Raw genomic sequence first — 144,179 nt, forward strand, 5'->3', positions numbered from 1 at the left:
TTATAAACATAATTTAACATGGTTATGATCATATGTATATGGCACTGAATTTTATTTACTTATATTGTGTTTATTTATTTTTTATCCTTTATTTTTATTAGTTGGAGGTTAATTACTTTACAATATTGTAGTGGGTTTTGTCATACATTGACATGAATCAGCCATGGATTTACATGTATTCCCCATCCCGATCCCCCCTCCCACCTCCCTCTCTACCCAATCCCTCTGAGTCTTCCCAGTGCACCAGGCCCGAGCACTTGTCCCATGCTTCCAACCTGGGCTGGTGATCTGTTTCACTATAGATAATATACAAGTTTCGATGCTGTTCTCTCAAAACATCCCACCCTCGCCTTCTCCCACAGAGTCCAAAAGTCTGTTCTGTACATCTGTGTCTCTTTTTCTGTTTTGCATATAGGGTTATCATTACCATCTTTCTAAATTCCATATATATGTGTTAGTATGCTGTAATGTTCTTTATCTTTCTGGCTGACTTCACTCTGTATAATAGGCTCCAGTTTCATCCATCTCATTAGAACTGATTCAAATGAATTCTTTTTAACGGCTGAGTAATATTCCATGGTGTATAAGTACCACAGCTTCCTTATCCATTCGTCTGCTGATGGGCATCTAGGTTGCTTAAACAGTGCTGCGACGAACATTGGGGTGCACGTGTCTCTTTCAGATCTGGTTTCCTCGGTGTGTATGCCCAGGAGTGGGATTGCTGGGTCATATGGCAGTTCTATTTCCAGTTTTTAAAGAAATCTCCACACTGTTTTCCATAGCGGCTGTACTAGTTTGCATTCCCACCAACAGTGTAAGAGGGTTCCCTTTTCTCCACACCCTCTCCAGCATTTATTGCTTGTAGACTTTTGGATAGCAGCCATCCTGACTGGTGTGTAATGGTACCTCATTGTGGTTTTGATTTGCATTTCTCTGATAATGAGTGATGTTGAGCATCTTTTCATGTGTTTGTTAGCCATCTGTATGTCTTCTTTGGAGAAATGTCTGTTTAGTTCTTTGGCCCATTTTTTGATTGGGTCATTTATTTTTCTGGGATTGAACTGCAGGAGTTGCTTGTATATTTTTGACATTAGTCCTTTGTCTGTTGCTTCATTTGCTATTATTTTCTCCCAATCTGAGGGCTGTCTTTTCACCTTGCTTATAGTTTCCTTTGTTGTGCAAAAGCTTTTAAGTTTCATTAGGTCCCATTTGTGTATTTTTGCTTTTATTTCCAATATTCTGGGAGGTGGGTCATAGAGGATCCTGCTGTGATTTATGTCGGAGAGGGTTTTGCCTATGTTCTCCTCTAGGAGTTTTATAGTTTCTGGTCTTACATTTAGATCTTTAATCCATTTTGAGTTTATTTTTGTGTATGGTGTTAGAAAGTGTTCTAGTTTCATTCTTTTCCAAGTGGTTGACCAGTTTTCCCAGCACCACTTGCTAAAGAGGTTGTCTTTTTTCCATTGGATATCCTTGCCTCCTTTGTCAAAGATATGGTGTCCATAGGTGTGTGGATTTATCTCTGGGCTTTCTATTCCGTTCCGTTGATCTATATTTCTGTCTTTGTGCCAGTACCATACTGTCTTGATCACTGTGGCTTTGTAGTAGAGCCTGAAGTCAGGCAGGTTGATTCCTCCAGTTCCATTCTTCTTTCTCAAGATTACTTTGGCTATTCGTGGTTTTTTGTATTTCCATACAAATTGAGAAATTATTTGTTCTAGTTCTGTGAAAAATATCATTGGTAGCTTAATAGGGATTGCATTGAATCTATAGATTGCTTTGGGTAGAATAGCCATTTTGACAATATTGATTCTTCCAATCCATGAACATGGTATGTTTCTCCATCTGTTTCTGTCCTCTTTGATTTCTTTCATCAGTGTTTTATAGTTTTCTATGTATAGGTCTTTTGTTTCTTTAGGTAGATATACTCCTAAGTATTTTATTCTTTTTGTTGCAATGGTGAATGGTATTGTGTCCTTAATTTCTCTTTCTGCATTCTCATTGTTAGTGTATAGGAATGCAAGGGATTTCTGTGTGTTAATTATATCCTGCAACTTTACTATATTCATTGATTAGCTCTAGTAATTTTCTGGTAGAGTCTTTAGGGTTTTCTATGTAGAGGATCATGTCATCTGCAAACAGCGAGAGTTTCACTTCTTCTTTTCCTATCTGGATTCCTTTTAGTTCTTTTTCTGCTCTGATTGCTGTGGCCAAAACTTCCAAAACTATGTTGAATAGTAGTGGTGAGAGTGGGCACTCTTGTCTTGTTCCTGATTTCAGGGGAAATGTTTTCAATTTTTCACCATTGAGGGTAATGCTTGCTGTGGTTTTGTCATATATAGCTTTTATTATGTTGAGGTATGTTCCTTCTATTCCTGCTTTCTGGAGAGTTTTAATCATAAATGGGTGTTGAATTTTGTCAAAGGCTTTCTCTGCATCTATTGAGATAATCATATGGTTTTTATCTCTCAATTTCTTAATGTGCTGTATTACATTGATTGATTTGTGGATATTAAAGAATCCTTGCATTCCTGGGATAAAGCCCACTTGGTCATGGTGTATGATTTTTTTAATATGTTGTTGGATTCTGTTTGCTAGAATTTTATTAAGGATTTTTGCATCTATGTTCATCAGTGATATTGGCTTGCAGTTTTCTTTTTTTGTGGCATCTTTGTCTGGTTTTGATATTAGGGTGATGGTGGCCTCATAGAATGAGTTTGGAAGTTTACCTTCTTCTGCAATTTTATGGAAGAGTTTGAGTAAGATTGGTGTTAGCTCTTCTCTAAATTTTTGGTAGAATTCAGCTGTGAAGCCGTCTGGTCCTGGGCTTTTGTTTGCTGGAAGATTTCTGATTACAGTTTCGATTTCCTTGCTTGTGATGGGTTTGTTAAGATCTTCTATTTCTTCCTGGTTCAGTTTTGGAAAGTTATACTTTTCTAAGAATTTCTCCGTTTCTTCCAAGTTGTCCATTTTATTGACATAGAGCTGCTGGTAGTAGTCTCTTATGATCCTTTGTATTTCAGTGTTGTCTGTTGTGATCTCTCCATTTTCATTTCTAATTTTGTTAATTTGGTTCATCTCCCTTTGTTTCTTATTGAGTCTTGCTAATGGTTTGTCAATTTTGTTTATTTTTTCAAAAAACCAGCTTTTAGCTTTGTTGATTTTTGCTATGGTCTCTTTAGTTTCTTTTGCATTTATTTCTGCCCTAATTTCATTCACATTGCTTCAAATGGCAATTTTTAATTCATTTTTATGGTTGAGTAATATTCCTTTGGTGTGTACACACACACACACACACACACACACACACACATCATATCTTCTTTACCCATTCATTTATTGATGTATACCTAGGTTGCTTCCATGTGTTAGCTATTTAAATAGTGTTATAAGCCAACTCATTAGAAAAGACTCTGATGCTGGTAAAGAGTGGAGGCAGGAGGAGAAGTGTACAACAGAGGATGAGATGATTGGATGGCATCACCAACTCAATAGACATGAGTTTGAGCAAGCTCTGGGAGATCGAAGGACAGGGAAGCCTGGCGTGCTGCCATTAATGGGATCACAAAGAGTCGGACATGACTGAGCTACTGAACAATGATGAATGATGAGGCTAGCAGCCTTTTTATCTTTTATAAAAATTAATTTCTTTACTTTAATTGCAGGCTAATTACTTTACAAGATTGTAGTGGTTTTTGCCACACATTGACATGAATCAGCCATGGGTGCACATGCATCCCCCATCCCGAACCCCCTTTCCACCTCCCTCCCCATCCCATCCCTCTGGGTTGTCCCAGTGTGCCAGCTTTGAGTGCCCTGTTTCATGCATCGAACTTGGACTGGTCATCTGTTTCATATATGGTAATATACATGTTTCAATGCTATCCTCTCAAATCATCCCACCCTCGTCTGCTCCCACAGAGTCCAAAAGTCTATTCTTTGTATGTTTCTCTTTGCTGTCTTGCATACAGGGTCATTGTTACCATCTTTCTAAATTCCATATATATACATTAATATACTATATTGGTGTTTTTCTTTCTGACTTACTTTTTCATCCACCTCATTAGAACTGATTCCAATGTATTCTTTTTAATAGCTGGGTAATATTCCACTGTTGATATGTACCACAACTTTCTTATCCATTCATCTGCCAGTGGACATCTAGCTTGGTTCCATGTCCTAGCTACTGTAAACAGTGCTGCAGTGAACATTGGGGTACATGTGTATCTTTCAGTTCTGGTTTCCTCAGTGCGTATGCCCAGCAGTGGGATTGCTAGGTTGTATGGCAGTTCTATTTCCAGTTTTTTAAGGAATCTCCACACTGTTCTCCATAGTGGTTGTCCTAGTCTGCATTCCCACCAACAGTGTAAGAGGGTTCCCTTTTCTCCACACCCTCTCCAGCATTATTGTTTGTAGACTTTTGGATAGCAGCCATTCTGACTGGTGTGAGATGGTACCTCATTGTGGTTTTGATTTGCATTGCTCTGATAACGAGTGATGTTGAGCATTTTTCCAGGTGTTTGCTAGCCATCAGTGTCTTCTTTGGAGAAATGTCTGTTTAGTTCTTTGGCCCATTTTTTGATTGAGTTATTTATATTTTTCTGGTATTGAACTGCATGAGCTGCTTGTATATTTTTGAGATTAGTCTTTGTCAGTTGCTTCATTTGCTATTATTTTCTCCCAATCTGAGGGCTGTCTTTTCACCTTGCTTATAGTTTCCTTTGTTGTGAAAAAGCTTTTAAGTTTAATTAGGTCCCATTTGTGTATTTTTGCTTTTATTTCCATTACTCTGGGAGGTGGGTCATAGAGGATCCTGCTGTGATTTATGTCAGAGAGTGTTTGCCTTTGTTTTCCTCTAGGAGTTTTATAGTTTCTGGTCTTACATTTATATCTTTAATCCATTTTGGGTTTATTTTTGTGTATGGTGCTAGAAAGTATTCTAGTTTCATTCTTTTACAGGTGGTTGACCACTATTCCCAGCACCACTTGTTAGATTCTCTTTTCTCCCTAGTATATTCTTGCCTCCTTTGTCAAAGATAAGGTGTCCATAGGTACATGGATTTATCTCTAGGCTCTCTGTTTTGTTCCATTGATCTTTATTTGTCTTTGTGTCAGTATTGTACTGTCTTGATGACTGTAGCTTTGTAGTATAGTCTGAAGTCAGCAGCTTTTTCATCTTGTAAAATTTTTTCTTATCCTAGTTCACTGGTACAGTTGAGCAGAATGGTGAAGAAGATATCTTTGTGCATTCTCTCTAGAAGGGACAACTCTCAATATTTCATAATTCAACAGGAAGCTTTCTGTCCTTTTTGCTAGATTGTTTCCATCAGAGTAACTAGAGTTTTCCTATTCCTTGCTAAGGTATTCTATATTGGAAATGTGTTGACATTTCTAAAATGCTTTCTCTTTACCTGTTGAGATACCCTTATGATTATTCTCCTGTAGTTTTTCAATTACTGTTATTTTCAAACATCGATTAATGTTCAAATGCTAAACCAACCTTGTAATTATGAAAACAATTCAATGTTTTCATCTGATCAATAGCCATGCAAATGTGAAAACCCAGACAAGTTTGTAAGACAAACCTATTCCACTGAGTTTTACATTTGCATTTTGAAAAAGATTGGAGACTGTGTTATCAATTAAAAATATAATTTGAAAAATCTACAAATTATAAATACTGGAGGTGTGAGGAAGAGGGAATCCTTTTCTACTATTAATGGAATGTAAACTGATAGAGCTACCATGGAGAACAGTATGAGATTTCTTAAAAAAACTAAAAATATAGCTGCCATATGACCTAGTAATTCTGCTACCGAGCATATACCCCGAGATAACGATAATTCAAAAAGCCTCATGCATTCCAGTGTTTATTGCAGCACTATTTACAATAGCCAGGACATGGAAGCAAACTAAATGTCTATCAACAGATGAATGAATAAAGAAGATGTGGTACATATATACAATAGACTATTACTCAGGCAAACAAAGCATGAAATTGGTCATTTGCAGAGATATGGATGGACCTAGAGTCTTCATACAGAGTGAAGTTAAGTCAGAAAAAGAAAAAGAAATATCATGTATTAACATGTATACATGGGCACGCACACACACACACACACACACACACATAACCTGGCAAAACAGTAGAGATGACCTTTTTGCAGGGCAGGAATAGAGACACAGACATGTGGACACAGGGAGGGAAGAGGGGGTGGGATGAATTGAGAGATTGGAATTGACATCTATAAATTGCCATGTATAATAAAAGATAGAAAGTGAGAACTAGTTATATAGCACAGGGAGCTCAGCTCAGTGCTCTGTGGTGACCTAGAATGTGTGGGATGGGGGTGGCGAGGAAGGGAGGTCCAAGAGGGACGGAGTATATGTATGCACATAGCTGGTTCACTTCTTGTAAAGCAGACACTAACACAATGTTGTAAAGCAACTATTCCTCAATAAATAAATAAAATACACTTAGACTTCTATGACATGTAATGCAACTAGCTCTTAAATATTATTGCAGAAATGAGCCAAAAGGAAGTTTACACTAACATAACAGGAATAGGCAATCCCAAAGAATGCTCAAACTACCGTACAATTGCACCTATCTCACATACTAGTAAGGTAATGCTCAAAATTCTCCAAACCAGGCTTCAGCAATATGTGAACCGTGAACTTCGAGATGTTCAAGCTGCTTTTAGAAAAGGCAGAGGAACCAGAGATCAAATTGCCCACAACCTCTGGATCATCGAGAAAACAAGTGAGTTCCAGAAAACATCTATTTCTGCTTTATTGACTATGCCAAAGCCTTTGACTGTGTAGATCACAATAAACTGTGGAAAATTCTGAAAGAGATGGGAATACCAGACCACCTGACCTGCCTCTTGAGAAACCTGTATGCAGGTCAGGAAGCAGCAGTTAGAACTGGACATGGAACAACAGACTGGTTCCAAATAGGAAAAGGAGTATATCAAGGGTGCATATTGTCACCCTGCTTATTTAACTTACATGCAGAGTACATCATGAGAAACACTGGGCTGGAAGAAGCACAAGCTGGAATCAAGATTGCCAGAAGAAATATCAATAACCTCAGATATGCAAATGATACCACCCTTATGGCAGAAAGTGAAGAGGAACTAAAAAGCCTCTTGATGAAAGTGAAAGAGGAGAGTGAAAAAGTTGGCTTAAAGCTTAACATTCAGAAAACTAAGATCATGGCATCTGGTTTCATCACTTCATGGGAAATAGATGGGGAGATAGTGGAAACAGTGGCTAAAATTTTTTGGGCTCCAAAATCACTGTAGATGGTGATCGCAGCCATGAAATTAAAAGACACTTACTCCCTGGAAGGAAAGTTATGACCAACCTAGATAGCATATTAAAAAGCAGAGACATCACTTTGCCAACAAAGGTCCGTCTGTTCAAGGCTATGGTTTTTCCAGTGGTCATGTATGGATGTGAGAGTTGGACTGTGAAGAAAGCTGAGTGCCGAAAAATTGATGCTTTTGAACTGTGGTGTTGGAGAAGACTCTTGAGAGTCCCTTGGACTGCAAGGACATCCAACCAGTCCATCCTAAAGGAGGTCAGTCCTGGCTGTTCATTGGAAGGACTGATGCTGAAGCTGAAACTCCAGTACTTTGATGACCTCATGTGAAGAGTTGGCTCATTGGAAAAGATCTTGATGCTGGGAGGGGTTGGGGGCAGGAGAAGGGGAAGACAGAGGATGAGATGGCTGGATGGCATCACCGACTCAATGGACATGCGTTTGAGCAAGCTCAGGGAGTTTGTGATGGGCAGGGAGGCCTGGCGTGCTGCGATTCATGGGATCGCAAAGAGTCGGACACGACTGAGTGACTGAACTGAACTGAACTGAACAGGAATATCACAATTTGAGGGCTACAAATTGCAAAGTAAATCTAACATCTTTCAAAGAAAAGTGTGAAAGAGATAACATTTAACAAGGATATAAGACTTGCCATGTAGATTGAACAACACTGTGGTCAACCAAATGGAAATAATCGAAGCAACGATTACGATTAACAAGTCCTATGTTGATAAGAAAAGTTCAAGGCTTTGGACTTCCCTGGTGGTCCAGGGGTAAAGAATCTGCCTGTCAATGAAGGGCATATGGGTTTGATCCCTGGCCAAGGAAGATGCCACATGCTGCAGAGCATGAGGGCCACAACTACTGAGTGTGTGCTCTAGAGCCCAAATGCCACAACTACTGAAGGCCTCATGCCCTAAAGCCCGTGTACCACAAGAGAAGCCACCAAAATGAGAAGCCCACACACCGCAACTAGAGAGCTACCCCTGCTTGCAGCAACTAGAGAAAGGCTGTGGGCAGCAACCAAGACCCAGCACAGCCAAAAATAAATGAATGAATAAAATTAAAGAAGAAAGGTTCAAACTTTAGTTCCCGCATGATGTCTAGCTATTAGCTAGGGATTGATAGGAAGAACATGGCCTTAACTCTAAATCTGATGCAGATCTTAAACTCACTAACAGTTGGAGCCTGTCAGTTGCCTGTAGCCCTTGCAACAGAAGAGCATCTCCAGACATGCAAAGTGAGAATCATGATAGAAACAAAGGTCCAGTGTGAGTCCCTAAAAACTCTTCTCTTCCAGACCAAAGTATTAACCAGAAAAATACTACACCCATGGAGAAGAGCAGAGTTTAGTGCTCCATCAAAGACAAAAAATGGAAGGTGTTGGTTTTCCTGCAATTTTGATACCAGTCATTTTGTACCAGTTTAACCTCTTCTTTATTTTGGGGGGCTCCAAAATCACTACAGTTGGTGACTGCAGCCATGAAATTAAAAGATGCTTGCATCTTGGAAGAAAAGCTATGACCAACCTAGACAGCATATTAAAAAGCAGAGACATTACTTTGCCAGCAAAGGTCCAGCTAGTCAAAGCTACGGTTTTTCCAGTAGTCATGTATGGATGTGACAGTTGGACCATAAAAAGAGCTGAGCCCTGAAGAATTGATGCTTTTGAACTGTGGTGTTGTAGGAAACTCGTGAGAGTCCCTTGGGCTGCAAGGAGATCCAACCAATCAATCCTAAAGGAAATCAGTCCTGAATATACATTGGAAAGACTGATGCTGAAGCTGAAACTCCAATAATATGGACGCTTGATATGAAGAACTGACTCATTGGAAAAGACCCGGATGCTGGGAACGATTGAAGGCAGGAGGAGAAGGGGACGACACAGGATGAGATGGTTGGATGGTATCACTGACAATGCATGAACTGTCTCCTCCTGAATTTCTACTGAAAGAGCACTTTTTTTTCAGGTAATTATTTAATTCCTTGCTCTTTCAGTAGAAATTCAGGAGAAGGAGACAATTCAGAATTTGACTTGTGTGATATTAAGAAACAAGTCCCTTTATATGGACTTTCTCTTGTGATGACACAATGGATTCTAAAAATATCTGATACAGTTGAGTTGCATTAGTGGCTGAACTGCCCCGAGACAGGAAAGGCTCCACGCTTTCACGAGAGCTCTAAACGCATCTACTGCTTTAACATGTAACTGCTGCTTGCTGCATTGTAGGAAATGGATATAGGGATGACGTTGTAACAGGCATTATCTATTATATATGCATGTATGCGTGCTTTCTCAGTCCCTCAGCTGTGTCCGACTCTTTGCAACTCCATGGACTGTATGATCCGGCCATGATCCTCTATCCATGGGATTCTCTAGGCAAGAATATTGGAGTGGGTTGCCTCTTCCTTTGCAGAGGATCTACTTGCCCCAGGGATGGAACCTGCATCTCCTATGTCTCCTGCTTTGGCAGGTGAATTCGTTATCACTGAGCCACCTAGGAAGCCCCAGCTGTTAAATGTGAGGGATGTATCATTCCTCCCATTGTTAAAGTAGCAATTCAGTTTCATAACATAATAGACCTCAGTATTGGATATCATTTCTGCTTATGTTTTCATGTAAATATAGGTGTCCTTAAGCAAAAACAGAAGTTGCCTGGGATCTCAGCTTGTCCATCATTAGCTACATAATATTTCACAGTGAAATTTCTCATCTAAAAATATATGAATTAGTTAATGGCAGGATGTTTGCACCTCAGTTTGTATAGCTCATATGGTATGCAATATGGATACATGTTCATATATCAGCAATGCTGTACAATAAATCAAACACATTATGGAGTGAATTGTGGAATCGAATTTATTAAGAAACAAGTATATCAGACTCCTGCATCTAGGAAGACAACACAAAGTGGTCTTAAGAAAGAAAGCAAGTTACAGGATCCCCGAGTACACCGATAAAGAAAATATGTTTATGAAGATTATGGTCAGTTGCAGAAACCTATGAAAATGTTATGAGGATTTGTTTTCATAAATTATTTGGAATGACTAGGAAGTCGATCCTGACATCAGAGTTAACACCCAGACAAACTCCATATCAAGGATGCATGAAATTGATATATTATCCCCACACAGGGAAGGAAGAGATAGGGGGAAGCCCTTTTCACTCCATTCAGCTGACTCACAAGCTTTTAAACAGGAGATGACTAACAGAAATTCTGGTAGAACATGCTAGTGGTCGGCGAAGTCTAGTAAGTGATTTTGTCCACACAATAGCAAGCTAGTTAACAAATGATGTTGTGTGGGGATGGGGAAACTTTGGTGAAGTGATCAGCAACAGGAAGGCTGGCAGCAGCTGGATACACATTCTTGGGCTTGGCACCCAGGCAGGCAGCAGCACGTGGGGTGGTAGCAGATTCTGTGGCAGTACACAGGACCACAGCGAGCTGGCTGACAGCAAGGCTGGCCATAGCTGGACCCACTGAAGGTTTGCCCACAGCTGCTAGACCCACAGCAGGTGGGCTGACAGCAGGAGGTCACACAAGTAGGTCTGCAGCATGTGGTCCTGCAACAGGTGGTTTGACAGCTAGGTGGGGGGCAGCAGGGCTTGCAGCAGCTGAACTCACAGCAGGTGGTCCTGCAGCTAATGGGCTGACAGCAGGTGGGCTGGCAGCACGGGGAGCAGCACGAGTGGGCCATTGGGTCTGTGAGGAGGGTGCACTCCCGTTCAGAAGTGAGTTTCTCAGATTCTGCTCACTCCTCCTGTTCTGGGGCTTTATATCCTGGACCCCCAATGTTGGGACCAAGAAGCAGGACTTTCCTGGTTGTTCTTTATGTTTTTGTTGTAGTGTTGATCATTGTCATGGAGGAAGTTGCTTTCTTAGTGTTTTATAGAGAGGCCTCTGTAAATTAGTGTTTGATCTTTTCCTTAATTGGGTCTAGTACTTAAGAATCTTTCCTAGAAATGAAAAAGTCAGGAATCATCACCAGCAGCATTTCTGGTCCTGTGACATCATCTAGTCACGGGGTAGTTGCTGATGGCTCTGTGAAGGTCAGAATAGTTCTCCTTTCTCAGGTTTGTTCCTTTGACTGGGGCATGCCTCAAAAGGGTCGGGATGCTGATGCATTCTGTGATGAATGAAGCCTGCTTGAGTTCAAGCCCGGTCTCTGACAAAGTCAGAGTTAAGACTTCCACATGTATTTGTATATATCTATATTTGAAAACTAGTTTGAAGTGTTTCCCAGTTTCATCAGGGTCATCTGAATAGAGGATGGTTGGCACATTGTTTTTCAAATGAAAATCAGCACCAAAACTGGAATAGAGGCAAAAGCTGAATCCTATTTTCAAACAGCATCCCTTCCTTTCTATTTCAGTGCTATTCTCTAGTTAGGTTAATGACCTCTGGTGAGACATCCCAACTTGCATATACTTTCTTCTACAACTTGTGACAAGCAGGTTAGATAGTAGAATAACTAAGGTATGTTTGAATCTGTAAATTTATATATTCCGACAAATGTTGAATCTCAGCCACAATTTCTTAAAGCTTTTAGGCCCCATTTTCTCTCTTTTAGATGTATATGTTTGCGTGTAATTGCCATGTAATGGGGAAACATATAGTCAACAGCAGTAGAAAGGATAAATGATAATGTAATTCCAATGGCAGAAAAAAGGAAAAATTTAAAATTTGTGTGGAACCGCAAAATATCCAATGCAATATTGAAAAAGAAGAACAAAGCTGGAAGCATCATCTTCCTTGATTCCAAACAGTATTACAAAGCTCTATTAAACAAAACAGGATGGAGTGGAAAAAACTGGCACTTAGATCAATGAAATAGAATAAAGAGGCCAAAAATAAGTCCACACACTACATGACCTACTAATTTATTACAAAGGAGCCAAGAATATATTAATGCAATAAGGAAATTGCAATCTTTTAAACAAATAGTGGTGGGAAAACTGGGCAGCCATGTGCCAAAGAATGAAACTGGACTCCTCTCTTACACCATCCACAAAAATTAACTCTAAAACGATTAAAGACCTGAACTTAAGACCTGAGATTATAAAACTCCTGGAAGAGAAAAAAGATAGGAAGCTCCTTGACATTGGTCTGAGTGTTGACTTTTTGGATTTGACACCAAAAGTAAAGGCAACAGATCTAAAAGTGGGAATAATTAAATAGTTTATGCCTAGAAAAGGAAGCTATCAACACAATGAAAAGGAAACCTATTGAATTGAGAGAAAATATTTTCAAATCATATTTCATAAAGGGTTGATATTCAAAATGCATAACTCAATAACTCACATGACTCACAACTCACATGACTCAATAGCAAAAATGAAACAACCTCATTTAAAATCGGCAGAGGTTCTAAAGACATACTTTTCCAAAGAAGACATGCAAATGGCCATCAGATACATGAAAAGGTGTTTAATATCACTAATCAACAGGAATGCAAATCAAAACCACAATGAGATATCAGTTCATACCGGATTTAGCATGGCTATCATAAGAGTGTCAAGACATACAAAGTTTTAATGAGAATATGAAAAAAGGGAACCCCTTTCCCTGTTAGTTGAAATGGGAATTCATGCAGTCACTATGGAAAACATTATGGAGTTTCCTCAAAATTAAAAATAGGACATGGGGAGAATAGAATATGATCTAAATAGTCTACTTCTTGGCATTTATCTGAAGAAAACAAAAACACGGACTCAAAAAGATTTATGCAGCCACATGTTCATTATAGCACTGTTTACACTAGCCAAGACATGGAAACAACCAAAGTGGCTGTCAATGGATACATGGATAAAGAAAACAAGGAACATATTATATAATGGAATGTTATTCAGTGATGAATAGAAGGATATCTTCCCATTTATGACAATATGAATGGACTTTGAGGGCATTAAGCTAAATGAAATAAGTTAGAGAGAGGCAAATACCATGTGATTTCACTTATATATGGAATCTTAAAAGAATTTTTCTAAAACTGAGCTCATAGATAGAACAGATCCATGGTAGCCAGAGGTGGGGGTGGGGTGGGTGAAACAGGTAAATGGGATCACAAGGTACAGGCTTCCAGTTATAAAATAAATGCATGGGGGATGTGATGTACAGCATAGTGACCATAGTGAATAATACTGAAATCTTTGAAAGTTGCTAGAAAAGTAGATTTTAAAAGCTCTCATGCAAGAAAAAAGACTTTGTAGTTATCAATTGTGACAGATGTTAACGTTAACTAGACTTACTGCAGTGATAACTTTGCAACATCTATGAATATCAAATTATTATGTTGGAACAACTATAAACAATATAACACCGTGTCAATTAAAGCACAGTTTAAAACAAACAAACAAGGATAGATACACACCAGTAGAATTCAGAAGTCTCATATCAGGAGAGTACATACACCACTGTAGTGAAATAGTGAAACACTTTTATTGTTTCTACCACTGTTGACTATCTGCTTTCCCTATGACATGGCAATTACACTCTTACATATGTACCTAAAAGAGAGAAAATAGGGCAGAAAAAACTCTAAGAAATTATGGCTGACACATTTGACATTTATTGAAATCTATAAATCCATAAAGTTATCATCCTATCTACCTATTTGTCACAAATTATAAAAGAAAGTATGTGCAAGTTGTGATGTCTCATCAGAGGTGATTGATCCAGCTAAAAATAGTTATGGGACATTAATGAATTGATGTCTGAAAACAGGGTACAGGTTTTGCCTCTATTCCAGCTTTGGTGCCGAATTGCTAGTGAAGAACAATGTGCCAACATCTTCTACCTAAATGTACCTAATAAAGCTGGGAAACATTTTAGGTCAGTCACTACTGATTTGAAAGACATGTATATAGATACACGTGATCGTCTTGAATCTCAGACTTCCTCTGACATCACACTTGGACTTTAGCTGGCTTCATTCATCACAGAATGCATCAACATCCAGCAAGTCTCAACCTAAGTGTAGTCAAAGGAAGAAAGAAAAGATGACTGCTCCGACCCTGGCCAAGGCAGGAAGAACTATCCCATGACCTGATGATGTCACATGACCAGACATGCTGCTGGGATGATTCCTTATTCTTTTTCCCTTCTGGAAAAGGTTCTTAAGTACTAGTCCTAATTAAAAAGAAGATCAAACACTAATTTACAGAGGCCTCAAAACACTAAAGAAATCATTTCCTCTTGGATAATTTCCCATTGACTGCAAAAACAACATACACAACAAGGAAAGTCTTGCTTATTGGTCCCAACATTGGGGGTCCAGTGTATAAAAAGCCCCAGAACAGAAGCAGTCCTCAGAATCTGAGAAACTCACTTCTAAACAGAAGTCCACACTCCACCACTGACAAAATGACTCACTCCTGCTGCTCCCCGTGCTGTCAGCCCACCTGCTGTGAGCCCAGCTGCTGTCGGCCTTGCTGCCCCCCAGCTTGCTATCAGACTAGTGAAAACACCTGCTGTAGGACCACCTGCTGCAAACCCACCTGTGTGACCACCTGCTGTCAGCCCACCTGCAGTGGGTCCAGCTGCTGCCAGCCTTGCTGCCGCCCTGCCTGCTGTCAGACCACCTGCTGCAGGACCACTTGCCTCAAGCCTGTTTGTGTGACCACCTGCTGCCAGCCCACCTGCTGTGAGTCCACCTGCTGTCGTCCTTGCTGCCCACCAACTTGCTGTCAGACTAGTGAAAACACCTGCTGTAGGACCACCTGCTGCAAACCTACTTGTGTGACCACCTGCTGCCAGCCCACCTGCTGTGGATCCAGCAGCTGTGGACAAACCTGCAGTGGGTCCAGGTGCTGCCAGTCTTGCTGCCAGCCAGCTTCCTGTGCACCCGTGTACTGCCACAGAACCTGCTACCACCCCACATGCTGCTGCCTGCCTGGGTGCCAAGACCAGAGCTGTGGATCCAGCTGCTGCCAGCCTTGCAGCCGCCCTGTCTGCTGTCAGACCACCTGCTGCAGGACCACCTGCTGCCGCCCTACCTGTGTGTCCAGCTGCTGCCAGCCTTCCTGCTGCTGATCACCTTGCCAAGGAGCCACTGTCCCTATACAACACCTTCTATTAATTGACTTGCTACCTGGGCACAAACAAAATCACTTCTTAGACTTTGCTGACAACTGGCATGCTCTACCAGAATTTCAGTTACTCATCTCCTTGCTTAAGAGCTTGTGAATTAGCTTCCTCCAATTGTCTTCCTCTGGTGTAGGAGGACCATGTGCCAACTTCCTGCATCTGTGATAAGGAAGCATGTCTTGGTTTTGACTCTGAAAATAGGATTGACCATCTAGTTCTTCTGAGTAACTTAAGAAAACGAGATCTCAGAATGTTTCTATAGGTTTCTGCAGCCTATCATAATCTTTATAATCATATTTTCTCTTTTGCTATCCTCATAGTTCTTGTATCATGCTTTCTCCTTTTACGATCACTTTGATGTTTACCCATATGTTTCTCAATAAATGGTGTACCACAATTCTTCTATATGTGTTTGATTTATTGCACCACCTTCCTGACATAGAAATTTATATATCATATGCTTTATCCATTATGAGCATCATATTAGCCCCCTTCCTAATTATTATCTCATTATTAAAAACCCATTTCATTGTGTAGTGTGATTTACCTAATAATAAACAGACTCATCCAGGATGAAGTCTTCTGTTCCTGCTCAAGGGCACTTACATTTACATCCCAAGGAACTATTAATAGATGTCTGAACCTCAGTGACTATGCCCTTGGCAAGCTATAGTTGCTGTCATTGTTCATGTGGTTATCTACAGCTGGGCCTGGACACACCATGAGATACTCCAAGGAAATTATGCTCACACTATTTCTCCCTGCCCTCTATCTTTTCACGATAATTATCCCTCAGCAATTAGTAACTCCTCTCTCTGCCCACTGGTCTATCTAGATGAGGAGTCCAAAATGACCAGGTGACAGTTTAAACATAGACTATATTCCCTAAAAGATGTGACTTTTATAGTATTAAACCCTTCAATCCAGGAGAGTGTAGATCCATGGGGAGGGGAAGAACAGATTCCCATATATGTCACCCTGAGTTAAAGTGAGAGGGTTCACTGCTACTTCACTTTCTGCAACCACGTATACTACCTTTGTGGTTATACATGGTACTACCTATTTGGGAACCACATAGTGGCCATTAGGTCGAAGTATGTACCGTATTCAGAAACAACAGATCAACCTCGTGTGTTGTCATCTCTAAGTTGGTTCTTACTGCAATCTCCAAGACCATCTAATTTTCCATGGGCCAGCCATCTCTTGATGAAACTGAAAGAGGCTCAATACTCTTGGCTTAAAACTCAACATTCAGGAAACTAAGATCATGGCACCTGGTCTCATCACTTCATGGCAAATAGATGGGGAAACAATGGACACATTGAGAGACTCTTTTAGGGGGCTCCAAAATCACTGCAGATGGTGACTGCAGCCATGAAATTAAAAGATGCTTGCTCCTTGAAAGAAAAGTTATGACCAACCTAGACAGTATATTAAAAAGGAGAGAGTTACTTTGCCAACAAAGGTCCATCTAGTCAAAGTTATGGTTTTTCCAGTAGTCATGGATAGATGTGAGAGTTGGACTATAAAGAAAGCTGAGTGCCAAAAACTTGATGCTTTTGAACTGTGGTGTTGGAGAAGACTCTTTAGAGTCCCTTGGACTGCAAGGAGATCCAACCAATTCATCCTAAAGGAAATCAGTCTTGACTATTCATTGAAAGGAATGATGCTGAAGCTGAAACTCCAATACTTCAGCCACCTGATGTGAAGAACTGACTCATTTGAATGGACCCTGAAGCTGGGAAAGATTGAAGGCAGGAGAAGGGGATGACAGAGGATGAGATGGTTGGATGGCATCACCGACTCAATGGACATGAGTTTGAGTAAGCTCCAGGAATTGGTGATGGACAGGGAAGCCTGGTGTGCTGCAGTCCATGCACTCACAAAGAGTCGGACATGACTGAGTGACTGAACTGAACTGAACAAGACGATTCTAATTTTCCATGGGTCAGCCATCTCTGTCATGTGATGTATGGTAGAACAAGTAGATCCCTTGTTCATTTGCTTCCTGTTGATCTTGTTCATCAAAAAGTGGGTCTGTGGGTCCTAAGTTTTACTATTCAGAATCCTATGACAATATTACTGTAAGCTGGTGGATAGTACTGCTGATAGGGATAACAATCCATGTTTATAACATGGAATCTTAGTAAAGAGGAATTGCTGTCTTTTCCATGCACACGTAGTCTAACAGGAAAACTAACCTGCCTTCAAGTTAGCTGGCTGGGTTTCCTGAGGGATATTATTCTCTGCTTCTGACCAGCAGCATATACAGCAGGGCCAGCCGTGGTCAGAGCGAGCTTGTGCTGTTGGTTCACACAAACCTGCCATCCCTACCACCATGGACTCCGTTCATGTATAAACATCGATGCACCTAAAGAAAGAGATGGGGTAAGATATCCCAAACTTGCTGCTGTCCAGTGTTTTCTTTGTGGTAAACGCTCTGGAGGTCATTGATGTGGGACACAGTGGGAAACACTTTCTGCCCTCACACCTCCATCTAAACAATTCTTCAAATCCCTTTACTTTCCACTCTTGCTTCTCCCTTGGCTCAATCCAGTCAGTCAGTCCTTTTACCACATGTAAATAGGCAAAGAGCATCATTTCCTCAGGGCACATTTTTCAAAAAAAAAAAAAAAATATATATATATATATATATATATATATATATACACACACACACATATATATAATGAGCATGTGTACTGACTCACTCTTCACTGTGAGTATTTTCTCTTTCCACTACCCTTGCACAGCAGAAGTGTTATCTGTCATAGTCAAAATTCTCCATTTGGCTTAAAAACTTCTACTGAAGTTAACAGGTGATGAAATTTAAGATATTGAATGCTCATATATTATGATCAATTTGATTTTGTAGAAATCAAATGGAATTGGGATGTAATTATTTTAAATACTATTTTTAATTAGAGGATAATTACAATATTGCAATGGTTTCCACCATACATCAACATGAATCAGCTATAAGTATATATATGAAGGAGGAAACAGACAGAACAGGCTCCATCTTGAAAGCAGGACTCCATCTTGGTCGGGACTGTGGACTTTGAGCTATATGCCCAGTATCTATAGAAACGACATACCAACTGGAAAACCAGACCCCCTGAATGGAAGAGCCCCAGGGTTTGTACCTAGACTCTCCGTCACTTAAAAGAATACCCTAATTATCTGTGTAACCAAATAGAATCATAAATTCTATTATGCTTATTGGGGTATGACCACAGGCCTACTGATAATTGTCCACTGCTAACTACCTAGTCTTAAGGCATATGAATCACAGGTTAACTTTGATTGTGTCTTTCTTTTCCTTTGTTCAGACTAGTTTCAGGGAATCTGGGGAGGTGGGTTTGGGCAAGTACAGTTAGGATACGTACAGTTTTCACAAAAACTGGTCGGGGTCCTTGGCTAAGAGGAGACACTACCTTGGGCCCGCTGGTATAATAAACTGCACTCCACTATCTGCATTGTCCTTCTGAGTGAGTTTGTTTCCTGGAACACGTGGCTACAACACATACATCCCTTCCTCCTAAGCCACCTTCCCACCTCCTTCTCCATTCCACCCCTCTAAGTCATCACAGAGCACCAGCTTTGGGTTCTGCATCATACTACCAATCTCATCTGGCTATCCACTTTATGGGCTTCCGTAGTGGCTCAGATGGTAAAGAATCTGCCTGCAATGCAGGAGACCTGGGTTCAAACCCTGGGTAGGAAGATTCCTCTGAAAAGGGAATGACTCCAGTGTTCTTGCCTGGAGAATTCCATGAACAGAAGAGCCTGGCGGGCTACAGTTCATGGGGTCTCAAAGAGTCAGACATGGCAGAGTGACTCACACACACACACACACACACACACACACACACACATATACACGCGTTCACTTTGTATATGGTAATGTATATGCTACTTTCTCGAGTCATGCCACCCTCTCCCTCCTGTACTGTGACCACACATCTGTTCATTATGTCTGTGTCTCCTTTGCTGCCCTGCAAATAGGATCATCAGTACCATCTTTCTAGATTCTATATATACGCATTAATTTGTGATATTTGTCTTTCTCTTTCTGACTTATTTCATTCGTATAATAGGCTCTAAGTTCATCCACTACATTAGAATGGATTCAAATGTGTTCCTTTCTACAGCTGAGTAATATTCCGTTGTGTATGGAATGTACACAACTATGTACCACAGTTTCTTTACCCATTCATCTGTGGATAGACATCTAGGTTGCTTCCATGTCCTTGCAATTGTAAATTAGTGCTGCAATGAACATTGGGGCAGATGTGTTTTTTCAATTAAGGTTTCCTGAGGGCATATGCCCAAGCAGCTCAATACCAGAAAAACAAACAACCCAGTCAAAAAGTGGCCAGAAGAACTAAACAAGTGAAAGGTTGTTGCTAAACCATGAAAGACAACAGGATTCTTAGCCCCCGGAGGAGGAGCATTCAATCCGGGGCCAGTGATGAGGTTTGATCGCTCAGAGCTTTTGTGTAATTAAGTTTTGCTAAAGTCTAAAAGAGATAGAGAAAGCTTCTGACCTAGACATCATAAAGGTGCAGAAAGAATGCCCCCCTCCTAGTCTTTAGCCAGATGTTATATAGCTACTAGCAGTCTCTAATCAGAGAAAGGAAATGTCTCAAAACTCAGAGAATGGCACCAGGCCCCTCACCCACAACATGCATTTTGAGATAACATTGGCACCAGTTGAGTCATCCTGGTGAATCTTGAAGAAAGGCAGTTTTCCAAGCAAATATATAATTTCATTAACATTGATTAGGAGAACAATGGATGAGTAAAACATACTGGTTTGTCAAGTTGGTTCTGAGTCTTAGGTGCAACCAACTTGAAGACAGTGTCTAGGGTAAATACATAGTACATTAACATAGCTTAAGACAAACATCTCCATAAGAAAAATGCATTGGTTAGCTCAAGGTTTGAGAAAAGTTAAGTTCAGATGGAATCAGGTGTCGTCATGGCAATACAGAATTTTAAGAGAAACCTCTTTTTAAATTTGTATAGAGAAGGGGAAAAAAATCTTAACACTTGTGGTTTGTTTCCTCCTGCCACTTAAGAGAGAGATAAAAATTGTCTGACATTTGCAGCCTACTTCCTCCATTTGGAGATCCCTGGCCTTCCTGCCTGTTACCTTCTCACAAGCATTTCTCCAAAGAAGACATAAAAATGGCTAATAAACACATGAAAAGATGCTCAACATCGTTCTTTATTAGAGAAATGCAAATTAAAACTACAATGAGGTATCATCTCACACCAACAAGATTGGCCATCATCAAAAAGTTTACAAACCACTAATGGGCTGACAATTATTACTCATGTATTCTTTAATCATTGAGGGCAGCACTAAGCTCTGCTGTTCTCTATGGATGTGCTATAGGTTCTCATTAATACTATGACTTGGAAGTTAAATAATTTATAAATTTGAGAATGGTTTATGTTAAGTAAGGTGTACAGACTTAAACAAAGTAGACAAAATCTTATCTTATCATGGAACAAGTAAGAAAAAAAATGATTCTCTACTAATAATGGTGATGAATCAATTTGTTCTGAGATATCCTTGAAAATATAAGAATTGTGGTCTTTTCAAAACATGTCTACTTGCAGACGGACTGACCCTGTGAAAGAGAGAGAAAGAGAAAGAAAATACTTCTAATCCATGGGTGGACCTAATATATAGAAAGAAAGTGGTGGGAAAATAGATGTTTAAAGGTCATAACATAATATATGTGAAACACTTCTTGAGGTGACTTATGTATATATTCCCCTAATCAAGTGTTAATGAGTAGCAGAACAGAAATTTGAACTCTCTTCCATATGATATTAATTCCCGTAACTGAGAGCTTTTGTCTTTTTCCACCATGGAGAACTTATGGTTGAAGATAAGGTAAATAGAAGCACAAATCTATGAGGGAACTTAGTACAGAAAGTGGATAGTGTACACTAGAAGCATCTTACAAAGGAACAAAAAAAATGTCAAAAGAATGATCACATACACCTATTTGTTTCAATGATATTTCATTCTACTAAACTATAATCTGGTAACATCTAGAATATTTAGGGAAACTACTCTGACTTAACCTTAACACTACACATCTGATTGAAAAGGTCAGTGATAGAGGTCTTGGGGAAAAATGAGAATCTTAAGGTTCTGTAGTCAGTAGGCAAATACTGGGCATAATGAAAAGTGCATCCCAAGAGGTGGGAGAGCACATGCCAAGGATAAGGGAGAAATGAATGTGATTTTGCAGTACAGGTGTCTTCTCCTGGGAAGAGTAACAGCTCAGCAATGCCATTCTGAGTGTCTAACAACTGATCCCAGTGAGAAAAAGATTCAGGAGACTGGATTGAGGGAAGGAGAAATGCTAAAATAATCAATTCCTATTTATGAGAGATGCTTGAAAATGGAATGGGTTACCACAGCAGTAGGAAGTCACACCACTGGAGGTATGGAAGCATCAACTAAACAATCAAACAGTTGGAATATTGTATCTTTGATTTGTAGCCTCTGTGAGTGAATTCTATCAGGGGACTGTAAGGGTCCCTTCTATTAATGAGTCTCTGTGAAGTCTCTAAATTCTCTGTCTTGTTCAAGCACTATAATTGATTGATTGGTTGTTGACATTGCTGTTTTGCTCTAGGTCCAGAAGCACTCAAAGGCATAGCATTAAAATAATAAGACATTGCACCATGAAATTATGACATCCATTCACCTAGGCAAAAAGATGCTCTCTCCCCAAATTCTTTCACTTCAGTACAGTTCAGTCACTCAGTCATGTCCAACTCATTGCGATCCCATGGACTGCAGCATGCCAGGCTTCCCTGTCCATCACCAACTCCTGCAGCTTACCCAAACTCATGTCCATAGAGTCAGTGAGGCAATCCAACCATCTCATCCTTTGTCATCCCCTTCTCCTCCTTCAATCTTTCCCAGCTTCAGGGTCCTTTCTAGTGAGTCAGTTCTCTGCATCAGGTGGCCAAAGTATTGGAGTTTCAGCTTCAGCATCAGTCCTTTCAATGAAGAGTCAGGACTGATTTCCTTTAGGATGAACTGGTTGTAGCTCCTAGCTGTCCAAGGGACTCTCAAGAGTCTTTTCCAACACCACAGTTCAAAAGCATCAATTCTTTGGCACTCAGCTTTCTTTATAGTCCAACTCTCACATCCATCCATGACTACTGGAAAAACCATAGCTTTGACTACATGGACATTGGTTGGCAAGGTAATATCTCTGCTTTTTAACATACTGTCGAGGTTGGTCATAACTTTCCTCCCAAGGAGTAAGCGTCTTTTAATTTCATGGCTGCAGTCACCGTCTTCAGTGATTTTTGGAGCCTCAGAAATAAATTCTTTCACTGTTTCCATTGTTTCTCCATCTATTTGCCATTAAGTGATGCAATCAGATCCCATGATCTTAGTTTTCTGAATGTTGAGTTTTAAGCCAGCTTTTTCACTCTCCTCTCTCACTTTCATCAAGAGGTTCTTTAGTTCCTTCCTCTCTGTCTGCCACAAGGGTGGTGTCATCTGCATATCTGAGGTTATCGATATTTCTCCCGGCAATCTTGATTCCAGCTTGTGCTTCATCCAGCCCAGCATTTCTCATGATGTACTCTGCATGTAAATTAAATAACCAGAGTGACAACATACAGCCTTGATGTACTCCTTTCCCAATTTGGAATCAATCTGTTGTTCCATGTCCAGGTCTAACTGTTGCTTCTTGACCTACATACAGATTTCTCAGGAGGCAGGTCAGGTGGTCTGGTATTCCCATTCAAGTTGATCTTTATTATTTTGACCAATGTGCAAGCAACTGAAATGATTCTTGCAGACTCAGAAATCTGCTTTTATTTACATACAGAAAACTGTGTTATGTTCTAGTATTACATTACTGTATTATATTACATTACTGTATTATATTACAATTGAGTCCTCTATTGAATGATAACAATTTATCCATGCCATAAATTAATATTCCAGTTTCTGGATCACAATTATAATTGTGGTATAATTTTCATAATCTACTTGATCAGTCATTTCTATCTGCATGAAGAACTAAGAGGAAAGTCAAATAACAATCAGAAGGTTATTCTGTAAGCAATCAGAAGAAGTGTTTGGTAAGACGGAATGCTGAGTGGCATCTCATGCAATCATGTCAAACATGTGGTCTTTCCTAAGGGACTGGAAGACTCAGGTGCAGTCTCTTTCCCCTGCAGTGCTTGGCTGTGCTGCTAACCTTTGCACGTGTGCCTCTCTTGACTTTGAACCTCCACGACTGACAATCCCAACTATATTTAAGAAACACACATTCATTATTCAAATCCTCATCAGGCTAGAGGAATTTCTGCTCGTCTTGATATCACAATTTTTCTGTAAAGTGCCTTTGCATAAATTGATTCTAGTCCTAGTTATGTCTTATAACTTAGACTTTAAAATACCTAGAAGGAAATTGAATAAAATGGGAAGGACCTCTACAGAGAGTGTATAAACATTCTGTCCAAGCAATTCTTACAGAGTTTTTCCAACAAAAATGTTTATATGTGTGTACCAAAGGACTTGTTGTAAAACATTCATAGCAACACTACTTTTATTAGCTCCAAACTGAAAATGATCTACATATATATCAACAGTAAACAAATAAAACATGTCGTATTCATTCAGTGGAAGATTAGACAGCAAGGAAAATGAATGGACTACAGATAATTACATGAAGGAGTCTCACAGTCATAACATAAAGAGAAATTAGTCAATTCTATATTCTCATTTATATAAAGATTAGAAACTTTATATAAAGTGAACGTGCCTACATTTAGGAATGAGTGAAAGAGAGAATTTGAAAGTGATGGCAGCAAGTTCTATTTCTTTACCTGGTAAAAGTGGCAAATGTTCCTTTTGAGATATTCTATCAAGTTGGACATTTTCTCATGTGAAAAATGCAAATAATAATTGTGGGGGACTGTATGATCTTAGAATGAATAGTGCATATCATATGCACATGTGTGTAAATCCTCACATCATGAATGCTATATAATAACACCAAACACAATATGGAATTAATAGTGGCACAAGATTTATTTGGAAATTTAAGCAAGATTCCCTGCTTCTAGGGAGGCACTCAAAGTGATTAGGAAAAGAAGAAAGCAGGATACAAGAATCATGGGTACATTGAAAAGAAACATGATTATGAAGGTTATTATAAAGATAAGTAGCAGAAACTGCAGAAAGTCATAAGCATGTATCTTCCTAAGTTGCATGTAGAGAGAAGGTGAAGATTCTGGTTTCTGAGTCAAATCAGAGACCAACACTATCTAGGATGCAGGAAGCAGGAACATGACCCACACATAAGAAGAAGAGAATTAAGGTAAATTCCTTCACACTCCATCAAGTTGATCCTCAGACTTTTAAACAGGGAAATGAATAACATAAATTTGGTGACAGAATGTTGCTTTCAGCAACATTTGGAAGTAAAATTTGTTCTGAAATGCCAAATCAGGTGGTAAGATTATTGATTTGTGAGACAGTGATTCTTTAGCAAAGTGATCAGCAGCAGGAAGGCTGGCAGCAGCTGGACACACAGCTGGGGTGGCAGCAGGTGGTCCTGCAGCAGGTGGTCTGACAGCAGACAGGGCGGCTGCAAGGCTGGCAGCAGCTGGATCCACAGCTCTGGTCTTGGCACCCAGGCAGGCAGCAGCATGTGGGGTGGTAGCAGGTTCTGTGGCAGTACACGGGTGCACAGGAAGCTGGCTGGCAGCAAGACTGACAGCAGTTAGAACCACCGCAGGTTTGTCCACAGCTGCTGGATCCACAGCAGGTGGGCTGGCAGCAGGTGGTCACACAAGTAGGTTTGCAGCAGGTGGTTTCAGTGGTTTGACAGCAAGTTTGGGGGCAGGAGGGCTGGCAGCAGCTGGACTCACAGCAGGTGGGCTGGCAGCAGGTGGTCACACAAGTAGGTTTGCAGCAGGTGGTTTCAGTGGTTTGACAGCAAGTTTGGGGGCAGGAGGGCTGGCAGCAGCTGGACTCACAGCAGGTGGGCTGGCAGCAGGTGGTCACACAAGTAGGCTTGAGGCAGGTGGTCCTGCAGCAGGTGGTCTGACAGCAGGCAGGGCGGCAGCAAGGCTGGCAGCAGCTGGACCCACCGCAGATGGGCTGGCAGCAGGTGGTCACACAGGTGGGTTTGCAGCAGGTGGTCCTACAGCAGGTGGGCTGGCAGCAGGTGGTCACACAAGTAGGTTGGCAGCAGGTGGTTTGAGAGCAAGTTGCGGGGCAGCTGGACTGGCAGCAGCTGGACCCACAAGAGCTGGATCCATTACAGGTGGGCTGGAAGCATATGGTCCTACAGCAGGTGGTCCTGCAGCAGGTAGGCTGGCAGCAACGGGAGCAGCAGGAGTGGGTCATGGTCTCAGGGTGGTGTGTGGGTTCTTGTTCAGAGGTGAGTGTCTCAGATTCTGATTACTTCTTCAATTCTTGTACTTTTATATACTGGGCTCCCAGGGTGTGAACCAATAAGCAGATTTTTCCTTATTGTTGTTTGCCTTGTTTTCCATAGTCACTGAAGGGATTGTATATGAGGAAGTTGTTTCCTAGATGTTATGAATCTTTTAAAAGTGTTTCTAATTGATAATAATTCATAGATTTTTTCCTCTCAGACAGCCCTCAGATTGGGAGAAAATAATAGCAAATGAAGAAACAGACAAAGGATTAATCTCAAAAATATACAAGCAACTCCTGAAGCTCAATTCCAGAAAAATAAATGACCCAATCAAAAAATGGGCCAAAGAACTAAACAGACATTTCTCCAAAGAAGACATACAGATGGCTAACAAACACATGAAAAGATGCTCAACATCACTCATTATTAGAGAAATGCAAATCAAAACCACAATGAGGTACCATTACACACCAGTCAGGATGGCTGCTATCCAAAAGTCTACAAGCAATAAATGCTGGAGAGGGTGTGGAGAAAAGGGAACCCTCTTACACTGTTGGTGGGAATGCAAACTAGTACAGCCGCTATGGAAAACAGTGTGGAGATTTCTTTAAAAACTGGAAATAGAACTGCCATATGACCCAGCAATCCCACTTCTGGGCATACACACTGAGGAAACCAGATCTGAAAGAGACACGTGCACCCCAATGTTCATCGCAGCACTGTTTATAATAGCCAGGATATGGAAGCAACCTAGATGCCCATCAGCAGATGAATGGATAAGGAAGCTGTGGTACTTATACACCATGGAATATTACTCAGCCATTAAAAAGAATTCATTTGAACCAGTCCTAATGAGATGGATGAAGCTGGAGCCCATTATACAGAGTGAAATAAGCCAGAAAGATAAAGAACATTACAGCATACTAACACATATATATGGAATTTAGAAAGGTGATAACGATAACCCTATATGCAAAACAGAAAAAGAGACACAGAAATACAGAACAGACTTTTGAACTTTGTGGGAGAATGTGAGGGTGGGATATTTCAAAAGAACAGCATGTATACTATCTATGGTGAAACAGATCACCAGCCCAGGTGGGATGCATGAGACAAGTGCTCGGGCCTGGTGCACTGGGAAGACCCAGAGGAATCGGGTGGAGAGGGAGGTGGGAGGGGGGATCGGGATTGGGAATACATGTAAATCCATGGCTGATTCATATCAATGTATGACAAAACCCAGGGGAAAAAAAAAAAATAATAAAAAAAAAAAAAACATGAAATGCAGCTAAATCCATACTTAGAGGGAAATGTATGGAAAAGCTAAAAATCAGTAAACTAAGTATCCATTGCAAAAACTAGGAAAAAAAAAAAAAAAAAAGAAGGTGATCCCATCATACGTATTGTTCCTGCTCAGTCATAATGTGATCATGTGATATAGTTCTAGCTGGCCTGGAAGGGTTATAGCATTGTCCTTCTCCAGCTTTGGTCCTTTTGCTATATGGAATCTGGGAAGTTCCCCTGGGGTGAGGGGCATAATGGCTGACATCTTCACAATGACAAATTGAATCCATGTCAGAGTTCAAATCTGTTTACCTACAAAAGCCTGACTCTAGACCACTACAGGCATCCCTATGTACCCCCTACACCCACCCCCTGCCATGTATCCCAGTTCTATCACAGTTGGTTAGATGGTGTCTGGCATAATCTCTTTCTCATGGCAAAGCAGAATCAAAACAGGTGAGTAGAAGCAGAAACTGTACACTGGGACTGAGAAAGTTTCAGTACTTTACTTCTCGGGTGATCGATAGTCCTGATTTTTCCAGGACAGAGGAATTTCCCTGGATGAGGCTCATCCAGTGACCCGCTGAATAATTGGGGCAATTCTCAGCAAACCCGGGAGAGCTGGTGACTCTAGTCCCACCCTTGTTTATCAACAGAGTCGATGATCTCATCTTAATGATAGCATCTTCATCATTGTAATCTTTCTTTTTATTGTCCTCTTTCCTCTTTCTTCCATCTTTCCTTCCTTCTTCCTTCAATCCTTCCTTTCCTTCTTCCCTCCGTCTTTCCTCTCCTTCTTTCTTTCCTTCTCTCGCTCTTTCCCTTTCTTTCTTTTAATGATAGAATTGAATTAGTTAATACCTAATCTATTGTTTAGACCTCTAACATGCTTAAACATGTTTTAGTTATACCATTTATTTGAAAAGCAAATGATAAAATGAAAATTATTAATTTTCAAGCTCATAGATTCTTACAAGAATGAACAAACCCTTGTCAATACCAGCAGGTTAAGCAATAGAAGTTAACCCTGTTCCCTCAAAATTATACCCCCTCAGTCATCCCGAAAGGTTGCTAAATGCTCTGTTGACTTACAACCCTGTAAGTCAGCTCTGACTTTTTTTAATCTTTATATAATTGAAAGAATATAGAATTGACCTCCTTTCACATTATGATTGTGAGATTGAACAATGAAATTATTTGTAATTTATCCATTGTCATTGTTGTATAATCTTCCATTGTGTTAATATGACACGATTTGTTGACTGTCCTGATAAACAAGTAGGCTTTCTATAATTTTAGGACTATTAAAAAAGAATGCTTGTTTAAATTTTTTGTACAGATTTTTTGGGTAAACACATATAAACATTTGTTTGGATATAAACCTAGGAGTAGATTTCTCATAGAATTGCTTGGTCAAACGTCTATTCTATTCTCTGTAGAGGTCTTGCCTATCTTTCACTTGACTTATTCCTAGATATGCTCATTTCTATGCCATTTTCTACAGTATAATTGAAATTTTTCAACTGCTTTGAAGTATAAAAATGGACTTATGTATGTTGACCTTGTAATCAAACTCCTTTATTATTTTTAAAGCTTAGCAATAGGTGTTTTGAAATTTTACAAGCACAATCACATCATCTACAGGTAACTGCAGCTTTATTTATTTCCTAGCAGCATTTTTAATTGAAATAATTGATTTACAATATTGTGTTGCTTTCAGGACTACAGCAAAGTGATTCAGTTATATTTATATGTTTATAGGCTTTTTAAGATTATTTCACACTAGGGTTATTGCAAGTTACTAACTACTATTTCCTGTATTATGCAGTAAATCTTTGTTGCTTATCTATTTGATATATAGAAGTGTGTCTCTTGTTAATTCCATATTTCTAATTTATCCCTCCTCTGCTCTCTTTCCTCTTCAGCAACCAAAGCTTTGTTTTCTATGTCTGTCTCTGTTTTGTATATAGATTCATTTGTATTAATATTATGTTTTAGATTCCACAGTAAGTGATATCATATGATGTTTGGCTTTGACTTCACTTAGTATGATATTCTATGGGTCCATTCACATTGCTGCAAGTGGCAATACTTAATTCTTTTTAATGGTTGAGTATACTGCATCATCTTTACCCATTCATCTGCTGATGGACACCTAGGTTGCTTCCATGTCTTGGCTATTGTAAATAGTGTCATAACACTTATCTTGTAAATTTTTTTTATCTTGTTAAATTTTTTTCCTTCCCTAGACCACTAGGCCTAGGTAGGCTTTGCAGTACAATGTTGAACAGAATGGTCAGAAGGATATCTCTGTATACTCTGTGTAGGAGGGATAGCTCTCATTATTTCACAACTCAACAGGAAGCTTTCTCTTTCTTTGTAGATTGTCTCAAACAGAATAACTAGAATTTTTCTATTCCTTAAACTAAGGTATTCTATACTGGAAATGTGCTGAAATTTCTAAAATGCTTTTTCTTTACCTGTTGAGATTCTCTTACAGTTATTCTCTGTTTGTTTCAATGACTATGATTTTAAAACATTGATTAACATTCAAATGTTAAACCAACCTTGTAATTATAAACATAATTTAACATGGTTATGATCATATGTATATGGCACTGAATTTTATTTACTTATATTGTGTTTATTTATTTTTTATCCTTTATTTTTATTAGTTGGAGGTTAATTACTTTACAATATTGTAGTGGGTTTTGTCATACATTGACATGAATCAGCCATGGATTTACATGTATTCCCCATCCCGATCCCCCCTCCCACCTCCCTCTCTACCCAATCCCTCTGAGTCTTCCCAGTGCACCAGGCCCGAGCACTTGTCCCATGCTTCCAACCTGGGCTGGTGATCTGTTTCACTATAGATAATATACAAGTTTCGATGCTGTTCTCTCAAAACATCCCACCCTCGCCTTCTCCCACAGAGTCCAAAAGTCTGTTCTGTACATCTGTGTCTCTTTTTCTGTTTTGCATATAGGGTTATCATTACCATCTTTCTAAATTCCATATATATGTGTTAGTATGCTGTAATGTTCTTTATCTTTCTGGCTGACTTCACTCTGTATAATAGGCTCCAGTTTCATCCATCTCATTAGAACTGATTCAAATGAATTCTTTTTAACGGCTGAGTAATATTCCATGGTGTATAAGTACCACAGCTTCCTTATCCATTCGTCTGCTGATGGGCATCTAGGTTGCTTAAACAGTGCTGCGACGAACATTGGGGTGCACGTGTCTCTTTCAGATCTGGTTTCCTCGGTGTGTATGCCCAGGAGTGGGATTGCTGGGTCATATGGCAGTTCTATTTCCAGTTTTTAAAGAAATCTCCACACTGTTTTCCATAGCGGCTGTACTAGTTTGCATTCCCACCAACAGTGTAAGAGGGTTCCCTTTTCTCCACACCCTCTCCAGCATTTATTGCTTGTAGACTTTTGGATAGCAGCCATCCTGACTGGTGTGTAATGGTACCTCATTGTGGTTTTGATTTGCATTTCTCTGATAATGAGTGATGTTGAGCATCTTTTCATGTGTTTGTTAGCCATCTGTATGTCTTCTTTGGAGAAATGTCTGTTTAGTTCTTTGGCCCATTTTTTGATTGGGTCATTTATTTTTCTGGGATTGAACTGCAGGAGTTGCTTGTATATTTTTGACATTAGTCCTTTGTCTGTTGCTTCATTTGCTATTATTTTCTCCCAATCTGAGGGCTGTCTTTTCACCTTGCTTATAGTTTCCTTTGTTGTGCAAAAGCTTTTAAGTTTCATTAGGTCCCATTTGTGTATTTTTGCTTTTATTTCCAATATTCTGGGAGGTGGGTCATAGAGGATCCTGCTGTGATTTATGTCGGAGAGGGTTTTGCCTATGTTCTCCTCTAGGAGGTTTATAGTTTCTGGTCTTACATTTAGATCTTTAATCCATTTTGAGTTTATTTTTGTGTATGGTGTTAGAAAGTGTTCTAGTTTCATTCTTTTCCAAGTGGTTGACCAGTTTTCCCAGCACCACTTGCTAAAGAGGTTGTCTTTTTTCCATTGGATATCCTTGCCTCCTTTGTCAAAGATATGGTGTCCATAGGTGTGTGGATTTATCTCTGGGCTTTCTATTCCGTTCCGTTGATCTATATTTCTGTCTTTGTGCCAGTACCATACTGTCTTGATCACTGTGGCTTTGTAGTAGAGCCTGAAGTCAGGCAGGTTGATTCCTCCAGTTCCATTCTTCTTTCTCAAGATTACTTTGGCTATTCGTGGTTTTTTGTATTTCCATACAAATTGAGAAATTATTTGTTCTAGTTCTGTGAAAAATATCATTGGTAGCTTAATAGGGATTGCATTGAATCTATAGATTGCTTTGGGTAGAATAGCCATTTTGACAATATTGATTCTTCCAATCCATGAACATGGTATGTTTCTCCATCTGTTTCTGTCCTCTTTGATTTCTTTCATCAGTGTTTTATAGTTTTCTATGTATAGGTCTTTTGTTTCTTTAGGTAGATATACTCCTAAGTATTTTATTCTTTTTGTTGCAATGGTGAATGGTATTGTGTCCTTAATTTCTCTTTCTGCATTCTCATTGTTAGTGTATAGGAATGCAAGGGATTTCTGTGTGTTAATTATATCCTGCAACTTTACTATATTCATTGATTAGCTCTAGTAATTTTCTGGTAGAGTCTTTAGGGTTTTCTATGTAGAGGATCATGTCATCTGCAAACAGCGAGAGTTTCACTTCTTCTTTTCCTATCTGGATTCCTTTTAGTTCTTTTTCTGCTCTGATTGCTGTGGCCAAAACTTCCAAAACTATGTTGAATAGTAGTGGTGAGAGTGGGCACTCTTGTCTTGTTCCTGATTTCAGGGGAAATGTTTTCAATTTTTCACCATTGAGGGTAATGCTTGCTGTGGTTTTGTCATATATAGCTTTTATTATGTTGAGGTATGTTCCTTCTATTCCTGCTTTCTGGAGAGTTTTAATCATAAATGGGTGTTGAATTTTGTCAAAGGCTTTCTCTGCATCTATTGAGATAATCATATGGTTTTTATCTCTCAATTTCTTAATGTGCTGTATTACATTGATTGATTTGTGGATATTAAAGAATCCTTGCATTCCTGGGATAAAGCCCACTTGGTCATGGTGTATGATTTTTTTAATATGTTGTTGGATTCTGTTTGCTAGAATTTTATTAAGGATTTTTGCATCTATGTTCATCAGTGATATTGGCTTGCAGTTTTCTTTTTTTGTGGCATCTTTGTCTGGTTTTGATATTAGGGTGATGGTGGCCTCATAGAATGAGTTTGGAAGTTTACCTTCTTCTGCAATTTTATGGAAGAGTTTGAGTAAGATTGGTGTTAGCTCTTCTCTAAATTTTTGGTAGAATTCAGCTGTGAAGCCGTCTGGTCCTGGGCTTTTGTTTGCTGGAAGATTTCTGATTACAGTTTCGATTTCCTTGCTTGTGATGGGTTTGTTAAGATCTTCTATTTCTTCCTGGTTCAGTTTTGGAAAGTTATACTTTTCTAAGAATTTCTCCGTTTCTTCCAAGTTGTCCATTTTATTGACATAGAGCTGCTGGTAGTAGTCTCTTATGATCCTTTGTATTTCAGTGTTGTCTGTTGTGATCTCTCCATTTTCATTTCTAATTTTGTTAATTTGGTTCATCTCCCTTTGTTTCTTATTGAGTCTTGCTAATGGTTTGTCAATTTTGTTTATTTTTTCAAAAAACCAGCTTTTAGCTTTGTTGATTTTTGCTATGGTCTCTTTAGTTTCTTTTGCATTTATTTCTGCCCTAATTTCATTCACATTGCTTCAAATGGCAATTTTTAATTCATTTTTATGGTTGAGTAATATTCCTTTGGTGTGTACACACACACACACACACACACACACACACACATCATATCTTCTTTACCCATTCATTTATTGATGTATACCTAGGTTGCTTCCATGTGTTAGCTATTTAAATAGTGTTATAAGCCAACTCATTAGAAAAGACTCTGATGCTGGTAAAGAGTGGAGGCAGGAGGAGAAGTGTACAACAGAGGATGAGATGATTGGATGGCATCACCAACTCAATAGACATGAGTTTGAGCAAGCTCTGGGAGATCGAAGGACAGGGAAGCCTGGCGTGCTGCCATTAATGGGATCACAAAGAGTCGGACATGACTGAGCTACTGAACAATGATGAATGATGAGGCTAGCAGCCTTTTTATCTTTTATAAAAATTAATTTCTTTACTTTAATTGCAGGCTAATTACTTTACAAGATTGTAGTGGTTTTTGCCACACATTGACATGAATCAGCCATGGGTGCACATGCATCCCCCATCCCGAACCCCCTTTCCACCTCCCTCCCCATCCCATCCCTCTGGGTTGTCCCAGTGTGCCAGCTTTGAGTGCCCTGTTTCATGCATCGAACTTGGACTGGTCATCTGTTTCATATATGGTAATATACATGTTTCAATGCTATCCTCTCAAATCATCCCACCCTCGTCTGCTCCCACAGAGTCCAAAAGTCTATTCTTTGTATGTTTCTCTTTGCTGTCTTGCATACAGGGTCATTGTTACCATCTTTCTAAATTCCATATATATACATTAATATACTATATTGGTGTTTTTCTTTCTGACTTACTTTTTCATCCACCTCATTAGAACTGATTCCAATGTATTCTTTTTAATAGCTGGGTAATATTCCACTGTTGATATGTACCACAACTTTCTTATCCATTCATCTGCCAGTGGACATCTAGCTTGGTTCCATGTCCTAGCTACTGTAAACAGTGCTGCAGTGAACATTGGGGTACATGTGTATCTTTCAGTTCTGGTTTCCTCAGTGCGTATGCCCAGCAGTGGGATTGCTAGGTTGTATGGCAGTTCTATTTCCAGTTTTTTAAGGAATCTCCACACTGTTCTCCATAGTGGTTGTCCTAGTCTGCATTCCCACCAACAGTGTAAGAGGGTTCCCTTTTCTCCACACCCTCTCCAGCATTATTGTTTGTAGACTTTTGGATAGCAGCCATTCTGACTGGTGTGAGATGGTACCTCATTGTGGTTTTGATTTGCATTGCTCTGATAACGAGTGATGTTGAGCATTTTTCCAGGTGTTTGCTAGCCATCAGTGTCTTCTTTGGAGAAATGTCTGTTTAGTTCTTTGGCCCATTTTTTGATTGAGTTATTTATATTTTTCTGGTATTGAACTGCATGAGCTGCTTGTATATTTTTGAGATTAGTCTTTGTCAGTTGCTTCATTTGCTATTATTTTCTCCCAATCTGAGGGCTGTCTTTTCACCTTGCTTATAGTTTCCTTTGTTGTGAAAAAGCTTTTAAGTTTAATTAGGTCCCATTTGTGTATTTTTGCTTTTATTTCCATTACTCTGGGAGGTGGGTCATAGAGGATCCTGCTGTGATTTATGTCAGAGAGTGTTTGCCTTTGTTTTCCTCTAGGAGTTTTATAGTTTCTGGTCTTACATTTATATCTTTAATCCATTTTGGGTTTATTTTTGTGTATGGTGCTAGAAAGTATTCTAGTTTCATTCTTTTACAGGTGGTTGACCACTATTCCCAGCACCACTTGTTAGATTCTCTTTTCTCCCTAGTATATTCTTGCCTCCTTTGTCAAAGATAAGGTGTCCATAGGTACATGGATTTATCTCTAGGCTCTCTGTTTTGTTCCATTGATCTTTATTTGTCTTTGTGTCAGTATTGTACTGTCTTGATGACTGTAGCTTTGTAGTATAGTCTGAAGTCAGCAGCTTTTTCATCTTGTAAAATTTTTTCTTATCCTAGTTCACTGGTACAGTTGAGCAGAATGGTGAAGAAGATATCTTTGTGCATTCTCTCTAGAAGGGACAACTCTCAATATTTCATAATTCAACAGGAAGCTTTCTGTCCTTTTTGCTAGATTGTTTCCATCAGAGTAACTAGAGTTTTCCTATTCCTTGCTAAGGTATTCTATATTGGAAATGTGTTGACATTTCTAAAATGCTTTCTCTTTACCTGTTGAGATACCCTTATGATTATTCTCCTGTAGTTTTTCAATTACTGTTATTTTCAAACATCGATTAATGTTCAAATGCTAAACCAACCTTGTAATTATGAAAACAATTCAATGTTTTCATCTGATCAATAGCCATGCAAATGTGAAAACCCAGACAAGTTTGTAAGACAAACCTATTCCACTGAGTTTTACATTTGCATTTTGAAAAAGATTGGAGACTGTGTTATCAATTAAAAATATAATTTGAAAAATCTACAAATTATAAATACTGGAGGTGTGAGGAAGAGGGAATCCTTTTCTACTATTAATGGAATGTAAACTGATAGAGCTACCATGGAGAACAGTATGAGATTTCTTAAAAAAACTAAAAATATAGCTGCCATATGACCTAGTAATTCTGCTACCGAGCATATACCCCGAGATAACGATAATTCAAAAAGCCTCATGCATTCCAGTGTTTATTGCAGCACTATTTACAATAGCCAGGACATGGAAGCAAACTAAATGTCTATCAACAGATGAATGAATAAAGAAGATGTGGTACATATATACAATAGACTATTACTCAGGCAAAAAAAGCATGAAATTGGTCATTTGCAGAGATATGGATGGACCTAGAGTCTTCATACAGAGTGAAGTTAAGTCAGAAAAAGAAAAAGAAATATCATGTATTAACATGTATACATGGGCACGCACACACACACACACACACACACACATAACCTGGCAAAACAGTAGAGATGACCTTTTTGCAGGGCAGGAATAGAGACACAGACATGTGGACACAGGGAGGGAAGAGGGGGTGGGATGAATTGAGAGATTGGAATTGACATCTATAAATTGCCATGTATAATAAAAGATAGAAAGTGAGAACTAGTTATATAGCACAGGGAGCTCAGCTCAGTGCTCTGTGGTGACCTAGAATGTGTGGGATGGGGGTGGCGAGGAAGGGAGGTCCAAGAGGGACGGAGTATATGTATGCACATAGCTGGTTCACTTCTTGTAAAGCAGACACTAACACAATGTTGTAAAGCAACTATTCCTCAATAAATAAATAAAATACACTTAGACTTCTATGACATGTAATGCAACTAGCTCTTAAATATTATTGCAGAAATGAGCCAAAAGGAAGTTTACACTAACATAACAGGAATAGGCAATCCCAAAGAATGCTCAAACTACCGTACAATTGCACCTATCTCACATACTAGTAAGGTAATGCTCAAAATTCTCCAAACCAGGCTTCAGCAATATGTGAACCGTGAACTTCGAGATGTTCAAGCTGCTTTTAGAAAAGGCAGAGGAACCAGAGATCAAATTGCCCACAACCTCTGGATCATCGAGAAAACAAGTGAGTTCCAGAAAACATCTATTTCTGCTTTATTGACTATGCCAAAGCCTTTGACTGTGTGGATCACAATAAACTGTGGAAAATTCTGAAAGAGATGGGAATACCAGACCACCTGACCTGCCTCTTGAGAAACCTGTATGCAGGTCAGGAAGCAGCAGTTAGAACTGGACATGGAACAACAGACTGGTTCCAAATAGGAAAAGGAGTATATCAAGGGTGCATATTGTCACCCTGCTTATTTAACTTACATGCAGAGTACATCATGAGAAACACTGGGCTGGAAGAAGCACAAGCTGGAATCAAGATTGCCAGAAGAAATATCAATAACCTCAGATATGCAAATGATACCACCCTTATGGCAGAAAGTGAAGAGGAACTAAAAAGCCTCTTGATGAAAGTGAAAGAGGAGAGTGAAAAAGTTGGCTTAAAGCTTAACATTCAGAAAACTAAGATCATGGCATCTGGTTTCATCACTTCATGGGAAATAGATGGGGAGATAGTGGAAACAGTGGCTAAAATTTTTTGGGCTCCAAAATCACTGTAGATGGTGATCGCAGCCATGAAATTAAAAGACACTTACTCCCTGGAAGGAAAGTTATGACCAACCTAGATAGCATATTAAAAAGCAGAGACATCACTTTGCCAACAAAGGTCCGTCTGTTCAAGGCTATGGTTTTTCCAGTGGTCATGTATGGATGTGAGAGTTGGACTGTGAAGAAAGCTGAGTGCCGAAAAATTGATGCTTTTGAACTGTGGTGTTGGAGAAGACTCTTGAGAGTCCCTTGGACTGCAAGGACATCCAACCAGTCCATCCTAAAGGAGGTCAGTCCTGGCTGTTCATTGGAAGGACTGATGCTGAAGCTGAAACTCCAGTACTTTGATGACCTCATGTGAAGAGTTGGCTCATTGGAAAAGATCTTGATGCTGGGAGGGGTTGGGGGCAGGAGAAGGGGAAGACAGAGGATGAGATGGCTGGATGGCATCACCGACTCAATGGACATGCGTTTGAGCAAGCTCAGGGAGTTTGTGATGGGCAGGGAGGCCTGGCGTGCTGCGATTCATGGGATCGCAAAGAGTCGGACACGACTGAGTGACTGAACTGAACTGAACTGAACAGGAATATCACAATTTGAGGGCTACAAATTGCAAAGTAAATCTAACATCTTTCAAAGAAAAGTGTGAAAGAGATAACATTTAACAAGGATATAAGACTTGCCATGTAGATTGAACAACACTGTGGTCAACCAAATGGAAATAATCGAAGCAACGATTACGATTAACAAGTCCTATGTTGATAAGAAAAGTTCAAGGCTTTGGACTTCCCTGGTGGTCCAGGGGTAAAGAATCTGCCTGTCAATGAAGGGCATATGGGTTTGATCCCTGGCCAAGGAAGATGCCACATGCTGCAGAGCATGAGGGCCACAACTACTGAGTGTGTGCTCTAGAGCCCAAATGCCACAACTACTGAAGGCCTCATGCCCTAAAGCCCGTGTACCACAAGAGAAGCCACCAAAATGAGAAGCCCACACACCGCAACTAGAGAGCTACCCCTGCTTGCAGCAACTAGAGAAAGGCTGTGGGCAGCAACCAAGACCCAGCACAGCCAAAAATAAATGAATGAATAAAATTAAAGAAGAAAGGTTCAAACTTTAGTTCCCGCATGATGTCTAGCTATTAGCTAGGGATTGATAGGAAGAACATGGCCTTAACTCTAAATCTGATGCAGATCTTAAACTCACTAACAGTTGGAGCCTGTCAGTTGCCTGTAGCCCTTGCAACAGAAGAGCATCTCCAGACATGCAAAGTGAGAATCATGATAGAAACAAAGGTCCAGTGTGAGTCCCTAAAAACTCTTCTCTTCCAGACCAAAGTATTAACCAGAAAAATACTACACCCATGGAGAAGAGCAGAGTTTAGTGCTCCATCAAAGACAAAAAATGGAAGGTGTTGGTTTTCCTGCAATTTTGATACCAGTCATTTTGTACCAGTTTAACCTCTTCTTTATTTTGGGGGGCTCCAAAATCACTACAGTTGGTGACTGCAGCCATGAAATTAAAAGATGCTTGCATCTTGGAAGAAAAGCTATGACCAACCTAGACAGCATATTAAAAAGCAGAGACATTACTTTGCCAGCAAAGGTCCAGCTAGTCAAAGCTACGGTTTTTCCAGTAGTCATGTATGGATGTGACAGTTGGACCATAAAAAGAGCTGAGCCCTGAAGAATTGATGCTTTTGAACTGTGGTGTTGTAGGAAACTCGTGAGAGTCCCTTGGGCTGCAAGGAGATCCAACCAATCAATCCTAAAGGAAATCAGTCCTGAATATACATTGGAAAGACTGATGCTGAAGCTGAAACTCCAATAATATGGACGCTTGATATGAAGAACTGACTCATTGGAAAAGACCCGGATGCTGGGAACGATTGAAGGCAGGAGGAGAAGGGGACGACACAGGATGAGATGGTTGGATGGTATCACTGACAATGCATGAACTGTCTCCTCCTGAATTTCTACTGAAAGAGCACTTTTTTTTCAGGTAATTATTTAATTCCTTGCTCTTTCAGTAGAAATTCAGGAGAAGGAGACAATTCAGAATTTGACTTGTGTGATATTAAGAAACAAGTCCCTTTATATGGACTTTCTCTTGTGATGACACAATGGATTCTAAAAATATCTGATACAGTTGAGTTGCATTAGTGGCTGAACTGCCCCGAGACAGGAAAGGCTCCACGCTTTCACGAGAGCTCTAAACGCATCTACTGCTTTAACATGTAACTGCTGCTTGCTGCATTGTAGGAAATGGATATAGGGATGACGTTGTAACAGGCATTATCTATTATATATGCATGTATGCGTGCTTTCTCAGTCCCTCAGCTGTGTCCGACTCTTTGCAACTCCATGGACTGTATGATCCGGCCATGATCCTCTATCCATGGGATTCTCTAGGCAAGAATATTGGAGTGGGTTGCCTCTTCCTTTGCAGAGGATCTACTTGCCCCAGGGATGGAACCTGCATCTCCTATGTCTCCTGCTTTGGCAGGTGAATTCGTTATCACTGAGCCACCTAGGAAGCCCCAGCTGTTAAATGTGAGGGATGTATCATTCCTCCCATTGTTAAAGTAGCAATTCAGTTTCATAACATAATAGACCTCAGTATTGGATATCATTTCTGCTTATGTTTTCATGTAAATATAGGTGTCCTTAAGCAAAAACAGAAGTTGCCTGGGATCTCAGCTTGTCCATCATTAGCTACATAATATTTCACAGTGAAATTTCTCATCTAAAAATATATGAATTAGTTAATGGCAGGATGTTTGCACCTCAGTTTGTATAGCTCATATGGTATGCAATATGGATACATGTTCATATATCAGCAATGCTGTACAATAAATCAAACACATTATGGAGTGAATTGTGGAATCGAATTTATTAAGAAACAAGTATATCAGACTCCTGCATCTAGGAAGACAACACAAAGTGGTCTTAAGAAAGAAAGCAAGTTACAGGATCCCCGAGTACACCGATAAAGAAAATATGTTTATGAAGATTATGGTCAGTTGCAGAAACCTATGAAAATGTTATGAGGATTTGTTTTCATAAATTATTTGGAATGACTAGGAAGTCGATCCTGACATCAGAGTTAACACCCAGACAAACTCCATATCAAGGATGCATGAAATTGATATATTATCCCCACACAGGGAAGGAAGAGATAGGGGGAAGCCCTTTTCACTCCATTCAGCTGACTCACAAGCTTTTAAACAGGAGATGACTAACAGAAATTCTGGTAGAACATGCTAGTGGTCGGCGAAGTCTAGTAAGTGATTTTGTCCACACAATAGCAAGCTAGTTAACAAATGATGTTGTGTGGGGATGGGGAAACTTTGGTGAAGTGATCAGCAACAGGAAGGCTGGCAGCAGCTGGATACACATTCTTGGGCTTGGCACCCAGGCAGGCAGCAGCACGTGGGGTGGTAGCAGATTCTGTGGCAGTACACAGGACCACAGCGAGCTGGCTGACAGCAAGGCTGGCCATAGCTGGACCCACTGAAGGTTTGCCCACAGCTGCTAGACCCACAGCAGGTGGGCTGACAGCAGGAGGTCACACAAGTAGGTCTGCAGCATGTGGTCCTGCAACAGGTGGTTTGACAGCTAGGTGGGGGGCAGCAGGGCTTGCAGCAGCTGAACTCACAGCAGGTGGTCCTGCAGCTAATGGGCTGACAGCAGGTGGGCTGGCAGCACGGGGAGCAGCACGAGTGGGCCATTGGGTCTGTGAGGAGGGTGCACTCCCGTTCAGAAGTGAGTTTCTCAGATTCTGCTCACTCCTCCTGTTCTGGGGCTTTATATCCTGGACCCCCAATGTTGGGACCAAGAAGCAGGACTTTCCTGGTTGTTCTTTATGTTTTTGTTGTAGTGTTGATCATTGTCATGGAGGAAGTTGCTTTCTTAGTGTTTTATAGAGAGGCCTCTGTAAATTAGTGTTTGATCTTTTCCTTAATTGGGTCTAGTACTTAAGAATCTTTCCTAGAAATGAAAAAGTCAGGAATCATCACCAGCAGCATTTCTGGTCCTGTGACATCATCTAGTCACGGGGTAGTTGCTGATGGCTCTGTGAAGGTCAGAATAGTTCTCCTTTCTCAGGTTTGTTCCTTTGACTGGGGCATGCCTCAAAAGGGTCGGGATGCTGATGCATTCTGTGATGAATGAAGCCTGCTTGAGTTCAAGCCCGGTCTCTGACAAAGTCAGAGTTAAGACTTCCACATGTATTTGTATATATCTATATTTGAAAACTAGTTTGAAGTGTTTCCCAGTTTCATCAGGGTCATCTGAATAGAGGATGGTTGGCACATTGTTTTTCAAATGAAAATCAGCACCAAAACTGGAATAGAGGCAAAAGCTGAATCCTATTTTCAAACAGCATCCCTTCCTTTCTATTTCAGTGCTATTCTCTAGTTAGGTTAATGACCTCTGGTGAGACATCCCAACTTGCATATACTTTCTTCTACAACTTGTGACAAGCAGGTTAGATAGTAGAATAACTAAGGTATGTTTGAATCTGTAAATTTATATATTCCGACAAATGTTGAATCTCAGCCACAATTTCTTAAAGCTTTTAGGCCCCATTTTCTCTCTTTTAGATGTATATGTTTGCGTGTAATTGCCATGTAATGGGGAAACATATAGTCAACAGCAGTAGAAAGGATAAATGATAATGTAATTCCAATGGCAGAAAAAAGGAAAAATTTAAAATTTGTGTGGAACCGCAAAATATCCAATGCAATATTGAAAAAGAAGAACAAAGCTGGAAGCATCATCTTCCTTGATTCCAAACAGTATTACAAAGCTCTATTAAACAAAACAGGATGGAGTGGAAAAAACTGGCACTTAGATCAATGAAATAGAATAAAGAGGCCAAAAATAAGTCCACACACTACATGACCTACTAATTTATTACAAAGGAGCCAAGAATATATTAATGCAATAAGGAAATTGCAATCTTTTAAACAAATAGTGGTGGGAAAACTGGGCAGCCATGTGCCAAAGAATGAAACTGGACTCCTCTCTTACACCATCCACAAAAATTAACTCTAAAACGATTAAAGACCTGAACTTAAGACCTGAGATTATAAAACTCCTGGAAGAGAAAAAAGATAGGAAGCTCCTTGACATTGGTCTGAGTGTTGACTTTTTGGATTTGACACCAAAAGTAAAGGCAACAGATCTAAAAGTGGGAATAATTAAATAGTTTATGCCTAGAAAAGGAAGCTATCAACACAATGAAAAGGAAACCTATTGAATTGAGAGAAAATATTTTCAAATCATATTTCATAAAGGGTTGATATTCAAAATGCATAACTCAATAACTCACATGACTCACAACTCACATGACTCAATAGCAAAAATGAAACAACCTCATTTAAAATCGGCAGAGGTTCTAAAGACATACTTTTCCAAAGAAGACATGCAAATGGCCATCAGATACATGAAAAGGTGTTTAATATCACTAATCAACAGGAATGCAAATCAAAACCACAATGAGATATCAGTTCATACCGGATTTAGCATGGCTATCATAAGAGTGTCAAGACATACAAAGTTTTAATGAGAATATGAAAAAAGGGAACCCCTTTCCCTGTTAGTTGAAATGGGAATTCATGCAGTCACTATGGAAAACATTATGGAGTTTCCTCAAAATTAAAAATAGGACATGGGGAGAATAGAATATGATCTAAATAGTCTACTTCTTGGCATTTATCTGAAGAAAACAAAAACACGGACTCAAAAAGATTTATGCAGCCACATGTTCATTATAGCACTGTTTACACTAGCCAAGACATGGAAACAACCAAAGTGGCTGTCAATGGATACATGGATAAAGAAAACAAGGAACATATTATATAATGGAATGTTATTCAGTGATGAATAGAAGGATATCTTCCCATTTATGACAATATGAATGGACTTTGAGGGCATTAAGCTAAATGAAATAAGTTAGAGAGAGGCAAATACCATGTGATTTCACTTATATATGGAATCTTAAAAGAATTTTTCTAAAACTGAGCTCATAGATAGAACAGATCCATGGTAGCCAGAGGTGGGGGTGGGGTGGGTGAAACAGGTAAATGGGATCACAAGGTACAGGCTTCCAGTTATAAAATAAATGCATGGGGGATGTGATGTACAGCATAGTGACCATAGTGAATAATACTGAAATCTTTGAAAGTTGCTAGAAAAGTAGATTTTAAAAGCTCTCATGCAAGAAAAAAGACTTTGTAGTTATCAATTGTGACAGATGTTAACGTTAACTAGACTTACTGCAGTGATAACTTTGCAACATCTATGAATATCAAATTATTATGTTGGAACAACTATAAACAATATAACACCGTGTCAATTAAAGCACAGTTTAAAACAAACAAACAAGGATAGATACACACCAGTAGAATTCAGAAGTCTCATATCAGGAGAGTACATACACCACTGTAGTGAAATAGTGAAACACTTTTATTGTTTCTACCACTGTTGACTATCTGCTTTCCCTATGACATGGCAATTACACTCTTACATATGTACCTAAAAGAGAGAAAATAGGGCAGAAAAAACTCTAAGAAATTATGGCTGACACATTTGACATTTATTGAAATCTATAAATCCATAAAGTTATCATCCTATCTACCTATTTGTCACAAATTATAAAAGAAAGTATGTGCAAGTTGTGATGTCTCATCAGAGGTGATTGATCCAGCTAAAAATAGTTATGGGACATTAATGAATTGATGTCTGAAAACAGGGTACAGGTTTTGCCTCTATTCCAGCTTTGGTGCCGAATTGCTAGTGAAGAACAATGTGCCAACATCTTCTACCTAAATGTACCTAATAAAGCTGGGAAACATTTTAGGTCAGTCACTACTGATTTGAAAGACATGTATATAGATACACGTGATCGTCTTGAATCTCAGACTTCCTCTGACATCACACTTGGACTTTAGCTGGCTTCATTCATCACAGAATGCATCAACATCCAGCAAGTCTCAACCTAAGTGTAGTCAAAGGAAGAAAGAAAAGATGACTGCTCCGACCCTGGCCAAGGCAGGAAGAACTATCCCATGACCTGATGATGTCACATGACCAGACATGCTGCTGGGATGATTCCTTATTCTTTTTCCCTTCTGGAAAAGGTTCTTAAGTACTAGTCCTAATTAAAAAGAAGATCAAACACTAATTTACAGAGGCCTCAAAACACTAAAGAAATCATTTCCTCTTGGATAATTTCCCATTGACTGCAAAAACAACATACACAACAAGGAAAGTCTTGCTTATTGGTCCCAACATTGGGGGTCCAGTGTATAAAAAGCCCCAGAACAGAAGCAGTCCTCAGAATCTGAGAAACTCACTTCTAAACAGAAGTCCACACTCCACCACTGACAAAATGACTCACTCCTGCTGCTCCCCGTGCTGTCAGCCCACCTGCTGTGAGCCCAGCTGCTGTCGGCCTTGCTGCCACCCAGCTTGCTATCAGACTAGTGAAAACACCTGCTGTAGGACCACCTGCTGCAAACCCACCTGTGTGACCACCTGCTGTCAGCCCACCTGCAGTGGGTCCAGCTGCTGCCAGCCTTGCTGCCGCCCTGCCTGCTGTCAGACCACCTGCTGCAGGACCACTTGCCTCAAGCCTGTTTGTGTGACCACCTGCTGCCAGCCCACCTGCTGTGAGTCCACCTGCTGTCGTCCCTGCTGCCCACCAACTTGCTGTCAGACTAGTGAAAACACCTGCTGTAGGACCACCTGCTGCAAACCTACTTGTGTGACCACCTGCTGCCAGCCCACCTGCTGTGGATCCAGCAGCTGTGGACAAACCTGCAGTGGGTCCAGGTGCTGCCAGTCTTGCTGCCAGCCAGCTTCCTGTGCACCCGTGTACTGCCACAGAACCTGCTACCACCCCACATGCTGCTGCCTGCCTGGGTGCCAAGACCAGAGCTGTGGATCCAGCTGCTGCCAGCCTTGCAGCCGCCCTGTCTGCTGTCAGACCACCTGCTGCAGGACCACCTGCTGCCGCCCTAGCTGTGTTTCCAGCTGCTGCCAGCCTTCCTGCTGCTGATCACCTTGCCAAGGAGCCACTGTTCCTATAAAACACCTTCTATTAATTGACTTGCTACCTGGGCACAAACAAAATCACTTCTTAGACTTTGCTGACAACTGGCATGCTCTACCAGAATTTCAGTTACTCATCTCCTTGCTTAAGAGCTTGTGAATTAGCTTCCTCCAATTGTCTTCCTCTGGTGTAGGAGGACCATGTGCCAACTTCCTGCATCTGTGATAAGGAAGCATGTCTTGGTTTTGACTCTGAAAATAGGATTGACCATCTAGTTCTTCTGAGTAACTTAAGAAAACGAGATCTCAGAATGTTTCTATAGGTTTCTGCAGCCTATCATAATCTTTATAATCATATTTTCTCTTTTGCTATCCTCATAGTTCTTGTATCATGCTTTCTCCTTTTACGATCACTTTGACGTTTACCTATATGTTTCTCAATAAATGGTGTACCACAATTCTTCTATATGTGTTTGATTTATTGCACCACCTTCCTGACATAGAAATTTATATATCATATGCTTTATCCATTATGAGCATCATATTAGCCCCCTTCCTAATTATTATCTCATTATTAAAAACCCATTTCATTGTGTAGTGTGATTTACGTAATAATAAACAGACTCACCCAGGATGAAGTCTTCTGTTCCTGCTCAAGGGCACTTACATTTACATCCCAAGGAACTATTAATAGATGTCTGAACCTCAGTGACTATGCGCTTGGCAAGCTATAGTTGCTGTCATTGTTCATGTGGTTATCTACAGCTGGGCCTGGACACACCACGAGATACTCCAAGGAAATTATGCTCACACTATTTCTCCCTGCCCTCTATCTTTTCACGATAATTATCCCTCAGCAATTAGTAACTCCTCTCTCTGCCCACTGGTCTATCTAGATGAGGAGTTCAAAATGACCAGGTGACAGTTTAAACATAGACTATATTCCCTAAAAGATGTGACTTTTATAGTATTAAACCCTTCAATCCAGGAGAGTGTAGATCCATGGGGAGGGGAAGAACAGATTCCCATATATGTCACCCTGAGTTAAAGTGAGAGGGTTCACTGCTACTTCACTTTCTGCAACCACGTATACTACCTTTGTGGTTATACATGGTACTACCTATTTGGGAACCACATAGTGGCCATTAGGTCGAAGTATGTACCGTATTCAGAAACAACAGATCAACCTCGTGTGTTGTCATCTCTAAGTTGGTTCTTACTGCAATCTCCAAGACCATCTAATTTTCCATGGGCCAGCCATCTCTTGATGAAACTGAAAGAGGCTCAATACTCTTGGCTTAAAACTCAACATTCAGGAAACTAAGATCATGGCACCTGGTCTCATCACTTCATGGCAAATAGATGGGGAAACAATGGACACATTGAGAGACTCTTTTAGGGGGCTCCAAAATCACTGCAGATGGTGACTGCAGCCATGAAATTAAAAGATGCTTGCTCCTTGAAAGAAAAGTTATGACCAACCTAGACAGTATATTAAAAAGGAGAGAGTTACTTTGCCAACAAAGGTCCATCTAGTCAAAGTTATGGTTTTTCCAGTAGTCATGGATAGATGTGAGAGTTGGACTATAAAGAAAGCTGAGTGCCAAAAACTTGATGCTTTTGAACTGTGGTGTTGGAGAAGACTCTTTAGAGTCCCTTGGACTGCAAGGAGATCCAACCAATTCATCCTAAAGGAAATCAGTCTTGACTATTCATTGAAAGGAATGATGCTGAAGCTGAAACTCCAATACTTTGGCCACCTGATGTGAAGAACTGACTCATTTGAATGGACCCTGAAGCTGGGAAAGATTGAAGGCAGGAGAAGGGGATGACAGAGGATGAGATGGTTGGATGGCATCACCGACTCAATGGACATGAGTTTGAGTAAGCTCCAGGAACTGGTGATGGACAGGGAAGCCTGGTGTGCTGCAGTCCATGCACTCACAAAGAGTCGGACATGACTGAGTGACTGAACTGAACTGAACAAGACGATTCTAATTTTCCATGGGTCAGCCATCTCTGTCATGTGATGTATGGTAGAACAAGTAGATCCCTTGTTCATTTGCTTCCTGTTGATCTTGTTCATCAAAAAGTGGGTCTGTGGGTCCTAAGTTTTACTATTCAGAATCCTATGACAATATTACTGTAAGCTGGTGGATAGTACTGCTGATAGGGATAACAATCCATGTTTATAACATGGAATCTTAGTAAAGAGGAATTGCTGTCTTTTCCATGCACACGTAGTCTAACAGGAAAACTAACCTGCCTTCAAGTTAGCTGGCTGGGTTTCCTGAGGGATATTATTCTCTGCTTCTGACCAGCAGCATATACAGCAGGGCCAGCCGTGGTCAGAGCGAGCTTGTGCTGTTGGTTCACACAAACCTGCCATCCCTACCACCATGGACTCCGTTCATGTATAAACATCGATGCACCTAAAGAAAGAGATGGGGTAAGATATCCCAAACTTGCTGCTGTCCAGTGTTTTCTTTGTGGTAAACGCTCTGGAGGTCATTGATGTGGGACACAGTGGGAAACACTTTCTGCCCTCACACCTCCATCTAAACAATTCTTCAAATCCCTTTACTTTCCACTCTTGCTTCTCCCTTGGCTCAATCCAGTCAGTCAGTCCTTTTACCACATGTAAATAGGCAAAGAGCATCATTTCCTCAGGGCACATTTTTCAAAAAAAAAAAAAATATATATATATATATATATATATATATATATATACACACACACACATATATATAATGAGCATGTGTACTGACTCACTCTTCACTGTGAGTATTTTCTCTTTCCACTACCCTTGCACAGCAGAAGTGTTATCTGTCATAGTCAAAATTCTCCATTTGGCTTAAAAACTTCTACTGAAGTTAACAGGTGATGAAATTTAAGATATTGAATGCTCATATATTATGATCAATTTGATTTTGTAGAAATCAAATGGAATTGGGATGTAATTATTTTAAATACTATTTTTAATTAGAGGATAATTACAATATTGCAATGGTTTCCACCATACATCAACATGAATCAGCTATAAGTATATATATGAAGGAGGAAACAGACAGAACAGGCTCCATCTTGAAAGCAGGACTCCATCTTGGTCGGGACTGTGGACTTTGAGCTATATGCCCAGTATCTATAGAAACGACATACCAACTGGAAAACCAGACCCCCTGAATGGAAGAGCCCCAGGGTTTGTACCTAGACTCTCCGTCACTTAAAAGAATACCCTAATTATCTGTGTAACCAAATAGAATCATAAATTCTATTATGCTTATTGGGGTATGACCACAGGCCTACTGATAATTGTCCACTGCTAACTACCTAGTCTTAAGGCATATGAATCACAGGTTAACTTTGATTGTGTCTTTCTTTTCCTTTGTTCAGACTAGTTTCAGGGAATCTGGGGAGGTGGGTTTGGGCAAGTACAGTTAGGATACGTACAGTTTTCACAAAAACTGGTCGGGGTCCTTGGCTAAGAGGAGACACTACCTTGGGCCCGCTGGTATAATAAACTGCACTCCACTATCTGCATTGTCCTTCTGAGTGAGTTTGTTTCCTGGAACACGTGGCTACAACACATACATCCCTTCCTCCTAAGCCACCTTCCCACCTCCTTCTCCATTCCACCCCTCTAAGTCATCACAGAGCACCAGCTTTGGGTTCTGCATCATACTACCAATCTCATCTGGCTATCCACTTTATGGGCTTCCGTAGTGGCTCAGATGGTAAAGAATCTGCCTGCAATGCAGGAGACCTGGGTTCAAACCCTGGGTAGGAAGATTCCTCTGAAAAGGGAATGACTCCAGTGTTCTTGCCTGGAGAATTCCATGAACAGAAGAGCCTGGCGGGCTACAGTTCATGGGGTCTCAAAGAGTCAGACATGGCAGAGTGACTCACACACACACACACACACACACACACACACACACATATACACGCGTTCACTTTGTATATGGTAATGTATATGCTACTTTCTCGAGTCATGCCACCCTCTCCCTCCTGTACTGTGACCACACATCTGTTCATTATGTCTGTGTCTCCTTTGCTGCCCTGCAAATAGGATCATCAGTACCATCTTTCTAGATTCTATATATACGCATTAATTTGTGATATTTGTCTTTCTCTTTCTGACTTATTTCATTCGTATAATAGGCTCTAAGTTCATCCACTACATTAGAATGGATTCAAATGTGTTCCTTTCTACAGCTGAGTAATATTCCGTTGTGTATGGAATGTACACAACTATGTACCACAGTTTCTTTACCCATTCATCTGTGGATAGACATCTAGGTTGCTTCCATGTCCTTGCAATTGTAAATTAGTGCTGCAATGAACATTGGGGCAGATGTGTTTTTTCAATTAAGGTTTCCTGAGGGCATATGCCCAAGCAGCTCAATACCAGAAAAACAAACAACCCAGTCAAAAAGTGGCCAGAAGAACTAAACAAGTGAAAGGTTGTTGCTAAACCATGAAAGACAACAGGATTCTTAGCCCCCGGAGGAGGAGCATTCAATCCGGGGCCAGTGATGAGGTTTGATCGCTCAGAGCTTTTGTGTAATTAAGTTTTGCTAAAGTCTAAAAGAGATAGAGAAAGCTTCTGACCTAGACATCATAAAGGTGCAGAAAGAATGCCCCCCTCCTAGTCTTTAGCCAGATGTTATATAGCTACTAGCAGTCTCTAATCAGAGAAAGGAAATGTCTCAAAACTCAGAGAATGGCACCAGGCCCCTCACCCACAACATGCATTTTGAGATAACATTGGCACCAGTTGAGTCATCCTGGTGAATCTTGAAGAAAGGCAGTTTTCCAAGCAAATATATAATTTCATTAACATTGATTAGGAGAACAATGGATGAGTAAAACATACTGGTTTGTCAAGTTGGTTCTGAGTCTTAGGTGCAACCAACTTGAAGACAGTGTCTAGGGTAAATACATAGTACATTAACATAGCTTAAGACAAACATCTCCATAAGAAAAATGCATTGGTTAGCTCAAGGTTTGAGAAAAGTTAAGTTCAGATGGAATCAGGTGTCGTCATGGCAATACAGAATTTTAAGAGAAACCTCTTTTTAAATTTGTATAGAGAAGGGGAAAAAAATCTTAACACTTGTGGTTTGTTTCCTCCTGCCACTTAAGAGAGAGATAAAAATTGTCTGACATTTGCAGCCTACTTCCTCCATTTGGAGATCCCTGGCCTTCCTGCCTGTTACCTTCTCACAAGCATTTCTCCAAAGAAGACATAAAAATGGCTAATAAACACATGAAAAGATGCTCAACATCGTTCTTTATTAGAGAAATGCAAATTAAAACTACAATGAGGTATCATCTCACACCAACAAGATTGGCCATCATCAAAAAGTTTACAAACCACTAATGGGCTGACAATTATTACTCATGTATTCTTTAATCATTGAGGGCAGCACTAAGCTCTGCTGTTCTCTATGGATGTGCTATAGGTTCTCATTAATACTATGACTTGGAAGTTAAATAATTTATAAATTTGAGAATGGTTTATGTTAAGTAAGGTGTACAGACTTAAACAAAGTAGACAAAATCTTATCTTATCATGGAACAAGTAAGAAAAAAAATGATTCTCTACTAATAATGGTGATGAATCAATTTGTTCTGAGATATCCTTGAAAATATAAGAATTGTGGTCTTTTCAAAACATGTCTACTTGCAGACGGACTGACCCTGTGAAAGAGAGAGAAAGAGAAAGAAAATACTTCTAATCCATGGGTGGACCTAATATATAGAAAGAAAGTGGTGGGAAAATAGATGTTTAAAGGTCATAACATAATATATGTGAAACACTTCTTGAGGTGACTTATGTATATATTCCCCTAATCAAGTGTTAATGAGTAGCAGAACAGAAATTTGAACTCTCTTCCATATGATATTAATTCCCGTAACTGAGAGCTTTTGTCTTTTTCCACCATGGAGAACTTATGGTTGAAGATAAGGTAAATAGAAGCACAAATCTATGAGGGAACTTAGTACAGAAAGTGGATAGTGTACACTAGAAGCATCTTACAAAGGAACAAAAAAAATGTCAAAAGAATGATCACATACACCTATTTGTTTCAATGATATTTCATTCTACTAAACTATAATCTGGTAACATCTAGAATATTTAGGGAAACTACTCTGACTTAACCTTAACACTACACATCTGATTGAAAAGGTCAGTGATAGAGGTCTTGGGGAAAAATGAGAATCTTAAGGTTCTGTAGTCAGTAGGCAAATACTGGGCATAATGAAAAGTGCATCCCAAGAGGTGGGAGAGCACATGCCAAGGATAAGGGAGAAATGAATGTGATTTTGCAGTACAGGTGTCTTCTCCTGGGAAGAGTAACAGCTCAGCAATGCCATTCTGAGTGTCTAACAACTGATCCCAGTGAGAAAAAGATTCAGGAGACTGGATTGAGGGAAGGAGAAATGCTAAAATAATCAATTCCTATTTATGAGAGATGCTTGAAAATGGAATGGGTTACCACAGCAGTAGGAAGTCACACCACTGGAGGTATGGAAGCATCAACTAAACAATCAAACAGTTGGAATATTGTATCTTTGATTTGTAGCCTCTGTGAGTGAATTCTATCAGGGGACTGTAAGGGTCCCTTCTATTAATGAGTCTCTGTGAAGTCTCTAAATTCTCTGTCTTGTTCAAGCACTATAATTGATTGATTGGTTGTTGACATTGCTGTTTTGCTCTAGGTCCAGAAGCACTCAAAGGCATAGCATTAAAATAATAAGACATTGCACCGTGAAATTATGACATCCATTCACCTAGGCAAAAAGATGCTCTCTCCCCAAATTCTTTCACTTCAGTACAGTTCAGTCACTCAGTCATGTCCAACTCATTGCGATCCCATGGACTGCAGCATGCCAGGCTTCCCTGTCCATCACCAACTCCTGCAGCTTACCCAAACTCATGTCCATAGAGTCAGTGAGGCAATCCAACCATCTCATCCTTTGTCATCCCCTTCTCCTCCTTCAATCTTTCCCAGCTTCAGGGTCCTTTCTAGTGAGTCAGTTCTCTGCATCAGGTGGCCAAAGTATTGGAGTTTCAGCTTCAGCATCAGTCCTTTCAATGAAGAGTCAGGACTGATTTCCTTTAGGATGAACTGGTTGTAGCTCCTAGCTGTCCAAGGGACTCTCAAGAGTCTTTTCCAACACCACAGTTCAAAAGCATCAATTCTTTGGCACTCAGCTTTCTTTATAGTCCAACTCTCACATCCATCCATGACTACTGGAAAAACCATAGCTTTGACTACATGGACATTGGTTGGCAAGGTAATATCTCTGCTTTTTAACATACTGTCGAGGTTGGTCATAACTTTCCTCCCAAGGAGTAAGCGTCTTTTAATTTCATGGCTGCAGTCACCGTCTTCAGTGATTTTTGGAGCCTCAGAAATAAATTCTTTCACTGTTTCCATTGTTTCTCCATCTATTTGCCATTAAGTGATGCAATCAGATCCCATGATCTTAGTTTTCTGAATGTTGAGTTTTAAGCCAGCTTTTTCACTCTCCTCTCTCACTTTCATCAAGAGGTTCTTTAGTTCCTTCCTCTCTGTCTGCCACAAGGGTGGTGTCATCTGCATATCTGAGGTTATCGATATTTCTCCCGGCAATCTTGATTCCAGCTTGTGCTTCATCCAGCCCAGCATTTCTCATGATGTACTCTGCATGTAAATTAAATAACCAGAGTGACAACATACAGCCTTGATGTACTCCTTTCCCAATTTGGAATCAATCTGTTGTTCCATGTCCAGGTCTAACTGTTGCTTCTTGACCTACATACAGATTTCTCAGGAGGCAGGTCAGGTGGTCTGGTATTCCCATTCAAGTTGATCTTTATTATTTTGACCAATGTGCAAGCAACTGAAATGATTCTTGCAGACTCAGAAATCTGCTTTTATTTACATACAGAAAACTGTGTTATGTTCTAGTATTACATTACTGTATTATATTACATTACTGTATTATATTACAATTGAGTCCTCTATTGAATGATAACAATTTATCCATGCCATAAATTAATATTCCAGTTTCTGGATCACAATTATAATTGTGGTATAATTTTCATAATCTACTTGATCAGTCATTTCTATCTGCATGAAGAACTAAGAGGAAAGTCAAATAACAATCAGAAGGTTATTCTGTAAGCAATCAGAAGAAGTGTTTGGTAAGACGGAATGCTGAGTGGCATCTCATGCAATCATGTCAAACATGTGGTCTTTCCTAAGGGACTGGAAGACTCAGGTGCAGTCTCTTTCCCCTGCAGTGCTTGGCTGTGCTGCTAACCTTTGCACGTGTGCCTCTCTTGACTTTGAACCTCCACGACTGACAATCCCAACTATATTTAAGAAACACACATTCATTATTCAAATCCTCATCAGGCTAGAGGAATTTCTGCTCGTCTTGATATCACAATTTTTCTGTAAAGTGCCTTTGCATAAATTGATTCTAGTCCTAGTTATGTCTTATAACTTAGACTTTAAAATACCTAGAAGGAAATTGAATAAAATGGGAAGGACCTCTACAGAGAGTGTATAAACATTCTGTCCAAGCAATTCTTACAGAGTTTTTCCAACAAAAATGTTTATATGTGTGTACCAAAGGACTTGTTGTAAAACATTCATAGCAACACTACTTTTATTAGCTCCAAACTGAAAATGATCTACATATATATCAACAGTAAACAAATAAAACATGTCGTATTCATTCAGTGGAAGATTAGACAGCAAGGAAAATGAATGGACTACAGATAATTACATGAAGGAGTCTCACAGTCATAACATAAAGAGAAATTAGTCAATTCTATATTCTCATTTATATAAAGATTAGAAACTTTATATAAAGTGAACGTGCCTACATTTAGGAATGAGTGAAAGAGAGAATTTGAAAGTGATGGCAGCAAGTTCTATTTCTTTACCTGGTAAAAGTGGCAAATGTTCCTTTTGAGATATTCTATCAAGTTGGACATTTTCTCATGTGAAAAATGCAAATAATAATTGTGGGGGACTGTATGATCTTAGAATGAATAGTGCATATCATATGCACATGTGTGTAAATCCTCACATCATGAATGCTATATAATAACACCAAACACAATATGGAATTAATAGTGGCACAAGATTTATTTGGAAATTTAAGCAAGATTCCCTGCTTCTAGGGAGGCACTCAAAGTGATTAGGAAAAGAAGAAAGCAGGATACAAGAATCATGGGTACATTGAAAAGAAACATGATTATGAAGGTTATTATAAAGATAAGTAGCAGAAACTGCAGAAAGTCATAAGCATGTATCTTCCTAAGTTGCATGTAGAGAGAAGGTGAAGATTCTGGTTTCTGAGTCAAATCAGAGACCAACACTATCTAGGATGCAGGAAGCAGGAACATGACCCACACATAAGAAGAAGAGAATTAAGGTAAATTCCTTCACACTCCATCAAGTTGATCCTCAGACTTTTAAACAGGGAAATGAATAACATAAATTTGGTGACAGAATGTTGCTTTCAGCAACATTTGGAAGTAAAATTTGTTCTGAAATGCCAAATCAGGTGGTAAGATTATTGATTTGTGAGACAGTGATTCTTTAGCAAAGTGATCAGCAGCAGGAAGGCTGGCAGCAGCTGGACACACAGCTGGGGTGGCAGCAGGTGGTCCTGCAGCAGGTGGTCTGACAGCAGACAGGGCGGCTGCAAGGCTGGCAGCAGCTGGATCCACAGCTCTGGTCTTGGCACCCAGGCAGGCAGCAGCATGTGGGGTGGTAGCAGGTTCTGTGGCAGTACACGGGTGCACAGGAAGCTGGCTGGCAGCAAGACTGACAGCAGTTAGAACCACCGCAGGTTTGTCCACAGCTGCTGGATCCACAGCAGGTGGGCTGGCAGCAGGTGGTCACACAAGTAGGTTTGCAGCAGGTGGTTTCAGTGGTTTGACAGCAAGTTTGGGGGCAGGAGGGCTGGCAGCAGCTGGACTCACAGCAGGTGGGCTGGCAGCAGGTGGTCACACAAGTAGGTTTGCAGCAGGTGGTTTCAGTGGTTTGACAGCAAGTTTGGGGGCAGGAGGGCTGGCAGCAGCTGGACTCACAGCAGGTGGGCTGGCAGCAGGTGGTCACACAAGTAGGCTTGAGGCAGGTGGTCCTGCAGCAGGTGGTCTGACAGCAGGCAGGGCGGCAGCAAGGCTGGCAGCAGCTGGACCCACCGCAGATGGGCTGGCAGCAGGTGGTCACACAGGTGGGTTTGCAGCAGGTGGTCCTACAGCAGGTGGGCTGGCAGCAGGTGGTCACACAAGTAGGTTGGCAGCAGGTGGTTTGAGAGCAAGTTGCGGGGCAGCTGGACTGGCAGCAGCTGGACCCACAAGAGCTGGATCCATTACAGGTGGGCTGGAAGCATATGGTCCTACAGCAGGTGGTCCTGCAGCAGGTAGGCTGGCAGCAACGGGAGCAGCAGGAGTGGGTCATGGTCTCAGGGTGGTGTGTGGGTTCTTGTTCAGAGGTGAGTGTCTCAGATTCTGATTACTTCTTCAATTCTTGTACTTTTATATACTGGGCTCCCAGGGTGTGAACCAATAAGCAGATTTTTCCTTATTGTTGTTTGCCTTGTTTTCCATAGTCACTGAAGGGATTGTATATGAGGAAGTTGTTTCCTAGATGTTATGAATCTTTTAAAAGTGTTTCTAATTGATAATAATTCATAGATTTTTTCCTCTCAGACAGCCCTCAGATTGGGAGAAAATAATAGCAAATGAAGAAACAGACAAAGGATTAATCTCAAAAATATACAAGCAACTCCTGAAGCTCAATTCCAGAAAAATAAATGACCCAATCAAAAAATGGGCCAAAGAACTAAACAGACATTTCTCCAAAGAAGACATACAGATGGCTAACAAACACATGAAAAGATGCTCAACATCACTCATTATTAGAGAAATGCAAATCAAAACCACAATGAGGTACCATTACACACCAGTCAGGATGGCTGCTATCCAAAAGTCTACAAGCAATAAATGCTGGAGAGGGTGTGGAGAAAAGGGAACCCTCTTACACTGTTGGTGGGAATGCAAACTAGTACAGCCGCTATGGAAAACAGTGTGGAGATTTCTTTAAAAACTGGAAATAGAACTGCCATATGACCCAGCAATCCCACTTCTGGGCATACACACTGAGGAAACCAGATCTGAAAGAGACACGTGCACCCCAATGTTCATCGCAGCACTGTTTATAATAGCCAGGATATGGAAGCAACCTAGATGCCCATCAGCAGATGAATGGATAAGGAAGCTGTGGTACTTATACACCATGGAATATTACTCAGCCATTAAAAAGAATTCATTTGAACCAGTCCTAATGAGATGGATGAAGCTGGAGCCCATTATACAGAGTGAAATAAGCCAGAAAGATAAAGAACATTACAGCATACTAACACATATATATGGAATTTAGAAAGGTGATAACGATAACCCTATATGCAAAACAGAAAAAGAGACACAGAAATACAGAACAGACTTTTGAACTTTGTGGGAGAATGTGAGGGTGGGATATTTCAAAAGAACAGCATGTATACTATCTATGGTGAAACAGATCACCAGCCCAGGTGGGATGCATGAGACAAGTGCTCGGGCCTGGTGCACTGGGAAGACCCAGAGGAATCGGGTGGAGAGGGAGGTGGGAGGGGGGATCGGGATTGGGAATACATGTAAATCCATGGCTGATTCATATCAATGTATGACAAAACCCACGGGAAAAAAAAATAATAATAAAAAAAAAAAAAAAAAAAAAAAACATGAAATGCAGCTAAATCCATACTTAGAGGGAAATGTATGGAAAAGCTAAAAATCAGTAAACTAAGTATCCATTGCAAAAACTAGGAAAAAAAAAAAAAAAAAGAAGGTGATCCCATCATACGTATTGTTCCTGCTCAGTCATAATGTGATCATGTGATATAGTTCTAGCTGGCCTGGAAGGGTTATAGCATTGTCCTTCTCCAGCTTTGGTCCTTTTGCTATATGGAATCTGGGAAGTTCCCCTGGGGTGAGGGGCATAATGGCTGACATCTTCACAATGACAAATTGAATCCATGTCAGAGTTCAAATCTGTTTACCTACAAAAGCCTGACTCTAGACCACTACAGGCATCCCTATGTACCCCCTACACCCACCCCCTGCCATGTATCCCAGTTCTATCACAGTTGGTTAGATGGTGTCTGGCATAATCTCTTTCTCATGGCAAAGCAGAATCAAAACAGGTGAGTAGAAGCAGAAACTGTACACTGGGACTGAGAAAGTTTCAGTACTTTACTTCTCGGGTGATCGATAGTCCTGATTTTTCCAGGACAGAGGAATTTCCCTGGATGAGGCTCATCCAGTGACCCGCTGAATAATTGGGGCAATTCTCAGCAAACCCGGGAGAGCTGGTGACTCTAGTCCCACCCTTGTTTATCAACAGAGTCGATGATCTCATCTTAATGATAGCATCTTCATCATTGTAATCTTTCTTTTTATTGTCCGCTTTCCTCTTTCTTCCATCTTTCCTTCCTTCTTCCTTCAATCCTTCCTTTCCTTCTTCCCTCCGTCTTTCCTCTCCTTCTTTCTTTCCTTCTCTCGCTCTTTCCCTTTCTTTCTTTTAATGATAGAATTGAATTAGTTAATACCTAATCTATTGTTTAGACCTCTAACATGCTTAAACATGTTTTAGTTATACCATTTATTTGAAAAGCAAATGATAAAATGAAAATTATTAATTTTCAAGCTCATAGATTCTTACAAGAATGAACAAACCCTTGTCAATACCAGCAGGTTAAGCAATAGAAGTTAACCCTGTTCCCTCAAAATTATACCCCCTCAGTCATCCCGAAAGGTTGCTAAATGCTCTGTTGACTTACAACCCTGTAAGTCAGCTCTGACTTTTTTTAATCTTTATATAATTGAAAGAATATAGAATTGACCTCCTTTCACATTATGATTGTGAGATTGAACAATGAAATTATTTGTAATTTATCCATTGTCATTGTTGTATAATCTTCCATTGTGTTAATATGACACGATTTGTTGACTGTCCTGATAAACAAGTAGGCTTTCTATAATTTTAGGACTATTAAAAAAGAATGCTTGTTTAAATTTTTTGTACAGATTTTTTGGGTAAACACATATAAACATTTGTTTGGATATAAACCTAGGAGTAGATTTCTCATAGAATTGCTTGGTCAAACGTCTATTCTATTCTCTGTAGAGGTCTTGCCTATCTTTCACTTGACTTATTCCTAGATATGCTCATTTCTATGCCATTTTCTACAGTATAATTGAAATTTTTCAACTGCTTTGAAGTATAAAAATGGACTTATGTATGTTGACCTTGTAATCAAACTCCTTTATTATTTTTAAAGCTTAGCAATAGGTGTTTTGAAATTTTACAAGCACAATCACATCATCTACAGGTAACTGCAGCTTTATTTATTTCCTAGCAGCATTTTTAATTGAAATAATTGATTTACAATATTGTGTTGCTTTCAGGACTACAGCAAAGTGATTCAGTTATATTTATATGTTTATAGGCTTTTTAAGATTATTTCACACTAGGGTTATTGCAAGTTACTAACTACTATTTCCTGTATTATGCAGTAAATCTTTGTTGCTTATCTATTTGATATATAGAAGTGTGTCTCTTGTTAATTCCATATTTCTAATTTATCCCTCCTCTGCTCTCTTTCCTCTTCAGCAACCAAAGCTTTGTTTTCTATGTCTGTCTCTGTTTTGTATATAGATTCATTTGTATTAATATTATGTTTTAGATTCCACAGTAAGTGATATCATATGATGTTTGGCTTTGACTTCACTTAGTATGATATTCTATGGGTCCATTCACATTGCTGCAAGTGGCAATACTTAATTCTTTTTAATGGTTGAGTATACTGCATCATCTTTACCCATTCATCTGCTGATGGACACCTAGGTTGCTTCCATGTCTTGGCTATTGTAAATAGTGTCATAACACTTATCTTGTAAATTTTTTTTATCTTGTTAAATTTTTTTCCTTCCCTAGACCACTAGGCCTAGGTAGGCTTTGCAGTACAATGTTGAACAGAATGGTCAGAAGGATATCTCTGTATACTCTGTGTAGGAGGGATAGCTCTCATTATTTCACAACTCAACAGGAAGCTTTCTCTTTCTTTGTAGATTGTCTCAAACAGAATAACTAGAATTTTTCTATTCCTTAAACTAAGGTATTCTATACTGGAAATGTGCTGAAATTTCTAAAATGCTTTTTCTTTACCTGTTGAGATTCTCTTACAGTTATTCTCTGTTTGTTTCAATGACTATGATTTTAAAACATTGATTAACATTCAAATGTTAAACCAACCTTGTAATTATAAACATAATTTAACATGGTTATGATCATATGTATATGGCACTGAATTTTATTTACTTATATTGTGTTTATTTATTTTTTATCCTTTATTTTTATTAGTTGGAGGTTAATTACTTTACAATATTGTAGTGGGTTTTGTCATACATTGACATGAATCAGCCATGGATTTACATGTATTCCCCATCCCGATCCCCCCTCCCACCTCCCTCTCTACCCAATCCCTCTGAGTCTTCCCAGTGCACCAGGCCCGAGCACTTGTCCCATGCTTCCAACCTGGGCTGGTGATCTGTTTCACTATAGATAATATACAAGTTTCGATGCTGTTCTCTCAAAACATCCCACCCTCGCCTTCTCCCACAGAGTCCAAAAGTCTGTTCTGTACATCTGTGTCTCTTTTTCTGTTTTGCATATAGGGTTATCATTACCATCTTTCTAAATTCCATATATATGTGTTAGTATGCTGTAATGTTCTTTATCTTTCTGGCTGACTTCACTCTGTATAATAGGCTCCAGTTTCATCCATCTCATTAGAACTGATTCAAATGAATTCTTTTTAACGGCTGAGTAATATTCCATGGTGTATAAGTACCACAGCTTCCTTATCCATTCGTCTGCTGATGGGCATCTAGGTTGCTTAAACAGTGCTGCGACGAACATTGGGGTGCACGTGTCTCTTTCAGATCTGGTTTCCTCGGTGTGTATGCCCAGGAGTGGGATTGCTGGGTCATATGGCAGTTCTATTTCCAGTTTTTAAAGAAATCTCCACACTGTTTTCCATAGCGGCTGTACTAGTTTGCATTCCCACCAACAGTGTAAGAGGGTTCCCTTTTCTCCACACCCTCTCCAGCATTTATTGCTTGTAGACTTTTGGATAGCAGCCATCCTGACTGGTGTGTAATGGTACCTCATTGTGGTTTTGATTTGCATTTCTCTGATAATGAGTGATGTTGAGCATCTTTTCATGTGTTTGTTAGCCATCTGTATGTCTTCTTTGGAGAAATGTCTGTTTAGTTCTTTGGCCCATTTTTTGATTGGGTCATTTATTTTTCTGGGATTGAACTGCAGGAGTTGCTTGTATATTTTTGACATTAGTCCTTTGTCTGTTGCTTCATTTGCTATTATTTTCTCCCAATCTGAGGGCTGTCTTTTCACCTTGCTTATAGTTTCCTTTGTTGTGCAAAAGCTTTTAAGTTTCATTAGGTCCCATTTGTGTATTTTTGCTTTTATTTCCAATATTCTGGGAGGTGGGTCATAGAGGATCCTGCTGTGATTTATGTCGGAGAGGGTTTTGCCTATGTTCTCCTCTAGGAGTTTTATAGTTTCTGGTCTTACATTTAGATCTTTAATCCATTTTGAGTTTATTTTTGTGTATGGTGTTAGAAAGTGTTCTAGTTTCATTCTTTTCCAAGTGGTTGACCAGTTTTCCCAGCACCACTTGCTAAAGAGGTTGTCTTTTTTCCATTGGATATCCTTGCCTCCTTTGTCAAAGATATGGTGTCCATAGGTGTGTGGATTTATCTCTGGGCTTTCTATTCCGTTCCGTTGATCTATATTTCTGTCTTTGTGCCAGTACCATACTGTCTTGATCACTGTGGCTTTGTAGTAGAGCCTGAAGTCAGGCAGGTTGATTCCTCCAGTTCCATTCTTCTTTCTCAAGATTACTTTGGCTATTCGTGGTTTTTTGTATTTCCATACAAATTGAGAAATTATTTGTTCTAGTTCTGTGAAAAATATCATTGGTAGCTTAATAGGGATTGCATTGAATCTATAGATTGCTTTGGGTAGAATAGCCATTTTGACAATATTGATTCTTCCAATCCATGAACATGGTATGTTTCTCCATCTGTTTCTGTCCTCTTTGATTTCTTTCATCAGTGTTTTATAGTTTTCTATGTATAGGTCTTTTGTTTCTTTAGGTAGATATACTCCTAAGTATTTTATTCTTTTTGTTGCAATGGTGAATGGTATTGTGTCCTTAATTTCTCTTTCTGCATTCTCATTGTTAGTGTATAGGAATGCAAGGGATTTCTGTGTGTTAATTATATCCTGCAACTTTACTATATTCATTGATTAGCTCTAGTAATTTTCTGGTAGAGTCTTTAGGGTTTTCTATGTAGAGGATCATGTCATCTGCAAACAGCGAGAGTTTCACTTCTTCTTTTCCTATCTGGATTCCTTTTAGTTCTTTTTCTGCTCTGATTGCTGTGGCCAAAACTTCCAAAACTATGTTGAATAGTAGTGGTGAGAGTGGGCACTCTTGTCTTGTTCCTGATTTCAGGGGAAATGTTTTCAATTTTTCACCATTGAGGGTAATGCTTGCTGTGGTTTTGTCATATATAGCTTTTATTATGTTGAGGTATGTTCCTTCTATTCCTGCTTTCTGGAGAGTTTTAATCATAAATGGGTGTTGAATTTTGTCAAAGGCTTTCTCTGCATCTATTGAGATAATCATATGGTTTTTATCTCTCAATTTCTTAATGTGCTGTATTACATTGATTGATTTGTGGATATTAAAGAATCCTTGCATTCCTGGGATAAAGCCCACTTGGTCATGGTGTATGATTTTTTTAATATGTTGTTGGATTCTGTTTGCTAGAATTTTATTAAGGATTTTTGCATCTATGTTCATCAGTGATATTGGCTTGCAGTTTTCTTTTTTTGTGGCATCTTTGTCTGGTTTTGATATTAGGGTGATGGTGGCCTCATAGAATGAGTTTGGAAGTTTACCTTCTTCTGCAATTTTATGGAAGAGTTTGAGTAAGATTGGTGTTAGCTCTTCTCTAAATTTTTGGTAGAATTCAGCTGTGAAGCCGTCTGGTCCTGGGCTTTTGTTTGCTGGAAGATTTCTGATTACAGTTTCGATTTCCTTGCTTGTGATGGGTTTGTTAAGATCTTCTATTTCTTCCTGGTTCAGTTTTGGAAAGTTATACTTTTCTAAGAATTTCTCCGTTTCTTCCAAGTTGTCCATTTTATTGACATAGAGCTGCTGGTAGTAGTCTCTTATGATCCTTTGTATTTCAGTGTTGTCTGTTGTGATCTCTCCATTTTCATTTCTAATTTTGTTAATTTGGTTCATCTCCCTTTGTTTCTTATTGAGTCTTGCTAATGGTTTGTCAATTTTGTTTATTTTTTCAAAAAACCAGCTTTTAGCTTTGTTGATTTTTGCTATGGTCTCTTTAGTTTCTTTTGCATTTATTTCTGCCCTAATTTCATTCACATTGCTTCAAATGGCAATTTTTAATTCATTTTTATGGTTGAGTAATATTCCTTTGGTGTGTACACACACACACACACACACACACACACATCATATCTTCTTTACCCATTCATTTATTGATGTATACCTAGGTTGCTTCCATGTGTTAGCTATTTAAATAGTGTTATAAGCCAACTCATTAGAAAAGACTCTGATGCTGGTAAAGAGTGGAGGCAGGAGGAGAAGTGTACAACAGAGGATGAGATGATTGGATGGCATCACCAACTCAATAGACATGAGTTTGAGCAAGCTCTGGGAGATCGAAGGACAGGGAAGCCTGGCGTGCTGCCATTAATGGGATCACAAAGAGTCGGACATGACTGAGCTACTGAACAATGATGAATGATGAGGCTAGCAGCCTTTTTATCTTTTATAAAAATTAATTTCTTTACTTTAATTGCAGGCTAATTACTTTACAAGATTGTAGTGGTTTTTGCCACACATTGACATGAATCAGCCATGGGTGCACATGCATCCCCTATCCCGAACCCCCTTTCCACCTCCCTCCCCATCCCATCCCTCTGGGTTGTTCCAGTGCGCCAGCTTTGAGTGCCCTCTTTCATGCTTCAAACTCTGACTGGTCATCTGTTTCATATATGGTAATATACATGTTTCAGTGCTGTTCTCTCAAATCATCCCACCGTTGCCTTCTCCCACAGAGTCCAAAAGTCTGTTCTTTATATGTTTCTCTTTGCTGTCTTGCATACAGGTTCATTGTTACCATCTTTTTAAATTCCATATATATACATTAATATACTATATTGGTGTTTTTCTTTCTGACTTACTTTTTCATCCACCTCATTAGAACTGATTCCAATGTATCCTTTTTAATAGCTGGGTAATATTCCACTGTTGATATGTACCACAACTTTCTCATCCATTCATCTGCCAGTGGACATCTAGCTTGCTTCCATGTCCTAGCTATTGTAAACAGTGCTGCAGTGAACATTGGGGTACGTGTGTATCTTTCAGTTCTGGTTTCCTCAGTGTGTATGCCCAGCAGTGGGATTGCTAGGTTGTATGGCAGTTCTATTTCCAGTTTTTTAAGGAATCTCCACACTGTTCTCCATAGTGGTTTTCCTAGTTTGCATTCCCACCAACAGTGTAAGAGGGTTCCCTTTTCTCCACACCCTCTCCAGCATTATTGTTTCTAGACTTTTGGATAGCAGCCATTCTGACTGGTGTGAGATGGTACCTCATTGTGGTTTTGATTTGCATTTCTCTGATAATGAGTGATGTTGAGCATTTCTCCAGGTGTTTGCTAGCCATCAATGTCTTCTTTGGAGAAATGTCTGTTTAGTTCTTTGGCCCATTTTTTGATTGAGTTATTTATATTTTTCTGGTATTGAACTGCATGCACTGCTTGTATATTTTTGAGATTAGTCTTTGTCAGTTGCTTCATTTGCTATTATTTTCTCCCATTCTGAAAGTTGTCTTTACATCTTGCTTATAGTTTCCTCTGTTGTGAAAACGCTTTTAAGTTTAATTAGGTCCCATTTGTTTATTTTTGCTTTTATTTCCATTACTCTGGGAGGTGGGCCGTAGAGGATTCTGCTGTGATTTATGTCAGAGAGTGTTTGCCTTTGTTTTCCTCTAGAAGTTTTATAGTTTCTGGTCTTACATTTATATCTTTAATCCATTTTGAGTTTATTTTTGTGTATGGTGCTAGAAAGTATTCTAGTTTCATTCTTTTACAGGTGGTTGACCACTATTCCCAGCACCACTTGTTAGATGCTCTTTTCTCCATAATATTCTTGCCTCCTTTATCAAAAATATGGTGTCTGTAGGTACATGGATTTATCTCCAGGCTTTCTATTTTGTTCCATTGATCTTTATTTGTTTTTGTGTCAGTATTGTACTGTCTTGATGACTGTAGCTTTGTAGTATAGTCTGAAGTCAGCAGCCTTTTTATCTTGTAAAATTTTTTCTTATCCTAGTTCACTGGTACAGTTGAGCAGAATGGTGAAGAAGATATCTTTGTGTATTCTCTCTAGGAGGGACAATTCTCAATATTTGATAATTCAACAGAACGCTTTCTGTCTTTTGGTAGATTGTTTCCATCAGAGTAACTAGAGGTTTCCTATTCCTTGCTAAGGTATTCTATATTGGAAATGTGTTGACATTTATAAAATGCTTTCTCTTTACCTGTTGAGATACCCTTATGATTATTCTCCTGTAGTTTTTCAATTACTGTTATTTTCAAACATTGATTAAAGTTCAAATGCTAAACCAACCTTGTAATTATGAAAACAATTCAACGTTTTCATCTGATCAATAGCCATGCAAATGTGAAAACCCAGACAACTTGGTAAGACAAACCTATTCCACTGAGTTTTACATTTGCATTTTGAAAAAGATTGGAGACTGTGTTATCAATTAAAAATATAATTTGAAAAATCTACAAATTATAAATACTGGAGAAGGTGTGGGGAAAAGGGAACCCTTTTCTACTATTAATGGAATGTAAACTGATAGAGCTACCATGGAGAACAGTATGAGATTTCTTAAAAAACTAAAAATATAGTTGCCATATGACCTAGTAATTCTACTACCGAGCATATACCCCGAGATAACGATAATTCAAAAAGCCTCATGCATTCCAGTGTTTATTGCAGCACTATTTACAATAGCCAGGACATGGAAGCAAACTAAATGTCTATCAACAGATGAATGAATAAAGAAGATGTGGTACATATATACAATAGACTATTACTCAGGCAAAAAAAGCATGAAATTGGTCATTTGCAGAGATATGGATGGACCTAGAGTCTTCATACACAGTGAAGTTAAGTCAGAAAAAATAAAAGAAATATATATTAATGTGTATGCATGGGCACGCACACACACACACACACACACACACACACACACACACACACACACACATAACCTAGCAAAACAGTAGAGATGACCTTTTTGCAGGGCAGGAATAGAGACACAGACATGTGGACACTGGGAGGGAAGAGGGGGTGGGATGAATTGAGAGATTGGAATTGACATCTATAAATTGCCATGTATAATAAAAGATAGAAAGTGAGAACTAGTTATATAGCACAGGGAGCTCAGCTCAGTGCTCTGTGGTGACCTAGAATGTGTGGGATGGGGGGTGGCGAGGAAGGGAGGTCCAAGAGGGAGGGAGTATATGTACGCACATAGCTGATTCACTTCTTGTAAAGCAGACACTAACACAATGTTGTAAAGCAACTATTCCTCAATAAATAAATAAAATATACTTAGACTTTTATGACATGTAATGCAACTAGCTCTTAAATATTATTGCGGAAATGAGCCAAAAGGAAGTTTACACTAACATAACAGGAATAGGCAATCCCAAAGAATGCTCAAACTACCGCACAATTGCACTCATCTCACACACTGGTAAGGTAATGCTCAAAATTCTCCAAGCCAGGCTTCAGCAGTATGTGAACCATGAACTTCCAGATGTTCAAGCTGCTTTTAGAAAAGGCAGAGGAACCAGAGATCAAATTGCCGACATCCTCTGGATCATCAAAAAGCAAGCGAGTTCCAGAAAAACATCTGTTTCTGCTTTATTGACTATGCCAAAGCCTTCGACTGTGTGGATCACAATAAACTGTGGAAAATTCTGAAGGAGGTGGGAATACCAGACCACCTGACCTGCATCTTGAGAAACCTGTATGCAGGTCAGGAAGCAACAGTTAGAACTGGACATGGAACAACAGACTGGTTCCAAATAGGAAAAGGAGTACGTCAAGGCTGCATATTGTCACCCTGCTTATTTAACTTATATGCAGAGTACATCATGAGAAATGCTGGGCTGGAAGAAGCACAAGCTGGAATCAAGATTGCTGGGAGAAATATCAATAACCTCAGATATGCAGATGACACCACCCTTATGGCAGAGAGTGAAGAGGAACTAAAAAGCCTCTTGATGAAAGTGAAGAAGGAGGGTGGAAAAGTTGGCTTAAAGCTCAACATTCAGAAAACTAAGATCATAGCATCTGGTCCCATCACTTCATGGAGAATAGATCAGAAAACAGTGGAAGCAGTGGCTGACTTTATTTTTGGGAGCTCCAAAATCACTGCAGATGGTGATTGCAGCCATGAAATTAAAAGATGCTTACTCCTTGGAAGGAAAGTTATGACCAACCTAGATAGCATATTAAAAAGCAAAGACATTACTTTGCCAACAAGGGTCTGTCTGGTCAAGGCTATGGTTTTTCCAGTTCTCATGTATGGATTGAGAGTTGGACTGTGAAGAAAGCTGAGTGCTGAAAAATTGATGCTTTTGAACTGTGGTGTTGGAGCAGACTCTTGAAAGTCCCTTGGACTGCAAGGACATCCAACCAGTCCATCCTAAAGGAGATCAGTCCTGGGTGTTCATTGGAAGGACTGATGCTGAAGCTGAAACTCCAGTACTTTGGCCACCTCATGCGAATGGTTGACTCATTGGAAAAGATCTTGATGCTGGGAGGGGTTGGGGGCAGGAGGAGAAGGGGATGACAGAGGATGAGATGGCTGGATGGCATCACCGACTCGATGGACGTGGGTTTGAGCAAGCTCAGGGAGTTGGTGATGGGCAGGGAGGCCTGGCGTGCTGCGATTCATGGGATCGCAAAGAGTCGGACACGACTGAGTGACTGAACTGAACTGAACAGGAATATCACAATTTGAGTGCTACAAATTGCAAAGTAAATCTAATGTCTTTCAAAGAAAAGTGTGAAAGAGAAAACATTTAACAAGGATATAAGACTTGCCGTGTAGATTGAACAACACCGTGGTAAACCAAACGGAAATAATCAAAGCAAAGATTACGATTAACAAGTCCTATGTTGGTAAGAAAAGCTCAAGGCTTTGGACTTCCCTAGTGGTCCAGGGGTAAAGAATCTGCCTGCCAATGAAGGGCATATGGGTTTTATCCCTGGCCAAGGAAGATGCCACATGCTGCAGAGCAACTAAGCCTGAGGGCCACAACTACTGAGCGTGTGCTCTAGAGCCCAAATGCCACAACTACTGAAGGCCTCATGCCCTAATGCCTGTGTACCACAAGAGAAGCCACCAAAATGAGAAGCCCACACACCACAACTAGAGAGCTACCCCTGCTTGCAGCAACTAGAGAAAGGCTGTGGGCAGCAACCAAGACCCAGCACAGCCAAAAATAAATGAATGAATAAAATTAAAGAAGAAAGGTTCAAACTTTAGTTCCCACATGGTGTCTAGCTATTAGCTAGGGATTGATAGGAAGAACATGGCCTTAACTCTAAATCTGATGCAGATCTTAAACTCACTAACAGTTGGAGCCTGTCAGTTGCCTATAGCCCTTGCAACAGAAGAGCATCTCCAGACATGCAAAGTGAGAATCATGATAGAAACAAAGGTCCAGTGTGAGTCCCTAAAAACTCTTCTCTTCCAGACCAAAGTATTAACCAGAAAGATACTACACCCATGGAGAAGAGCAGAGTTTAGTGCTCCATCAAAGACAAAAAATGGAAGGTGTTGGTTTTCCTGCAATGTTGATACCCGTCAGTTTGTACCAGTCTAACCTCTTCTTTATTTTGGGGGGCTCCAAAATCACTACAGTTGGTGACTGCAGCCATGAAATTAAAAGATGCTTGCATCTTGGAAGAAAAGCTATGACCAACCTAGACAGCATATTAAAAAGCAGAGACATTACTTTTCCAACAAAGGTCCAGCTAGTCAAAGCTACGATTTTTCCAGTAGTCATGTATGGATGTGACAGTTGGACCATAAAAAGAGCTGAGCCCTGAAGAATTGATGCTTTTGAACTGTGGTGTTGGAGGAAACTCGTGAGAGTCCCTTGGACTGCAAGGAGATCCAACCAATCAATCCTAAAAGAAATCAGTCCTGAATATACATTGGAAAGACTGATGCTGAAGCTGAAACTCCAATACTTTGGCCACTTGATGTGAAGAACTGACTCATTGGAAAAGACCCGGATGCTGGGAAAGATTGAAGGCAGGAGGAGAAGGGGACGACACAGGATGAGATGGTTGGATAGCATCAATGACAATGCATGAATTGTCTCCTTCTCCTGAGTTTCTACTGAAAGAGCACTTTTTTCTTCAGGTAATTATTTAATTCCTTGCTCTTTCAGTAGAAATTCAGGAGAAGGAGACAATTCAGAATTTGACTTGTGTGATATTAAGAAACAAGTCCCTTTATATGGACTTTCTCTTGTGATGACACAACAGATTCTAAAAATATCTGATACAGTTGAGTTGCATTAGTGGCTGAACTGGCCCGAGACAGGAAAGTCTCCAAGCTTTCACCAGAGCTCTAAACGCATCTACTGCCCTAACATGTAACTGCTGCTTGCTGCATTGTAGGAAACGGATATAGGGATGATGTTGTAACAGACATTATCTATTACATATGCATGTATGCTTTCTTTCTCAGTCCCTCAGCTGTGTCCGACTCTTTGCAACTCCATGGACTGTATGATCCGGCCATGATCCTCTATCCATGGGATTCTCTAGGCAAGAATACTGGAGTGGGTTGCCTCTTCCTTTGCAGAGGATCTACTTGCCCCAGAGATGGAACCTGCATCTCCTACGTCTCCTGCTTTGTCAGGTGAATTCTTTATCACTGAGCCACCTAGGAAGCCCCAGCTGTTAAATGTGAGGGATGTATCATTCCTCCCATTGTTAAAGTAGCAATTCAGTTTCATAACATAATAGACCTCAGTATTGGATATCATTTCTGCTTATGTTTTCATGTAAATATAGGTGTCCTTAAGCAAAAACAGAAGTTGCCTGGGATCTCAGCTTGTCCATCATTAGTTACATAATATTTCACAGTGAAATTTCTCATCTAAAAATGTATGAATTAGTTAATGGCAGGAAGTTTGCACCTCAGATTGTATAGCTCATATGGTATGCAATATGGATACATATTCATATATTAGCAATACTGTACAATAAATCAAACACAATATGCAGTGAATTGTGGAATAGAATTTATTAAGAAACAGGTATGTAAGACTCCTGCATCTAGGAAAACAACATAAAGTGGTCCTAAGGAAGAAAGCAAGTTACAGGATCCCTGAGTACACTGATAAAGAAAATTTGTTTATGAAGATTATGGTCAATTGCAGAAACCTATGAAAATGTTATGAGGATTTGTATTCGAAATTATTTAGAATGACTAGGAAGTCGATCCTGACATCAGAGTTAATACCCAGACAAACTCCATATGAAGGGGATGATGCATGAAATTGATATATTATCCCCATACAGGGAAGGAAGAGATACGGGGAAACCCTTTTCACTGCATTCAGCTGACTCACAAGCTTTTATACAGGTGATGAGTAACTGAAATTCTGGTATAACATGCTAAGTCGGCGACGTCTAGTAAGTGATTTTGTCCACACAATAGCAAGCTAGTTAACAAATGATGTTGAGTGGGGATGGGGAAACTTTGGTGAAGTGATCAGCAACAGGAAGGCTGGCAGCAGCTGGACACACAGCTAGGGCGACAGCAGGTGGTCTGACAGCAGACAGGGGCGGTGCAAGCCTGGCAGCAGCTGGATCCACATTCTTGGGCTTGGCACCCAGGCAGGCAGCAGCACGTGGGGTGGTAGCAGATTCTGTGGCAGTACACAGGACCACAGCGAGCTGGCTGACAGCAAGGCTGGCCGCAGCTGGACCCACTGAAGGTTTGTCCACAGCTGCTAGACCCACAGCAGATGGGCTGACAGCAGATGCTCACACAAGCAGGCTTGCGGCAGGTGGTCCTACAGCAGGTGGTTTCACTAGTTTGATAGCAAGTTGCAGGGCAGGAGGGCTGGCAGCAGATGGTCTCACAGCAGGTGGGCTGACAGCAGGGTTTGCTGCAACAGGTGGGCTGGCAGCAGGAGGTCACACAAGTAGGTCTGCAGCATGTGGTCCTGCAACAGGTGGTTTGACAGCTAGTTGGGGGACAGCAGGGCTTGCAGCAGCTGGACTCACAGCAGGTGGTCCTGCAGCTAATGGGCTGACAGCAGGTGGGCTGGCAGCACGGGGAGCAGCATGAGTGGGCCATTGGGTCTGTGAGGAGGGTGCACTCCTGTTCAGAAGTGAGTTTCTCAGATTCTGCTCACTCCTCCTGTTCTGGGGCTTTTATATCCTGGACCCCCAATGTTGGGACCAAGAAGCAGGACTTTCCTGGTTGTTCTTTATGTTATTGTTGTAGTTTTGATCATTGTCATGGAGGAAGTTGCTTTCTTAGTGTTTTATAGAGAGGCCTCTGTAAATTAGTGTTTGATCTTTTCCTTAATTGGGTCTAGTACTTAAGAATCTTTCCTAGAAAAGAAAAAGTCAGGAATCATCACCAGCAGCATTTCTGGTCCTGTGACATCATCTGGTCATGGGTAGTTCCTGCTGGCTCTGTGAAGGTCAGAATAGTTCTCCTTTCTCAGCTTTCTTCCTTTGGCTCTACTCAGACTGGGACATGCCTCGAAAGCGTCGGGATGCTAATACATTCTGTGATGAATGAAGCCTGCTTGAGTTCAAGCCCGGTCTCTGACAAAGTCAGAGTTAAGACTTCTACATGTATTTGTATATATCTGTATTTGGAAACTAGATTGAAGTGTTTCCCAGTTTCATCAGGGTCATCTGAATAGAGGATGGTTGGCAAATTGTTTTTCAAATGAAAATCAGCACCAAAACTGGAATAGAGGCAAAAGCTGAATCCTATTTTCCTTACTGTTTCAGTGCTATTTTCTAGGTAGGTTAATGACCTCTGGTGAGACATCCCAACTTGCATATACTTTCTTCTACAACTTGTGACAAGCAGGTTAGATAGGAGAATAACTAAGGTATGTTTGAATCTGTAAATTTATATATTCCGACAAATGTTGAATCTCAGCCACAATTTCTTAAAGGTTTTAGGCCACATTTTCTCTCTTTTAGATGTATATGTTTGCATATAATTGCCATGTAATGGGAAAACAGATAGTCAACAGCAGTAGAAAGGATAAAATGATAATGTAATTCCAATGGCAGAAAAAAGGAAAAATTTAAAATTTGTGTGGAACCACAAAATATCCAATGCAATATTGAAAAAGAAGAACAAAGCTGGAAGCATCATCTTCCTTGATTCCAAACAGTATTACAAAGCTCTATTAAACAAAACAGGATGGAGTGGAAAAAACTGGCACTTAGATCAATGAAATAGAATAAAGAGGCCAAAAATAAGTCCACACACTACATGACCTACTAATTTATTACAAAGGAGCCAAGAATATATTAATGCAATAAGGAAATTGCAATCTTTTAAACAAATAGTGGTGGGAAAACTGGGCAGCCATGTGCCAAAGAATGAAACTGGACTCCTCTCTTACACCATCCACAAAAATTAACTCTAAATCGATTAAAGACCTGAACTTAAGACCTGAGATTATAAAACTCCTGGAAGAGAAAATAGATAGGAAGTTCCTTGACATTGGTCTTAGTGCTGACTTTTTGGATTTGACGCCAAAAGTAAAGGCAACAGATCTAAAAGTGGGAATAATTAAATAGTTTATGCCTAGAAAAGGAAACTATCAACACAATGAAAAGGAAACCTATTGAATTGAGAGAAAATATTTTCAAATCATATTTCATAAAGGGTTGATATTCAAAATGCATAACTCAATAACTCACATGACTCACAACTCACAGGACTCAATAGCAAAAATGAAACAACCTCATTTAAAATCGGCAGAGGTTCTAAAGACACACTTTTCCAAAGAAGACATGCAAATGGCCATCAGATACATGAAAAGGTGTTTAATATCACTAATCAACAGGAATGCAAATCAAACCCACAATGAGATATCAGTTCATACCGGATTTAGCATGGCTATCATAAAAGTGTCAAGACATACAAAGTTTTAATGAGAATATGAGAAAAGGGAACCCCTTTCCCTGCTAGTTGAAATGGGAATTGGTGCAGCCACTATGGAAAACATTATGCAGTTTCCTCAAAATTAAAAACAGGGCATGGGGAGAATAGAATATGATCTAAATAGTCTACTTCTTGGCATTTATCTGAAGAAAACAAAAACACGGACTCAAAAAGATTTATGCAGCCACATGTTCATTATAGCACTGTTTACACTAGCCAAGACATGGAAACAACCAAAGTGTCTGTCAATGGATACATGGATAAAGAAAACATGGAACATATTATATAATGGAATGTTATTCAATGATGAATAGAAGGATATCTTCCCATTTATGACAATGTGAATGGACTTTGAGGCCATTAAGCTAAATGAAATAAGTTAGAGAGAGGCAAATACCATGTGATTTCACTTATATAAGGAATCTTAAAAGAATTTTTCTAAAACTGAGCTCATAGATAGAACAGATCCATGGTAGCCAGAGGTGGGGGTGGGGTGGGTGAAACAGGTAAATGGGATCACAAGGTACAGGCTTCCAGTTATAAAATAAATGCATGGGGGATGTGATGTACAGCATAGTGACCATAGTGAATAATACTGAAATCTTTGAAAGTTGCTAGAAAAGTAGATTTTAAAAGCTCTCATGCAAGAAAAAAGACTTTGTAGTTATCAATTGTGACAGATGTTAACGTTAACTAGACTTACTGCAGTGATAACTTTGCAACATCTACGAATATCAAATTATTATGTTGGAACAACTATAAACAATATAACACCGTGTCAATTAAAGCTCAGTTTAAAACAAACAAACAAGGATAGATACACACCAGTAGAATTCAGAAGTCTCATATCAGGAGAGTACATACACCACTGTAGTGAAATAGTGAAACACTTTTATTGTTTCTACCACTGTTGACTATCTGCTTTCCCTATGACATGGCAATTACACTCTTACATATGTACCTAAAAGAGAGAAAACAGGGCAGAAAAAACTCTAAGAAATTATGGCTGACACATTTGACATTTATTGAAATCTATAAATCCATAAAGTTATCATCCTATCTACCTATTTGTCACAAATTATAAAAGAAAGTATGTGCAAGTTGTGATGTCTCATCAGAGGTGATTGATCCAGCTAAAAATAGTTATGGGACATTAATGAATTGATGTCTGAAAACAGGGTACAGTTTTGGCCTCTATTCCAGCTTTGGTGCCGACTTGCTAGTGAAGAACAATGTGCCAACATCTTCTACCTAAATGTACCTAATAAAGCTGGGAAACATTTTAGGTCAGTCACTACTGATTTGAAAGACATGTAGATAGATACACGTGATCGTCTTGAATCTCAGACTTCCTCTGACATCACACTTGGACTTTAGCTGGCTTCATTCATCACAGAATGCATCAACATCCAGCAAGTCTCAACCTAAGTGTAGTCAAAGGAAGAAAGAAAAGATGACTGCTCCGACCCTGGCCAAGGCAGGAAGAACTATCCCATGACCTGATGATGTCACATGACCAGACATGCTGCTGGGATGATTCCTTATTCTTTTTCCCTTCTGGAAAAGGTTCTTAAGTACTAGTCCTAATTAAAAAGAAGATCAAACACTAATTTACAGAGGCCTCAAAACACTAAAGAAATCATTTCCTCTTGGATAATTTCCCATTGACTGCAAAAACAACATACACAACAAGGAAAGTCTTGCTTATTGGTCCCAACATTGGGGGTCCAGTGTATAAAAAGCCCCAGAACAGAAGCAGTCCTCAGAATCTGAGAAACTCACTTCTAAACAGAAGTCCACACTCCACCACTGACAAAATGACTCACTCCTGCTGCTCCCCGTGCTGTCAGCCCAGCTGCTGTGAGCCCAGCTGCTGTCGGCCTTGCTGCCCCCCAACTTGCTATCAGACTAGTGAAAACACCTGCTGTAGGACCACCTGCTGCAAACCCACCTGTGTGACCACCTGCTGTCAGCCCACCTGCGCTGGGTCCAGCTGCTGCCAGCCTTGCTGTCCCCCTGCCTGCTGTCAGACCACCTGCTGCAGGACCACTTGCCTCAAGCCTGTTTGTGTGACCACCTGCTGCCAGCCCACCTGCTGTGAGTCCACCTGCTGTCGTCCTTGCTGCCCACCAACTTGCTATCAGACTAGTGAAAACACCTGCTGTAGGACCACCTGCTGCAAACCCACCTGTGTGACCACCTGCTGCCAGCCCACCTGCTGTGGATCCAGCAGCTGTGGACAAACCTGCAGTGGGTCCAGGTGCTCTCAGTCTTGCTGCCAGCCAGCTTCCTGTGCACCCGTGTACTGCCACAGAACCTGCTACCACCCCACATGCTGCTGCCTGCCTGGGTGCCAAGACCAGAGCTGTGGATCCAGCTGCTGCCAGCCTTGCAGCCGCCCTGTCTGCTGTCAGACCACCTGCTGCAGAACCACCTGCTGCCGCCCTAGCTGTGTGTCCAGCTGCTGCCAGCCTTCCTGCTGCTGATCACCTTGCCAAGGAGCCACTGTTCCTATAAAACACCTTCTATTAATTGACTTGCTACCTGGGCACAAACAAAATCACTTCTTAGACTTTGCTGACAACTGGCATGCTCTACCAGAATTTCAGTTACTCATCTCCTTGCTTAAGAGCTTGTGAATTAGCTTCCTCCAGTTGTCTTCCTCTGGTGTAGGAGGACCATGTGCCAACTTCCTGCATCTGTGATAAGGAAGCATGTCTTGGTTTTGACTCTGAAAATAGGATTGATCATCTAGTTCTTCTGAGTAACTTAAGAAAACGAGATCTCAGAATGTTTCTATAGGTTTCTGCAGCCTATCATAATCTTTATAATCATATTTTCTCTTTTGCTATCCTCATAGTTCTTGTATCATGCTTTCTCCTTTTACGATCACTTTGACGTTTACCCATATGTTTCTCAATAAATGGTGTACCACAATTCTTCTATATGTGTTTGATTTATTGCACCACCTTCCTGACATAGAAATTTATATATCATATGCTTTATCCATTATGAGCATCATATTAGCCCCCTTCCTAATTATTATCTCATTATTAAAAACCCATTTCATTGTGTAGTATGATTTACCTAATAATAAACAGACTCATCCAGGATGAAGTCTTCTGTTCCTGCTCAAGGGCACTTACATTTACATCCCAAGGAACTATTAATAGATGTCTGAGCCTCAGTGACTATGCCCTTGGCAAGCTATAGTTGCTGTCATTGTTCATGTGGTTATCTACAGCTGGGCCTGGACACACCACGAGATACTCCAAGGAAATTATGCTCACACTATTTCTCCCTGCCCTCTATCTTTTCACGATAATTATCCCTCAGCAATTAGTAACTCCTCTCTCTGCCCACTGGTCTATCTAGATGAGGAGTCCAAAATGACCAGGTGACAGTTTAAACATAGACTATATTCCCTAAAATGTGTGACTTTTATAGTATTAAACCCTTCAATCCAGGAGAGTGTAGATCCATGGGGAGGGGAAGAACAGATTCCCATATATGTCACCCTGAGTTAAAGTGAGAGGGTTCACTGCTACTTCACTTTCTGCAACCATGTATACTGCCTCTGTGGATATACATGGTACTACCTATTTGGGAACCACATAGTGGCCATTAGGTCGAAGTATGTACCGTATTCAGAAACAACAGATCAACCTCGTGTGTTGTCATCTCTAAGTTGGTTCTTACTGCAATCTCCACCATCTAATTTTCCATGGGCCAGCCATCTCTTGATGAAACTGAAAGAGGCTCAATACTCTTGGCTTAAAACTCAACATTCAGAAAACTAAGGTCATGGCATCTGGTCTCATCACTTCATGGCAAATAGATGGGGAAACAATGGACACATTGAGAGACTATTTCGGGGGGTTCCAAAATCACTGCAGATGGTGACTGCAGCCATGAAATTGAAAGACGCTTGCTCTTTGAAAGAAAAGTTATGACCAACCTAGACAGTATATTAAAAAGGAGAGGGTTACTTTGCCAACAAAGGTCCATCTAGTCAAAGTTATGGTTTTTCCAGTAGTCATGGATAGATGTGAGAGTTGGACTGTAAAGTAAGCTGAATGCCAAAAAATTGATGCTTTTGAACTGTGGTGTTGGAGAAGACTCTTTAGAGTCCCTTGGACTGCAAGGAGATCCAACCAATTCATCCTAAAGGAGATCAGTCCTGAGTGTTCATTGGAAGGACTGATGCTGAAGCTGAAACTCCAATACTTTGGCCACCTCATGCGAAGAGTTGACTCATTGGAAGAGACCCTGATGCTGGGAGGGGTTGAGGGCAGGAGGAGAAGGGGATGACAGAGAATTAGATGGCTGGATGGCATCACTGACTCGATGGACATGAGTTTGAGTAAACTCCAGGAGTTGGTGATGGACAGGGAGGCCTGGAGTGCTGCAATTCATGGGGTCACAAATAGTTGCACATGACTGAGTGACTGAACCGAACTGACTGAACTGAATGATTCTCAGTTTTATCAGAGACATTTAGATAGAGGATGGTTTGCACAATATTTTTTATTTGAAATTCAGCACCAAAGCAGGAGACTAGAGGAAAAAGCAGTACACTGGGTTTCAGACATCATCTTATACATGTTCCATCCCTATTTTATAGCTAAGTCAGTGTTCTGAGGTGAGATCTTCCAACTAATACATACTTTTTTTTTTTTTTTACAAGTTGAGGCAAATAGGTTAGGTAACATGATAGCCAAGATACATTTGAATTTGGTGATTTATACATTTCAACATGTGGACTGTGTGACATAATTTCTTAAATTTTTTTTCAACACCATCCTCTCTCTAATCTAGTTAGAAATGTAGGAGTGTTATAATTGCCATGTCACAGGGATAGCCTCCCTGGTGACTGAGATGGTTAAGAATCTGCTTTCAGTCTGAGAGACCGATGTTGAATCTGTGGGTTGAGAAGATCCCCTGGAGAAGGGCATGGCAACCCACTCCAGTATTCTTCACTGGAGAATCCCATGGATAGAGGAGCCTTGTGGGCTATAGTCCATGGGGTCGCAAAGAATTGAACATGACTGAGTGACTAACATTTTCACTTTTCAGAGAAAGCATATAGTCAACAATAGTAAAAGGAATAAAACAGCTTTTCAACATTTCACTACCAGCAATATTACCTGCTCTCCTGATATTCTGAGCTTTCTAAATTCCACTGTTTTGTCTCTTGCTTGTTTTTTACTTTTTTTTAGCTTTTTTTATTTTGTATTGGGGTATAGCCAATTAACAATATTGTGAAAGTTTCAGGTGAACAATGAAAGGACTCAGCCATACATATACAGATATCCATTCACCCTGAAGTCCCCCTCCCACCCAGGCAGCCACATAACATTGAGCAGAGTTCCATGTGCTATTCAGTAGGTCCCTGCTGGTGTTCCATTTGAAATATAGCAGTGTGGATATGAATGTCCCAAACTCCCTGCCTCTTCCCACTGGCAACATAAGTTCATTTTCTAAGTCTGTGAGTCTCTTTCTGTTTTCTAAGTTCATTTGTATCATTTCCTTTTAGTTTCAACACATAAAGATGTCATACAGCATTTCTCCCTCTCTATCTGACTTATTTAACTCAGTATGATACTGTAGGTCCACCCGTGTTGCTGCAAGTGGCATTATTTCATTCTTTTTAATGCCTGAGTAATATTCCATTTTATATTTGTACTACATCTTCTTTATCCATTCCTCTGTTGATGGACATTTAGGTTGATTCCATGCATTGACTATTGTAAACAATGCTCCAATGAATGTTGCAGTGCACTGTATCCTTTCAAATCATTTATTTCCTCCAGACATATGCCAGAAGTGGGATTGCAGGTCATATGGTAGGTCTATTTTTATTTTTTTAAGGGACCTTCATACTGTTCTCCAGAGTGGCTGTACCAATTTACATTCCCCCTGACAGTGTAGGAGGGTTCCCTTCTCTTCACATCCTCTCCAGCATTTATTGTTTGAGGATTTTTTGAAGATAGCCATTCTGGCTGGTGTGAGGTGATATCTCATTGTAGTTTTGATTTGCATTTCTCTAATAATTAGCAATGTTGACCATCTTTTCATGTGCCTATTGGCCATCTGTATATCTTCTTTGGAGAAATGTCTATTTAGGTCTTCTGTTCATTTTTTGAGTGAGTTTTTTGTTTTGATGCTGTCATGAGCTGTTTGTAAATTTTGGAGACTAATCCCTTATCAGTCACATCATTTGTAAATATTTTCTCCCAATCTTTGGATTGTCTTTTCTGTTTATTGTTTCCTTTGCTAAGCAAAAGTTTTTGAGTTTGAGTAAGTTCCATTTGTTTATTTTTGTTTTTATTTTCATTATTCTTGGAGATGAATGGAAAATATGTTGCTATGATTATGTCAGAGAGTGTTCTGCCTCTAGGGGTTTTATAGTGTCAAATCTCACATTTAGGTCTTTAGTCCATTTAGAGCTTATATTTGTATATTCTAGGTTAAAGAAGGAATGATTTTCATTTTTTTACATGTGGCTGTCCAGTTTTCCCAGAACCACTTATTGAAGAGACTGTCTTTTCAACATTGTGTAGTCTTGCTTCCTTTGTTATAGATTAGTTGGCCATAGGTGCATGGAGCTATTTCTGAGTTTTCTATCTGGTTCCATTGATCTATATCTATTTTTGTGCCAGTACCATACTGTTTTGATGACTGTAGCTTTGTAGTATAGTCTGAGGTTAGGGAGCCTGATTCCTCCAGCTCTGTTTTTCTTTCTCAAGATTGCTTTGGCTACTCGGGGTCTTTTGTGTCTCCATAGAAATTTTGATATTTTTTTATTCTAGTTCTGTGAAAAATGCCACATAATTTGATAGGGATTGCATTAACTCTGTAGATTGCCTTGGGCAGTATTGTCATTTTGATGATATTGATTTTTCCAATCCACAAACATGGTTTATCTTTCCATCTGTTTACATCTTCTTTGATTTCTTTCATCAGCATCTTATAGTTTTGGATTACAGGTCTTTTGCCTCCTTTAGGTAGGTTTATTCCTCAGTATTTGTTTGTTTGTTTGTTTGTTTGATGCAATGGTAAATGGAATTGTTTCTTTTTTTTTCACTTTTTATTTTTTATTTTTATTTTTATTTTTTATTAGTTGGAGGCTAATTACTTCACAACATTTCAGTGGGTTTTGTCATACATTGATATGAATCAGCCATGGATTTACACGTATTCCCCATCCCGATCCCCCCTCCCACCTCCCTCTCCACCCGATTCCTCTGGGTCTTCCCAGTGCACCAGGCCGGAGCACTTGTCTCATGCATCCAACCTGGGCTGGTGATCTGTTTCACCATAGATAGTATACATGCTGTTCTTTTGAAATATCCCACCCTCACATTCTCCCACAGAGTTCAAAAGTCTGTTCTGTATTTCTGTGTCTCTTTTTCTGTTTTGCATATAGGGTTATCGTTACCATCTTTCTAAATTCCATATATATGTGTTAGTATGTTGTAATGTTCTTTATCTTTCTGGCTTACTTCACTCTGTATAATGGGCTCCAGTTTCATCCATCTCATTAGGACTGATTCAAATGAATTCTTTTTAACGGCTGAGTAATATTCCATAGTGTATATGTACCACAGCTTCCTTATCCATTCATCTGCTGATGGGCATCTAGGTTGCTTCCATGTCCTGGCAGTTATAAACAGTGCTGTGATGAACATTGGGGTGCACGTGTCTCTTTCAGATCTGGTTTCCTCAGTGTGTATGCCCAGAAGTGGGATTGCTGGGTCATATGGCAGTTCTATTTCCAGTTTTTTAAGAAATCTCCACACTGTTCTCCATAGCGGCTGTACTAGCTTGCATTCCCAGCAACAGTGTAAGAGGGTTCCCTTTTCTCCACACCCTCTCCAGCATTTATTGCTTGTAGACTTTTGGATAGCAGCCATCCTGACTGGCGTGTAATGGTACCTCATTGTGGTTTTGATTTGCATTTCTCTAATAATGAGTGATGTTGAGCATCTTTTCATGTGTTTGTTAGCCATCTGTATGTCTTCTTTGGAGAAATGTCTGTTTAGTTCTTTGGCCCATTTTTTGATTGGGTCATTTATTTTTCTGGAATTGAGCTTCAGGAGTTGCTTGTATATTTTTGAGATTAATCCTTTGTCTGTTTCTTCATTTGCTATTATTTTCTCCCAATCTGAGGGCTGTCTTTTCACCTTACTTATAGTTTCCTTTGTAGTGCAAAAACTTTTAAGTTTCATTAGGTCCCATTTGTTTAGTTTTGCTTTTATTTCCAATATTCTGGGAGGTGGGTCATGGAGGATCTTGCTGTGATTTATGTCGGAGAGTGTTTTGCCTATGTTCTCCTCTAGGAGTTTTATAGTTTCTGGTCTTACATTTAGATCTTTAATCCATTTTGAGTTTATTTTTGTGTATGGTGTTAGAAAGTGTTCTAGTTTCATTCTTTTCCAAGTGGTTGACCAGTTTTCCCAGCACCACTTGTTGAAGAGGTTGTCTTTTTTCCATTGTATGTCCTTGCCTCCTTTGTCAAAGATAAGGTGTCCATAGGTTCGTGGATTTATCTCTGGGCTTTCTATTCCGTTCCATTGATCTATATTTCTGTCTTTGTGCCAGTACCATACTGTCTTGATGACTGTGGCTTTGTAGTAGAGTCTGAAGTCAGGCAGGTTGATTCCTCCAGTTCCATTCTTCTTTCTCAAGATTACTTTGGCTATTCGAGGTTTTTTGTATTTCCATACAAATTGTGAAATTCTTTGGTCTAGTTCTGTGAAAAATACCGTTGGTAGCTTGATAGGGATTGCATTGAATCTATAGATTGCTTTGGGTAGAATAGCCATTTTGACAATATTGATTCTTCCAATCCATGAACACGGTATGTTTCTCCATCTGTTTGTGTCCTCTTTGATTGAATTTCTCTTTTTGATCTTTTGTTGTTAGTGTATAGAAATGTAACCAATTTCTATGTATTAATTTTATAACCTACAACTTTACCAAATTCATTGGTGTGGTCTAGCAGTTTTCTGGTAGCATCTTTAGGATCCTCTATGTATAGTATCATGTCATCTGCAAATTGTAACAGTTTAACTTCTTTTCCAATTTGGATTCCCTTTACTTCTTTTTCTTATCAACTGCTGTAGCTAGGACTCATAAAACTATGTTGAATAAAAGCAGTGAGAGTGGGCATCCTTGTCTTGTTACTGATCTTAGAGGGAATGCCTTCAGCTTTTCACCATTAAGTATGATGCTTCTTGCTTGTTTTTTAAAATTGAAGTATAATTGACATGTAACTTGCAGTAAATCCTATATGTACAAATGAGTTCTATTCTGAGAGGATGTTGGTAAGTCCAATTTGTTCATAAGTCCAACAATGTTAGCCTAGGTACTCAACTGACACATTCAGCAATATAGTTCTGTGCTGTAATAGGTTTATAATATTTTTCACACAAATAATACATAAAAACAAACACAAAAAATAAAGATAACATCTTAATCTTACCATGCAGCACCTTGAAAAGTACAATAGCTTGCATAGGAACACATTTGCATCTTTGAACATTCACAACTTGATGGTTCATATATAGGGAACTTACTGTATATTATTTCAGGTATACAACATAATGATTCAATATTTGTATATATTGCCAAATGATCACCACAATAAGTCTAGTTAACCTCTATCATTATCCATAGTTACAAATTTTTGGTGTGATGAGAACTCATACTATCTACACTCTTAGTAACTTTCAAATAAGCAACTGAGTATTATTAACTACAGTCACTATGTTATACATTACATTCCTCATGCCTCTGATGAGATACATTCTCCCTATACCCATTTTGTTGAGAGCTTTTATCATAAACCAATTTTGATAAGTCAAATTTTGCCATAGCTCTATTTGCATCTATTGAGATGATATATGATTTTATCTCTCATTTTGCACATTGATTGTGTTAGAGTTGCTGAACCATCCCGAGTCTATGGAATAAATCCCACTTAATCATGGTATCTGATATTTTTACTGTGTTACTGAATCCAGTTTGCTAATATTCTGTTAAGGACTTTTGTATCTATGTTTATCAGATTTTCCTTTCTTGCAGCATTCTTTCCACTGTTTTTATCAGGGTGTTGCTGGCCTCATAAGATGAGTTTGGGAGTGTTCTTTCCTTTTCTAATTTTTGGAAGAGACTGAGAAAGATGGACATTACTCTTCTTTAATGCTAGATAGAATTCACAGTGAAGCTGTCTGCTCCTGGACTTCTCTTTGTTCAGACCTTTGATTCTTGACTCAATCCCTTATTAGCAATTGGTCTGTTCAGATTTATTATTTCTTTCTGCTTTTCTATTTCTTTTTAATTTAATGTTAGTAGGTTGTATGTTTCTAGAATATATGTATTTCTTATAGGTTGTCTAATTATTTTGGCATTAACTTTTCATAGCAGTCTTTTATAATCCTTTCTATTTCTGTGATATCAGTGGTAATGATTCCCCTTTCATTTCTGATTTCAATTGAATATTTTCTTTTTCTCAATGAGTCTAGCTAAATGTTTGTCAATTTGCTTATCTTTTTATTAAAAGTAGCTTTTAGCCTCATTGATCTTTTCTATTATCTTTTCTGTCTTCATTTTATTTATTTCCACCATGATCTTTGTTATCTCCTTGCATCTGCTAACTTTAGGCTTCTTTTGTTCGTTTTCTAGTTCTTTGAGTGTAAATTTAGGTTGTTTATTTGAGATTTTTCTTGGTGTAGACATTCATTACTATGAAATTACATTTTAGAAATGCTTTTTATGTATCCCATAAATTTTGGCATGGTATAATTTCATTTTCATTTGTCTCAGAGTATTTTTTAATTTCTCTTTTGATTTCCTCTTTGACCCAATGGTTGTTAGCTGGATGGTATTTAATTTCCCTATACTTGTGAATTTTCCATATTTCTGCTTGCTATTGGCTACTATTATGGTTTCAAAAGGCATTTAATATAATTTTAATTTTCTTAAACTCATTAAGACTTGTTTAGTAATCCAACATATGACCTATCCTGAAGCATGTTACATGTTGCTTTTGAAAGGAATGCTTTATACCTGCCTCTTAAGTCCATCTATGATCTTTGGAGCTATTTAAGCTCAACGTTCTCCTGTAGGTTATCTTTGTGGGTGTTCTGGATGACCTATCCACTGGTGAAAGTGGGATATTAGTGTCCTCAACTGTATATCACTGTATAGCTGACTGCTTTTTCATTTAGGTCTGTAAATATTTTCATTATATATTTAAATTCTCCAACAATATAAACATTCTGATCAAGAGGTTCCATGAGCATTTCTACTCTTGATATTTTCCAAGAAAAATGGAAACATATATATAATATATATTTATAAATTATATCTATTTATATATTTATCAAAATGCATACAAAAACATTTATAACAATACTATTTTAGTATTTTCAATAGTCCCAAACTGCAAAATATATATATACATATACACATTTATATATACACACATATTTGTATATTATAAAGTATATATAAATATGACACAATTTAGCTGTTCACACTGAAGTTAATTTGTAATATTATAATATATACATTATATATTTTATACATGCTATATAATATATATTAAAATATAAATATATTAAAGTATAATATAAAGTATAAATATATGAAATACATGTTGCATTATATATTATATATAAATATTATATATATCCACATTGCATATATTTATCCAACATTATACCAACACTATAAATATTATATATATTATTTAATGATTTATACTTAGCTGTTGATACATCAGCAGTCGTGTAAACAGCCAAATTGTGTCATATTTATTCAGTGGAATATTATACAAGAACAAAAATAAATAATACCTAGATAAATCTCACAGTCATAATGTATGAATAAAGTAGTCACTTCTATAATACTTCATTTATACAAAGCATGCAAAATCAACTAACAGTGTTGCAAGTAAATGAAATGGTTGCCGTCTTTGGGATGATTGAGGGGTATAATATGAAGGGAAGAAGGTTAAGCTTTTTTTTCTTATCCTGGTAACAGTGACATGGGTTGTTCACTTTGTGATAATCTATCAGACTGAAAATTAATAAATTTTAACAAATTGTAAATTTTTTTTCCATTTATTTTTACTAGTTGGAGGCTAATTACTTTACAATATTGTAGTGGTTTTTGCCATACATTGACATGAATCAGCCATGGATTTACATGTAAATTTTTAATTTGAACACTTTATCATCATTACCATCTTTCTAAATTCCATAAATATGCATTAATAAACTGTATTGGTGTTTTCTATAAGTGAGACAGCAAAAGAGACACAGATATAAAGAACAGACTTTTGGGCTCTGTGGGAGAAGGCAAGGGTAGGATGATTTGGGAGAATAGCATTGAAATATGCATATTACCATATGTGAAATAGATGACCAGTCCAAGTTTGATGCATGAACAGGGCACTCAAAGCCAGTGCACTGGGACAACTGAGAAGGATGGGGTGGGGAGGGAGATGGGAGGGGGGTTCGGGATAGGGGATACATGTACACCCATGGCTGATTCATGTCAATGTATGGCAAAAACCACTACAATATTATAAAGTAATTAGCCTCCAATTAAAATAAATTAATTACTTTTAAAAATTTTTTGAATACTTTATAAATGAATGTTAAACACAAAAACATTTTGAACATGTTAGGACTCATAGATACCTTAGGTATCATCTCATCTAGTCTGCTTCTTTAATAAAGTAACCAAAAAAAAAAAAAAAACTGCATTCAGTGATGAGAGATCATTGACTCTACAGGTAAAGAACTAAGACTAGAGTCACTAAGTCTTGATTGAAACTGCTTCCAGCTATAGGTGAAAATTTCACATCCTGAGAATCCTTCAAATGGTAAAACATAAACTGACTTATGCTTTCTTAGTCTCAGCGTATTACTTCCATTCTTCCCACCTGCTTTGTTCTCCTTTGCCATATGAAAGATTGTGCCAAACATCCTCTACCAAGTGTCTGATAAAAGTGAGATACACAAGGAGAGTAGATTGCTAGAGAGATGCCTCACAACAATCCCTGAAGATTATTATCTCCATTTCTCATAAGAAAACACTTCACAGTGTAATGTTGTATAGCTGATATAGAAAGACTCAGATCCAAGACTGGGTCTTCTGTTCCTGCTCAAGGGTACTGGCATTCATATCTCAAGCAAAATTATTAATAGGAAAACCCTGGGGCAGAGCAATGGGGAGACATTCATTTGCATTTCTTCTTTAAGAGGTGGAAGTAAATGGAAGTAAAATTTTCCTATAGTACAGATAGCATCTGCTTACAAAATTCTTCCCAAATCAAGTCCCCCACAACTCAGTAAACACTAACTACATGTTGGGGGAACCAGGGGCTGTGTTTTAGAGCTCTCATAAGTGCAGGCAGAAGGAGAAGAGGGTGTCAGAGGATGAGATGGCTGGATGCCATCACCAATGCAATGGACATGAACATGGGCAAACTCCGGAAGATGGTGAGGGACAGGGAGGCCTGGCATGCTGCAGTCCATGGGGTCACGAAGAGTCAGACATGACTGGGCAACAGAACAACAAGTACAGGGAGCTTCAGTCACTAACCAGCCACGCATATCTTCATCTGCATCAAATATTTGTGAACTCCAATTTGGAGAAAATTACTTATTTAAGAGATTTATTCTTTTATGTCCCATAAATCATATTCTTGTATGGCTTCCTTGCCCTAAGTACCCATTGACAGAGTAAAAAGGAATTGAGTGATTTTCTGCAAAATTTATGCTCTCCACTTTAAAGCAGTTTGTCATCCTGATCTAAATGTTTTAAGAAAATTAAGTAAGGACAATGTAGGGGACTGAGAAACTATGAAATGGGTACGTATGACTTTGAGTTTCTGTAATCTCTGAACCATATAAGGGTTTTGCTTGTGTTTTGTGAGGCAACAATGAAGCATAGTGTTAGTCGCTCAGTGGTGTCCAACTCTTTGCACCCCCATTGACTCTACCCACCAGATCCCTCTGTCCTTGGAATTCTCCAGGCGAGAATACTGGAGTGGGTTGCCATTCTCTTTTCCAGGGGATCTTCATAACCCAGGGATCGAACCCAGGTCTTCTGCAATTCAGGCAGATTCTTTACTATGTGAGCTACCAGGGAAACCCATGAAGCATATGGGAGAAATAAAAAGTCACGTTCCAGGGGAATCAGAAGAATATGAGAAAAATTAAAAGTGGAAGAACCTGTGCATTCCTAGAAAGCAGGACAGATAGAAAACTGGTGCTTTTGGTACTGCACTCATATTGTTGCCTAAGCATTCATTAAGATAAGGCTTAGTTCTATCTCTGAGAGGAGCAGAAGAGTTTCAGACCTGTATCATCTCCTTGGAAGTGGTAGACATACCTCTGATGTACTAAAACTACAATATACAGGACACATGCCAATCTCTGAGACCATGTATCTGGGAAGCTCTGAGGACACTGCCAAGGCCGAGCTTGCTGACTGCTATTTCTTGCTGGATGTGTGAGTGGGAGGTGAAGAACTAACATGTTCTGGGTTGCCTACTATTTGCTAGATATTAACTAAATGCTTCCTTTACATTATTTTTAATTCTTGAAGAAATATTCAAGGTAGGTACAAATATTCCTATTTTTAAAACGAGGAAATTATGATTGAGAGTGGTAAAGTAATGCTGTTACCAAACAAAACTTGGTTCCCCTTACCCACTCACAGTTAAGCCAACCCACTGACACTGGGTTGTAGTGAAAGTGGAAAAAAAGTCAAAGTGTTAGTCACTCTGTCATGTCTGACTCTTTGTGACCCCATGGACTGTAGCCTGCCAAGCTCCTCTGTCCACAGAATTCTTCAGGCAAGAATACTGGAGTGGGTAGCCATTCCCTCCTCCAGGGGATCTTCCCAACCCAGGGATAAAACTCAGGTCTCCTGTATTGCAGGCAGATTCTGTACTGTCTGAGCCACCTGAAGGAAAGTGCATTTACTTACTGCAAGACCTAGCAAGGAGTATAGGCAGCTAATGTTCTACAGACCCAAACTTCCCTGTGGCTTTCAGGGAAAGATTTTTAAATACAGGGTGAGGAAGAGGGTTGTGGAGTAGGTGATTAGCTCATGGACATTCTTCTGATTGGTTGGTGGTGAGGTAATCAGGAATCAACATCATCAACCTTCTGGTTCCAACTGGTCTGGGGTCTGTTGTTTGTGGTCAATGTGCAGTTAACTTCTTCCATCAGATGGGAGTTCAGTATCTGCAAAAAGGCTCAGAATATTATCTACAATCCTTGAGGGGAAACTAAATGTCCTTAATTTTGTTTAATGGTTAAATTATTATTATTTTGTCTACTTGACTGTTTTCCTTTGTTTCTACATTTTCTCACCTCTGATTAAATTTGTTCTTTGGATCTGGGGGAAGACTTAAGAGGCTAAAGATTTTCTGCAAGCAAGAGACAGACAGAGGACATGGTCAGTGGGGAAGGGGAAGGTCTGTCCCTGGAAGGCCCCATAGGGTCTTGCTCAGTTACAGTGCCATAGTTTGTTTTCTCCCAGAAGTTACTTTGAACAAAAGAGTCAAGTAGATGTAATTTGGGGAGTGTAAACAAATTGATGGAGAACAGGGAAGTGATACAGGAAAGAGGTACTTTTAAGCCAGGATCACAGTGGGCAACTATAGCTTAAACCCAAGGGGAAATATCAGAAATAATGGAAAACACACATATTAGAATTATCCACATTGAGGCATAAAGGAGCTGGAGTTTTTATTACAACTCTCCAAAGGCATTGGTTGAAGGCTGTTCTCAGAGTGGCAACACAGGCAGCATGAATTCCTCCTATTTTGTGAAAAGAGCTCTTAGGCATAGAGATGCATATCTGGAAAATAGAAACTGACTTAACATCAGTTCAGTTCAGTTCAGTCGCTCGGTCGTGTCCGACTCTGCGACCCCATGAATTGCAGCACATCAGGCCTCCCTGTCCATCACCAACTCCCAGAGTTTACTCAAACTCCATCACGTTGGTGATGACATCCAGCCATCTCATTCTCTGTTGTCCCCTTCTCCTCCTGCCCCCAATCCCTCCCAGCATCAGGGTCTTTTCCAATGAGTCAACTCTTCACATCAGGTGCTTCAGCATCAGTCCTTCCAAAGAACACCCAGGACTGATCTCCTTTAGGATGGACTGGTTGGATCTCCTTGCAGTCCAAGGGACTCTCAAGAGTCTTCTCCAACACCACAGTTCAAAAGCATCAATTCTTCGACGCTCAGCTTTCTTCACAGTCCAACTCTCACATCCACACATGACCATTGGAAAAACCATAGCCTTGACTAAACAGATCTTTGTTGGCAAAGTAATGTCTCTGCTTTTTACTATGCTATCTAGGTTGGTCATAACTTTCCTTCCAAGGAGTAAGCATCTTTTAATTTTATGGCTGCACTTAATATACTATGATCCAAATAGATGGTTGACATATTAAAAACATCATCATCAATCTTCAAGTTTCTTCACTCAGCTCCAATATCTGCTTCTTCAGTGTGGTAGACAGCTCAAATTCTAGAAGAAGAAGAAGGAGAAGGAGGCGTGAGGAAGGAAGAAAGAAAGAGAAAGGGGGGGGGGGAAAGGAAGGGAAAATGACACAATAACTATACAGTCAGTGACATGAGGTCACTGACTTTGCTGGCTAACAATGTTAGCTCCTCCTGGTTAGCCCAAACTTTCCCAGCTACATCTTTTAAAAGTCCCTCATCTAATGGATAAGGAAGCTGTGGTACATATACACCATGGAATATTACTCAGCCATTAAAAAGAATTCATTTGAATCAGTTCTAATGAGATGGATGAAACTGGAGCCCATTATACAGAGTGAAGTAAGCCAGAAAGATAAAGATCATTACAGCATACTAACACATATATATGGAATTTAGAAAGATGGTAACAATAACCCTATATGCAAAACAGAAAAAGAGACACAGAAGTACAGAACAGACTTTTGAACTCTGTGGGAGAAGGTGAGGGTGGGATGTTTCGAAAGAACAGCATGTATATTATTTATGGTGAAACAGATCACCAGCCCAGGTGGGATGCATGAGACAAGTGCTCAGGCCTGGTGCCCTGGGAAGACCCAGAGGAATTGGGTGGAGAGGGAGGTGGGAGGGGGGATCGGGATGGGGAATACGTGTAACTCTATGGCTGATTCATATCAATGTATAACAAAACCCACTGCAATGTTGTGAAGTAATTAGCCTCCAACTAATAAAAAAAATAATAATAAAAAAATAAATAAAATAAAAAAAAAAAAGTCCCTCATCTTGGGGAACTTCCCAGTCCTGGGGAAATCAGGACTATTGTTTACCCCAGGCCGTAGATTGACTGATATTTTCTTAGTCCCAGCATAGTGCTTCTGCTTCTACCCATCTGCTTTGATTCTTTGAAAATTTAAGACATTGTGCCAAAAATCCTCTACTCAACTGTCTTTGATAGAACTGGAATGCACATGACAGGTAGTCTTCTATAGATGGATTCCTATAGTAGTCTTGAATTCAGGCTTCTGTGACTCAGGCATGGATTCCATTTGTCACTGTAAAGGGATCGGTGTCCCTCACCCCAAAGATACTTTCTAATCTACATACACCAAAGGAATGAAATTGAAAAGAGATGTTTGCACTGACCTTCACGAGGCCATCAGGAACTATAACATATAAGCAGTTTATGATCAAAGCAAGAATGGTGACATGACCATCTTCCTTTGTCTGAAAAAGTTCTATGATTATTTTGTCAATTAAGAAACATCTTAATCACTTATTTTCTGAAGACTCATGGCTTTTAGGGAAAAACTTCCTCTTTTATAATTCTCCCAGTGACTATGGAAAACAATGTAAACAACAATAAGGAAAGTTCCGCTCATTGGCTCCAACTTGAGGTGGGGGGTTGTCCTTGTATAAAAACTCTAGAACCAAAGGAGTCACTATATTCTGGGAAACTCATCATTAAAGAGGAGCCCACTCTCCACCACCAACACCATGACCCACTCTTGCTGCTCTCCATTCCATCAGCCTATCTGCTGTAGGACCACCTGCTGCCAACCTACTTGTGTGACCCCCTGCTGTCAGCCCACTGGCTGTGGCTCCAGCCAGCCTTGCTGCTGTCCTGTCTGCTGCCAAACTGCCTGCTGCCAGCCCACAGGTTGCAGCAGACCCTGTCAGCCCACCTGCTGTGAGACCATCTGCTGCCAGCCCTCCTGCCCCCCAACTTGCTATCAAACTAGTGAAACCACCTGCTGTAGGACCATCTGCCACAAGCCTGCTTGTGTGACCACCTGCTGTCAGCCCACCTGCTGTGGCTCCAGCAGCTGTGGACAAACCTTCAGTGGGTCCAGCTGCGGCCAGTCTTGCTGCCAGCTGGTATGATGTGCACCTGTATACTGCCACAGAATCTGCTACCACCCCACGAGCTGCTGCCTGCCTGGGTGCCAAGACCAGAGCTGTGGATCCAGCTGCTGCCAGCCTTGCTGCCACCCCATCTGCTGTCAGACCACCTGCTGTAGGACCACCTGCTGCTGCCCCAGCTGTGTGTCCACCTGCTGCCCTTCCTCCTGCTGATCCTCCCATCATGGAAGCGTGTGAGACACATCAATCTCCTGAGAGCTAACCTATGAGTTCTCCAATTACTGCCACAGGCTCCACTGCCAGGCTTCACTAGCATCCAGCGTGCAGCCACCGTCTTTCTATGAGTCATATTCCTGATTAAGAGGCTCTGTGAGGTGGTATGGTAGCATGCAGTTGACTTCAGTCTGACTTTCTCCATCTTCCTTTTCTATTAAACTCTGTGATACCTGCAAGTTTTAGGTCTCCTTGCCTTGCAGTCATTGTGTCACCCTTGCAAAAATGATCACCACTTTTCTTACGTAACCTAAAGCACAAATCATTTTGCTGGTTTTCTTAGGTTTCTTTCATGTTTAATAATTTTTTTCTCTAATGGACTCATTAGAGAAAATGACTCATTCTACTGTACTTCCTCCTCCTTAGGATTACCCTGTGTTGTCTTCCCAACTGTGAGAAAGCTTCTCTGATTCCTTCGGAATAAAATCTGTGCTGTCTTCTAGCCTATATTCCGATTTGACTTTTTGTATACCATTTTCTTTTAAGTCCTCTCATTCATACTGTATTTCTGAGCCTGACAATGACCCCTAAACTGGCAGAACCAAGATGATTGCCTCCCTCTTATGGATGAATAAAAGCCACTTGACTATTCATAGGTAGAATTTGGTTGAGAGCTAGGGTCTCTTTGGTTTGTGCTCCAGGGTCTTACAGTAAGATCTTACTACATGCACAAAGTGATCTGAGCACTGGGAATATGTGTGCTTTGGACTGCCTGTGTATCATTGAATATAAACCTTTCCCTATGCAGATAATTTTCCTGTCTACAAATGTATTCCCTCAGCTATTTCCCAAACTTCAGTGACCATTTGCCCACATAAGGCCAATAGGCTGGTTTAAAAAGCCAACTACTAGGTTTAAGAATCTTTGAGACAAGTGCTCGGGCCTGGTGCACTGGGAAGACCCAGAGGAATCGGGTGGAGAGGGAGGTGGGAGGGGGGATCGGGATGGGGAATGTGTGTAACTCTATGGCTGATTCATATCAATGTATAACAAAACCCACTGAAATGTTGTGAAGTAATTAGCCTCCAACTAATAAAAAATAAAAATAAAGAATCTTTTGTATTCCTGGCACTCTGCTGGCACATTTAAGCCAGAAGCTCATCTAAAAACACCTGCTTTTTTATGTCAGAATATGTCATTCCGGGATGGTCTGATTAGATAAATCTGGGGTTTCCTGGGGCCACACATAGTATGGAATATTAAAAAGGAATCTGGTGAAGCATATACACTCAGCCATATTTCTTATACTTCTAAACTATAAGTTCATTTTTTTCTCCAAATTAAAATATTATCAAGACAATTATGTATGCATGCAGAACTGGGAAACGAGCTAACCACACCATGGAAATTTTACCTTAGAGCTATCCACAGTCTCTACAAAACATCCTGAGGTTTATGACATGAAACTGAAACATGAATCAAATCCAGATGTGTCTGGGGTTCTCTGAAGACACTGCTTAGTTTATAATAGGGGAAGGAGATAAGGTGGGGTAATAATATGTTAATTATATTTAGATAGTAGTCTAAATCAGTGTTCTGCAACTTGAGACTGTTAATATCTGGATTGGTGGGTAGGGGGCAATGTTGTGAACATGGAGAAAGGTTAACAGCATCCTGCCTCTACCCACTAAAAGCCACTAGCGTCCCATTCTACCTTGTGTGACACAGAGCTAAGATGGATGTAGGAGGTGGATAAATGGTAAGAACACAAGTGTGCAATCTACAGAGGAACTGCATAGATATATAAAATTGGATAATAGTGAAATGTGACACCAAAACCCATAAGATGTTACAATAGCAATCTTTTAAGGGTAACTTATGTGTTTCAATCTTGATATCAGAAGAGAAGACCTCAAAATTAGCATGTTAGATGTCTCACCTTAAGAAATTAAGGGAAAACAACACGGCTACCCACAAACCACCTAAAAGAAAACAAATACTCAGAAGGATGGAGATTAGTAAAACAGAAAATAAAGGGAAAATAGTGAAGCTTGACAAAGCCAAAATTTTGTCTTTAAAAAAAGTAAACAAAATAGAAAAAAACTCTGGGAAGATTGAGCAGCTAAAAAGAAACAAGACAAAATTCATATTATAAAAGAAAAATTAGGCATAAAATATAGATTAAACAGAGACTTAAAATAGTAAAAATTATTTTAATTATCTGTTGTTGTATAACAAACTCTCCTAAATGACAGGCCTGTCAATCAAACTTGCCAGTAAACTCCACTTCCCCAGCTTTGTTGACAATCAAACATTCTGCTAATTACCTTGTTAATTTGTGAGGCTTCTCAGTAGAGTGGAGCCTGCTTTGATTTTTGTCTTCCTGATTTCCTGTAGATCCTTGTGGTCTCTTTCATTTGTCCTCAACACAAAATCATGATCTCAGTCTTAGAAATATGTTCATACCCTTTCTCTTTAAGAGGGAGGGGATATATGTATACATATAGCAGAATTACTTCATTGTATATCAGAAACTAACACAACATTATAAAGAAAAAGGAGAGGGAGGTGGGAGGGGGGATCGGGATGGGGAATACGTGTAACTCTATGGCTGATTCATATCAATGTATGACAAAACCCACTGAAATGTTGTGAAGTAATTAGCCTCCAACTAATAAAAAAAAAAAAAAACTGAAAAAAATAAAATAAAATAAAAAATAAAAAAAAAGAAAATTTTTAAAGTTTTTTAAAAAATAGACAAACAATAGGAATACATACCACAAAGAATTACAGTCATTATCTTGTAATAATCCACAATGGAGTATAATCTGCAAACATCCTAAATCACTCTGCTGTATACCTAAAACTAGCACAATATTGTAAATCAACTGTACCTTAAAAAACAAAAACAAGCAAAATAAAGTATATCAGAGAATATGTGCAGGTTAAAAAAAAGAATCTTAGAAAGCAAATTCTTAGGCTTGTTCTCTTAAGGATCTGCAAATGATCAGTATATCTGCAAATGATGAGTATCAACCATATTATATCAATGTACTCATTACCCCCATGTCCTGCTCCTCACTTTTATGAGCACTTAAAATTATCTTCCAAAAGAAAAAGGAAGTGAAATTAACTCAGCCGTGTCAGACTCCTTGCAAGCCCATGGATAGTCCATGGAATTCTCCAGGCCAGAATACTGGAGTGGGTAGCCTTTCCCTTCTCCAGGGGATCTTCCCAACCCAGGGATCGAACCCAGGTCTCCCGCATCACAGGAGATTCTTTGCCAGCTGAGCCACAGGGAAGTGGACCATACACTGGGATTTTGTTTTGCATGGTGATTCCTTTCAAAGTCCTTACACATGTATTGCATCTCGTATTATCTCTTCTACTCTCATAGTGAGTCTCACAGGAACCCCACAAATCGAACAGAGCAAGGGTGATCATTTCCACAAATGAAAAAGTCACTTGCCTCCCGTGAAACAGTTAATAATTGATAGAATTGAGTCCGATAGCCCAAACCAGATGGTCTGACTCCTGATCCAGGTCATTTTTATTTAGATTTTACTATAAATGAAAATAATTCTGGTGACTGAATTTGGGGAAGTTTTGGCAGACATTGCTTGTCTGCCAATGGGAATAATAATACCTTGCACATGCAGGTCACTTCTCTACCTAAAATGGCAGTTTCCAACTCCATTTCCCACATATCTACAAAAAATAGCAGCTGGTTTTAATGACTCAGGAAAGTGAAAAGAGACTCTCATTGCCTGAGGGCTCTGGTCTGCAGCTGAGTAGATCATTCCATGGTGTTTCCTGACACTATCAGAGGGCATTGAAAAGGAAGCTCACCTACAGTACTTTTTCCTCCATATCATGGAAATAGAAGTCTTACTTGGTCTCATTCATTTGGTGTCAGACACTGTATTTCCCCCACCCCCCTCCCCCCAGAAATGGCCACAGCAGTGGGTATAGTCCTGTTTACTCTCCAGAGACTTGCTAAGTTGTTTCAGTCATGTCCAACTCTTTGCAACCCCATGGACTGTAGCCCACCAGGCTTCTTTGTCCATGGGCTTCTCCAGGCAAGAATACTAGAGTGGGTTGCCATGCCCTCCACCAGGGGATCTTCCCAATCCAGGGACTGAACTCAAGTCTCTTACATCTCCAGCATTAGCAGGCATATTCTTTACCACTAGCACCACCTGGGAAACCCTAGAGTCCTAGGGATAGGATTAATTGAGCAATGAATATATAACCCTCTGATCCAACCAGTTTCTTGGTTTTGTAAGGCAAAGATAGAGATTAAAAGATTCAATATCAAAGTGCTAGCTGAAAATTGAAGGATTCAATAAAGAAAAGAAACCAGGCACTCCTAGAAGCCATGGTGGTGTAGTTCTGCAAGGTGCGAGACATATTTTCTGAAGAAGAACTGAACAATAAAGATCTCCAGATATTTACTAGAAAAAGACCTGATATTGGCTCTGGAAGGAAAAGACTATTTTGTGACCAGAACTGTCTTCTTGTGTTAAATCCTAGAAGAACTCACAGGGACAGGGATTCTGTGAAGAGGCTGCCAGGCTTTCTTCATAATGGGGAGGGATAAGCTGAGGGACTGTCATTTACTGAGTTAATACAAGTATTAAGCTTGATATTTTCTCATCATTTGTAATTCATAATCTTGCCATAATGAAAGATTTTATTTTCCCCATTTTACACAGGAGGAGATATAGGCTAAGGGACTTGCTTCAAGTTGCGCCAGAGGCCAACAGTTTACTTGGCTTCAAGCACTAGGCTGTTCGCATCATACTCATTGGGTGCCCTGTGCTCCCTGCTCCCACCAGGCTGGGGAGAGAACTTGGGTCTATGAAGCATTGAACATGAAAGCAAATTACTTGTAGGTTTCACACATTTTCGTCTCACTTTCTTATCAGTAGTTATGAGTTTGCAAGAGAGAATGAAAACTAAGAGTTACATCTGGAAATGAAAGTGTTTTTTTATTTCAACAAGCTTTGTTTTTTTTTAATTTATTTATTTTTAATTGGAGGATAATTGCGTTGCAATGTTCTGTTGGTTTCTGCCATTTATCAACATGAATCAGCCATAGATATGCATATGTCCCCTCCCTCCTACCTCCCTCCTACCTCCGACTCCATCCTTCCCCTCTATGTTGTCACAGAGTACCAGGTTGAGCTCCCTGTGTTGTATAGCAACTTCCCATTAGCCGTCTATTTTACATATGGTAATGTATACATCTCAATGCTGCTTTCTCCATTTGTCCCACCCTCTCCTTCCCCTGCCGTGTCCATAAGTCCTCAACAAGCTTTACTAAGTACTTAGCTGTGTGTTAAGTACCATGCCAGGTGTTTGGCACTATAGACATGAACAAGAAGTTCAAGTTCCCGATCCTTATTGTACTTAGTGGAATACAAAGAAATAAAATGTATACACCAGATATAGGAATTATGAGCATATATCACTAATGATATGGAAAAAGTGGTTTGAGAAGGCTATATGTAGGCAGGATTGTATATGGCTGACCCAAAGAGAGAGGGAAAGGAAGAAAGGGTACAGGAAGGAGAAGGAGAGAAGGATGAAGGGAAAGAGTAAGAGAAGGGAGGAGGAAGGAAGGAAGAAGGAAATTTCATATTGTTTCCATGAATCAACTTACTACATGAAAAATATTAAAGGGTGATATTAAAAGAAATTAGGTGCAGAGGTTCCCCAATAATTTATATGCAAAAACAATGAACACTGACTGGTTGAAATGTGTGGAGTAATACTTTCAAAAGCCTGCAGTTAGTAGGTAGCAGAACATGCATGATATAGATACTCATCTCTCTGATTTCAATCCCCATGGCCCAACCTTTCCTGTCTTCTTCTGCAACTGAAAACATATGGATGAGCATAGAAGGAGTGATGCATAAATGACCTCTCATTAGGTGGGCATGCTCTATAGCCTTCCTGACCAGATGCAGAGAATTGATGACACATTGAAAATACAAATCAAAAATGGGCACGTATGCAAGGGAAAGTGATGAAGGGACATTCAAATCTCTGGGTATTGCATGTTAGTTCTTAGGCTAAAGCAGAGTAGAAAGTTCTTTTTCTAAAATTAATTTTTATTGAAGTATAGTTGCCTTGCAATTTTGTGATAGTTTCTCAGTTCAGTTCAGTTCAGTCGCTCAGTAGTGTCCAACTCTTTGCGACCCCGTGGACTGCAGCATGCCAGGCTTCCCTGTCCATCACCAACTCCAGGAGCTTGCTCAAACTCATGTCCATCGAGTCGGTGATGCCATCCAACCATCTCATCCTCTGTTGCCCCCCTTCTTCTCCTGCCTTCAATCTTTCCCAGCATCAGGATCTTTTCCAATGAGTCAGTTCTTCAAATCAGGTGAGCAAAGTATTTGAGCTTCAGCTTCAGCATCAGTCCTTCCAATGAATATTTAGGGTTAATTTCCTTTAGGATTGATTGGTTTTATTTCCTTGCAGTCCAAGGGACTCTCAAGAGTCTTTTCCAACATCACAGTTTGAAAGCATCAATTCTTTGGCACTCAGTTTTCTTTATGGTCCAACTCTCACATTCATACATGACTACTGGAGAAACTATAACTTTGACTAGATGGACCTTTGTCAGCAAACTAATGTCTCTGCTTTTTAATACACTGTCTAGTTTTCTCATGGCTTTTCTTCCAAGGAGCAAATGCCTTTTAATTTCACGGCTGTAGTCACCATCTGCAGTGATTTTGGAGCCCCCCAAAACAAAGTCTGTCACAGTTTCCATTGTTTCCCCATCTATTTGACATGAAGTGATGGAACCAGATGCCATGATCTTTGTTTTTTGAATGTTGAATTTTAAGCCAGCTTTTTCACTCTCCTCTTTCACTTTCATCAAGAGGCTCTTTAGTCCCTTCCTCTCTGTCTGCCATAAGGATGGTGTCATCTTCATATCTGAAGTTATTGACATTTCTCCTAGCAATCTTGATTCCAGCTTGTGCTTCATCCAGCCCGGCCTTGACAACATACAGCCTTGATGTACTCCTTTCCCAGTTTGGAACCAGTCCATTGTTCCATGTCTGGTTCTAACTGTTGCTTCCTGACCTGCATACAGATTTCTCAGGAGGCAGGTCAGATGGTCTGGTATTCCCACCTCTTGAAGAATTTTCCACAGTTTGTTCTTATCCACACAGTCAAAGGCTTTGGCATAGTCAATAAAGCAGAAGTAGATATTTTTCTGGAATTCTCTTGCTTTGTCTATGATCTAACATATTAGCAATTTGATCTCTGGCTTCTCTGCCTTTGCTAAATCCAGCTTGAACATCTGGAAGTTCTTGATTCTTATACTGTTGAAGCCTCGCTTAGAGAATTTTGCTAGCATGTGAGATGAGTGCAATTGTGCAGTAGTTTGAACACTCTTTGGCATGGCCTTTCTTTGGGATTAATTCCTACTAGTGTTAGTTTCTACTATACAACAAAGTGAATCAGCTGTATGTATATATACATATATCCCTTCTTTTTTTTTTTTTTTTTTTTTGGATTTCCTTCTCATTTAGGTCACCACAGAAAGCTCTAAACATTCGGGTAAACCACGTTGAACTTGATATTAACAATGAGGAGGACTTGCTAAGTAAAGTTAATGAGGGTAATCTTACTACAGACAGACTATCTTAAATTTTTTGATAATCAGTCAAGAAAATTCCTTGCTTGACTGGAACTGAGCAGAAAGATAATTGCCATGTTTGTAGGAAAAGGAATGTGATTTCCTGGCAAAGATGCAGAAATAAAAGGCAGAGTTAATAAGGGTAGGGAGATGCTCAGAAATGCCATTCTGACTGTATAGTCACAGATGCTTCCAATAGAGAATATGTTCATGTGCCTAGGTGAGTGTAACCTGAAAGATGGAGAAACTCTTTAAAAGAGCTTCTTAAGGATGGATCAGACCAACGTAGGAGAAAATAGCTGAGCCAGGTTTTATGTGTTCATGTCTCTGACTAATTGCAGATTTTAATCAGAACTCTTCTTTCATTCCTAGTTAGTAGCTCTCCACCCACCCACTCCATTAGATTTGGCCAATATTGGGGGGCTTATGGTAAGAAGGTTTTTGGTTCTTTCTGTCATGAAGCTGCACACCCAGTAATTCATTTATAAGAAGGGACTACATTAAGTGTCATTTAAAAGACTCAAATTACTCTGACACAGTTGCAAACATGGACATGTTTTATAACGCCTGTCACGGTTTAAGCAAGTCTTTTGCCTTTGATCTTCACATCCCTTGAATATTTGGTATGTGAGCCATCAGTTCACTGCTCTCCCTTTTCTTGGACATCTAGTATCTTGGATCCCCAACCTCTTATCTGAGCTGCCCAAGGCTTCAGTGCTCCGTAACTTCTGCCAGTTCTGCCAGACTCATAAGTCAAACCCACAATTCAGGTCACTCTCTTCTTTTTTCCTCCAGCTACTCCATTACCTTGCATAAATGGAAAGATCTAAAAAGCATATTTTTAAATGTCTATTTACAACTGTTAATGGAAGCAGGGCCCTGACACGTCCTGCCCAATCTCAAAATTGACACAACAAACTCATCCCAGCCTCTCCTGACACCACAAAAACATCTCAGTTAGAGGCCTTCATAGGAGGAGTAGAATCCTGTGTTATCTCTTCCCAGGCCTTCTTGTTTGAAGACTCTTGATTTACAACACCAACGTGGACCATTATCAGACTCTTCCTCCATGCCCAAATCATAAATCAGAAGTCTGGTTTGTGTAAACTTGATAAGGAAAGTATGACTGCTTCACCTCTCCTTTATGATGATTGTGTTCATAACTGTCTCTGGCCAGAAAGCCATTGACCATCCTTCTAAACAAAAGCATTCCTTACCTAAGATAAGGGTATAATGAAAAACCAAGCTCTTGAGCCTCATTCAGATTCTTGCTTGAAACAATGATTAAGATAGAAAGGGACACATTTCAAATGATCTTCTACTTCTTAAGATTGGGATCTATTAATAGCAAAGTTAACCCAGTTTTCCCTAAGCATTCCCTTTTACCTGCCAACAGTAGCCAATATAGCAAAGCATAAATATACTTAATATATAAAACAAACAACTAAGACCCTTTCCCCAGTAAAGAGCTTTTCACCACACAAATAGGTGATTTTAAGAAAGGATGAATTTTCATTTAAGATCCACTGGTAAAATTATGATTATAACTTAAGAAAAGAGGACTTCTCAATATTGCTTATGTACTAATATATAAAGGATAATATTTGAACATGAGTGTAGAAAGAAAATTAGAAAGAGGGATCCATAGCTCCAAGTAGGTGTAAACAGTTTGGAGAAAATTTGGTTTCTCTAAATGAGTTCTAGTTTGCTATCCTTAGATAAATTACTTCTCAAATACTAAGATACTTTCCAAGTTAGAACACTTGTTGAAATTTTGAAAACCCATGGATGATGTAAGGCAAAAAAAGACTAGATGGATATCTGCATCAGATGGTTTTCATACCATCTGAGTTAACTAAAACAAGAAACAGAGTCTCTCAGAAAGTAGTGAGTGGTCCAGAGTTTACAATGTACCAAGAATTTGAATTATATGAGCTGTTTTTGCTTGCTGACCCGTAATATCCTACCATGCCCATGAAGGCTTTAAACAATCTCTGTCTCTCAGCAAGTGGGTAGCCATTCCCTTCTCCAGGGGATCTTCCAGTCCCAGGGACAGAACCTGGGTCTCCACATTGCAGGCAGATTCCTTACCATCTGAGCCACCAGGGAAGCCCATTTCCCAGATACCGACTATATAATAAGAAGTTTGTCATTACTATTGTGATTCTTTTATAATAGCATTTACAGCATTTGCTGTATTTCAGATTATTAGTGCCTGAATTGCTGCTTCCTCCTGTTTCTCTTTGCTCTCAATATTAACCTGCTTTGTGCAGATCTGTCCTATGAAGTGTGCATCTGGTGCAGCCATGCCGGCTAAACCTCCTTGCATTGAGGGCATACTCTTTTTTCCCCTTCTTTCCTGATAGTTTAGTTCAGTGGTGTCAGCTCCTTTTCCGGTGGTCTGAGATACATGTAAAACAGGCTATTTGCATTTATTCAAGTAGCCTGAAATAATACATTATCAGGGAAATAACTGGATTTAATATAAGAAAACATGTCTTATTCTTCATTGCCCTTGTTCAAGGGTTGGGCTTTATGGCCACAAGTAATAATTTGGGTTTAACTAATGAGTGTCTTTAAGAATCAGATAGGAATAAGATCTCCACCTACCTCATCCATCCCTCCTGATGGTCTTAATAGTTGGTTAATTTTTCCATCTCTAAAATGTCTTTCTTTTACATTTCTTCATTGTGCTTATAACTTGTTTTTCTACCCTCTACAGTCATCTGAATTTTCTTTGCAACTAAGGCATTTCCTGATTTATCACCTAATAAACTCTATTCATTTTGCATGTCCTTTAATGACCTAGATTATGTGTACAGTATGTCTTTCATAAGCCCTTATTTACAGGATGTGTTGTGTTTGTACAAAATTCTTCTACTCTACTCCTGCACACAAAGGCAAGGGGCCAAATTTAAAGACATTTGGCTAGGATTATGGATACCACTCTGAGCTGGCTTGGAGTATAAGTCAGAAGAGGATTCGAGGAGCACCTATATGATTTTGTTTGTAACAACTCTCTACTATGTATCATAAAGTCACTATCATCAAATATTTATCCAGTTTCATCTAAGTTCTGGGCATTGCCCAGAAGTTTCTAAGAAAGTGGATTATAAGAGGAAATTTACTTCCTGATGTCATCAGACTATTGTTATAAGATGAAGCCGTTTATATTAGCAAACTGATGAGACCAACAAAAATAACACCCAGCATCATATATCACATAGATGGGGAAATTATCCATGTTGTGTTTGGGACTCATCTCTTAGGCTTCTTACATGTATCCATTTGTGTGTCTCAGACATTGCTTTCCATTCTATTTTCTTTATTCATAGTCACTGGGATGACTCCCTGTGGATCTTTGGTTTCAAAATCGACCTTTATGAAGTTGCCTCAGTCATCACACAGATTCTTTTGCCTCCTGTCTTTATCAAAGTCCATTATGGCAGTCCACATTTGGGATTATGAAGATAAGATAAATGTTTTTGTTCAGTTGTGTCTGACTCAGTTGTGTCTGACCCTTTGCGACCCCATAGAATGCAGCACACCAGGCTTCTCTGTCCTCCACTATCTCCCAGAGTTTGCTCAAACTCATGTCCATTGAGTCCATGGTGTCATCCAACCATCTCATCGTCGGTCTTCCCCTTCTCCTCCTGCTCTCAATCTTTACCAGCATCAGGGTCTTTTCCAATGAGTCAGCTCTTCACATAAGGTGGCTAAAGCATTGGCAGTTTAGCTTCAGCATCAGTCCTTCCAATCAATAGTCAGGGTTGATTTCCTTTAGGATTGACTGGTTTGATCACCTTGCTGTCCAAGGAATTCTCAAGAGTTTCCTCCAGCACCACATTTCAAAAGCATCAATTCTTCTATGATCAGCTTTCTTTGTGGTCGTGCTCTCCTTCCATACATGACTGCTTGAAAAATCATAATTTTGACTATATGGACCTTTGTTGGCAAAGTGATGTCTCTGCTTTTTAACATGTTGTCTAGGTTTTTCATAGTTCTCCTTCCAAGGAACATCTTTTATTTTCATGGCTACAGTCATAAGATAAATAATAAGTAGTTTTTGCTCTTCAAGAATGGAATTTCTCAGGACAAGTCTAATGTTCACCCTTTTTATTAAATAGATATCAAAAGAATCAAAAGAAAAATGACAGGCAAAATTTTGTTCTAAAGGACACAGGTAGAATGAATGGATTCAGTTCAGTTCAGTTCAGTCACTCAGTCGTGTCGGACTCTTTGTGACCCCATGAATCACAGCATGCCAGGCCTCCCTGTCCATCACCAACTCCCAGAGTTTACTCAAACTCATGGCCATCAAGTCAGTGATGACATCCAGCCATCTCATCCTCTGCCATCCCCTTCTCCTCCTGCCCCCAATCCCTCCCAGCATCAGGGTCTTTTCCAATGAGTCAACACCTCGAATGAGGTGGCCAAAGTACTGGAGTTTCAGCTTCAGCATCAGTCCTTCCAGTGAACACCCAGGACTGATCTCCTTTAGGATGGACTGGTTGGATCTCCTTGCAGTCCAAGGGACTCTCAAGAGTCTTCTCCAACACTACAGTTCAAAAGCATCAATTCTTTGGCACTCAGCTTTCTTCACAGTCCAACTCTCACATCCATACATGACCACTGGAAAAACCATAGCCTTGAACAGACGGACCTTTGTTGGCAAAGTAATGTCTCTGCTTTTTAATATGCTATCTAGGTTGGTCATAACTTTCCTTCCAAGGAGTAAGCTTCTTTTAATTTCATGACTGCAATCACCATCTTCAGTGATTTTGGAGCCCAAAATAATAAAGTCTGACACTGTTTCCACTGTCTCCCCATCTATTTCCCATGAAGTGATGGGACCAGATGCCATGATCTTAGTTTTCTGAATGTTGAGCTTTAAGCCAACTTTTTCACACTCCTCTTTCACCTTCATCAAGAGGCTTTTTAGTTCCTCTTCACTTTCTGCCATAAGGGTGGTATAATCTGCATATCTGAGGTTATTAATATTTCTCCCAGAAATCTTGATTCCAGCTTGTGCTTCTTCCAGCCCAGCATTTCTCATGATGTACTCTACATATAAGTTAAATAAGCAGGGTGACAATATACAGCCTTGACGTACTCCTTTTCCTATTTGGAACCAGTCTGTTGTTCCATGTCCAGTTCTAACTGTTGTTTCCTGACCTGCATACAGGTTTCTCAAGAAGCATGTCAGGTGGTCTGGTATTCCCATCTCTTTCAGAATTTTTCACAGTTTATTGTGAGCCACACAGTCAAAGGCTTTGGCATAGTCAATAAAGCAGAAATAGATGTTTTTCTGAAACTCTCTTGCTTTTTCGATGATCCAGAGGATGTTGGCAATATGATCTCTGGTTCCTCTGCCTTTTCTAAAACCAACTTGAACATCTGGATGTTCACGGTTCACATATTGGTGATTAAGTTGTCTTAATTCTTAGTGTGATAATTGTCCTAGTGCCTTTTATTTTATTTTTTTTTTATTCTTTACTTTATTTTTTTTTAATTTATTTATTTTTTTAATTATTTTTTTTTCCAGTGGGTTTTGTCATACATTGATATGAATCAGCCATGGATTTACATGTATTCCCAATCCCGATCCCCCCTCCCACCTCCCTCTCCACCCGATTCCTCTGGGTCTTCCCAGTGCACCAGGCCGGAGCACTTGTCTCATGCATCCCACCTGGGCTGGTGATCTGTTTCACCATAGATAGTATACATGCTGTTCTTTTGAAATATCCCACCCTCACATTCTCCCACAGAGTTTAACGATAACCCTATATGCAAAACAGAAAAAGAGACACAGAAATACAGAACAGACTTTTGTCCTAGTGCCTTTTAAAATACTTTTCAGTGTACAAAGATATCAGAGAGAGTTATAAGTAGCTGTATACAAGGATTTGACTGGAAAAAGCCAAGTAAAGAATATGTTGGCTTGAACCATACAAAATTTTCATTTTTGTAGGTCAAAAATAATTGATAATCTGCAGTTGAATATCTGAGGAGTGACAGAAGTGGCCCCTACAGGTGAACAGATGCCATCACATTCAAATCCCAGCAAATTTCCTGGTGGGGGCTAACTTAAAGCATAGCAATTTAATTCAACAAAAGGTTCATGATCTAGGCATTAAATAGGGATGGCACACACCCATAGGGCTTCCCTGGTGGCTCAGTGGTGAAGAAGCGACCTGCCAAGCAGGAGACACAGGTTTGATCCTTGGATCAGAAAGATCCCCTGGAGAAGGAACCCACTCCAGTACTCTTGCCTGGGAAATCCAATGGACAGTGGAATCTATTGGGCTATGGTCCATGGGGTTGCAAGAGTCAGACATGACTTAGCAACTAAACACACACACACACACACACGAGAAAAATGAAGGAAGCTTCAGATGCTCACAAAGGGAAAAAAATAGAAAGCACATCAAAATATGTATTTTATTAAGTGAATATAAATACATTAAGGATGCCCTTAAGCAAGACAAAAGTCTGTTACTTTGTGTGGTAATCTGGTGTTTGTACTTGAGATATAGAAATCAAAGCTTCTTTTTTATTTTTCTTCTATCTTTCACATAGAGAAAATAACCAGCCATCTGTAAAAGATTGGGGCATAATAAGAATCCCACGGTCTGAGGAGCTTGGTGGGCTACAGCCCATGGGGTCGCAAAATCAGACACAACTGAAGTGACTGAGCAAGCAAAATAGAAACCAATAGTTTGTCCCAGGGGAGCAGGATTTTCAGGGAGTTTTGGTGAGTCAAGGCTTCCCATTGTTTGTTCATACATTTTTTTCTACCTCAAGCATGAGTCTATTTGTTTGTTTGCTTGCCTTTGCCATGCCATGCCACTTGTGGAATCTCAGTTCTCTGACCAGGGATTGAATCCAGAGCAGAGCAAAGAGTTCAATCCTAACCACTGAATCCTAACCACTAGGCAACCAGGGAACTCTTGAGCTATTTTTATAGTAAAATAAAAGTGAAGATTGTAAAATATCCTTCTGAACTAAAGGGGGAAATTTGTAACCGTGAGAGAGAGAAAAGAGAAAAAGAGAGTTTAACTTTTTTTTATTTAAATAAGGGAATCAAATCTTACTTCAAAATACATTAAGACTCTTAATATGAAGTAAACTTCTCAGTGCGATCCTGAAAAAAATGTTTTGCATGCTGCATTTGCTCTCACCCCTCACTCAACTCATGATCCATGAGCTATCAAACATGTCAGCATCTGGCAGTGAAAATCCAGGCTTGTAAAAGGTGTCTGTTCTCCTTAGCTCGTGCTGAGACCTGCAATGAGATAAGATCTAAGATCTCCCCTTGGAATGTAGCACAAGGAATGTGAAACTTATGCTACACAGGCTCTTATTTGGTGTCAATCTATTTAGACAGTGGGGAATAATAAAATTGGAAAAATAACTAAACATTTACAAAGGCAAATAAATTTTACAATTGCCTAGATTCTCAAAGTAAACTCATGTCATTGTATGTCTCAGAGCACTCGGAGATTTGAAGTAAACCATACACTGATTTTTTTTAAGCAGGATAAGGAAGAATGTATTATTTGCAGCAAATAAGGAAAATACAGGGACTCTTTCCCCAAACAGTCTTCACAAACATTGATTTTGAGGAATCTTAGAGAGCAAGAGACACTAAAGGTGTTGAGATAAGCAAATGTCATTCCATTTTCAAGTCTCTACATATCACAGAATGGGTTGTTAAAAAGACCCTTTGTGGACCTCTGGAAAAAGAACATGGGACCACTTAGACCAAATCTTGTCAAATAATTTAACTTATTTTTGCCTTATTAGTTGATCAACGAAATTCATTAGAAAATGAACCTGAATTTTATCAGGACAATTTAAAAAGACTCTCATAATAGCTTATGAAGAGAATGCAGAAATTTAGACAGAATTCAGTAACTGCCAAGACATGTCTCATTTCCAATGATAGCATCTCACATCATTCAATATTAATAAACACTTGACCCCAAACTCAAGCTGAGACTCTGGATAAACAATATACTAGAAAGGCAGTTAGACAGCTTGGAGCAGACTCACTGGGATAGCCTTTTCTGCTGATACTCAAAGCACCTGGAGTTTGCTAAGGAGGATGTACTATGGCTAACTTGGACTCAAATTAAAGAACGATATGTCTGAAGCTGATGTTAAATCTGAACCTGAAGAAACTCCCTCTTCCAAATGATGACAATAAGCATATTAGTATGACTGGAGTGGGATTATGAACTTAGTATTAGTCATATAAAGACAGGAACAGAGAACATCAACACAGGGACCAGGAAACCATTTGAGGAGTGATGGAAACGACCCCTTCAGGAAGTCACATGCCACTTCACTAAACAGGAATTTAGTCATTCAGATCCCAGCATATTTCCTAATGGGGTTGAGATGACTAACTTAAAGAACAGTACCTAATTATATCATCAGGCAGACATGACCTGGGGGAAAATATGGGCTATACTCAAAAAAGGAGGATAACTGTTTTATATCCTGGGCTGTTAAAGAGCAGCTAGATCTTGAATCAGGCTCTGATGATGTACCTTTTAAAAGAATATTGAATATTTGAAAGTGCTTTGAGGAGAGCAGATATCCTAGGGATGGAGGCAAAATTCAAATCACATGACGAAGAATGTCAACTCTGAGTGGTGAATTCAGTTCCAGACCACCACAAAGAGCAAATATTGCAATAAAGTGAGCCACAAAAACTTTTTGGTTTCCCAATGCACATAAAAGTTATGCTAATGCTATCCTGTAGTCTATTAAGTATATAATAGTATTATGTATGAAAATGTAAATACCTTAATTTTAAAATATTTTATTACTAAGAAATGTTAACCATCATCTAAGCCTTCAGCTCAGAGTTGTAATCTTTTTGCTGGTGGAGGGTCTTTCCTTGATACTGATGGCTGCTGACTTATCAGCGTGGTAATTGTTCAAAGCTTGGGGTAGCTATAGGATTTTCTCAAAATAAAACAACAATGATGTTTGCCACAGGCTTCCCAGGTGGTGCAAATGGTAAAGAACCCTCCTGCCAATGCAGAAGACATAGGAGACGTGGGTTCGATCCTTTGGTTGGGAAGATCCCCTGGAGGAGAGTCTGGCAACCCACTCCAGTATTCTTTCCTGGAGAATCCCATGGACAGAGGAGCCTGGGTGGCTACAGTCCATAGGGTCATGAAGAGTCAGACACAACTGAAGTGACTTAACACGCATGCACATACAATGTTTGCCATATTGATTGACTCTTCCTTTCATGAACGATTTCTCTACAACACCCAATGCTATTTACAGCATTTTACCCTCCATAGAACTTCTTTCAAAATTTGAGTCAATCCTCTCAAAACTGCTGCTGCTTTATCAACTAAGTTTATGTAGTATTTTAAATCCTTTGGTGTCATGTCAACCATCTTCATAGCATCTTCATTAGGAATAGTTTCCATCTCAAGAAACCACTTTCTTTCCTCATCAATAAGAAGCAACTTCACATCTATTGAAGTTTCATCATGAAAGTGCAGCAATTCAGTCCAATCTTTAGGCTCCACTTCTAAATTTAGTCCTCTTGCTATTTCCACCACATCTGCAGTTATTTTCTATAAGGAAGTCTTGAACCCCTCAGTCATCCATGAACATTGGAATCAGCTTCTTCCAAAGTCCTGTTGATATTGATAATTTGACCTCATCCAATGAATCACAAATGTTCTTAATGGCATCCAGAATGAGGAATCCTTTCCAGATGGTTCTCCATTTTCTTTGCCCAGGTCCATCAGAGGAATCAGTATCTATGACAACTATAGCCTTACAAAATGTATTTCTTAAATTATCAGACTTGAAAGTCAAAATTACTCCTTGATTCATGGGCTGCAGAATGAATGTTATGTTAGCAGGCATGAAAACATCATTAATCTTGTATACCTCCATCAGAGCTTTGGGGTGACCAGGTACATTGCCAATGAGCAATAGCATTTTGAAAGAAATCTTTTTTATTCTGAGCAGTAAGTCTCAAGAGTGGGCTTGAAGTATTCAGTTAAACTATGTTGTAAACAGAGATGCTGTACTCCAGACTTTGTTGTTCCATTTATACACAACGAACAGTAGATTTAACATAGTTCTTAAGGGCTCTAGGAGTCTCAGAATAGTAAATGAGCACTGATTCCAATTTAGAGTCACCAGCTGAAGTAGCCCCTAAAAAGAGAGTCACCCTGTCCTCTGGAGCTTTAAAGTCAGCATTGATTTTTCTCTAGTCATGAAAGTCCCAGGTGGAATCTTCTTCCGATTGAAGGCTGTTTCACCTACATTTAAAATCTGATATTTAATGTGGCTACCTTTGTTAATTATCTTAGCTAGATCTTCTGGATAACTTGCTGCTAGGTCCTATGTCAGCACTTGCTGCTTTACCTCATACTCTTATGTTATGGAAATTGCTTCTTTCCTAAACTTCATGAACAAACTTCTGCTGGCTTCAAACTTTCTTCTGTAGTTTCCTCACCTCTCTCAGCCTTCACAGAATTGAAAAGATTTAGGGTCTTGCTCTTGATTAGGCTTTGGCATTAGGGAATATTGTCGCTGGTTTAATCTTCTATCCAGACCAGTAAAACTCTCTCCATATCAGCAACAAGGCTGTTTCACCTTCTTATCATTCATGTGTTCACTGGAGTGGCATTTTTCATTTTTTTCAAGAACTTTCCTTCACATTCACAACTTAGCTAACTTTTTGGTTCAAGAGGCCTAGTATTTGGCCTTTCAGCTTTTGACATGCTTTCCTCATTAAGCTTAATCATTTCTAGCTTTTGACTTAAAGTGAGAAACTTAGAGAATCTCCGTTTCACTTGAACACTTATATTGTAGGGTTATTATTTGGCCTAAGATCAATAGTGAGGCTTCCTAGGTGACTCTAGTGGTAAAGAACCTGCCTACCAATTGCAGGATACATAAGAGAGGTGGGTTTGATCTCTGGGTCAGGGAGATCCCCTAGAGGAGGGCGTGGCAACCCACTCCAGTATTCTTGCCTGGAGAATCCCATGGACAGAGGAGCCTGGCAGGCTGCAGTCCATGGGGTCGCAAAGAGTCAGACACAACTGAAGCAACTTGTCATGGATCAGGGAATAGGGAAGCCTGTGAAGAAGGAGAGCGATGGGGGAATGACTGGTTGGTGGGCAGTCAAAACAGCCACATTTTTTGAATTGAAGTATAGCTGATTTAACAATATTGTGTTAGTTACTGGCATACAGCAAAATGACATATATATATTGTCATATTCTTTTTCTTTATAATTTATTATAGGATATTGAATATAGTCCCCTGTGCTTTACAGTAGGGCCTTGTTGTTTATGTATTTTATAATTAGTTGTTTGTATCTGCTTATCCGAAACTCCTAATTTAACCCTCCCCTCTCTTTCTCCTTTGGTAACCATATATTTGTTTTCTATGCCCATGAGTCTGTTTCTGTTTTGTAAGTTCATTTGTGTCATATTCTAGATTCCATATATAAGAGATATCACAAGATATTTATCTTAGTACGACAATCTCTAGATCTATCTATGTTGCTGCAAAAGTCATTGTTTCATTTCTTTTTACGATTGGGTGGTATTCTATTGCATATGTATATATACCACATCTTCTTTATCCATTCATTAGAACACGCACATCTTAAGTTCACCATCTTATATGAGAGAGGTTGGTGGTGCACTGAAACAATTATACCAGTATCAAAAACCACTGATCACAGATCACCACAACAAATACAACATTAATGAAAAAGTTTGAAATATTGCAAGAATTACAGAATGTGACAGAGACACATTCACAGATTACAGAGACACAAACTGAGCAAATGCTGTTGGCAAAAAGGCACCAATAGACTTGCTTGACACAGGGTTGCCACAAACCCTCAGCTTTTACAAAAAAATATAGTTGCGAAGCACAATTAAAAAAACAAGGTATGAAAAAAAAAAAAAACAAGGTATGCCTGTCTTTCTCAAAACATCCCTGTATTTTTAAAATTACTCCCCTATCCAGGACATAAATGTAAATAAAGATTTAGTTGTAAGCATGGCTCAGTAGGCTCAGTAGAACAATATTTATAATTGGAGGTTTGTAGGTTTAATGAACAAGTTCCAGCAAACCTAAAAGGAGCTAATAAATGCTTTGGTATTTAAACTGTTGCCAAGCACAGGAGATACAAGGCTTCCCAACACACCTTTTACCCTTGACATGTTTAAAACATGCAGTTTTGTATGTTGGCAAGCAGCCAGCAAAACACTTACTAGTGCAACAGAAATTCACAACAGGAAAGTCTTAGAATAAGATAGACTTAGATCGGTCAAAAAACCATTGCAAGATAAAATTTGAAATTTCGGATATGTCAAGGATTCTGGTATTAATTACCCAAATTATTTAAGGAGATGTGATTTCTTAAACTTACAATGTAAGAAATATTGTTGAAAATTCCGTTCAGGACTGAGCTAAGATGCATTCCACTTACCTCATCCCTCCTCCAGCATGACTGAGGAATTTACATGGAAGATGTGGGAGAGAGGCTTTAGATAGAGCAGCCATCAGTATTTCATTTCTAGAAGACATTCCACCCATGGTAATTCTTTTGCTCTATCAAGGTCCCTCTCCCCCCTTTTTTCTTCTTTTTAATTTTCTGTTTGAACTTCAGTTGCAAATAACTGAATTAGTTATATTCCTTATAAGGCATATTATCATATTATCACTTTTGTCCTTGCAAGTTCCTTCTTAATTTTTTTCTTTACATACTTATGTATCAGTTAATTTAATTCCTCCTTTTCTTATGCCTCATTCTCTTTCAATAGACAGCTATTTTTTTCTGTTTAATGTGTATTCCCCAGCAGACAGCCTTCAGACTTCATCTTCACCATCATCTCTCCTTGGTCTCTGCCTGTCAGTCCACATTTCAGGCTCACACTACAGATTTGGGCTTGCCAGCCTCCTTAATTGTGTGAGTTAATTCCTTTTAATAAGTGTGTGTGTGTGTGTGTGTGTGTGTGTGTACATATATATGTGTGTATATATATATATATATATCTTCAATTGGGTCTGTTTTTCTGGAGAATCAGCCTAACACAATACCCCATGGAAGGAATTACCACATGTTGCCTACCCACTCTGTTCTCCTTTAAAATTTATGTCATCACATATGCATGAGACAAGTGCTCGGGGCTGGTGCACTGGGACGACCCAGAGGGATGGGATGGGGAGTGAGGTGGGAGGGGGATTTGGAATGTAAATCCATGGCTGATTCATGTCAATGTATGGCAAAAACCACTACAATATTATAAAGTAATTAGCCTCCGACTAATAAAAATAAATGGAAAAATAAATAAATAAATTAATTAATTAATTAAATAAAATAAAATTTATGTCATCACATAAATGCCATAGTGAACATCCTCCTATATGTCCCTTTATGATCTATGTAAGAGTTTTGGGGGGGTGGTTCTTAAAATGTTTTGCACACCCAGAGTCCCTTGTTTAACAGGGAGGTCAGATCCCCTTTCAGAAGAGCTCTGTGCCATTGCTACAAGTACATGCTATGAGTCTTCCTCTAAACTTTCCCCCAAAGAAAACCAATCCAAAGAACGAGAGTTTGAATTCAATAATTACATGCTAGTGAGACAAGTGCTCAGGCCTGGTGCACTGGGAAGACCCAGAGGAATCGGGTGGAGAGGGAGGTGGGAGGGGGGATCGGGATGGGGAATACGTGTAAATCTATGGCTGATTCATATCAATGTATGACAAAACCCACTGAAATGTTGTGAAGTAATTAGCCTCCAACTAATAAAAAAAAATAAAAATAAAAATAAAAATATCAAAAAAAAATAATTACATGCTAGAAATAACAAAACTTAGTCAAAATTTCCCTTAGACTATGTCTTTAAAACTGTCTCTTAAAATGTCAAAAACATAGCAAATACCTGCTAAAATTTTCTAAACAGTTTTAAATTTCATTTAAATTTGCCCTTACGTGCACTGATCACTAAAACCAGTTTTAAGTGACTTAACCCTTAATTATTTTCCATGGCCGAAACCTCATATTTATTTTAATCTATGGCTTCCTTGGACCACTTCTGTCTTTGCCTTCCCCAATCTATTCAGTGTGGGGAAACTGAGATGACCCAACTCAAAAGAGCTCTTGGTGGTGTCAAGGTTGTTTATCCTTGCTCCTTTCCAGCTTGAGCACCTATAATCTTAGACACAAACTACCCTTGCAGACCGAAGTAGACACAGTGATTTGGAGGGCCAAAGTCATTGTGTTCAAATGGAACCTGAAGGAAATCTACATGTAATATATTGAAAGGAATAAAAGCATATGAGAGTCTTACTCATTATGCTTAACCAGACACGTTTTTATTAGCAGTTGTCAGCAAGAGTCTCCTTAAAGACTTGGCAGCATCCAAAGGTAGGGGGTGGGGCGGATGGGAGGAAAGGCTTTGCTGAAGTGAAATGAAATTATAACACCAGGAAAGGCTAGCTACAGCATGGGCCATACTTGCTGAAAGGTTTTTCTTGATTAGAAAGGACCTCAGGATAAATTTCCTCACCAGCAACCTGGAAGGAAAGTGGGACTAAACTCAGAGAAAAGTTAGCAAGCAGGCAGCATTTGTGCTCAGCCAGAGTCAGGCACCACGGCTATGCACTTGTAGAAAGCAGCAGACTTCAGTGGAGGTACTCCGTCAATGAAATGTTGCTTTGCAGAAGCTGGACTCATAGCTGGGTTGGCAGGAAGTCGGCAAGTAGGTGCCAGCTTTGCAGAGACTTGGGGTAGTTGGTCAGAAGCAACTGGAGCCACCACTGGCTGATTTGCCAAAACCCGTCACACAGCAAGCTGGCTGGCAGGAAGGGGATTTGCAACCACTTTGATTGCAGAAAGTGGGTTCACCACTAGTTGGTTGGCCAGAAAGCACGGTGCCACAGGAAGCTGGTTTGCAAGGGTTCTTTACAGAACAAGGGGGCTGTCTGTTAGCCGCTGGCTGGCAGATGAAGGATATGCATGGTGCAGGTTGGTAGTGAAGTGTCTGGCAAGGGGAGGTCACACAGCATGTAGGACTGCAAGAACTGAACACACAAGTAGACAGCTGGCAGGGAACCGGTATACAGGGAACCGTTCGGCAAGGCTTCAAAAGGTAGCAGATCGGTTGGTAATAAAATGATTTGCAGGGCTGATCTTCACCACGAATGGGCTGACATGAACCTGCATGGCAGCAAGTTGGCTGGCATAGTCTAGCCGCACAGACAGTTGGTAGGCAAGAAGTTTCAGGACAGGAAGTGACCTCAGGGCAGGCTGGCTGACAGGACCCAGCATCACAGCAGGCTGACTGGTCACAAGCTGCCTGGCACGACTCTGATGTGTAGACACGTTCCTGGCAGGAGCTTTGTTGGCAGGGGCCGGGTTCACAACATTTTACTGAACTGCCGGTAGATTCCAAACAGGAGGGCTGGCGTGAGCTAACTGGACCAGGAGACTGATTGGTGCCAATTTCACAGCAGGCCGTGTAGGAGCAAGTGGGTTGGCAAACAAAACCCACACAAGAAGTTGCTGGAAGGCAGGTAGGTTGACAAGAAGCAGGTTCACAGCCAACTGGGGCGCTGCCACATGGCTGACAGTTTTCTTGGCATGTAACCAGTTGCCATGTTTTGCTCCGACAGGAACTAGGCAAACAGATACCATGTCGGAAGCTGCCACCACTGGAGCATATGGAGGTGGTGGGCACAGCTGGGATGGCAGTGGCGTCTCCACGGCAACAGCTGTCCCCCATGGTGCCAGTGCTAACCTTCTCAGGAGGCTGCAACCTCAGTATACCTGAGTTTGAAAGACATCTAATATATAAGGGCTTTTATAGTCCTTTGCTAGGGGTGTTGGCACAACAGAGCATCTTTCCTTGTTATTGTTTCCATCTGTTTGCATATAAACATCTGATTAGCAGGCTTCAGGAGCCTGGGAGACATTGTTCCCAGTTTAAGAATTTGTCTGTTCAGAGAAAAACCCCAAAATTCAAAAAGAAACATGCACCCCAGTGTTCATTGCAGCACTATTTACAATAGTCAGGTCATGCAAGCAGTCTAAATGTCCATCAATAGAGGAATAGATAGAGAAGATGTACATATATACAGTGGAATATTGCTCAGCCATAAAAGGAATTAAATTGTGCCATTTGCAGACACATCGACGGACTTAGAGACTGTCATTATAGAGTGAAGTAAGTCAGAAAGAGAAAAACAAATATTGTATATTAACACATATATGTGGAATCTAGAAAATGGTATGTACTTATTCATTCAGTCGTGTCCGACTCTTTGTGACTCCATGGACTGTAGCCCACCAGGCTCCTCTGCCCACAGAGATTCTCCAGGCCAGAATACTGGAGTGGGTTGCCATGCCCTCCTGCAGGGGATCTTCCCAACCCAGGGAGCAAACCCAGGTCTCCCGCATTGCAGGCAGATTCTTTACCACCTGAGCCAGCAGAGAAGCCCAGAAAATGGTATAGGTGAACTTATTTGCAAAGCAGAAATAGAGACGCAGACGTAGAGAATAAACATATGGATACCACACGGGAAAGGAATAGGTGGGATGCATTGAGAGATTGGGATTGATATATATGCACTGCTACATATAAAATAGATAACTAACGAGAGCCTAACTGTATAGCACAGGAACTGTACTCAATGCTCTGTGGTGACCTAAATGGGAAGGAGTCCAAGGAAGGGGGGACAGATATACATACCTGTGGCCGATTTGCTTTACTATACAGCAGAAACGAACACAAGATTGTAAAGCAACTATACTATAATTAAAAAAAAAAAAAATCTCATCTGTTGAGTTGGGGAGTTTTCATAGCCGAGTTTGGGTTCCTCGCTGCTGTGTCTGCTCTGAGCTAAGCTATCTCTTTTATAGCTTGTTCTCCAGCCTCCCTGAAGCAGCACTCTCCCCAGGTTAACCTCTCATCAAGAGGCCACAGCCCACCCTTCCACCAGGAATGCAGTTCCACACCATGCAGTTCCACACCTGGATCAGGAAGTGAAGCCCTGACCCAGCTGAGGGAGGATGATAGTAGAGATGGCAAACAGAAAATCAAGGCATGCCTCCTAAGGGATACTTCAGTGTCTCCACCTCTTTCTAGAATCTTCCTGTTTGGTTTCCTGAAACGTGGCTTTACTAGTACCACTAATAATAAGAACAATAGTAATGGCTTCCACTTATAGTGTTGACTGAAAAAATAAATGCACAACCTAAAAGTTAAGAGTTATGTTTTATTTGGTGAGCATTCTGAAGACTTCAAACCCGGGACACAGCATTTCAGATAACACTGAACAACTGTTCCAAAGAAGAAAGGGAGGAGTCAGGAGATACAGCAGCTTTTGCAACAAAAGGCCAGATGGTCAGAACGTGAAACCATTATTGTTAATTTAAAAAAATCAGACATATCAAATTAATGAAACTACAGCTTTACTATGTATGGGAGGATGGAAAGTTTGGGCTCATTGAAATCTTTCCTTTGAAATGCACCCCAGCTATCTGAGGCCCATATCCTATGTTTTCCGTATCCCATGTCTCCTCAGGACGCACTATTAGGGCTGGCTGCAGCACATCAGGGCAGCTGTAATGTGGTGGTCTGAAGGCTGCAACATCTTTTGTTTATTGACATGGCTGGCAATATTTTTCATTCATAATAGCATACTTACTATGTACCAAGCTTTTGACTGCATTTTTCATTGAATCTTTGCAGTGATCCTACTTAGCAGATACAGTTGTCACCATTACATTAGAGGTACCAAAACTAACTCAGAGAATTTAAATCATGTTCCCAAACTTATGCCAGTAATAAGGGGCAGAAACAAGATTCAAACCTAGGTTGGGCTGATCCCCAAATCTTTTATCTTAACCACCTGTTTAGACCTCCCAACTTTGGAGGTGGAGAGGAAGACTCTAAAACAATGATTGAAGGCTGACCAGCCACACTGTTTCAAGCACAGGTGGTCTAGGTCCCATGTTGGGGATTCTCTGCCCACTCCAGTGACTGTAATCATCAGCTAGATCAAACTGGTATCAATACGTCCAATCTTTTAATTTGTAAATTTAAAACTACAAAATGTTTCATTAAGAAAGATTAAACTCATACTATGGAGTCAACAGCATGTCAATTCTATAAATATGAAACACAATAACTAGAAATTATATAAGGACATCTCTGCAAAGAGGCTTTTGTGTTAAATCAACCTCATCCAAAAGAGATTCGTGAGTGACTTTCCCCTCCTCCTTTGGGCTGGTCCAGGCTCTGCATCACTGACCAACTCCAGCATCCCACACTCATCCATGTCCTGGCATGATTCACACTGAAGATAGAGATCATGGGTTTGGGGGTGCAGATGGGGCTTGTTTTGATTTCTGGCTCTGCTGCAAACTCGGTCTGCTGGACATGTTAGCTCTTTACCCATGAGTTCAAAGTACTGAGAGTTAATCAACTGCACGGCTACTGCTCAGGTTATTTTTATTATTACAATCTGCCTCACAATTTTCAAAGTACCTATTACAAAATGGCTTCTCTTCATTCTTGCTTTAAAACAATGAGAAAGTTTTCTGATCACAATGCCTGAAAAATCCTCACCCTTGTCATAAAAATGTGTTTCTTCAACAATTGCTTTTCATGCTATGCCATCAGTCACTTCTTTTGCCCTCTGTCTCATTGCTACTCATTTTAGCATCTTGCAGACTTCAGAGATCCCTGCCCTATGTTTTATTCCTGAAAATCTATATCCCAAAATTCTCATCTGTTAAGCAGAACTACTTTTGGTCTTACCAAATAGGTCAATCAAAATGAGAACATGAACATATTTGAGAAAGCATGAAAATTTCAATCTGAAAAAGTGTAATGCACTATACCCATATATACCACATTTACTGTTTCAAAGTAATCCATTTTTACATCAATTTTTCTCTGATTCTGCTCTTGCCTCCCTTCTTCTTAAAGAAACTTCTCAATAGTTTCAAAAAAGGGCACAAACTTTCAGCTCTAAGATGAATAAGGTCTGAAGATCTAATGGAAAGCATGGAGACTATAGTTGATAACTCTGCATCATATAATAGAAATTTGCCAAAAGAACTTAAGTGTTATCACCAAAAAAAAAAAAAAGGTAAATATGTGAGGCGATAAATGTATTAGCTAGATGGGAGGAATCCTTCCACAATATATACGTATATCAAATCATCACAGTGTACACTTTAAATTATCTCAAAATTTTGTCAGTTCTTTCTGAATAAACTGAAGGGGGAAAAGTTCTCAATAGAAACAACTTTGGTTTTGCTATGGTTCAAGGCAGTAAAGACATATATCACTGTTGAGGTCACATCAAGAAATATGCTGATGCATTAAAAACACAAGCTTGGACAGAACTGGATTTTAATCATTTATGTTACTTACCAGCTGTGAATATCCTGAATTTTGTGTTTGTCATTTCCTTGTAAATAGATAGATTGAGATAAAATCATATATATAGATATATAATATATTTTATAATGTATATATTTGTAAATAAAGGTATATATGTGTGTATATACATATATGTATTTGTGGGTATATTGTTATTGAACTTTAAGTATACATATACATATGGCCTCTGCAGGGGCTTCCCAGGTAGCTCAGGTGGTAAAGAATCCACCTGCAATGCAGGAGACCCTGGTTCGATCCCTGAGTTGGGAAGATCCCCTGGAGGAGGGCATGGCAACCCACTCCAGTATTCTTTCCTGGAGAATCCCCATGGACAGAGGAGCCTGGTAAGCTACAGTCTATGGGGTCACAAAGAGTTGGACATGACTGAGTGACTAAGCATAGCATACAACATGGCCTCAAGAGCTTTTTCTATCAATCAACATTACAGTGCTAAGGTTCACTCATTTTGTTGCATGTAGCCTTTGTCCAGCTGTTCTCACTACAGCATGATATTCTATTGTGTGAATGAATATGCCACAATTTTCTTATCTGTGTTAACAGGCATTTGGATTGCTTGTCCTTCATATTCTTCACCTATAAAATAGGGGAAAAGAAATCTTACCTCACAGAATTTCTATGATTTACATGAAACACTGGGGCTGTGTTAGGCACAGAGATTTAAAAATCTGGCCAACTCATCTCTTGACTCTGGAAGGAGATAAAGATAGATCCCAATGGCCGAATGAGACAGTAACTTGAATACCAAAGTGCAAGATAAGTTTCACTTTTGAGTTTCTCCCTCTGTCCTTGTATAACCCAATGGCTCTCAAACAGGGGAGATTTTTGCCCCTCTGCTCTGGAGGTGGGCAGATTTTGCCAGTGTCTGGAGCCGTTTTCAGTCACCACACTCAGGGGATGCCACTAGAGTCTTGTTGGTGAAGTCAGGGATACTGCTTAATATCTTACAATACAAAGAACAGTCCCCACAACAAAGAATTATCCAGCCCAAAATGTAAATGGTACCAAAGTTGAGAAGCACTGAGCTATCTCCTCTTGTGATTAGGATAGCCCAAGCTGCACCTTGAGGACAAGGGCTAGACCTTTGTCCCGTGCACTAAGTACAAGGGGTTTAAAGAGACTACCTTAAAGAGACTCTGTCCTTGCAGATTGAAAGAGCACACATATGGAGTCTACATAAAGAGTGTATCCTATAGAGACTGAGATAACATATCAAAGCTCTTGCACAAGATAGGTTACTTTCTTTATTTATGACCTCCCCATTTGTTTTCATCCTACTGTGGACCCCAAAACCCTTGGTTTCCCCCTCATTTTCCCTATATCCAAGTCCATGTTTCACCATTCAGGTCTCCACACCAAGGCCAGAGGGACATTCCAAAACCCAGTAGTCCTCATATCACTGCCCTGCCTATGATCCCTCAATACCTTCTCATCAGCCCTGCACCAAACTCAGATGACTCTGTCTAGCACACAAGGCCTGATGAGAGCAGGTCACTGCTTACTTATCTGACCTCAGAGTTCACTACTCTTCTAAGCACACCTCTGCCCACACTTTGCCTAATGAGTAGTGTGCTTACAAGCTCAATTCATTTGTATATGTTTCCTCTGCCTAGGAAGCTCTTCCCTCCTAGTTAATTCTGGTTAATTCCTCCTTGTGCTAAAAGATTCAGCTTCAGTATTGTCTGTCCCAAGAGTAATTCCCTGTTTCTCCCCATGCCCTGCTGGGTTCACAGTACTGAATGCTTGCCTCTACCCCAGGACTTAGCACAGTGGAATGAAGTGATTGCCTCTCTGCTTATCTCCCCATCAGAGAATAAGCTTCCTGAGAGTGGACTGAAGCTTCTATCTTTTCATTTCCAGAACTCATCTTAGTCCCTGGCACCTAACAGCTATCTAGCAAAGCTTCTTGGATGGAGGGAGGATGGATGGATGGATGGACAGATGGATGAATAGATGCATAAAGCTGATCTCAAAGATTAAGCAAGTCAGCTGACGAGAATATGACATGAACAAGACATAAATGAGAAGAGTCTATTACTTCAACTTTAACCATGTTTATTGGACAGTTAAATATCTTTATGTCATGGAAGAGGTCTCCAAGGAAGAGGAGCCCACACAGCAAGGGAGCACATGCATGAGGACAGAAAAATATTTATTCCAGGAAAGAGACTTGAGATGATACAGCAAAACAGATTTTCTCAGCTCAATGGCAGTAGCAGAAAAGAACCCAGAATGGCCCCATCTCGTGCGCAGGAGATCGTCATTTGGGCCATTAGAAGACTGACATTTCTGATGAGTTCTTTGAAGCATAAGCAGATGGCAAGTGATGGTACAGAAAGAAAAAGATTTTAAGTGAGAATGAGCTTTGGGGAAAGAAAAAATTTTTTTATCTAGCCAGAGGCATGCTTTGCAGGAATTGGTTGGCCAGGGCCGGTTCAGTAGTTGGTAGGCTTGGTGGCAGCAGGCTGGCTGACTGCAGCCTCGTGGGTGGTGGGACTGGTGGGCTTGGCATCAGTGGGCTGGCAGGGACTGGCCTCTGAGACCTCCGTCTTGCAGGGAGTTGAGTCAGCACAATCCGGTTGGCTGGAAGTGGACTTTTTGCAATCCCGTTTGCAGGAGTCAGCACAAGGCAAGCGGGAGCAGACCGGGCGGTAAGGGACAGAAGTGACGCAGGCTGGACGGCGCAGGATGGAGTAATATGGGCGGTAGCAGGCCGGGCGGTAGGAGAGGGATGTCAAATATGGCTGCCTATAGGTGATGGGGCCAGAGCAGATTGGGCGGCAAATCGGGCGGTAGGAGATTGAAGTAGTACAAGGTTGTTTGCAAGAGCTGGGTATGTAGAAAGTTCGCGAGCAAGTTGGCTGGCAGACGGCAGATGCAGAAGACCCTGGGCGGCAGGAGAGAGGTCGGCAGGATGGAGGTGGGCAGGAAACAGGTTCACAGGAGATGGACCGACTGCGCTTGACTACATAGCAGGTAGGTTGACATGGCCTGGACACACAGACACTTGGTAAGCAGGGGCTGGGCTCAGAGCAGGTGGGTTGGCAGATGCTGGAGACACAGCAAGAGGGCTCTTGGCAAGTGCTGGAGACACAAGGTGGCTCACAAGGGCTTGAAACACAGCAAACTGGACGGATGCAGATGGGCTCACAGACCAGAGAAACACGTGTGGCTGGCTGGCAGATGCTGGACTCTGAGCAGGATGGCTCACAAGGACTGGAGTCACAGCAGGCAGACTGGCAGCTATTGGCCACAGAGCAGATAGATGGACAGCATCTGACACCAGAGGACACAGGCTGATAGCAACTGGGCTCACAGATCACTGGCTGGCAGAGGATGGGCTGGCAGGAAGTGGGTATGCAGAGGACTCGTTGGCAGGGAGGGACCTCACAGCACACAGGCTGGGCACAGCTGCTCACGGAGCAAGAGGGTTCACAGATAGTGGCCTCACAGCTCACAGGCTGGGCACAGCTGCTCACAGGACAGGCAGGCTCACAGACGGTGGCCTTGTAGCTCACGGGCTGGGCACAGCTGCTCACGGAGCAAGAGGGTTCACAGATGGTGGCCTCACAGCTCACAGGCTGGGCACAGCTGCTCACGGAGCAAGAGGGTTCACAGATAGTGGCCTCACAGCTCACAGGCTGGGCACAGCTGCTCACAGGACAGGCAGGCTCACAGACGGTGGCCTTGTAGCTCACGGGCTGGGCACAGCTGCTCACGGAGCAAGAGGGTTCACAGATGGTGGCCTCACAGCTCACAGGCTGGGCACAGCTGCTCACAGGACAGGCAGGCTCACAGATGGTGGCCTTGTAGCTCACAGGCTGGGCACAGCTGCTCACAGAGCAAGAGGGCTCACAGATGGTGGCCTTGAAGTACACAGGTTGGGCACAGCTGCTCACAGGATAGGCAGACTCACAGATGGTGGCCTTGTAGCTCACAGGCTGGGCACAGCTGCTTACGGGACAGGCAGGCTCACAGATGGTGGCCTCACAGCACACAGGCTGGGCACAGCTGCTTACGGGACAGGCAGGCTCACAGATGGTGGCCTCACAGTACACAGGCTGGGCACAGCTGCTTACAGGACAGGCAGGCTCACAGATGGTGGTCTCATAGCACACAGGCTGGGCACAGCTGCTTACGGAACAGGCAGGCTCACAGATGGTGGTTTCATAGCTCACAGGCTGGGCACAGCTGCTTACAGGACAGGCAGGCTCACAGATGGTGGTCTCACAGCACACAGGCTGGGCACAGCTGCTCACAGAACAGGAGGGCTGACAGCATTGTGGGTCACAGCTGGATGATCTGCAGCTATCTTGACAAGTCACCAGTTGCCATGTCTGGCTCCGGCAGGAACTGGGCAAGCAAACAGGCCCTCTGCAGCTCACCTCAGTGGAGCAAAGGGAGATGGCTGGCACCGAGGGGCATTTCCTAGAACAGCAGTTTCCAGACATGGTGGAGGTGCCTCTGCTCCCTTGCCAGTGCTGAGAGGTTGCTGCCTGACTGGGTCAGCTCTCCAGAGCCCTCACTTTTATACCCCCAGCCCTGGCACGTGCTGTTTTGAGCCCCTGCATCTTTTCCTTATTGGTGTTTGGGCCAGTTTTCAGAGAAACATCTTATTATGCCAAGGTTTGTTGATCTGGAAGCTGTTTACTTACCCATAAAGAAGCTGTTTGTTTATTGACTTGCTAACTTTGGAATCCTTGGAGCTACAGGTCATCTTGGAATAAGCATCATTGCCTCCAAGCTGAATGATCTGTATTTCTGAGCATGATGAACAGAGGAAGAAGAAAGGAACTTATAATTTAACCATCTTCTAGTCCTTTGCACCAGGCCCTGGGTAGAACACAAGGGATATCCACATGAATAAGACCTACTCACCCACTCTCATGGATCTCAATGTCTGATGGGCAAGCATGCAAGTAAACTCACTACAATGCGACAATAAACTCAACAATAGACATAAAGGGATTAGCAGAGAGGAGCAGCGGTGAGCTCTGTGAGAGAGGGAATATCTGAGCTGCATTTTAAAGGCTGCACTTCAAACATACCATCTTCATGGATTGGAAGAATCAATATAGTGAAAATGAGTATACGACCCAAAGCAATCTATAGATTCAGTGCAATCCCTATCAAGCTACCAATGGTATTTTCCCCTGAACTAGAACAAATAATTTCACAATTTGTATGGAAATACAAAAAACCTCGAATAGCCAAAGCAATCTTGAGAAAGAAGAATGGAACTGGAGGAATCAACCTGCCTGACTTCAGGCTATACTACAAAGCTACAGTCATCAAGACAGTATGGTACTGGCACAAAGACAGAAATATAAATCAATGGAACAAAATAGAAAGCCCAGCGATAAATCCACACATCTATGGACACCTTATCTTTGACAAAGGAGGCAAGAATATACAATGGAGAAAAGACAACCTCTTTAACAAGTGGTGCTGGGAAAACTGGTCAACCACTTGTAAAAGAATGAAACTAGAACACTTTCTAACACCATAGACAAAAATAAATTCAAAATGGATTAAAGATCTAAATGTAAGACCAGAAACTATAAAACTCCTAGAGGAGAACATAGGCAAAACCCTCTCTGACATAAATCACAGCAGGATCCTCTATGACCCACTTCCCAGAGTAATGGAAATAAAAGCAAAAATAAACAAATGGGACCTAATGAAACTTAAAAGCTTTTGCACAACAAAGGAAACTTTAAGCAAGGTGAAAAGACAACCTTCAGAATGGGAGAAAATAATAGCAGATGAAGCAACTGACAAAGGATTAATCTCAAAAACATACAAGCAACTCCTGCAGCTCAATTCCAGAAAAATAAATGACCCAATCAAAAAATGGGCCAAAGAACTAAACAGACATTTCTCCAAAGAAGACATACAGATGGCTAACAAACACATGAAAAGATGCTCAACATCACTCATTATCAGAGAAATGCAAATCAAAACCACAATGAGGTACCATTTCACACCAGTCAGAATGGCTGCTATCCAAAAGTCTACAAGCAATAAATGCTGGAGAGGGTGTGGAGAAAAGGGAACCCTCTTACACTGTTGGTAGGAATGTAAGCTAATACAGCCACTATGGAGAACAGTGTGGAGATTCCTTAAAAAACTAGAAATAGAACTGCCATACAACCTAGCAATACCACTGCTGGGCATATACACCAAGGAAACCAGAACTGAAAGAGACATGTGTACCCCAATGTTCATTGCAGCACTGTTTACAATAGCCAGGACATGGAAGCAACTTAGATGTCCATCAGCAGTCAAGTGGATAAGGGAGTTGTGGTACATATACACTATGGAATATTACTCAGCCATTAAAAAGAATATATTGGAATCAGTTTTAATGAGATGGATGAAACTGGAGCCTATTATACAGAGTGAAGTAAGCCAGAAAGAAAAACATCAATCCAGTATACTAATACATATATATGGAATTTAGAATGATGGTAACGATAACCCTATATGCAAGACAGTAAAAGAGACACAGATGTATAGAACAGTCTTTTGGACTCTGTGGGAGAAGGTGAGGGTGGGAAGATTTGGGGAAATGGCATTGAAATATGTATATTATCATATGTGAAATTAATCACCAGTCCAGGTTCGATGCATGGGACAGGGTGCTTGGGGCTGGTGCACTGGGATGACCCAGAGGGATGGGATGGGGAGGGAAGTGGGAGGCGGGGTTGGGGATGGGGAACACATGTACACCCATGGCTGATTCATGTCAGTGTATGGCAAAACCACTACAATATTGTAAAGTAATTAGCCTCCAATTAAAATGAATAAATTTATAAAAAATAAAACAAATGCTGCACTTCACAATGAAGATCTCATTTAAAACCATCAGAAATCCCATGAGGCAAGGATTCATCTCCATCCCCATCCCCCCGATTATAGCTGAAGGAAAAGAAAGGGAGTTAGAAGGTTTCTCACTTGCTAAAGATCACACTCAGCTTGTCCACTAATCTAGGGCCACTCTCTTCCTCTTCACCATCCTGTCGGACAGACCTTTCTCAGGAGCCACATGTCACAGGCTCAGCCCACAATGCTGTCCTCCATCCTGTTTTGTGAGCAGCTCTCCTCTAGAACAGTGGCTCTCCCTATCCCTGGAAAGCACTTGACAGAGCCTCCCTGCTTCTCCTCCCTCCTTTCCTTCCACCCGTCCCCACCTCAAGCATTCATTAGCCCTCCAGAATCCTTCTTGCCTTTGGTGATCTTAGCAACTACTAAAACAACTCCTCTGAGATGTAAAGAGGAAAGACAAGAGGTCTTTTGAGAAGACATAGTGAACAAAAACAAAGAGCACAAATGCTTTCTCAAAACATTTTGTCAGTGCTACCACTTGAGACAGACACAAGGTAAAAAATGAAGCCTAGGCTTCTAAACACCAAGGCCTGACACCCTTGCTGAATAAAGGACCTGCATTGTTTCCACCACATTCTTTTAATATCAATGCATAAGTCAGGCTCTCCTTTGGAAAAGTTGGACTATTATGGCTACCATTCATCATCCCTTCCTTCATTCATTAATTAATGTAGCCATTCAGACTACAAATTTCTCTTTTACTCATCCATTCAACTCAGTCATCATTGGGTTCTGTATGAGGGATACAAAAAAAAAAAAAAAATGAGTTTCAATTCCTCCACAAGGAGTCCAAGTTTAGAAGAAAGACAGATATATACATAAGTAATTATGGGAAAATATATGTGTAAGTGCAATAGTACATGGATACACAAAGAGTTACAGAGGACACCCAGGAGAAATACAAACATGCTTTTGGGAGAAGTTAGGGAAGATTTCTCAAGTAATAGGATGACCAAATTGAATCCTCAAGGAATAAGGCTGAAAATGGGGTGGTAACGGTAGGGAAAGAATCTGCTATGGAAAACAAAGGCAAGAGCATGATACACTTGGTGAGCAACAAATGGTTCAATAGCCAGGATGAAAAGTACAAGTGGACAGACTAGGACAGTGACCAGACTAGAGTGGTTACTGAGCACTCATGAAAGACCTTGTGAACCATAATCAGAACTTGGGTTTTATACTGACACCTGGGAATTTTAAGCAATGGAGTAACTTGACCAGGTTTGACCTTCAGAAGGTCTCTGTCCTTGGAGAAGGGATTGGTGAAGGAAGGCTAGCCTGAAGGTAAGGAGATCATTATGGATGGATCCGGAGTGTTTTAGTCGCTAAGTCGTGTCCAACTCTTGTGACCCCATGGACTGTAGCCCACCAGGCTCCTCTGTCCATGGGATTTTCCAGGCAAGAATACTGATGTGGGTTTCCATTTCCTTCTCCAGGGGATCTTTCCAACACAGGGATTGAACCCAGGTCTCCTGCACTGCAGGCAGATTCTTTACCAACTGAGCTACTAGGGAATTCCATGGATCTGGGGCAATTACCCAAAAGTTTCATGTTATCAACCTGAACTTAGCAGTACCTTGGGACTACAGCAATAAGAGGAAGAATCTACAGAACTTAGTGGTTGAAAATGGAAGATTAGAAATAGGAAGTGCCATTGTTTGAGATGTGGCTCTCAGGCAGTAAGGAAAGAAGACGTTTGGACAGCTTTGCAGAAGGTAAGGCAGAAGAGGCATTCCCAAGATCCTGGTCCCCACCTTTCCAATTCTCTCCATTCACCTTCTCCTCAGCTAAGTCAGCAATGAAATTCCAGATGGAGATGGCCCTGCTCCCAACAAATCCTTTATAGACTCTCTTAGCAGAGAAACATATAGCATCATCTGTTTGGCTGGAATATCATCTCTCTAAGGAATTCTTCCCTGCTAACTGATTTAAACCACTCTTTTAACTATCTAGTACATTTCTACCTTGTCCTTTTTAATAGCTCTTTTCCTCTTTGATGTTATCCAAGCACGAGAATGTCAAGGATTTTGTTTATTTGCTAATGTATATCCAGCACCTGGGCTTCCCAGGTGGCTCAGTGGGTAAAGAATTCACTTGCAACGAAAGAGATGCAGGCAGACACAGGTTCAATCCCTGGGTCGGGAAGATACCCTGAAGGAGGGCATGGAAACCCACTCCAGTATTCTTGCCTGGATAATCCCATAGACAGAGGAGGCTGGTGAGCTACAGTCATAGTGTTGCAAAGAGTCGGACACAACTGAAGCAACTGAGCACGCACGCATGCACACATCCACCCAGAGCCGTGTTTGATACATAGGCGGGTCACAATGAATATTTATTGAATGAATGAATGAAGACCTCTGTGAACAACTATAAAGGGCAATTATCAGTAACTCAAAGAAATTACTACCCTCTACTCACCCATCTGGGAGACCATGGCCACGAACAAGGGAACAATCAGCCACTCAACACTCAATGAACTCTTGGCAACTTGGTCCCATTGACACACTGCTGCTCTGGCTGTGACTGTGTCTTGGAGGTTAAAGAGCCAGTTTTTAGGATGCTGATTCCAGCCAGATCCAAAATGACCTAAATAATAAAGTCTGAAACTCAACTAGAGAAGAGCCAAATCTTGAATTCTCTCCAAATGCAAGATGCCACCAATCCAGCTGGGTTTTTGAATGAAACTTTAAAGGAAAGAAACACAATGAGCTTCCACTATACACTTGCTAGAATGGCTAAAAGAAATTTTTTTTAACAACAATATCAAATTTTAGCAAAGACATGAAGCAACCGGATCTTCTAGACATTGTTGGTGGGAATACAAAATGGTATAGCCACTTTGCAAAAACAGTTTGGTAGTTTCTTATAGTTAAACATTCACTTAGTATTTATTCAGCAGTCCAACTCCTTGGTATTTATGCAAAATAAATGAAAATGAATGTTCACATCAAAATGTGTATGAATGTTCCCTGCAGTTTTATTCATAGTAGCCAAAAAAAAAAAAAAAAACAGGTAGCAACTCAAATGCCCATCAGTAGATGAATATTTTTAATTTAGTCTGGGCTTCCCTGGTGGCTCAGTGGTTTAAAAAAAATTAAAAATCCGCCTGCAATGCAGGAGCCATGGGTTCAATCCCTGGGTCAGGAAGATCTCCTGGAAAAGGAAATGGCAACCAACTCCAATATTCTTTCCTGGGAAATCCAATGGACAGAGGAGCCTGGTGGGCTACAGTCCATTAGGTCACAAAGATTTGGATAACTGAGCAACAAGCAGACACACATAGAAATACGAAGTTTATAGTGTTATAAAGCAGACTGATGGTTGCCTAAGGCTGGGGTGGGTAGTGAGGAGTATTCCCTGCAAAGGCACACTATGAAATTTGAGGGTTGATGGAAAGTTCTGTATCTTGAATCCTATGGTGGTTGTTTAAGTATATATAATTGCCAAATCTCACTGAACAGTACATTCAAAAAAGGGAGTCCTTTATTATATTATATCTTAATAAATTTGGCTTATAAATATGAAAGAAAAAAATTTAAATAAAAACAGCATAATCCCAGCTTCATTTTTAAACATGTTTAGAAGGAGTCTGGAAAGATACATATCAGTAATAAACTCTAAATGGTGATAATTCAGGTAGCTATTATCTTTTCTTTATATTTTTCTGCATGTTTTCATATTTTTAGGGATCATCACTTTGCTTATATTCAGAAAACTTGTTTGTTGAATGAAACTGCTTTGTGGTAATGAAAATAAATGTTCTCCCAGGGAAAGAGCTGAATTTTTTTTTATTCCACGTGTAGTTTAAAATCATGTTCAGCAAAAAAGAGTTGAATTAACTATCCTCTGAATTTTAATATTCCAACTGGACTCTCACACACCTGAGCCTGGTTCTACCTAGCAGATGTACGCTCACCCTTCTCATCCCTGGGGCTGGAGCAGAAGAATTACAGCACTATCCCGGGCGTGAAAAACTAACCCAGAAAAGGGAGACTTTGCCAAATCATGAGGCTGGAGGAAGAAACTGGACTTCCCAGAACATCTTTAGAAACTGTGCTCATAAGGTTTTGCCACAGGAATCCCTTCCACTCAGAACCAAGCTTGTTTTACCAAAGCCTCCTCTCCCGACTTTGCGAGAAAGTTCTAACCAATCCAGAAGCCTACATGCAGAACTATATTGCAGAAGGCAGATGTGCCCTTCCTCAAGGTTAACCTTGACCAGTATCAGCAGTTACCTGCAAGCTTTTAAAATGCAGGTCCCAGGGCCCCCACTCTAGAGCTAAAGGATCAAACGTCTGGCCCAAATTTTTAAATCCTTCCCAGGTGAATCTCACGCAGTACCTAGAAGCTTTAATATATATCTGGGGTTTTGTTAAAAATAGATTGCCAGACCACACCCCTGTGGATTCTGATCCTGCTTGTCTCAAAGAGCTCCAGAATCTCCGTGTTTAACTAGCCCCCAGGTGATTCTGATGCAGGTGGTCTAGAAGCCACATTTCAAAACCCTGATTGTGAATGCCAGAGTAAATTTTCCTGGCCCAGTGCCCAAGAGGGAGCCAAGGAAGAGGCGGGAGAACTGCTTTGGTTATGCCAGCACTCTTGAATTTATTAAGTTAACTAAAGAGAAATTTTCGCATCTCAAAGCAGCAGAAAAGCCAGCCGAGGAGGAGGGGTCAGTCCCAAAGCCACCTTGAATAAGATGCTCTTTCAACTTCATGAAAAACAATAAAAGTCACAGGGGTTCACCCTTTGAGCTTCGGGTACCACTGTGGGTGGGACCCAGGTTTCACTTCTCATCAGCATGTGGCTCATGTTCTCAGTGCCTTGAAAAGCCAGGGCAGGCTTTGGAGAACAAGCCTTCAGCTACAGGTTAACACGAGAGGCAGGACACCGTCTCGGGGGGTGCAGGGAAGGTCCTGGACACAAGGGGGTCTCCACCTGGAGCAGGTGGAGGTTCTCCATTGGGCTGCCTCAGTGGCGGGAGGAAAGGTCTTCATTTGGTCTCGCAGACAGGCGTGGGCTGGCAGCACACGGGGCCGCAGCAGCCAGAGGGGCCGCAGCAACTGGATCCACAGCAGCTCCCGCAGCAGCTCCCGCAACCTCCGCAGCCTCCGCAGCCCCCGCCGCCCCCGCAGCCAGATCCGCAGCAGGAGGACCCGCAGCAGCTGCCCCCGCAGCCTCCGCAACCCGAGCCACAGCCACAGCAGGAACCGCAGCAGGAACCGCAGCAGCCGCAGCAGGACGGCTGGCAGCAGCACACTTCACAGCAGTCTTGCTCTTCAGCACAGCAGGCGAAGCAGTCCCCTGGGCAGCACCCCATGGTCCCCGCCGGTCAGGTCGCAGGTCAGGACCGCGACCAGAGCTCCCCAAGTCTGATGGTCGCCAACCCGACAGCAGCTTTTATATCCCCTCCTGGAGGGTGTTGGCATGAGGGACAGGATGTTGTCTTTGTTATTATTTATGCCAGTTCTCATAAGAACGTCTCATTAGCTGCCTGTTTATTTTCCAGCCCCGAGTGCCTCAACTCATAAAATAGCCCCACTCGTCCCAACTGCTGTTTGTCCAAAGGGTAAAAATACATCTTGGAAAAGACCTGTGATCATGCCAAGCAGGGGCCAACTGTCATTAGCCCAGGTTGGAGAGAGGAGGGGAAGCCGGCTCCAGACTCTGGTTCTGGAACGGGTGCTACCCTTCCACATCGGCTCTAGACGCAAGTTGGCAATGAACCTTCTTGTCATGGGTGCTGGTCCTGGAAAACCAGAACTGAAAGTTGGATGTCCTCTGCTTTTCTGCCCTAGGCAGAGGCTGGTAGGGTGGTCTGTCATGTGGCTCCTCCCAGGTACAAAGGGCACCCTCATCCTGGTCCATGTGACCAAGGCAAATATTTGTGTCTGTGTGTGGTATGTGGCGTGTGCCACAGGTTTGTTTGGGCTTGGTGAGTGAGCATCAATCACCAGTCATGACTTCCCTATGAAATGGAGAGACACTCATCATAGAACTGTAAGAGGTTGGGAGCCACATTCTCGCTGAACTGAACATTCACACTTCTTCTCTCTAAATAGGCTAGAAGAGCAGTGGTCAGAGCCTGCAACCCTCTTGCCCCAGCCCTTTCCTTGATAGAAGCAGGTGGTGGTGGTGGTGATGGTGATGGTGGTGAAGATGGAGGAGGAGGAAGAGGTGGGGAGAAAGAGGAAGGGAGGAAGGAAGGAAAAGAAGCAGGGAGGGAGGCAGGGAAAGAGGAAGGAGGGAAAAAGGAAGCAGATCATTGAATATCCAAAACATTCCATTAAAATGCAAGTGTTGCACACTTAAGAGCTCCAACTTTATCGACTATCTAGCAGAATGAGGGATTAGCACACAAAACATCAAGAGTATCATCTCAAGCAATACAATTCCTTTAGAAAGTGACTAGAATCCACAGAGGATTCTGGTCCACGTGTTAAATTCCGAGATGAGTCAAAATTCTTGTCTCCATTTTGGGCTTTGGCACCTTGTCATCCTCTTGGAATGATAAAGGCAGTCTGGTGCCTGAAGATTCTGTGTGGCAACTGGCTCATGGTGGGCATCCTCAAAAAGGTTCATGGTTCTCTCTTTTTCTCAGCCACAATCCTCTCTCTGATGGCATAGCTGATATATTAGAGTTCTCCCTGTTCTGCATGAATTCTGCACCCACCACTCCATTCAGGAGGCCCAAGATCTTCTCTGTCTGACCACCCAATTTAGTCCACCTCCAAAAGTCTATTTTGAATTGCATAAGCTAAACATTGACGTGAGTCTTTCTCTATGCGTTCGCACAGTAAGAACCCTGCTCCACTGATGCCCAAGAGGAACGAGCAGTGTTGAAAGAAATTGCAGAAGAAAGATAAGACCAGTGAATACCTCAAGGTTTCCTCCTAACACATATTTTTTAAAAATTGAAATCATGCTGTGTAAATTGATTTTTACACTGAAGATTGTGCTTAACCTGTGAAAATGCTCATGAGTATGTAGATTATTAAGTATTATGAAAATTTGAAAATTTATATCTTCAAATTGATGTAAACCTTCCCTATTGTTGAATATCTAAACTATTTACAACTTTCCAATGTTAAAAGCAAAACACTGAGATGAATTTCCTTAAATGTGAGTCTTTATGCATTTTCCTATTATCTTTCTATAGTAAATTCCTAGAAATAAAATTACTAAATCTTCAGCATGTTAATAATATGATGACTACTAATTTATATTAAAAAATTATTTATTTTCTGAAAAATTGTCTCCATTTGCACCCATTTCACAGTACATTCACCAATGCCAGCTATTTTTTTAGTCTCTTTGTCAATTTGATAGACCAATCATGAAATCTCATTGCTATATTTTTCTACTTATTTGTCACTGCGTTTATTTAATAAATCACTTTTTCTTCTTTAAGAAATTATCTGCTCATGCCAGTTTTCTGATTAAGCTACTAATCTTTCCTAGCATACTTATAAGAGCTTATTTTATGCTAAGTATACAATTTTCCTTTCTGTCACTCACACATGTAGTAAAATTAGCCCAAGGCCATCATTTCTTTTTAATTCTATGGTTCTTTTGTGCACCAAATTTTCTTTTTACATAGGCACACTGTCAATCTTTTCCTTTCTACTGTTTTATGCTTTGAAAGTTCTTCCTTATCTCCAAAATATACAATTATTAACTTTATTTCCTCCTAGTTTTCTTAGTTTTTTTTTAATATGTGTGTACATTATCCACTCAGTCGAGTCTGATTCTTTGCGACCCCATGGACTGCAGCACGCCAGGTTTCCCTGTCCTTCACTATCTCCCTGAGTGTGCTCAAACTCATGTCTGTTGGGTCAGTGATGCTATCTAACCATCTCATCCTCTGCCACCCCCTTCTCCTTTTGCCTTCAATCTTTCCCAGCATCAGGGTCTTTTCCAACGAGTCGACTCTTCTCACCAGGTGGTGTAAGTATGGAATTTCAGCTTCAGCATCAGTCCTCCCAATGGATATGCATTTTTTTTCCTTTGGGATGGTTTTGGTTGCTGCCTCTTGTACAATGTTACAAATCTCCATCCATAGTTCTTCAGGCACTCTGTCTACCAGATATAATCCCTTGAATCTATTCATCACCTCCACTGTATAATCATAAGGGATTTTATTTAGGTCATACCTGCATGGCCTAGTGGTTTTCTCTACTTTCTTCGATTTGAGCCTGAATTTTGCAATAAGGAGCTCATGATCTGAGCCACAGTCAGTTCCAGGTCTTGTTTTTGCTGACTGTATAGAGCTTCTCCATCTTTGGCTGCAAAGAACATAATCAATCTGATTTTGGTATTGACCAACCATCACATCAGTGATGTCTGTGTGTAGAGTCATTTCTTGGGTTGTTGGAAAAGCATACTTGCTATGACCAGTGTGTTCTTTTGACAAAATCATTTGCCCTTCTTCATTTTATACTCCAAAGCCAAACTTGCTTTTTATTCTGGGTATCTCTTGACTTCCTACTTTTGCATTTCAATCCTCTATGATGAAAATATATATATATATATTGGTGTTTTTTATAAGTGATATGTATATATTATATATATATAAGTGATATATATATATAATATATATATATATATATATATTGGTGTTAGTTCTAGAAGGTGTTATAGGTCTTCATAGAACCAGTCAACTTCAACTTCTTAGGCATCAGTGGCTGGGGCATATACTTGGTTTACTATGATGTTGAATGGTTTGCCTTGGAAATAAACTGAGATCATTCTATTGCTTTTGAGGTTGCACCCAAGTACTGCATTTCAGACTCTTTTGTTGACTATGAGGGCAACTCCATTTCCTATAAGGGATTTTTGCCCACAGTAGTAGATATAATGGTCATCTGAATTAAATTCATCCATTCCCATCCATTTAGTTTACTGATTCCCAAGACATTGATGTTCAATTTTGCCATCTCTTGCTTGACCATGTCCAATTTACCTTGATTCATGGACCTAACACTCCAGGTTTCTATGCAACATTGTTTTTTATAGCACTGGGCTTTACTTTCACCACCAGACACATCCACAACTGAGCATCATTTCCACTTTGGCCCAGCTGCTTCATTTTTTCTGGAGGTATTAGTAATTGCCCTCCACCCTTCCCCAGTAGCATACTGGACACCTTCCAACCTGGGGGTCTCATCTTCTGGTGTCATATCTTTTTGCCTTTTCATGCTGGTCATGGGGTTCTCCAGGCAAGAATACTGGAGTGGGTTGCCATTTCCTCTTCCAGTGGACCACATTTTGTCAGAACTCTTCATTATGATCTGTCCATCTTGGGTGGCCCTGCACAGCATGGCTCATAGCTTCACTGAGTTACGCAAGCCCCTTGCGTAATTACCACAAGGCTGTGATCCAGGAAGGGAGAGATGCAGCAGGAGTTATGAAAAATCTGTGCATGGTGTCTCTTCTGCTGGCCTCTAGTGTTTGCCAAGTGACATTACACATGCAGTTCTGGTGGTTCTTTTACAGACAAACAATTTTGACCTCACCAGTAGCAACTCAACAGAAACGTGGTTTGATGTAGAAGCTGATTATATCTACAAAGCACTTGTTTAAATCATGTGTCCAATTAACCATCACTGGCACATTATCAGCCCTTCCTCTGTGTGCCATGTACCACACTATACACTTTATATGTGTTTTCTTGGTTAATTCAAGCTGTGTGCTCAGTCACTTCATTTGTGTCTGACTCTTTGTGACCCCACACTCGGACTGTAGCCCACCAGGCTCCTCTGCCAATGGGATTTTCCTGACAAGAATACTGGAGTGGGTTGACATGCCCTCCTCCAGGAAATCTTTCTAACCCGGGGATCAAACTGTGTCTCCTGCGTCTCTTGCATTGCAAGTGATTCTTAACTGACTGAGCCACGGGAGAAGCCCCTTAACTCAAGATAACCATATACAATAAGTAGTATAATAAAAATCTTTATTTTCTACATGAGGAAACTGAGGCTTGGGAAAGTAAAAAACTTTCACTGAAAGATGCAGGGCTTGAATTTGAACCCAGATCTGTCTACTTCTGAAGTCCATCCCCTCTTCTTCTATGTCAGGCTTTCTTATAGATACCACAGAAAATTGCCTCTTTGTCTTAAGGCAAGTCTCAAGTAAGAATATCTTCAAGTAATTGTAAGCTTCACAACCACAGAGATTATAGCTGCTTTATTCACCAGTTTACATCCAGTGGCTACTGTATGGTGAGCATGTACAATATTCCTTAAAGAATTAAATAAAATCGTAAATGAATGTGAGATCACTCCCTGCAGTGCGATACAATCAAAGCATTCAACTAGAAGAGAATGAGGTCTCTGTCACCTTTCTTCACTCAACTTTTTTTAACTGAAGTATAGTTGACTTATAATATTGTATTAGTTTCTAGTGCACAATGTGATTCAATATTTTATGGATTATATATTATACAAAATTATTATAAAATATTGACTATATTCCTTGTGCTGCACATTATATCCCTGTGACTTATCTATTTTATAACTGCTAGTTTGCATCTCTTAGTCTCCTTCACCTATTTTGCCCCTCTCCCAACCCTCTCCCCTGTTGTAAGCACTAGTTTGTTCTTTGTATCTGTGAATCTGTTTCTGTTTTGTTATGTTTATTCATTTTCTTTTTTTAGATTCCACATATAAGTGAAATATGCACAGTATTTGTCTTTGTCTGATTTAGTTCATTGAGTATACCCTCCAGGTCCATTCATGTTGCTGCAAAAGGCAAAAGTTCATTCTAAGCCCAACTAATATTCTATTGTGCTTGTGTATAGATAGATATGCTACATTTTTTCTTTATGTATTAATTCATCTGTTGATGGACACGGGTTACTTCCATATCTTGGCTATTGTAATTAATGCTACAATGAATATTGGGGTTCATATCTATTTTGAATTCATGTTTTTATTGTCTTTGGATAAATGCTTAAGAGTGGAATGGCTGGACCATATAGCAGTTCTATTTTTTATTTTTTGAGGAACCTCCATATTATTTTCCATAGAGGCTGCATAAATTTACGTTTCCACCAACAGTATACTAGGGTTCCATTTCCTCCACATCTCACCAACACTTGCTATTTCTTATCTTCTTGATGATAGCCATTCTGACAGGTGTGAGATGATATCACATTGTTGTTTTTTACTTGCTTTTCCCTGATGATTAGTGGTGTAGAGTGTCTTTCCATGTGCTTCTTGGCCATCTGCCTGTCTTCTTTGGGAAAATGCCTATTTAGGTCTTCTGCCTGTTTTGAAATCTGGTCGTTTATTTTTTTTATATTGAGTTGTATACATCCCTTGTATGTTTTGGATATTAATCTCTTATTGGGCATTCTGTTTGCAAATATCTTCTCCCATTCAGTGGGTTGTCTGCCTTTTGTCTTGTTGGTTTCCTTCACTGTGCAAAAACTTCCTAGCCACAGCAATCAGACAAATAAAAGACATAAAAGGCCAAATTGGAAGGGAAGAAGTAAAATTCTCACTATTTGCAGATGCTATGACAATACTATAGAAAAGCTTAAAGACTCTACCAAAAAGCTATTAGAACTAATGAATGAATCCAGGTGCAGAATACAGAATTATATACATAAATCTGTTGTTTTTCTATATACTAATAATGAACTATTACAAATAGAAATCAAGAAAACAATTCCATTTACAGTCAAATGAAAAAGAATAAAATACCAGGGAATAAATTTAACCAAGAAGGTGAAAGACCAGTACTCTGAAAATAAGACGTTGATGAAAAATTGAAAACACAGAAAATGAAAACATATCCTGCGTTAATAGGTTGGGAGAATTAATATTGTTAAAAGGTCCACACTACCCTAAGATATCTACAGATTCAATGCAATTTCTATCAAAATACTCATGGCATTTTTCACAGAACTAGAACAAATAACCTAAAATTTGCATGGAACCACAAAAGACCCCAAAGAGTTAGAGCAATCCTGAGAAAGAAGAACAAAGCTGGAGGTATCACACTCCCTGACTTCAGAGTATGCTACAAAGCTATAGTAATCAAAACAGTATGGTACTGGCACAAGACCAGAGGCGTAGATGAGTGGAACAGAATAGAGAGTCCAGAAATAAAATCAAACACATAAAGTCAATAAATCTACAACAAAGTTAGCAAGAGTATCCAGTGGGAGAAAGATTGTCTCTTCAATAAGTGGCATTGGAAAAATTGGATGGATAAATGTAAAGGAGTGAAAAGACTGGCTTAAAACTCAACATTCAAAAAACTAAGATCATGGCATCTGGTCCCATCACTTCATGGCAAATAGATGAGGAAACAATGGAAACAGTGACAGGCTTTATGTTCTTGGGCTCCAGAATCACTGCAGATGGGTTAGGGTTAGGGTTTAATTTCAAATATTACAAAATCTGTCTTATATATTACCTGGATGATTATAAAGACAGCCATGAAATTAAAAGATGCTTGCTCCTTGGAAGAAAATATTCAGAAAACCCAGACAGTATATTAAAAAGCAGAAACATTACCTTACCAACAATGGTCTATATAATCAAAGCTATGGTTTTTCCAGTAGTCACATATGGATATGAGAGTTGGACCATAAAGAAGGCTGAAGAGTTGACACTTTTGAACTGTGACATTGGGGAAGACTCTTGAGAGTCCCTTGGACTGCAAAGAGATCAAATCAATCAATCCTAAAGGAAATCAATCCTGAATATGCTTTGGAAGGACTGATACTGAAGCTGAAGCTCCAGTACTTTGGCCACCTTGTATGAAGAGCCGACTCATTAGAAAAGACTCTGATGCTGGGAAAGATTGAAGGATGGAGAAGAAGGAGATGACAGAGGATGAGACGGTTGGATGGCATCACTGACTCCATGGACATGAGCTTGAGCAAGCTCCGAGAGATGATAAGGACAGGGAAGCCTGGTGTGCTGCACTCCATGGGGTCACAGAGAGTCAGACACAACTGAACAAATGAACAACAACAAGAAAATGTAAAAGAAACAAACTAGAACATTTTCCCACATAATACATGAAAATAAATTCAAAATAGATTAAAGACCTGAATGTAGGACCTGAAACCATAAAATTGCTAAGAAAAAAACATAAGCAATAAACTCTTTGACATCAGTCTTAGGAATATTTTTTTGAATCCATCTCTCAGGCAAGGGCAACAGGAGTGGAAATAAATGGGATCTCACTCACCTTTCATCATTTTCAATCAATGCTTCACTCAATCCTGGATCCAGAAACAGTACTGAACTCTCTGTAATAATAGAAATGTCTATCTCCTTTGTTCAATATGGAACACCACTGGACACTTACAGCCATTGAGCACTTGAACTGTGGCTTTTGTGATGAGAAACTGAATTTTTAATATTATCTATTGCTAATACATTTATATTGAAAGAATTGCATATGCCAGTGGCTTCTATATTACACAGTAAAGCCCCAAAGGGTCTGTTTCAGATGGTATGTCAGGTTAGGTTACTTGGATTAACCTGCATCATGAAAACAACTAAATATGCCATATTTTTTTAGGTTTGAGTCTTCTTAAAAGCATCAAGTTCTGACAAGATAGTACAAAGTGCCAAGTGATTATCAAAGAACAAGTAAAGCAGGTACTCAGGTGAATTGAACACTAAAAATGCTTCTCTCTTAAAAACTTTGCTAAAGTTGGAAAACTTGAACTGCAATTTTCATGACCTCTCAGACAGAAACAGAAGATCCAGAATCTACCCAAGGTGGAGATGCCTCTAGGAGAAACTCCCCCCCATAAAGCTGGGACCCCCAAAGGGCCACACCCTTGGTGCAATGGTGACCCAGACACAGGCTCAACCCACACACTCCTACCACCAAGGCACTTAAGGAAACTTGTCTTATATATTACTGGGATGATTATAAAAACTTCAGGCCATGAACTGAAAGAAGCCTTTGACTGATAGTGTCCCAGTGCATTGGCAGAAACAAAAGCAAATCTTTTCTGGAGGAACATACCATCATCCTACCTCAACAAAGTCCCACGTATGATGTTCCAAAGAAAATTAGTGTGGCAGTCATTGGTTCTATCACCAAATATTTTTCTCTCTCTCTGCCTTTCAGGATCATTGCAGTAATGCACTTCTCTGTCTCCTTGGAAGTTAGGCATGACCAAGGGACTTGCTTTGTCTAGTAACGTGTAAATGTGTTTATGAAGCATTATGCAATTTGCCACTTTTTCTTCACCCTCTCAGGCCAATCTGTGGAAGCATATCTAGAATTGGAGCTACTGTCAGTCTGAGTTCTTGAGTAAGTAGAGCCTCCTAATCGCTTGTGTTGGACATGGAGCATGAGCAAGAAATAAACTCTCATTGTGATAAGATTTGGGTAATTCGAGAGTTGTTTATTACTGCAATAACTGCAATGCAGCCTACCCTCACAGATACAATGACCAACTTGCAGTCATACATACAACTAAGCCCAGCATGAGTGAGAACAAGTAGCAATGACGGAGCATAAATAGACTACAGTTCAGACACTGAGATGATCCGACACAAATTATAATAAAGTACAGTGCTATCTTTAAAGAAATAAAAGACAAGCTAGAAAATATCTACAGGTATGGTCTTTGGAAATACAACTGACAAAAGAAAGTCAGCCCCTAGAATTTCTTGGGAAGTCATGACATAACTGATGCTTTCTTTTGGCTCCCACTTAAAGTGAAGCCAGACCAGAGGCTCTAGAGAAAGCCCTTGTTCCAATCTCTACTGCTACAAAATACACAATCCAAATAGAGTGATATAAATCAACAAACATTTTATCATGCTCATGGATTCTATGTGCCAGGAATTCTGAAAAGCCACAGGAGGATGGCTTATCTCTGCTCTCTGATGTCTGGAGCCTTACTTGGAAAGATTTGAAGCTGGGGATTACTTGAATGCTGCTTGGGCCTCCTCATAGCAGTCCAGGATAACCAGGTGGAAGCTGTATTGCCCTTTTGGGAGGGAGTTCAGGAGAAAGAGGACACATGTATGCCTATGGTTGATTAATGTTGATGTATGGCAGAGGCTGTCACAAGACTGTAGAGTAATTATCCTCCAATTAAAATAAATACTTTTTAAAAAAATGTGCTTGTCGACTACACAGTAGAATAATGTCTTCCTTAAACAGCAGAGGTACCCATTATTATAGACATTGAAATTAATATTTAACCTAATGACTTGCATTTTTAAAAAAATTTATTGTAGTAACATTTTCTTGCTTTACCTTTAACAAATAAATGGTTCATGTTTTATCAAAAAAAGTCACATAGTGTCACTTCCTCTACAGTCAGAAACTCACCTTGATTCAAAAAGAGGGTGTATGTCAACAGGAAAACCAGCCAAGTCTGTTGTAAGAAGACAGAGGATAAGAGACATTGTTGTGGTTCTCTCCTCATACAGTATCTCTCCCCTCCCAAGCAATCCTCTCCCCAACCACCTGTTGAATGCTAATGACCTACAGTCATTATTCTTTGCTTCTTCTCCCTTCTTTCTCCCCAAAAACAAAACCAAAGCCAAAGGTGTCTGATACTAGCCATTTCTTCAACTTGGCTAATAACTCTTTAACAGAACCATGCTTCGCATCTCAGTCTATTTCTTCTCTCTCTCTCTCCAATAGCAAGAAATTAGGGAAATTATGGGAAGGACATTGAAGAAAAAAAAAAGGAAGAGAAACCCTTTCACCCAGCTCTGAAGGCAAATTCAGTATCTCCATGCTCACCAACATCAGAGAACTCCGAGGACCACAAAGGATGGTTGATGTTGAATGCACATGCATCTCCATTCCCAGTCTTCTATTCCTGGGAAAAGCTTCCCAATCCTGTGCTTTATGTTTGGGGCATATTCATGCCACCACAAATTTTAGTATCTTCCACATTGGAACCCTGCCTCCATGTATTAGTCAGGAATCTTCAGAGAAACAGAACTAATATGGTAGATACAAATAAAAGTGGAGATTTATTATAGAAATTAGCTCACATGATTATGGAAGTTGAGAAGTCCCATGACCTGTGATCTGCAAGCCAGAGATCAAGGAGAGGTGGGAGTGTAACTTCAGTCAGAGTCTGAAATTCTAAGAATCAGGAGTGCCAGTGTCCAAGGGTGAGAGGGGATGGATGTCCCAGCGAAGGCAGTGAGAGCAAATTCACTCATCCTCTACATTTTTGTTCTATTCAAACCCTCAATGGATTGGATAATGCTCACCTGCATTGGGGAGGGTGATCTTTACTCAGACTACTAACTGAAATGCTAATCTCTTCCAGAAACATCCTCGCAGACACACCCAGAAATAATGTATACCAGCTATCTTGGCATCCCTTTGCCCAATCAAGTTGACACATAAAATTAACCATCACACTCCACAATCCTCATTTTTCTGTCTACTTCTGTTGTAAAAGTTCTCACAAAGAAGGATACCATTGGAAGATATTTTTAGTAAAAATCAGGGAATTGTATTTGAAAAAGGAAACTCCATTCTGAACAAAAAAATTTCTCTGATCTGAACAAGAAAGATAACGAGTCCACAAGACAGGTGTCTTAGAGAAACTTGCTTGCCCATATGTAGTCACCTTTGGTATATACATTTATTTATTGATGCTTCTCTGCTTGAGAACATTTCCATATTCATCTTGAATATGGTGTTTCCCAGTCCATCATGGAGCGAGGGATGCTCATTATGTATAAACTTGTACAGTACTTCCAGGAGAACCCCAGACTTCTTGAGAATGGAGATTCAACAATTCACCATGGACTATCTTTTCTGCTCCTCACATTTCTCTAATTTCAATAAACCTGGAGATATTAAATACTTTAGATATTGCACATAAAGAAAAAGCGGTTAGAGTAAAAGCATAAAACAGCTAGATCTTTTATAATGTGGCCTTTATCTCACTTACCCTCCTTTACCCTTATTATAATAAGAATGAAAATCGCAAATATCTTTACAGGATATTGCAAGGGTCTGGCCAAATGTCATTTGCCATTACTTTGTGGCTGTTGGGAGTCCAGGACCTAACACAAGAATGTGTATCCCGTTGGTTACTCAGCTTATTCTAAAACACAAAAAGTTTCCATCAGGTAAATAATTGCACCATTCAGATTTGAAGGTCTAATGCCCAGGATTACCACAGCCAGCACTGGCTGAAATAAAGAGACTGGCTTGCATTTCTACTCAGTTCTGTCTCTGGTTTGTTTTGACAAGAATTTTTAAAAGGTCATTGGAAAAGACCCTGATGCTGGGAAAGATTGAGGGCAGAAGAAAGAGATGATAGAGGATGAGATAGTTGGATAGTATCACCGACTCAATGGACATGAGTTTGTGCAAACTCCAGGAGATAGTGAAGGACAGGGAAGCCTGGCATGCTGCAGTCCATGAGATCACAATGAGTCAGAGATGACTTAGTTACTGAACAACAACAACGAAAAACAACTTAAAGACCTTGACATTAAAACAAAAAAGAAGAAAAGAGCAGAAGAAATATATTTTAAGGTCTGTGTTTCTCTACTTAGGATACTAATCCTAAGGTGTCAATATTTTTTTTTCTTATTTGCTCTATTTTAAGAATTCAAGTAAATACAGCATCAGAGATAACAGAGAGAACTTCTTTGACTTTCATGGCCATTTGAATTCCAATCCCTTCTTCCCAGAGACAAACACAAACATGAATTTAATATGTATGTCCTTCTAGCATTTCATGCTTTTATAAAGATATATACAAGTCCAAGATTTTTAAATTACCAACATAAACATTAACTAGCGTTTTTCAGTCAACTTATTTAATTGGATATGCAATTAGCATGAGTTCGAAAGAACTCTTTGCTTCATTCAAAAGGTTCATTTTTCACCAGGTCTTTATTATCAGTCACAGCTTAACTAGAGAAGAAACAAGTTTCTTCAGACACACCTTGCCCCTTTCAACTAAAATTCAAACCTTTCTAGAATGTGTACCTTTCTTTGTCACTTTTGATCAGTTTTTTGTTTAGTAGAAGGTGCCCTGCCCTCTGTAAAGAGAAAAGCAACAGGGAGAGACCAAAGCTTTTAAGTCTTGGCTCACCAGGCAGCACTGTGTTATGCGCATCACAGACAACTTTCTGGGTCTACTTAAGTACCTCCAAGAAGAACCAGAAAAACTCTTGGCATTAATCCCACCTTTGTTTAGTCAAACTACTTTAGTTCTTTACTTAATGTCTCTTTTATATTGGGCTTATTTCAAAAATTACTCTCTGTACCCTGTTCTTGTCACCAAAATTCTTTCACAATGAAGTTTCATGTCTAATCCTGTGTTGTGTTTGTTAATGCAGAAATGACAAACCGCCTTCAAAGAACACAGTGCCAAGGTTAAAAGAAAGGGGAATTACTCCCTTCTCATTAGAAAAAAAATAACCGTGTACCTGCATGTTTCTTGTTCTTCTCAGAGATACCCAAAAGCATCTCCCCTTCATGAGTAAAAAGTATTTTTTTTTTGCTATGTGACATTGCTCAGGCAACCTCTCTGGGCTCATTGCCTCATCTGCCCTAAATGAGTGAGTAATTTCAGGCAGGCAGGTTGTTATGTACTGAGCACCTGTTGTGTGTCTTCTATGTGTCTGCCATACAAAGCACTGTTAGGGGAAGCACGCTGATGGAAACCGCCCACCCTGGCCAGGCACCACAGTAACCATTTGCATGAGTTGTTTTATGACAGGAGATCCTGACAAGGAATTCGGAACTAGTAAGCCACCACCAACTGGAAGAGTTCGGGAAAGGTTGAAAGAAGACACTGCGTGTCCGTCCACTTCCCAGAATCCCTCTCGCTAGCATCCATCTTGGTTGAACGATGCGTGCGCCACCAGGAAAAACTCTGAATTAGAATGATTGGCCAAAGACCACCCGGAAACTAATCCCATCACCATAAAACCCGAGACTGCGAGCCATGAGGCAGAGCAGTTCTCCTGGGTTCCTTTACTGCT

The 144,179-nt window shown here is 40.1% G+C and overlaps 9 protein-coding genes across 13 annotated transcripts; 3 read left to right on the top strand and 6 right to left on the bottom strand.

Annotated features, from left to right (window-relative positions):
* The first annotated feature begins 14,625 nt into the window (after nt 1-14,625).
* LOC122695072 (keratin-associated protein 9-2-like) lies at nt 14,626-45,504 on the top strand. Its single transcript, XM_043904552.1, has 2 exons — nt 14,626-15,013; nt 44,491-45,504. The coding sequence occupies exons 1-2, from the start codon at nt 14,692-14,694 to the stop codon at nt 45,078-45,080; spliced, it is 912 nt and encodes a 303-aa protein (XP_043760487.1). The 5' UTR covers nt 14,626-14,691; the 3' UTR covers nt 45,081-45,504.
* On the bottom strand, nt 24,482-25,867 carry LOC122695059 (keratin-associated protein 9-2-like). Its single transcript, XM_043904537.1, has one exon. The coding sequence runs from the start codon at nt 25,826-25,828 to the stop codon at nt 24,974-24,976; it is 855 nt and encodes a 284-aa protein (XP_043760472.1). The 5' UTR covers nt 25,829-25,867; the 3' UTR covers nt 24,482-24,973.
* Nucleotides 45,505-54,201: 8,697 nt separating the features above from the next.
* Nucleotides 54,202-55,587, bottom strand: LOC122695061 (keratin-associated protein 9-2-like). The gene has a single exon (XM_043904538.1). The coding sequence runs from the start codon at nt 55,546-55,548 to the stop codon at nt 54,694-54,696; it is 855 nt and encodes a 284-aa protein (XP_043760473.1). The 5' UTR covers nt 55,549-55,587; the 3' UTR covers nt 54,202-54,693.
* Nucleotides 55,588-69,643: 14,056 nt separating this feature from the next.
* LOC122695065 (keratin-associated protein 9-2-like) lies at nt 69,644-70,831 on the bottom strand. 3 transcript variants are annotated; one of them, XM_043904544.1, is made up of 2 exons: nt 70,220-70,831; nt 69,644-70,150 (listed from the first exon to the last, which is right to left on the bottom strand). In XM_043904544.1, the coding sequence occupies exons 1-2, from the start codon at nt 70,724-70,726 to the stop codon at nt 70,136-70,138; spliced, it is 522 nt and encodes a 173-aa protein (XP_043760479.1). In that variant the 5' UTR covers nt 70,727-70,831; the 3' UTR covers nt 69,644-70,135. The 3 variants fall into 3 exon arrangements, with proteins under 3 accessions (XP_043760479.1, XP_043760480.1, XP_043760478.1); XM_043904545.1 differs by having other exon boundaries at nt 69,644-70,391; nt 70,515-70,822; XM_043904543.1 differs by having other exon boundaries at nt 69,644-70,815.
* A 3,492-nt stretch (nt 70,832-74,323) lies between these two features.
* On the top strand, nt 74,324-75,508 carry LOC122695073 (keratin-associated protein 9-2-like). Its single transcript, XM_043904554.1, has one exon. The coding sequence runs from the start codon at nt 74,389-74,391 to the stop codon at nt 75,055-75,057; it is 669 nt and encodes a 222-aa protein (XP_043760489.1). The 5' UTR covers nt 74,324-74,388; the 3' UTR covers nt 75,058-75,508.
* A 15,064-nt stretch (nt 75,509-90,572) lies between these two features.
* On the top strand, nt 90,573-91,301 carry LOC122695074 (keratin-associated protein 9-8-like). Its single transcript, XM_043904555.1, is given in 1 exon segment — nt 90,573-91,301. A coding segment is annotated over 1 exon segment (579 nt). The 5' UTR covers nt 90,573-90,606; the 3' UTR covers nt 91,186-91,301.
* A 21,912-nt stretch (nt 91,302-113,213) lies between these two features.
* On the bottom strand, nt 113,214-114,666 carry KRTAP29-1 (keratin associated like protein 29-1). Its single transcript, XM_043900953.1, has one exon. The coding sequence runs from the start codon at nt 114,631-114,633 to the stop codon at nt 113,647-113,649; it is 987 nt and encodes a 328-aa protein (XP_043756888.1). The 5' UTR covers nt 114,634-114,666; the 3' UTR covers nt 113,214-113,646.
* A 5,692-nt stretch (nt 114,667-120,358) lies between these two features.
* On the bottom strand, nt 120,359-122,809 carry LOC122695075 (keratin-associated protein 16-1). 3 transcript variants are annotated; one of them, XM_043904558.1, is made up of 2 exons: nt 122,307-122,809; nt 120,359-122,186 (listed from the first exon to the last, which is right to left on the bottom strand). In XM_043904558.1, exons 1-2 carry the CDS (start codon nt 122,769-122,771, stop codon nt 120,756-120,758), a joined length of 1,896 nt encoding a protein of 631 aa, XP_043760493.1. In that variant the 5' UTR covers nt 122,772-122,809; the 3' UTR covers nt 120,359-120,755. The 3 variants fall into 3 exon arrangements, with proteins under 3 accessions (XP_043760493.1, XP_043760492.1, XP_043760491.1); XM_043904557.1 differs by having other exon boundaries at nt 120,359-121,750; nt 121,871-122,809; XM_043904556.1 differs by having other exon boundaries at nt 120,359-122,809.
* A 6,982-nt stretch (nt 122,810-129,791) lies between these two features.
* Nucleotides 129,792-130,595, bottom strand: LOC122693460 (keratin-associated protein 17-1). Its single transcript, XM_043900955.1, has one exon. The coding sequence runs from the start codon at nt 130,529-130,531 to the stop codon at nt 130,205-130,207; it is 327 nt and encodes a 108-aa protein (XP_043756890.1). The 5' UTR covers nt 130,532-130,595; the 3' UTR covers nt 129,792-130,204.
* Nucleotides 130,596-144,179: the final 13,584 nt, after the last annotated feature.

The sequence above is a fragment of the Cervus elaphus genome, chromosome 5 (genome assembly GCF_910594005.1).
Source record: "Cervus elaphus chromosome 5, mCerEla1.1, whole genome shotgun sequence".
NCBI lineage: Eukaryota > Metazoa > Chordata > Mammalia > Artiodactyla > Cervidae > Cervus > Cervus elaphus.

Coding starts and splice junctions, on each gene's coding strand:
- LOC122695075 (XM_043904556.1), bottom strand. CDS start 122,771: ATGTCTGGAAACTGCTGTTCTAGGAAATGCCCCTCGGTGCCAGCCATC.
- LOC122695073 (XM_043904554.1), top strand. CDS start 74,389: ATGACTCACTCCTGCTGCTCCCCGTGCTGTCAGCCCAGCTGCTGTGAG.
- LOC122695072 (XM_043904552.1), top strand. CDS start 14,692: ATGACTCACTCCTGCTGCTCCCCGTGCTGTCAGCCCACCTGCTGTGAG. Junction 15,014..44,490: donor TTGCTGCCCACCAACTTGCT/GTCAGACTAGTG, acceptor GCTGCCACCCAG/CTTGCTATCAGACTAGTGAA.
- KRTAP29-1 (XM_043900953.1), bottom strand. CDS start 114,633: ATGGGGGACAGCTGTTGCCGTGGAGACGCCACTGCCATCCCAGCTGTG.
- LOC122693460 (XM_043900955.1), bottom strand. CDS start 130,531: ATGGGGTGCTGCCCAGGGGACTGCTTCGCCTGCTGTGCTGAAGAGCAA.
- LOC122695061 (XM_043904538.1), bottom strand. CDS start 55,548: ATGACCCACTCCTGCTGCTCCCGTTGCTGCCAGCCTACCTGCTGCAGG.
- LOC122695059 (XM_043904537.1), bottom strand. CDS start 25,828: ATGACCCACTCCTGCTGCTCCCGTTGCTGCCAGCCTACCTGCTGCAGG.
- LOC122695065 (XM_043904543.1), bottom strand. CDS start 70,726: ATGGCCCACTCATGCTGCTCCCCGTGCTGCCAGCCCACCTGCTGTCAG.